Source organism: Perna viridis, chromosome 5 (assembly GCF_037379345.1).
Source record: "Perna viridis isolate PV_CMFRI_1.1 ecotype Kerala chromosome 5, ASM3737934v1, whole genome shotgun sequence".
Lineage (NCBI taxonomy): Eukaryota > Metazoa > Mollusca > Bivalvia > Mytilida > Mytilidae > Perna > Perna viridis.
Window position 1 is genome coordinate 20083796 of NC_142449.1, and position 113861 is coordinate 20197656.

Genomic DNA, 113861 nt, shown 5'->3' on the forward strand with positions numbered 1-113861 from the left:
ACCTTGCACAGCATCATTATGTGTAGAAACATCATGCAAAACATATTCTAGATTAAGAGATAGCCATACAAGCCTAATGGCCCTATTTCTGATGAAAATGACTAAGTCTAACTTTCAGCAATTTCCGTAATTTTTCACAAAAAATCAAGATTCAATGACCTTGAATACCATCGTTATGTGTAGAAACATCCTGCAAAAAATATTTTAGATGCAGTTAAAAAAAACTACAGAAAGAGATAGACATGCAAACCATGTAGCCCTATATTTGAAGAAAATTAATAAGCGTAACTTCCATCAATTTCTGTAATATTTCACGAAAATCAAAATCCCTTGGCCCTGCACAACTTCACCATGTATAGAAATTATCTGAACATATTTTAGATGTAGGTCGAAATGCAGGAGGAGATAGCCGGACAAGCCATGATCATATGTAATATGGACCAAACGGTCGGACAAACGGATGGACATGGGTAAATTTATATGCCCCCCCCCCCCCCGACAGATAATAGAGTATTTTTACTTAATAAAAAATCATTTACATTGTCCTTAGCCAAGTGAGATAAAAATATGTCAATTTTGGCGGTTTTTTTTTTTGGTGTAGTACGAGTTCATTTTTTTCATTTTACCCAAAAACCCTAAAAAACTATCTTGGTACTATTGTAAAGGTGAGACATTGCCATTGTGCTACAAAATAATACCTAAATGTGTCTACTTTTTTCACACATACCGTCCCAGGAAGGCTTAGACGCTCCAACAATTGAGTCACAAAATCTTGGCTTTTTGATCCAGTGGGCTTATACTGAAGAATCCGAGAGTATTGTTTGGTGACAAATTGTTTCGGTAATGGGAGATGTAAAGGTACCTAACAATCACCAAGTTGATGCGAAAGAGTGCACAGTGGACCCTCACAGCCCATGGACAAAAATGGTTCGAGTCAAAACATGAATAAAAATGCTTTCCACGGTGTTGCTTGATACAACCACAGAGGTCAAATTCTGAACAATTTGGGCAAGTAAAGAGAAACCATTCAAACTTGATACATCTCCAGAAATTGACCAGAAATTTATAGATCATATTTTGGCCGCTTATTCCTAAATGTTTAATTCTAAACCTCCAAAACTAATTTAAACCTCCCTTGGGTGATACGTTATGGTAATTGTGGTACAATTTCAAAGCAATTACTTCCCCTTTACTTAAATTATTAATTAAATCATCGCGTAATAAAAAAAAAATCTTTATGGCCCCTTCTTCTTACTTGGCGGGGTTAAAGTATTCCGGCGTGATCACAACCCGCCACTTTAAAATCTGGCTACTGTGGAAAAAGTTGTATAATTAAACACACCTAATAATCAGTTCAAAAGGGTCTGAGCCCCTTGTTACAACTAATGACTAATAGCAGTTAACTGAGATGCCAGCTTCAGACTAGATCAAACCTACAAAAAGTTAAAGTCCCCATCGTATGCAAAATCAATCCCAATTCTGTCCATGCAGGATTGAAAATCATGGTACATGATAAGTGATACATGTCACGCCACAAACTGCTTTAAAATATAGTGAAGACACTATGACTAACTGAATGTTACTACAAAAATGTTATTTTTGACAATAATAAAATCTTTGACAACAATACTGTACGCCTTACGAATGAGCCTCTTCAACAGTTTACATGGTTTAGCTAACTTAATGGTTGAGTATTGAGCTTTCTGTGCTTTAAATATAATATTACGGTACAATGTTGTGAATGTGTTTGATGTTTTGAAACCTTTGATGTAGTAGTTTCTCGGTTACATATAAAATACTTTTCACTAAAATCTGAAACATTGTTACAAATACGCGCAAATCGAATCAAATTAGATATATAAACACCATATGATGTCACCATCTAAAAACAGATGGTTGTCACAGAGAACGAAAAATCATCCCTATTATCGTAAATTTTAGAATCAATTTTATTGATATGGATTATAAGATCAAGAAACCGACATTCTTTATTATCATTATTTGCTTTATTCATAGGCAGCCCTACATAATATATATCCTAAGCATAAAGAGTGAAATTATTGTTTTATAGAGCCAAAATAACGTCCAAATATTAAAAGGTGTTATTACATTTTTCTACCAAATGTTGTAAAGACAACAACCCCATCGGGGCAAAAATGTCAGCTCAAGGCCACCCATTGGTCTTGCATAGATCTCTCAAAGAGCCTGAATCGTTCACCTGGCAAACCATACCCTATTAACTTAATAAGTAACGATATCACTCTTTGTTACCATATTTGACGAAAACAATATAAGACGATAACAGTTGTAGTGCACCAATCATCGGTAACATCGAGTTATCAATCGTTCGGGGAGCTTCGATTCGGTCATGTCTAAATGAAATGAAGATTCGTCTTTATTCCCATTTCGAAGTCATATTATCTTTGTCTGACTAGACTATTATCTTTCTGTTGACAGGCAATTTGTTCTACTTTATATCGTAACATTCGACTGGGGGGTGGTGGGAAGGCCTTCTTTACATTTGCTGATAAAGAACACATAACAAAGTGAAAACCTGGCTATACAACATTTTTCACAATTCAACTCAGGACACCATGTTTACTATAAAAACAAAATATCATTGAAATCTGAGCAAAAATAAAAATTAGTGTAAAACATATGAGCCATTTAGAAATAGACCGTCCAGAACATATTATCGTAAATACCATTCAACACAGGATAACTTGTTTCCTCAGTAAACGAAAAATCGTTGAAATCCAAAATAATATCAGAATATCAATTTAATCTTGCAAGTAGATTCCAACTGCATTATTCTTCTACAGTTGAGGAAAACAAAAAACAAAACAAATATAAGCATTTTGACCCCTATATTATAGTTATGCAAAAGCTGCAAAATTTTAAACATCCAGTGCATGATACCCTAAGGAAAAGAGTAATCAAGGGAACCAAGGTTATAGCGGTAATCAAAAGAATGTAATCCAGGGACAAAGACCAGACATGGAAAACGGACATACACAACAAAGAACATAAAGTAACTAAAACCATACATACAAAGTAACAAATGTAAATGAGCAACTCGGACTCCACTAAAAACTGGGAGCATGGACCAGGTGCACCGGTAAGATAAGCGTCCTCTGCTCTTCTAGAAACACCCACCGAGTTGTTCATAAAAAGTCAAGTCCGGGGTAGATAAACAAGGAAAGGAAAACTAAGACCCGTTGAATAAATCAGTTTTCATGGTGGTGATGGATACACCATAACGATCCACGAGTTCAAGATGACGACCATAAAACTTCTGTAGTGATGACTTCAATCTTGTAGCAACATAACCCTGTTCCAGAAGCCTATAGTTCTAGCGCGATACAAAAAAGTCTGCGTAGTTTCGACAAGCACTGGAATAACGTATGGGTTGTGATATGAACACTCCATACGCAGGAGCCGAAGGGATGTTGCCACAGATGAAAGGAAAGTTGACAATTCCGAATGAAAAGTCATCACGTTTGTCGTAAAGTTTGGTCAATATTTTTCCTTTACCATCTATTTCTAAGAGTAGGTCAAGATATAAGGCGTCACAGTGTCTGTTGTATCCTTTATCTCAAGTTCTTTTGAGTAGATGCCATGTATCAAATCCCCGAAACTAGGATTGTTTAAAGATAATACGTCATCAATATAGCGGAAACTGAGACTGAAGGATCTAGCCAAACGATATTCTTTCTTTCTGATCAGATCAGCTATAAAGTAAGTCTCATAAGAGTGAAGGAATTGGTCAGCAAGTAAAGGAGCACAATTTGTTCTCATTGGAATGCCAACCGTTTGCTTATGCTAAGTAAAATTCCAATTGAAGAAGTTAAAACGTTTCAGTGAAGATGTTTGAAAAAGTTGAAGACGACGACAGACGAGGATGGTTGACGGACACAAAGTGATGACAATAGGTCACAAGACCTTAATGCCAGGTGAGCTAAAAAGTCAGAAAACACTCTCAAATATTGCTTTCCAACTTCTATTCACATATCTAAGTAGTTTTCACATACTGCTAATATTTCATGTTACACTTTCCAAAAACAGTATTAGCACAAATTTGTTAATTGAAAGCATCATGCTTATAGTAGACTCCATCTGCAACAACAAAAAAAAAGGAAATAATTTTGATTAATTCATGATTATGTTCCAGGCAGTGTGTTACCCTGTCTATGACTGGCAACAAGGCAGATGTCCCAGTTTAGTATATTTTGATTAAAAAACATACCCCTTTGTTCTAATGACATCAAGTTTTGGTGGGCATGTAAGGGGTGGAATAATATTGTAAACAAGCCCATTCTAGTTAGTTTCCAATTATCCCTCCAGTTTAGAAGCACTGCAATATGTTCCGACTGGTTAATCGGTTTTCGGACCGGTAAAAGATTTTGTAAACTAGTAAGTCCTTTAGAGGAGTTATTTAAAAAGGTTTTTTGTGCAGACTGGTTTACAAATCGGACAAAACAGCATACACTTTTGCAAGATTAAACATTAAGAGATCACTGACAAACACATGTATTAGTAACTTGCTATAACGACTATACTCGGCGTCACATAAATAACATACTGTTAAAATTTGAATAAAAATATTTTCTACGACTTTATTGACACCTACCGTCGTTTAAATTGTCTTAAATGACTTGCTCGTTCGTTTAGCCAAACGGCTTCTCCCTAAACATTGAATCGTTAAATTCATGTCAGATTTTAATTCTCGGTGCCAATATTTACATTGTAAAAAGTCGACCATGTTTACAGTGATTGGGTTGCTAGGAGATGTTGTTTACGTTTAAACGGTTTGTCCAAAAACCGAAAAACCCAGAATGTATTTCTGCGTTATTTCGGATATCTCGGATTTAGTTAACGCGAACAACGTACAATACCAAGAAGTTGATCAAGCAGACGATTGTCAACGAAGTTCGACGGGAACCTACAAACTTCGTTTGTAAAAAAATCGTCCCGTAGAAACCAACATGGCGGATATTAGTATGGGATTTTCCCGTAAGGATTTGTTACGCATGATTTAAGCTAATAAGCGACTCGTTGGTACTAACACGTCATGCATATATGCAAACTATCTTCATATTAAAAAAAGAGAGAAAAACTCTAGCAGTAAGTCCTGACGGTTTAAAAAGTAGAGGTTCAATTCGATAATGTGTCGTATGTGACGTCGAGTATATTTTCTGGATAAATAGACACTAAATGACAATAATCTCAATCTAATTCTTATATATCTATTTTTAAATTTTGGATTATCATACGATTCGTTGATCATCTTCTTCAGTTGTAATTTTGACAACTACGTTAATTTTATGCTGTTATCTTAAAAAATAAAATAAAAAAAACACGAATGCTGTCACCTACAAAAAAGAACTATATTAATAATTATGAATGGAAGAGGATGAAAAACCAACAAACTATGTTGTATGAAAACTTGCATGACACACATAAATCGAAATTGAAGAATGTATATTACCTGAATTGAAAATATGAAAGTTTTAACGCTCCCAAGAATTTGGGCAACTGTGTCTAGAAGGTATGATTACTGTAAGTGAAGATGGTGAAGTACTTAAAATATGCAAACAAATAAAACACCAGGAACAGATTTTTTTTTGAGTGAGTTTTTAAGCTCTTTTGAGCATTTTGTAGTAAGATTTATTAAAAGGCGAGCTTTCAGTCACACAGAAGCAGGGGTTTATTACTTTTTTTTGCCAAAAGGTAATAAACCTAGATATATTCTATCAACCAAAACGATCAAAACATCCTAGTAAAAGTTATCTTACTTTTTTATGAAAAACTCTTTTTTGTCACATTGAAACCAAACTTGACTCGGAAAAGTTCAAATCATTTTACTTGGTCTCATTTGAAGCTAAGACACTATAGTAATATACCGTATCACACACAATTTCATGACGGTAATCTAAAAACTAAGACAATATCGGATGATATAGAAAATTCAATTAGTCAAAAACTGTCAGAGTAGAAGATTTTTGGAAGAAATAACAAAAAAAAAGTCAAAAAGAGCAATAACTCCAACATGGCTTTATAGATTAAAACAAACATTTGACCACGGTCAGATCTATTTATGCTGAACTGTTTTGCCTTGATGTCAGAACGTGGCTAAACCTAACGATTTTGGAGACATATGCGAAAAAACTATTGTCAGACGACAATGTTTTCTTTTTAGTAACGGCGGCCATTCCCCATTGCCCCATTGCCCCATACCCCATAAAATGGGAAGTTTATCACATACAGGTACTGTATTTCCACATTTTCCAGAAAAAAAACTTTAAAAAAAAACATAGTCTAAACCTCGAAAATCAAATGGTTGCAGCCTAACCATCATCACCATTTTATCACTTTTTTGGAACCCGTCATTATTTATCTCTAGGAGTGGACCGTCAAATTGAAAAATGATTCCTAAAAAGATGTATCTGACCCCCCTTTCCAAACACAGACAAAATCTGACCCCCCTCTCAAGAACCCCCCCCCAAAAAACAAAAAAACAAAAAAAAAACAACGCCCCCCCCTGCATTATTTTTTTAAAATGAAATTTCAATGTATGTATTGATTGATTCAAAACTGAATAGGAAAAATATAGTACAATCACAGTTATTTAAGGAATGTTTCCAATTTGTGAACAGGTTATATGTAATATAACCTGGTTTGGCGCAGTTTACGCTTAATAAGCCGTAAAGCGGTCTATGTTTTAGCGTAAACTGCAAAAAAATCATGACCCCTCCCCTCCTCATAAACTAGTAAAAAAATACAAAACCCCCCTTCAAGTACCGCTTTTTTTTCTTTGTCCCCCAATTTTTTTCCTGGTCCACCCCTGGAGATAAATAATGACCGGTCCCTTATTAGTTGCTTGGGGTATGATCTTCAACAGCGAAGGTTCGCTAGCATACTGTAAGAAGAGAATCTCCCCCTAAATCATGTTTGTTTTTTGTTTGTTTGTTTGTTTTTTTTGTTTTTTGTTTTTTTTTTTTTGTTTTGTTTTGTGTTTTTTTTTGTGTTTTTGTGTGTTTTAAATCTCCCATCTAATATGTATCATAAGTTATTAGAAACATATTAATACTTTCTTGCACAAAGCTTTCAAATGAAGTGTTATAATAAAGTTACAGAACTAAAAACACTCTGAGCAATAGTCATACGTGTATTTAACTATTGTCAACATCACAGTAAAAAGCACACTGGTCTTACCTTGATACAGACATTTTTGGTAGAAATGGTGAATTAAAATAAGTTTAATGGCGAGCTAAACTTCACATTTCCGTCGACGATAATAAATGTTTTACACATACAAGCATGTGCGTTGCTTTAGACATCATGAATGAGTAATCAAGGAAACCAAGATGAAAACATCTAAAGAATATAATCCACGGTTAAACACCAAATCGGGAAAACAGACACGTACAACAAGGAATATAATATATCTAATATTGTACATTATGGTTGTTTGGTTTACATGACAACCAACAAAATTTAAATAAAGATGTTTTCATTTTTATCATTTCATGTGGTAATATGTGATTAAGTCAAAACTGTAATATTGTTGCCTACAGTGTTATGAATGCCAAGTTCATGGTTGTAGGATTTTCTTATAAAGTCCATAAATATAAGTTACATATTGATAATATTTAATGCATGATAAGGGTGGAATTCTGGTTTTCGCCGCTGCTCATCACTATCTGAAACGACTTAAAATAGCAAAGCAACCGTCCTGACAGACGACGTTACTGCCATAACGCTATGTCATTGCAAGTGTATTCTTCGTCATATGTAAATAAACCCTACTTACAAATTCAGACGGTAGAAGAAAAAGCTTATACCGCAGAAGAATCGTCATTTTGTGTAAATTTAAATAAATATTCAAACAATATTTCACGTCCTATTTTAGTATTCTAAAAGTAGCATCGATGTTTAAATCTTAACAAATCCAAATAATTAGTCTTTTTTTCGTTTTTGCGTTTTATTTTATTTTATTTTATTTTATTTTATTTTATTTTATTATATTATTTTTTTTTGTAATCATAATTATTTTCATTGATTATACCTATGTTTACTTTTTTTGTTTTATCATTTCAAAATCCGTTATATACACTGCAGATTAGCCGACGCAACAATTAAATTATGTTCTTTGATATTAAATGTCGTTTTTACTTTATTGCCTTTACACAATCCTGAGTTCAATTAGATGGTACTCTTGTATAAGCAGTTAACGATTATCGACAAAAGTTTTAATCAAACTCACCAAGAACAGCAGTTTAAGAATTATCATTCTGGTCAGGTTTATTAAAGGCGATGGCATTGAAACATTTTATTCCTCTTAATGAATGACGTATTTCTAAGAGCGTTTATCATTATATTTTACCGTAGTGGAGTATGCCAGGCAATTCTGCAATTCGATTGGTGCAGTTGCCATCACTTCTAACCTCTCTTAAATTTTATCAGAATCTATCAGGATTTCTGTTCAACGACAATAGATAGAACAGAAATCCTGACAGATCCTGACAGGGTCTGACAGAGGCTGTCCTGGGTCAGGATACATTTTGCCATATTCCCTGACAGATCCTGACAGAAACTGTCCTGAATCGTGACAAAGAAAATGCGAAAAGCTCTTTTAAACTGTCAAACCCCTGAAGAGTTCCTTACACCAAATCTTTCTATTCTGTGTGACGTAATTGAGAACAGAAAGTCCGCGATTAATAAATGAAACTGTGTGACTAATGTAAATTAGCTAACCTGATTAGAAAACAAATCTTGTTTCAAAATTTAATTTGAATTTCCAATAATATATAGAGAGCTCGTTGTGATCATCATCCCACTATCACTCGATCGTTGTTCATGTGCCAATTTTCGTCGATCACGATCCAGTCACTCATCGTTCAAAAATTAATATTGTTTACATGTATATTTTTTTTACATTCTGTCATATACCTGTGATATTAATAGCGTAAATCAAATTATGTAATTATACAATTAAAGGTCTATGTTTCTCTCCTACGTGAGAAAGTCGTTACAGATAACTTTCAAGTGTTTGGTAATTCTCACGAAGTTCAAGATTGACAAAGGCCTTTTTGAGTGAAAGCTACTTTTAAGAACATAAAGGTCACAAATTATTCTTACAAATTTCCTTACATAGTTAAATGTTAGTTTCATATCAGTGACTATGACACCATTATTTCAGTAAAAAATTTGCAAAATGTACAAAAAGTTCATGAGGGTCTAAAACTATTGACTAAAATGCTTATTTTTTCAATACAACTATTATGTGGGTGACTGTGTCTCATATATTTTTGTCAAAATTCTACAAAAATGTCATATTCCAGCATATGTATGAGTGCCCACACTTTTAATTTAAAATGCGTGCATTTTTGTTCCATAAGTGTCTAAAAATAATGACTTAATTGCTATTTTTTTTCAACAGAACTATCATGTGGTGGGTGCTCCACATTAGTTTGAATCATTGTTTTTTTTTAAATAAATGTCAGATTCTTGCAAAATGCATGAATGGGAGCACTTTTAATTTCCTCGAGACTCTAAAAATAATGACTGAAATGCTATTTTTTTTTTAAATATAACTATCATATTGGGGCTGCGACATATCATTTTCAGTCAAAATTCTTTAGAAATGTTTTATTCATAGTTTGAATTATTTTTATTTTTTTTATAAATGTCAGGTTCTTGCAAAATATATGAGTGCCCACACTTGTAATTTCCATGGGGTCTAAAATTATTGATTAAAATACTAATTTTTTCAATATAACTATCATATAGTGGCTGTGACACATTAATTTGAGTCAAATTTCTTCAAAAATGATGTATTCTTTCAAAGTGTATGAGTGCGAGCACTTTAAATTTCCATGAGGGTCTACAAAAAATGACTGAAATGCTAATTTTTCTTCAATATAACTAGCATGTGGTGGCTGCAAATATTATTTTGAGTCAAAATTCTTTGAAAATATCATATTCTTGCAAAATATAAGAGTGCGCATACTTTTAATTTGCTTGAGGGTATGAAATGATTGACTAAAATGCTAATTATGTCAATATAACTATCATATAAGGGCTGGGACATGCATGCATGTTATTTTGAGTCTAAATTCTTTAAAAATGACATATTCTTGCGAGCATTTTTTATTTCAATAAAGATGTAAAGTTAATGACTAAAATGCTAAAATTTTCTATATTAATATCGTGTGGTGACTGCGACATATTAGTTTGAATCTAAATTCTTTACAAATGTTATATTCTTGCAAAATGTATGAGTGCCCACACTTGTGCTTTCCACGAGGGTCTAAAATTGATGATTAAAATGCTAATTTTTTCAATGATTGATTGACTGATTGTCGGTGTGTAACGCCCGAGCAGCAATATTTCAGCTATATTCAGGCGATGAACATGAAAGGGATGATAAAATGAACATGAAATGATGATGATACAATGAAAAGAAGGAGTCGGACAAAAGGATAATAGGGTCAACAAATTTCGATTACCACAAGATGAAAAAGAAGGGTGGGTAGTGTCGGACAATTTAGCCTCCTGTGGCGGAGCGCAAAGGTTCCTACTGCTATCGAATACCAAAGCAGGGATCTTTAACGTGCGAGGGACGTGGCATCTTTCCCAACACGGCACATCACTATGGTTTGCGGTCAGGTTTTCCGTATTATAGCCTGACAACCCCAGCATGCAACACGCCAGGGTTACCCCATTCCACCGCCTGGGGCACATATCACAGTTGCTGCATGGGCAGAGCGCCTAGCCCCCGGCTAGGTTTCTGAGCACTATTTAGTCGCCTTGTACGACAAATTTAGCGCATCTGCAGGCCCATTCTTTTAAAACCCTGACTTGCACTGGGCTATGACAAATTAATTTGAGTCGAAATTCTTCAAAAAATTCATATTCTTGCAAAATGTAGAAGTGTGAGAACTTTTTTTGCTCGAGTGTATACAATTATTAACAAAAATGCCAATTTGTTCAATGTAACTATCATATAGTGGCTGTGACATATTAATTCAAGTCAAAATTCTTCCAAAGTGTCATATTCTTGCAAAATGTATGAGGGTGCACACTTTTGTTTCGATGAGGGTCTAAAATTAATGACTAAAAAGCCAAATTTTTCACTATAACTATCATGCGGTGGATGCGACATATTATTTTGAGTCAACATTCTTTGAAAATGTCATATTCTTGCAAATGGTATGAGTGGGCACACTTAATTTGCTTGAGGGTCTATTGTGGGTGGCTGTGACAAATTTGTTTGAGTCAAAATTCTTTAATTATAAAAAAAATATCATTCTTGCAAAATGTATGAATGCGAGAACTTTTGATTTCCATGAGAGCTTAAAATTATTGACTAAAATGTTATTTTTTTTTATAATATAACTCCCATGTGGGTGACTGCGACTAATATATTTCGGCCTACATTCTTCAAAAATGTATATATACATATGTCAAAATTCCTCAAAATGTCATTTCTTTCAAATTGTGGTAGTGTGAATACTCTAAAATTTCCGTATAAACTGCTTAAAAATGTAAATAAATTTTGTCCAAATCATTTAAAATCAGGGGCGTAGAAAGTACGGTAAGCAATATTTTTTGTTGGTACTGCATGTCATACATAAATGTTTGGTAAAAAATTGAAAGAAAAATCACGTTTAAACATAGTAAGGCTTCCATCCCATTGTACGTATCGGGATTTGGGTGCTACGCCTTTTTTCGTAATCACGTACATATACTGTATGTAATTCAGTCAGAGAAGTATTCTCGAATTAACGACTGTCAGAATCTGTCAGAAACTCCTCTAATCCACGTATCTGTTCTAGATAGAACAGTTACTGACAGGAAGGGGTCAGGACCCATGACAAGTTATGACAGCTTGTCCGAAGTCCTGACAGACCCTGACAAGGTGTGTCGCGGGTCAGAACAGTTTCTGCCAGTTTAGAAATGTTCTATGACAGAGAATCCTGACGGGATCGAAGAGAAGTTAGAAGTGATTGCAATTGTAATCTTGACGTAGTAGACCCGGTATAAGGAAGCGGATCAGGAAATGCGTTGTATTTTATGAAAGCAGAGTTAAAAAAGGTATGCAATCATAATTGTCTTCTATGTCTACGGATCAGAGAATATAGAACGCTGATGGGAAATATCAGACCATATTCTCTGTGAAGAACCAGAATAAGATATAATATATAAACTTATCTAATTTATGAACATTAAATTTCTTTTCTTGGACAGTTACCTTGTGTGTATATCAGTTTTTTCACACAAGTCATCTTTGACTGTAATCCCTGATACTAGGACTGTACAACGACACACGTCATCTATAAAGCGGTAACTGAGATCAAATGCTCTGGCTAAATAATGTTCTTTCTTTTGCATCAGATCAGTTTTAGTCAGGAGTGAAGAAATATCTCAGTTAGGGGCGAATCATTTTTTCCCATTGAAATACCGACCGTCTGTTAACACAACATTCATAACACTAACGAAGTATCAAGGTGTTCTGTCAGCTTTGCAGCTATCAGTATTGAAGTTGATAGTTTTTAAAAGTACGTTTTGCAGATTCAGCTTTGAAGCGTTGTTTGTTTTGATTCTTGTTGAGTTTTGCATTTGTTGACGCGGACGATAATAATAATAATAATCGTTTTAGTAGAACGACCGAAAGAATATTTGTAGTTTTAGAGAAGCTTCCGTGTTTTAAATCAATAGTTGGAAAGACTTGTACAAACGAGATCAAAATTATAAATAATAGGCAATTTATAGAAACTCTCATAAAATCGGAATGTTCATACATGTAAGAGAATATATAAAATAAAGCAGGTGATGTAGATTGCATGATTAACGAAATTTGTCTACTTATAAAGTTTTTTGTTATTAAAATTTCGTATCATCTACATGAGTACTATAATAAACAATAAAGTAAAGTTTACATACTCAAGTATGGACACAGACAAATGAATAGTACTGTGTTTGATGCAAGAATACTTAAATTATACTTCTTTGCAGATACTTATTTTTGTCATTGGTTGTTTTCAAACATTTAAAATGCATTTACTTTCGCATTTGGTTAAAACTTACCATATGCAAACGCGTATGTTGTATATCCTACGATTCATTTTTCATTCATTATATTTTTCAAAATAATATACCACAAAAAGGTATAACAACTTGCGAGTCCTTAAAATTCGGATGTTGTCTTTCCATACGTGAAAGCCTACGAATGATTGCTGTTGTGTTGTCAAGCTGCAAAATATTAACAGAACGAGAAATTGAAGAGTTTTGTGGCATATTTTTTGTGTCTGATGCATGATATTTTAGTAGGTTTCTTGATTATTTAAGATTGATGCACTTTTTTTAATTGATAAATGTTTCCTTTTCTTCTTTAAGTAAGCAATTTATTTATAGTGCATCGATTTATTACAATCTACATGCACTAGACATATATCATACCAGTCTGATGGACTCCATAGTTGCAGAAGCTAGTCTAATAGAGCCGTGCTAACTATTAAGTCATTCCTCATATTTTATAAAACTGAAATAAGTACGACATTCGGACAGGGATAGAACGCAATACTTTAAGTTTATAGGAAGAATAACAACATTTCATAAAAACAATTCTACAACATGTAATATTCTAAGAAACCACAAAGTACTAGCCGGTTAAAACATGATTTTAAACATTTCTATTCAGGGTTGTTGCGGATTTTGTGGCAAATATTTCCAGAACCCTTCAAAACAGTTCCAAATAATGGGCGACCTTTAAACATCACACGTTGCAGTTCATAACGATATGGTTACCTGCTTAAACTTACACCAATCTACTGTAAGGGTGTATCGTTTCTTTGTACGTGCTAATTTGGTTATTACATGTTATTAGTTGTGTGTCTGTTTTCTTAGTCTAGTCTTTATTCCTTGATTGCATTATTTTGATATCAGTTCGAATCTTGGTTCTCTTGATTACTTTTTATGCTTCACAAAGCCCGAAAGGATAAAAAAGTGTAGGGTAAATACTTTTTGACATAACTAATTTTACTCTTATCTCGTCACATCGCCTTTTTTTGTACAACCGAATATGTTTAATATAATGAATATGAAATATGTTTAATGTTTTTATTTAAAAAAAAAAAAAACAAAACAAAAACAAAACAAAACGTAAGCCAGAAAGGGCAATGCTTTGAAATAACAAACTTTAATATATGAAGTATTACACTCAGCATAAATGCCAATATAATATCAAAATTTTCTCTAGTTCAATCCATTATGATCGATATCTAACAACTCACCCAAGATTTAGGATTCTTATTTTCGTATCAGAGAAAAAAAAACTAAAGACAATTGATATATGAGTTTTATACATGCATGAATGAACTATATGTGATTAGTCGTCATAAAAAAATAGTCACTTGTTATGTTGATATGACAGAACCATCCATTCCCTTTAAGGCACTGACCATTTTTGTATCGAGGGAGACCCGGGATATTTTTGAAAAAAAATATATTAATTTCACTTCGATCGAAGAAAAATAAAACAAATGTATCTGAGGCAAAAAAAAAATAATGAAGTTCCACAATGGTGAAAAAATACAATGTTGTGTTCTATTAGAAAAAAAACTGAATAAAGAAAACGAGAGGAATATCATGTACACATTATGAATGTATCATAAAATACCATTCAAAGTGGTAGATTATTATGAAGAAGAATGTAACAAATGCCTTTAATATTGATATTTTACGGTTTATAGTCGAAATATTTATAATGTTATAATGAGCAACTAAATTTATATCAATATCCTGAGACTTTTGTTTTACATCAATCCAATATATTAAACAAACTACTAGAAAGAGCCAAAAAATACCACTTAAAATTTGAACCAATTTATACTGTATCTTCAATAGAGAAAATATAAGATATATAGACCTATTGACTAATTTTGCTACATATAGTTAAAAGCCAAAGAACTATGTACACACTTCAGAACTTTTACAGTATCTAAATGATAACAAATTTAGTATGTACATTGTACTTATGACATGCCAGGTATGTATGTAAGCACGTTTTGGAATGAACTAATTAAGACGGCTGCACAACTTTATAGCTGAAAGTACCCAAACAAGAGATGATGGCTTTATTGCCTTTAATGGGTCTTTTGATCAGTTTTGAAATATTGCTGCTCGGACGTTAAACCCCAACAAACAAACATTGATCAGTTAATATTTAACATTGCTAGTGAGAACCTAAACTACTCTTTACTTATCCGCTATCCGAGTCCTCGGTTGATTTCTTAGAGAAAGTGCAACTAAATCCAGAATGCGTGAAATGTACTAGTGATATGTGTATATATAAAACAAAATACATTCAATTTTTCTTAAATACTAGTATAATGGGACGAAGTTAGATGGATATCACTTGGATTGACATACTGTCTTAAAGGACATTCTACTGTATTCTGAACCACCAAATGAGGATGGCAAAGTTCTGCATGAAAGTAGAAATCTCACTTAATATGAAGGCCAAATCATCATTCATCAAATGGAATCCTGTGAGTGAAAGAATTATCGTTGCAAGATTTATGTCAAAGATAAAAAAAAGTGACAATCATTCAATGCCACGCTTCTACCAACGTAGCAGACAACCAGCTCCCAGCTACCTCAAGTCTTGATGATCAACCCGGAAAAAACCTACAACATCTCGATTGATTGATTGGTTGATTGTGGCCCGAGCAGCACTATTTTAGCTATATTCAGGCGATGAACATGACACAAATGACAGAAATGAACATGAAATGAAAGATGGGATGACACACATAATTAAAGTGGTCATCAATTTTTTATAGCCACTTGAAATTGGGAGAGGTGAGTAGGGTTAGGCAATTTAGCCTTTTGTGGCGGAACCCATTGGTTCCTACTCCGGTAGAACACCACAAAAGGGTAATTTAAAAAGCGACACGTTGCTGCACTGTGGTTTGCGGTCAGGTTTCCCGTATTAAGGCTTAACAACCCTAGAATGTCAGGGCTCCCTCTTACCATCATCTGAGACACACAACCCAGTTGCTCTATATGGAGGGCGCCATAGCCCCACCCGCACCGGGGTTTGAGCACTATTTAGTTGCCTTTTACGGTAAGCTTAGTGCTTCTGTGGGCTTATCATTTTGACACTCGGACCTGCACGGGGCCCTACATCTCCTTGCCTGAGCTGTTTGAAAAAACCATAAAGCTTCCAATGAAGGGCGACCTGGGCCACTGCCAAAAACTGGAGAGGAATTCAGCTACTGTCCAGATCCGATGCGGTCTATCATATATTGACTAAATTGCCATGTTACGGGTCATCATCGAGCAGTCCATGCCAATTACCCCTCTACATTAACTTTGTGGACTTCAAAAAGGCCTTAGCCCAGTTGACAGAAATACACTTTGGGAGGTACTATGGAATTGTGGAATCTCAGTCAATAAGTAAAGCTTATCCTATGACTACAAAAACACATAATTCAGCGCTCTCACCATCCTTCAATGAACTTACAAGAAACACGCCAAAGTTGTCTACTGCCCCCCTTATTTCATAGATATACTCATAGATTGCTACTTGCCCAACTGATATATTTTGGAGTGCTAAAAGAAAGATGTATACAAGGTGAATACTCTAGATTGGCCATGAATAATTGATTGTTTATCAGAATATATACTGGCCACAAAATCTGCCCAAAAGCCCTAAATAAATTATAATTCAAATGTCATTGAAAAAAATAAATAGTTTTTAAAAAGAGAAAAAACTTAATTAGCAACACCCCCCCCCCCCCACCCATATCAAAATAAAAATGGTCGGTGCTTAAATTATTTTCTTATTATGTTTGTAAATGTAAAAAAAGCATATCTTAACTGTCAAATATTTTATATTTGTAATTTGTTTTCTTTCAAATTTAAATGCAAAATAAAATGTGAACGACATGAAATAGATGCATATGTAAACTAGCACATCAATTAAACTAGAGGCTCCAGATACCAGGAAAAGTGGTCTTTGCTGCATTAATAACTGTAATTACGAATCATCATATAACTTGAACTCTTGAAAACTCTTGAGTAAGCTTTGCTATAAGCGCTATGTCATTTTTTCTGAACGTGTATATTTCAATCTATTGTAGTTTTCACGTTTTAAGCTTGAAGATAAAAAGTTGGCATTTTTATTTTGTCTTTAAAGGGCAGCAAATCTTAAAAGGAGTCGTCGCACAAAATGTACCCTAAAATGATTTTTGTAAGCCTTGTTATGACAATCATTTCACCAATTGCTATTTTTTTCTTTGTGTTATAAGTTAAAAATCCCCATTACCGTTCTTTTTTTATTATTCCAAGAATTCCAATACAAAGCCTGGGTACCTGGTCCATGCTCCCAGTTTTCAGCGGAGTCCGAGTTGCCCATTTACTTCTGTTACTTTGTGTGCTATTTTATTATTTTACTTACTTTATATTCTTTGTTGTGTTTGTCTGTTTTCCGTGTCTAGTCTTTGTCTCGGGATTACATTCTTTTAATTTCCGCTAGAATCTTGGTTTCCTTGATTACTCTTACGATCACATGCTTCCATTTTTTTTTAATTTCTAATAGTTTTCCACTTGTATGAACATAGGTGAATGAACCCTGAAGTCTACAAGATACAATGTTTTATCTGAATAGTGTTACATTATTTAAGTTATGTTCCCATGGTTTCAAACAATTTACAGGATGGTTTCAGACGAGAAATATTTTTTTTTTTTTTGAATGTAGATTATCATATATTGTGTACTTTGATGGTGAATAAATCATACAAAGGATTCAATGCATATTTACATGAGAGACAAATTATTAATTGATTCATAATTTAACATGAGTTATTGTTAAGGTTACATTCTATTTTATAAAAGCAAAAACAATTTATCGTGCAGTGGCTGTACATGTAATTTTCAAAGGATTAAGGAGTCATTAAAATATTCTTATTTAAAGATTTGTTGTTAACTTAACAATCAAAATAATCAATCGGCTTGTTGGCAATCATATATAATATATACCGTGCGCACCATTTTTACAAAACTGGAAAAAACTGTATAGTAATATTAAATGCATATATAACAAGCATAATAATTATATAACAAATGTTTGTAATCAGTCAATTCATACAAAAAGCAGTCAATGGGATTTAATAATTTATAAAAAAAAAATACACATCTTAACTGCTAGTCCTGAGATACTCTCGCGGAGAAAACGTTGTTAAATTACAGTGTTGAGGTATATATTTCCCGCCGAGTCTGAAAGAAATAAAATAAGGAAAACTCAGAATAGTAGTTAAAATGAAAGAGGTTGCGTGACTATCTAAAACAAATAAATATATACCATATTGATGAATTCAAATTAACAAAATAGTATTTGGGAGTTGCCTCTGAGGGACAGAGCTATTTGCATATGTTATGAATGATGTCTAGATATACGAGAATACTTCCTATGGCACATGCTAGGACGATTTTGAGTCTAACATGTTTTTGAGTATCTTTATATATTGGACTCAGCTAACTCATGGCCTCCATTACACAATCACGATATCAGACTACTTGTTAGTTTGAAATGAAGAAGCATTTTAAAATCAATCATACCTCGTGACTTCTGGCCTAATTCTTCGTATATATTTGGTTTATCCTTTATTCCCAGTGTCCCGTAGTTCTGGGTTTCGCTGTAGATAAAAAAAAAATATCTATGAACTATAACGCGGTAAACAAATTGTAATTCACTCGATTAGTTCATATGCAATAACATTAAACGTAATGTTCATTAAAGGGGTATAACACAATGTGTTTGATCTAATTTATAGAGACAACAAAGGTTAATTATGTTTGTATTACTGAATACAAATACTAGGTAAAGTGTGGCAGAGCAATGAATAATGTAACTCGTCGTCTCATCTGAATGATTCCCTAGCGCCAACTGGGTTTTATCAAGGATCTCTAATTTGAATATTCCGACCTAAATACTTAGAGTGTATTGTTTATGAGGAAACCTTTCCCAATGACTAATGCCACTTATCATGGAAAATACAAAACAGTCATGAATTGTGTCTGTGTTTCGTGTGAACATTGGGAAAAGTCATTTTTGCATTTAAAATTTAAATTCATGTTTAAATTACTATTTTTCTGGTCTTCTGACATTGTGATTTTTGGTTATGAATATTGATATGTTGATGATTGTATTGCTTAACAAATAGTGACAAAAGAACAATACAACTTTAAAAACCAATTACCAACACAGCCTTTGTACACTCTTTACTTTAGAAAGGGTCAAAAACAAAACGTTTAAATTGTATTGTTTTGACGTTAGGAATGTTATTTTTTTTTCTTTTTTTTTGTGGAGAAATGGAAGGGCGTTAATCAAATTAGCTCAATAAAGTGCTATATTTCACTAAGATGTGATAAAATTCCATTAAAATTTGCCCAACTGCACAAACACGATGTATTAATTAATTAGAATTTCAGCATTTTTAAGCTTTTATACTTCTTCTGTGTGCAACTACCAAGAAAAATAAAACGTAACTAACAATTATTAAGACGATTGATGTGTTCCAATCATCTTCTTTACTCTTTACTCTTTAATCATGTTTATATTTACAACCGTTTGGTCGAACATCGTTTTACTAAAGTTAACTCCAATTTCAAATTAACAGTACGCGTTGCTATCATTTAGAAAAGATTTGCAATTTATTTGGCGCCACTCAGGTGTTACGCGGGTACAATACTCTGCTAATAGCAGGGGTAACGAAATGTAAGCTAGCATACCCTAGTGAGCACACGTTTATTGACTAAATACAATCGATGTGGCTTGGTCGATGTTCTTATTCTTCACTTACTGCACTCTATGTGAGAAAGCTATCACAATACAACAAATGAAAGACTTTTTACTTACGTATCAACATTTACATCTGAAAAACAGGAATTCAAAATTATATAAAAACGTGTATATAAGTAGTTTTTACAAAATATCTTCATGAAAAAAACAATCAAAATTCAGGCCTGCGTCATTGTTATTGTGTAGTGAGTGTTCATAGGACGATTTTCATTGCAACTTTAAACACCGTTTACACTCATTTCAATTCAGAAAATGTTCTTATCTCGTTTAACAGCATTTAATATGTACTTTAGTCAAGATATATCGTGTACTTTAATAGTGAAAAGAAGATTCAAAACATTAAACTAATATATGCATGGAAGGCTTAGATAATATTAACAGACTTGAAAATGAGTTCTATCTATCAAAAGCAATTGTCAAAAAAGTATTACGAAATATATGTGAATAATAAATCGCATTTTTTGAAGTTTAATGAAACATAATTTTAAAGTATCGTTTTGGAAAGGTTTGTTTTTATCTAAATAAACATATCATAGAATTTGTATTATTTTTCCATTGACCGCCTCTAAAAATATATATTCGTTTACAATTTATGGTTAAGTCTACTGTTTCAAGGAATATTTTGATTTCTATCTTCCCGAATTAACATGCCGCTTAATGTGGCAATAATACATATTGCAAGTAAAGCGTGGTTTTGTTAGTCCAGATTAATTCTGCTCTGGCGATGGTCGAAAATTGAACAAAAGTCTAGATTTCGATATTTTGGAAACTTATGCAAATTATATGCAAATTAGTTGCACAATGGTACTGATGCTGATTGTTATATATAAATTAAAGATGGGTGATCACAGGGTGGAATGGATGGGGTGAGGATGAGGTTCCAACGCGTGTAAATTGGTCTGTCACCCGAAAATGGTCATTTTGTCTATTTCTGGTCATTATTTGCTACCTATGGGGTTCAACGGGACTAAATCGGAAACCAAAGCACATTCATCCTACAGACTGACGACCGTGAAGGCTACCGAAGCCAACTAAAGTGTGTTCCAGTCTTGAGTGGGGGTCAGGGGCCTCCTGAAGAGGCATTGATGTGAATAAATGAGGATTTTTTTTCTCAAATTTTTGGCCTCTGTTTGTCCATAAACCGGAAGTAGTCAATACAAGGGGTTGACATCGAAATGCTGGTGACAGAAATAATTCATATTCGGTTTCCAGGCAAAATAGAGTATTACATATTAATTCCGCTCAGGCGAGGGTCCGAGAACCCTATCTCCGAAAACAAATCTCATTTTATTCTACAGCGGACACTCCTGACATCTTGTTTTAGCTTTCAAGTCATTATTTATTGACAAACTCTATATTAAATAGCCTCATTTTAAAGTACAGTCACGCTGTTTGCAGATGAACGCAGATTGTGCTTTTCTAAACTCAGATTTACACTGCCAGAACCGATAAAGCGGAACATGGTCCAATCCCGAAAAGTTCCGGGTGTAGCACGACAAGGGTTGATGATGATTTGTTTTACAAAAAATGAGCTTAAAATCCATCTTAGGGGCTTATATCATCAAGATGCACCATTATAAGTATTAAAACACAACATTTAGTACCAAACACCCAATTTTTGCTTTTTTTGAGTTCTCAAGGGTTAACAGGAAGGGTTAACGATAAAACATAAGTACAGTACCTGTATGGGATAAATGTCTAATTTTATGGGGTATGGAGCAATGGGGGATGAGGAATGGGTAATGGGGTATATGAATAGGGCAATAGAGAATGGGGCGAGGAAATAATTTTGATTGGTCAATCAAAAATTATTTGTCTGCCTTTTTCCGCAAGAAACGTGCATATCATAATTCTATGACAGCAATTTAAAGAGTTTTTTTTTAAATGGTGATTCCCTTTTAATTGGCAGAAATATGTCATTTGTCGCAACATCGAAAATGTTCATAATATTGCAAATTTTGTATTTTAAACAATAATTATGGACCATTATTGCAGTCAACATTGTTTGCACTCTTACAATCTGCAGAAATATGTCATTTTGAAGGAAATTGAACTGAAATTAATGTGTCGCAACCACACATATGATGCTTATTTTGACTCAGTTAATTTGCAAAAATATTTCATTTCTAAGAATTTGGTTTGAAAAATATATTTATCACAGCCATCAATATAATACTGATATTGAGTATTTTAACATTATTTACAATACTTTTAAATTAATAGATATAGACGCACATACACTTTGCAAAAATAATGTCATTTTGGAGAGTTTTGACTATAATATCTCGCAACCACCAAACGGATACTAATAAAACCATTTTTAATATTTTAAACAATAATTTTGGACCATTATTGAAATTAAAAATGTTCGCCCCGTATTTACAGAAATAAGTTATAATTGTGGAACTGTGACTGAATGTGCATACATTTGGTGTTTCCCTGTTTGAAATTTGACATAAAGCAAAAATATCCATTGTTGCCAGCAAAGAGTTTCAATAATGAACCATTCTACAGTCGCAGAGGATACGAAGCTTTATTTACATCATTACAAAGACTAAAATTGATAGAAAAATCATTTATTCAATATTTGATTTCTACCAAGAACATATTACATAATAATGAATAACCATATGAATAAATAACATTACAAAATGCAAAGTTGGGCAAAAAGTGCCCTAACCAATTATATAGCATAATTCAACACGCACAATTAAATACAATAAACATGAAAAGGTGGGGCCTAAAAGTGTCCCATTATATAAAACATAAATGCATACATAAACTATATTTAAAAAATAATAAAATAAAAGCAAAAAAAAAAATAAATAAATAAAAATAAAAAAAAAAACTGAGCAAACCAATCTTGGTAGGGTGGTATGAGGAAGGATTTTCCCGCTACCAATTAAAAAATATAACCAAAATTTGTAAAATACATACTTTATCCTTAGGAATTTTTACGCCGACTGTCCGCGTGGGTCAGCTCTTGCTGTAACCTGATAACCCCAAGATGCATGTGCCAATTGACCAATCAGATGAATGGATGTACATGATCACGCATGTATCATGCATGTACATCAGAGATAAATCGATCTTAGAAATTCGATATAATCATTAATAAATTAATGAAAATATATTGCGTGCTCGGCGGCGAGATTCTAAAATCATTATTGATTGCACAAAACATTTAGCATCCTGAATTCATTATACGTGTTTGATAAAGCATTTACTGATTTTCTTTTCGGAATGGAGAAAAGGCATTTGCCAACAGGAAATGTTTCGATGCAATTGGGGATAGAGCAATGGGATAATGTGGTATGGAGCAAGTGGGAAGTTTATCCCATACAGGGACTGTAGTCACGTATGTCAACCAATCAATGTATTCAAACAAAAATTAATGGTACATTGTAGTTTATGAAAAGTACACAAATCAACTGTAATTATACAGATACCTTAGTGGAGAAAATGAAATTAAGTATACTTTTCCCACCTTATCTGAGAGAATTAATGGACTAACCATTATAGTAGTAGCAAATAAATATGTTGCGTGACTGTCTATACATAAATAAAATAATGAACCATGATACTGTTTAAATTGTATTGAAACAATATTTTTAGGAATTGCCTTTCAGGGACAGAGCAATTTGAAATTGTAATGGGTCATGTCTGGACCAAGGAGAATACTGGAAACATCATATTGCACAGATTGTGCGCCCGCCTTAAAAGTTCAAACAATCCCTTCTTAACTACATCCGTAATTTCCGTTTTAGAAAAGTCCGAGTCGCCAATTTGCTTTTGTTACTTTGTATGTTTGATTTTAGTTAGTTTATGTTCAATGATATGTATGTCTGTTTTCCATTTCTGGTCTTTGTCACTGGATTACATTCCTTTGATTATCGCTATAACCTTGGTTTCCTTGATTACTCTCCCGAGACATCTCATTACAAGCAGGACGATTTTAGACCTATATGTTCTAGAGTATCTACATATATAGGACGCAGCTGGCGCCTGGTTACTATTAGACAATCACGAAGTAAGATTATTTGCCATTCTGAATTGAACTAGCATTTGAAAGTCAATCATACCTCGTGACTTCTGGCCCAAATCTTCGTATACATTTGGTTTATCCATTGTTCCCAGTGTCTCGTAGTTCCGGGTATCACTGAAAATTAAAAATATATCTTTCAACTAGCTAGTGTGTGAAAGCATAAAATGTGTTTACACGATAATTACAAATACAACAAACTAAAACGTAATGTTCGTTCAAAGGATTATGAAACACAATGTGTTTTATATCATTTATAGAGACAACAAAGGCTAATCATGTTTCTGTTTTTTAACAACAATGCTAGGTATCTCATCGGAATGATTCATATTTGTGTTGTGTGTGTATGTGTGTTGTGTGGTGAGAGAAAATTATTATATAAAGTATCAAATAAAACAGTATAGCAGTTATAGCAGTTATCAAAAGAATGTAACCCAGGAACAACGACCAGACAAGGAAACCAGACATACACAACAATAAGCATAAAGTAACTAAAATCATACATACAGAGTAATTATGACGATTATGACTTATAATTAAACATATAGTGTGGCGGACAGGTATTAAAAAGTGGTTATGTTTTCGAGTTATGAGGGCCTAGGGAGGGTAAACGACTATATCACATGTCAATCAAAAGATAAATCAATGTAGGTTTTGAATTTCGTTCTTATCAAAGTAAAAAACGGTAATGTTTTCTGCTTTTTTGCAATAATCAGAGGAAAGGATAAGGATCAATCGACCCCAAGCCACTTAAATTAGTAGCTTAAGTAAAATCGTTTATTGTAAATACCAGAAAACAGGTAACAGATCAATATCACATGTTTAGAATTTCAAAAATGTAAAAAAGAACGTTTTCTGACAAAAAGTGATTATTTAATCACAGAACAAAATTGCCTATAAACATTTTGCATTTTAGTGCATTTTAAATGATAATGGTAGTATAACAACGTAGAATATTACAGTGTATATCTAAGTAGTCTGTACTGAATAACAAATGAAATAAACACAACGGTATCGATTCAGTCTGCTACATGAGCTTTGCAAAATGAGTTTGAAGTTGAAAACTACTAATAATACTTAAATTGTAAAATATGGAATCAAATTACAGACAACCTGTTTCGTTTCCGAATTAAACAGATCAGCATTACTATTACTCCAAGTAACCTTTTTAGATGATAGATTGACATATTTTTTTTCCATTGTTCAATAATTGGGCGCTCAGCAATGTTCGTTTTGAGTCAATTCGAACGAAGAACAGGATATTCAAAGTCTCGACAAAGCACAGAATATACCAACATAGTCATACGAATAACGTTTATGAATTTAAATTATTAAATGCTCTCCCGTTGTTTGGAGGGAGGGCTTTGGCTAGCGATGATGTTTTTTACAGTTGTGATAAATCCCAGATTTATTTTTTTTTTCAGCTTTTCTAGGTATTTTAATTATAATGAATCAGAAATTGTTTCCTACTAATACGGCTTATACATCTTTTTGAGAGATAACGCTCTTAGAAGTTTTTGCTGCGTCTGTATGTCCTTAACGATATCTTTTTGCATTAAAATCTTTACGACGAATCTTGTTTGTTTTTATCAACTCGCCAAGTATAATCCGTTCAGAGAAGCGGCAGATGGAGAGCAGAGGGGGTTAGCCCCTCTATTTATTGGAAAATTCGTCATGTTTATATATATAAATTGACAAATGGTAAATAAAGTCCTAGCACACCCCTTTTTGGAGGAATCCCGGCTGGCACATCTACTTGTCAAAGTGTTGATCAGCACCTGCAAAGGATATTTCATTACGACCATCAGACTGGTCCACAACAAAGCATCAGGCTATATAAATATTGCATGTACACGTATGCACATCCTTCCATGCCAAGTTCAAATTTCACAAGTGTGTATGAGTATTGTCAAATTTATTACGGAATCCAGCCTTGATTCGTGGTTAAATCTTTAACGTTGTATTTGAAGTCCAAGCATATAAAGACAAGTGCAAAAAAAAAGAAACAATATGTAATATTTTTGAAAGCACAAGATTAAATCTCAAAACTTTAAGTCTTTTCGCCATAACGTAAGGTAGACTCGATACTCTACTATCTTTTCATAAAACAGACAAATTTTCCGGAAGAAATTCCGCGTTATACAATTATAGTACGATTTATTGTTTAAATGATTGGAAATTTGAAACGTAAAACTCATTTTGCGAAGCTCATGTTGCATATCAAATCAAGACCGTTGTGATTAGTCTATTTTTTTCAGTAAAGAATATTTAGATATGCAATGTAATATTCTACGGTGTCTTATTATCTCTTAATCATTGAAAATGCACTAAAATATATTATTTTTGTTTTCGGGATAAACTTTATTTTTACATTGTTCATATTCTATACTTGTGATCTTTACCTGAAACATGTTTTTCGATACCTACAATTAACGATTTTACTTAAACTACATATTCAAGTGTCTTGGGGTTGATTGATTTTTGACCCCTCCTCTAATGAATGCAAAATATCAGAAAAATTGCCACTTTTAAGTTAGAAAAGAATAATATTTATAAACTACAATTGATCTATCTTTCCATTGACATACAATATAGCTGTATGTACTCTAGGCCCATTAAATTCCGAAAAAATCCTCAGCCGTCCGCTTCACTAATACGCTTTTTTAACTCTATTTTCTAGATGCTATACAATAAAATGATATAGATAGACCTCTCGTGTTAAGTCGATGAGCATGCATGACACATATTCCGCGAAGTAGAGCTTGGTTATAACAATATTACTTCGTTTACATTGTATATTGCACATGCAGTACGAGTGCTCATCGACTATACCACAGTTGACACAAAAAAGGGTATATTCTATCGTTGGTGTCGATTATCATACACTATACTACAATAATAATCTGTTGTAAAACGTGACTTCTTGTCATACAATATTTCAAATATCTCCTAACAGTATGCTTTTATTAATTAAAACATATGGACCAAATATATTAAGCGGATAGGTGAATGCATCACCTGGAGCTATTAAAGGCGCCAGATCTTATATTTTAACACTTGGACTTAAATGCAATCTATTAATAAAATTCATACTTGACATACCAACTACATATAAACTTAATAGTTTGTATATTTCCCATCGATTAATGCATGATATAGATTAGTCTCATATTAGTTTGTGGCAGCTGGTTTGTTTAGCAGTTCACATAAATTTGTCCCATTGAACTTAAAGAATCTATTTGAGTATGCCGACCCCATTTCACTAAATCTTTAATCCAATTGATATATCAATTTTAAACAGTCATAAAATGTAATCTTTTTAAAAAGGAAACAAAATATAGTGTTTAAATGATTCTGTTTGTGCGTCAAGTATGTTTTTGATGTAAAAGGTGGGGGATCGTTATCATTGCCTATTTTCACCAAATATAAGTTATGATAAATAAAATATAACATTGGCCTGTTACATGTAGCACAAACGATTAAGATTTTGTAACTTATTAGAATTTAAGCATTTTTTTTTATCGTACTGAGTAAAGACGATGGCTGTGTTCATCTATCCTACTCCACACTTAAGTTTATATAACATCTGTTTGGTTGAAAATTGTTTTACTTGCGTTAATTTTCGAATTTTAAATAAACGGAACGATTTGCTATCCGATTAGTACTCTTCTCTTTTCACAGTGGGGTAGCAAAATGTATGCGTTCATCAACTGAATACAACCGATGTGACTCGGTCGATATTCTAACACATGACGTCCTGCACTAGATGCACACATGCTATTAAGATACCCAAGATGTATCAAGATGTCTTGCTTCAATGATTCTAGAGTTTATACTTACGTCAAATCATCACTACAATCTGAAAAAAGAATTCATGATTTTATAAAAAGTGTGTATACTAAGTTTTTACAAAATATTCGCATAAAAACATAAACGTAATTTTAAGTTACTTTTAAGTCTATCTCAACATCATGAAGGAAATAGGATAAGGGTTAGAAAGGTGGCATATCTATTTATTTTAAAAATGATGTAGAGTAACGAAATTTAATAGTGGTTTCCTTTACTAGTCAATATTATAGCGGCGGGACAAAAAGGCGACATGAAATACTTCTTTAAAAGAGATATTATTCTTAATGTGTCAAAAATGAACTATTTTATACAAGAAAAAGAAAAGCATGCGATCCTTAATTTTAAGAAACCATATTACATTTACTTGTCCTAAAGCGGGTAGTTACCTTAGAAAGTTAATGTGTATTGTTTGTTAAACAAATACAAATGCAAAAGAAAACGAAACGGGGTATTTCATTTCTGCTTCTATCAAATGATGACAAAAGACCTATGTTTTGTATATATTTGTTTATGCCTTTATTGAAATTCACTAAATTTTATTTTTGTCTACATCTCAAAGTTGAAAAGATTCCATCAGATATATATTGTCATGCAAAGTTATAGTTTACTAGTATTTAGCCAATAAAATAGGAAATAAGTAGATGTAATACAATTTTTCGATTATGTTTTCCCATGAGAAACTTACAAATCAATTACGAAAATTCCCACTATGCACTGTTGGAAAAATTACTATTCAATTGGTTAACAAGCAGTAGATAAACGAGGAGCATGAAAATGGGCAGCACAGTACAAACCATAATGCAAAAGCCATAAACCAAATATCTAACAATTCCCTTTAAAGTGTAACAAGCGGACGTACGGACAGGCAAAGTGATTGCTGTATAGCGTCCTCTCTTATGACTTGGGTTATAAAGATGTATACAACTAAATACCGTGATTATCTGTTATGTTGTAGTACACTTCAAAATTCGAATGTTTCCCTGTAGATTCTAGATGTTTTCGTTCCCTGGAATATATTTGATTTACACTTCTTTTATTTCGCAGAAGATCGGATGACTATCCTATTTGCATTTTTTTGAAAGATCAATTTGAATGTTTAATTTGAATAAACGACGCATGGTGAACTTTCTGCTAATTATATTTTCAGGTACTTCCGATAAGTCAGACATCTACACTCGAATGTACATAGCATTTTGAATCGTTACAAGTCCAAATATTTATTTTTTTAAATTTTCATACCCAGATTTATTTTACATCCACAATGAGTCAAACGTATATAACATACTATCATAGTACGACTTTAACTTACTTTTCTGACATCCGTCTACCTGAAAAAGGCAAATTATTTGAAAACGCACTTTCTACAGCCATTTATTTGGTATTATCTTTTTTTAACGATAATTTCATTTGCGTTTGATATATATAAAACTTTTATATGGTAAAATTTTTAAGGCTTTATGATAGACATGTTTCTATAAGTCAGTTTTAGCAATGAATAATTGGCACGTCCAAAGTATTCTTTTCCTGATAACCTATCAAAGACATTTTCAAATATTTCAATATTTATATTTTTTTCGAACAACTTTTTAATTTTAGAAACTAATTTGATTAAAACTTGATTGTCCAGTATTAACAAATATCAAAGATTTTTTTCTTATAAATCATCTGGATGGCGATTCTGGCATTATAGTCAAAACATAACTAGTTTAATATACAATTCGTGTCGTGGTATTCGGTCGTTTCTGACTATTTTTTTTTCTAGACGGTTATTAGCAATTCTACCTTGGGACAACGTTTACATCGTAGCGTCAAACGGAATTCCAAGCATCTAATTAGATTTGTTGGATATGTTCACCACAAAAAGTAGTTTTGTGTTCGCTATTCAGGTACCAGTCTTTATAAAAAGAGCAGAAAGTAGGTTATTCAAAATGTTAGAATCTCAACGACTTCACTTTTACTTCTCATTCACAATATTTAATTCGAGATATACATTTATATATGTATTATTCTGAATGAGGTATACAAGAGAAATACGGTTAGCATTTTGCAAGAGTTGTTGTTTCTGATTTATTTAATTTACGTTGGTGGTTAACGTGCGGTTTTCTCAACAAGACTGATCTCATTACAGGAAGCAGTAATATTGTCACATAAACTTATAGCATATGTAGACCAAAGCATCTTTCTTCTATGGTTTTTTAACACCATGAATCACCTTTTCCACACACAGTGTCGGAGTTTTATTTGGACTGTTATTTGAGTAATTACAACTGACGTTCAAAGAGGGATATTGACATTTTGCTTCTCCAAAAGAGTGTTTTAAACAAGACATTTTGAATTCATTTTTGAAATTGCAATTGATACACAAAATATGTCATGTAGAATTACATTCTTTTCATTACCGCTATAACCTTGGTTCCCTTGATAACTCTTTGAAATCGAAATTGTAGTATTAATTTACATGTACATCAATACTTGTGATATATATGAAAGAACAGTTCAAGACAGATGGGGGGGCCAAGGCGTATTAAGATAAAAGGGGTTCAGAGCTATTATTTGCTTATCTTTGTCTTTTTGTTCTACAAAATAAAAAAAAGATCAACAAAAAGGGGATCCGGAACCCCAATGCAGATTAGCCACTGATTTCTCAGATATCAAAATAATTCAAGGCGAGTGGTAACGATATTATTATTTTAAAAATGATTTATTTGAATTGATGACTGATAACTTACTCGACAAAACAGTGGAACAATGTTTGCTACATGTATATACCGTTAAATTTGGATTCTAACAATTTGCAAAATTGCAATCGAACAAATACTGGTGAGAAAACACTGACATTAAAATCCTTTTGGCATTCAAGTTTAGACTTATCCCTCAATATCATTATGCATTTAGCTATCCTGTATACATTTTATCATAGGATGCATATTCGTTTGAACAACCTGACAAAATCACTTTTAAATTGCAAAGCAACCCTTCAATACTTTCCACCAGAAAACAATTAATATAAACGCCTGGATATTTCTTACACCGGAAACAATAATGATTAGAAATCCAATAATGATTTTCGTACTTGATACAGAAATTTACAAATGGTGGTCTAGATCTATGTCCCACAGTTCGTCATTGATATATATTTATTTGAGTTTATTATACTCGGAACGAACTCTTTGAACAATATGTTTAACTTCGAATTTAAGTTAGAAGAATGTCGTTGATTTTGCAAGAAGAAATCAACATTGAATTAGGTTTATTACTATCAACGTTAGAGCTCCTTGAAATCAACGTTGGGTTAAGGCTAATGTTGAAAAGCTGAATGGGAAATGTTGAATCAATGCCGTATCATAGTTGATGTCTCAACGTAATACTATCAAAGTGAATACACTCTGAAATGAAAAATTCAAACTACAGTGTATTATTGCATAGGATAGTCCGATGTCGAGCTAATTCAGCACTTTAGTCAATTACGTTTGCTCCTATTTTTATCTTATTGATTTTGTTGTGATTCAAAATATTTGATACATTAGCTCCTTATGTTATTTTATTGTTTCAATTAATTAATTCATTAATATATCGCATTTTGATATGGCTGATTGGATGAATCACATATATTTTGGAGGGGGGGTCCTTAAATTTTATATGTAAGTTCATAATTAACTGCGGTGCATTTAGTCAGAAAAAAAAAGAAAAAAAAACATTCTGTCTTTTATTTCCTTATGTTTTTATTTCAATATTTTTCAAATTTGCATTTCTTTTTTCTTCAGTTATCAAATGGTGGACGGATATTCTAAACAGGCCGTCTATCTTGCGTCAAAGATCAATATGTGTTTTCAAAATAAATATATTTGATTAATATGAGTGCAAACAACATTGAAAGCTCAACGTTTAAACACAGTTGAAAGTTCTACGTTAAACAGATTTGATGTAAAGCAACCTTGATATAATGTTTGAAGGTCATCACACAAAATAGACATTATATCATCTGAGTAGCTGGTACCACAATGGTCCTGACTTACTACATATATTTCAAATGAAATGGTGGGTTAAATCTAGTGGGTTTTAAAGCAAACCTCCATATTAAATTGCGGCATGAATATGCCCGTTGTGATTAAATAGCATTTGCATGCTATAGTATCATAAAATAAATGGTCATACCAGAACAAAAAATAATTTAAAAAAAGCAATCAGTCCTCATTGTTTGAAAAGAAACTGAGTATTTTTCAACCAAGGATTGATATCTGTAAAATATTTTGGAAAATGGCCTTTTGAGACACATTTTCGCACATCCCCGATTCAGGAGCTTATTGAGTGTCTGTAGTAGTTTGAGGCAATGGAGTTTTTATTATACGAATCTTAAATTGTATTAAACGTATGAAGCAAGATTGGCATAAGGCGTGTCTAAACTATCGTCCTAGACATAAAATGGTGACATTCATTTTTATCAACCTTAAATGGAAAGTCAATCTTTTGAGATAGGTACCCCAGAACCACTTTGGCTAATATTTAATGCTTGCAGTATATGAGGCCAGGTACATATTCAAGTACAATTGGTTCTATTCCAATTGGAATAATTTTGGCTTTGCTCTTCCATGGTAAATTAATGAAAAGGAAGCCTTTACTGAAGAATTGACTTGACTGCTTAACATTGGGCCCAATAAACAGGTGGTTTGCAGTATAAACAAATATTCATAAAAAAATATTATTTTAATTTCTCATTTAAGAAAATTACTTTGGTTGTCAGTTTATCATGGTTTTTATTTAACAGCCCTGCATGTAGGAGGGAAAAAAATGTTATTGAAAATATGATATATTGTACAGTCCTTGAACCGATCCGCGCAACAATTTGACGGATCGATGACCGTTAACTGATTGATCGCTAACGGATCGATGACCGATGACCGGTGACCGATCTGATCGCTGTTTTGTTATGTAAAATGACGTAAGATGTGTTTGAAATAAAATAAATGTAAAATAAAAGTATAAATTGATCTTCAAATCTATTACATTATGTAATTATGTGTAAAATTGACAAAGAAAACAATAAAAACTGTAAAATACAGTGACCGCTCTGTAATCATGTGATGCGATCACCGGTTTAATGGATCGGTTTGAAGGATCGATGATTGACCGGAAAGTTTCCATGTCTGTTTCGTTTTGTTTTTGCAAAATTTCCCCTAGGACTTTTATTTTTATATGACTTTTTCCATCATTAACTCTAACTTGATACAATCTTTTGATATAAGCAGTCATTTAAGCACACAAGCAGTTCTTTTTTTGGATTAGATGGACTTTTTTTGGTTAAAGAAAAACAACCCTGTTCAATCGGAAGGATTTGTCAGATGTCCTTCTACCTAACCCTACCAGGTTTAGGTTTATTCTTTTAGTACTACAGCCTGCTATTTTTTTATTCTTCCACACTTCTTATTAATTCTGTACTTTTTATTACTTTAATGCCAATGTTATTAAACTGTGGTCTTTAGTCTAAATGTGTATATTATCTTTGCTTACATATTTTATTTGGCATACTGAACAGGTATGGTGTATCCAACCTGGAGGGTGAAAGCAAGAACTCCTCAAGTGTTGGCAGGCAGGGAGGCAAAGAAGAAGTAGTGGATTTTTTCTCTACTATGGGTGGACCTTATTGAGGTGGGTTTACTGATGATTCATATAGGATTAAAGCGAGTTTAAAAAGCATGCTAATTTCAGTTCTGCATCATTGAACATTTACTTACACATCAGTTTATGTATATAAAACTGAGATAGATTACTCAACCATGTCTTAATGTATATTTCAGTTTCATTATTGTCATATTGATAGCAAGCTGGAGTTCCCCTAATTACAATTAGAATTGTGAAAGATCAACTGCAGGATTTTTTTTTAGTGCTCTTTTGAAGACACATAAACAACATCACAATCCAAAGTACACAAAAAAGAAGTCTGAACCAAACAAATAATAACCATATATTATTTTATCCATTTTGGAAAATATGTAAGATGGTTTATGACCTTGTTCTTTATCTTTGATTATGTTAAGGTTAAAGCCTATGCTAAGCCCTATCAAAGTAAAGGTTTGTAATAATTCATTGGAAACATCCCTCTTTCCAAAACGGAAAATGACTGCCCCTCGGACCAATAAAGAGCTTTATGGGGCCACATGATATGACCACATTGAACTATGTTCACTAAGGGCAAGTGTTGACACAATATTACTATTTGACATACTTAAACATAGGGACTTATATATTATTAGCACAGCAAGACGTTTGGACATAATATAGCACATGTAAGTTACAAGATGCTTTAGTTATGATTTGAGCGTGTTCACCAAATATCTTAGCCTTAATCAAAAGACCAAGACACGTCTATTCTTGCGTCACTATCATAAATTTGTAAGCACATAAGTGTCTTCGATATGTGTGTTAACACTCAGCAACTAAAAAAAAACTACTGTGTGAATTACAAATTTCCATATGCAATATCCCAATGATAGAACCTACTGTTAAAAAAAAGGCTGGGTCCAGCTCTGTGGTCACGTGATACGTTCACCGGCATAATGGACTGGTTATCACGGATCGATGACTGACCGGAAACTGATGGGTGATCGATGGCCGATCGCAATTTTTGTTGCACAGATCGGTTCAGGTACTGTACCAAGTTTAGTTCCATTTTTTCCAGTAGTGTCAGAGGAACAGATTGTTGAAAGAAACAGCATTAAAAATAGCGAAAAAAACATAAAAAAATTGCAAAAACTCCAACATGGCTCAATAGATTCAAATGAGAATTTGACCACAAATATATCTCATCATGCTGGAGACTTTCACCCACGTCAGAATTTGGCTTAACCTAATGGTTTTGGAAATACATGCAAAAAAATCTTCCGTCTGACCCTATGTTCTATGTTAAGTAACGGCAGCCATGTTTTTGACGGATCAAAAGTCTAAACACAACTTTTGTGCAAGATACCCTAAGGAGCATTTGTGCAAAGTCATGTAATTTGGCTCAGTAGTTTCAGAGGAGAAGATTTCTGAACACAATTGTTAACGGACGACGACGACAATGACGACTGATGCCAAGTGATGACAATAGCTCACTTGGCCTTTGGCCAGGTGAGCTAAAAAAAATTGCTTTCGGGCTTTGGTCCAATTTCGTTCCCCTATAACTCAAAAGCCGTAAAAGATAAGTCTAATGTAAAAAAATAAAGTGGAAAATATTGAAATAATAATCATCAAAATTGTTTTCACATTAACCTTCCCTCTGAATTCTAATGATAATTCATATAACCTCTTATTAGTACCTTATTTACAAAAGGGGTGGACAAAAAATATTCAATAAAATGCTAGATACACCTCCTGAATTGTTAGGACAATATGGACACAAAATTCAAGCTTCATATAGCCTGGACTAATTTTGATCGTAATTAAAATAATGACACAGGATAATATTTTACCAAGAATACCTTAAATATTTGCAATAAGATAGTTTATAGACTTTCAGTGAAGGCATGGCAGTTTGTGGTACAATTGCAGGGACATTTTTATCAAGTTATTGTACTAAAATTATGACAAATCTTATTTCAGATCCGTTCTTGGTTCCGAATTGTTCACATTCAAACCCCAACCTTTATAATCAATTCTACATTGTCTTTTAATACCACACCTTGTGGTATAATCATAATGAGATCCATTAATTTATAGCCAAGTTATTGTACAGACAAAATACAAATACTCGTTTTAGGGCACTTTTTGTCGAGAAACCGTAAAATTATTCGAAGCTTTCTTTTTGTGGTATGGCACCTTTATTTATAATTAAAGATATACACACTTCTACCCAGGTAACTGTCTAGAAACCCAATGTAATTGTCTGAGACAGCTGAACAGCATGCACCCACTATGAACAAAAATTAGTATAGGCCTTGGCAGTATATAACAGTCCTTACCCTCCGACTATTATGAACTGTCCATCACTTAAACAATCGAAGACAGGAAAAGATAGCCCTTACCTGTATTGTATATTCCTGTGATAGACTCTTATTTATCATTATAGGCATTGACAATATTTCCTATACTATAATGAACTGTACCGAATTGTTGCTGTTCATGATAGTCGGCGACAAATTTACCAAACCTAATCTAATTCCTTAGGGTCTGTTTAGGTAGATGTTCAATGAAGTATAAAATGCTGGGTAGCTGGAGAAAATAGCATCTACCAAAATTCTTGTTAAAATGAAGTTGTTAAGCATTGTTTCACAGTAAAATTAAAACTAGAAACCAAACGTGTCCAATCCAAATACACAAAAATTAAAATCGTGTCATCCATTGATAACAGACGTAACTCCGGTGAAATTATTTGGATAAACGGAAGTGCAGATAAACGGAAGACGAATCAAATATTCTTCAACTCGTCGGGTGGCGTTTGAAAATGTATATCAGGCACGTTAAATATTCCATTGAGTAACATGTCATTGTCCCAGTCTTTGATGGCCATAGAGAGTAAAACAGTATTGACAGTACACTGTTGTGGTTTTTGTTTTGTTTTGTTTTGTTTTTGTTTTTGTTTTGTTTTTTGTTTTTTGTTTTGTTTTGTTTTGTTTTGTTTCGTTTTGTTTGTTTTTTTTTGTTTTTTTTTTTGTTTTTATTTGTTTGTTTGTTTTTTTTTTTTTTAAAAAAAGGATTAAATGGTCTGAGTGTAAAGTTGTGTTTCTTTTTTCAAAGCAGAATGTTCTTGCAAAATGTTAATACTACTATTAAATAGGAAGAGTCAGTATTTCCTAATCATTTGATTTTTTTACAATGTTGCAGAGCCCTCTCTTGGATAGGGTAGTGAGTAAGCAATTTGTTTGTTTGGTGGGATTTAACGCCCGAGCAGCAGTGGATGATAAAATGAACGTGAAAAGATGAAATGAAAAATGGGATAGGACACAAGGACAATGGGGTCGACAAATTTTGATTGCCACTGGAAATAGGCAGAGGTGGGTAGGGTCGGGCAATTTAGCCTTCTGTAGCAGAACCTTATGGTTCCTACTCCGGGGGAATACCACAGTAGAGTTTTTTAAGGTGCGGTTAACGTAGCATCTGTCCAAACACGGTGCACCACTATGGTTTTCGGCCAGGTTTTCCGTATTATAGCCTGACAACCCCAGCACGTAACACCAGGGGTACCCCATTCCACCACCTGGGGCACACAACCCAATTGCTCTGTGGGCAGAGCGCCCTAACCCCCGGCTAGGGTTCTGAGCACTATTTATTCGCCTTTTACGACAAGCTTATCGCTGCTGCAGGCTTATTCTTTTGACACCCGGACCTGCACGGGTCTTGAGTAAGCAAATTATTTCTTAAAAACTAATCTAAATCGGTGTTTCTAAACACTGCTCAGGGGTTCCACTACTGAGTTCATATACGAAAAATCAAGATACAAAACTAAATTATTTACGCCATTTAGACGATATGTATTATACCTTTCAACAGGCGCGGCCCTTGTCAGAGATATTTATCCGTACAATCAAAATACTGCTATTGCTTTAAAATGGTATGATGATTTAAAAACAAATATTAGTTTTTATCAACCTCACCCCCGGTAGAAACGGACGGACGGACAGACACACCCAGCACTTTATATTTGTAAAAACAATCTGCAAACGGTTTACAAATGACTAATTATGGTTTAATGTCCTTTGACAGAAAGGAAAAGAATGACTTACCAATCAAACAGACCCTGTTTTGAACAAGTTTTATGGCTAAAACAAACCAAGTCGACACTATCGTTTGCAACAAAAATAATATGTTTGGCATAGTTGTTGCTCGATAGGTTACACGTATCACGTGATTCTTATTTAAGACTTAGCGTAATAATACACACAAAAATAAAGAGAGTATATGTGCCTATACAATACATTTTTAATGTGTCTCTGATGCTTATTTTCCACATGTCAACACATACTTAATAATACTGTGTTTCAATAGTCAATTGTAACAACAGAGATTTCCACTAAATGGATGAACAAATGGACGTACCAATAGGGATTGCCTCTGTTTTGTCATGTTGAATGACCTCAAGTTTAGTAGAAATAATTCTCAAACTAAGTTTTAACTTGTTTCGATGTCATTGCAATTATAATCAAAATTGATGCAATGTATTTATAAACTGGGCCTTTTATTCATTAGCGTGAAAAAGGTAATAATATCATACGTAAAGTTCGTTCAGTTACGAAGAAATACGTATAGCCAGGATTATAGAAGGGGATGAAACTTTAAAATGTTAATTGTAGCCCACTGTCTCTTAGCTTTATTTTTTTTCTTATAGCTTTTTGAATATTTCTTATATTTTATTAAATAACCAAACAAAAAAGAAAATAAATGTATTTTGAATTTCTAAACTATGAATTATTATCTGTATGCAAAATATTTGCAAGAGCTACACATCATTAAAACATTATAAAGACAATGCATTTAACCATTAGAAAGGAAATGATGTGGCACTACACATGAAAGTTCAAAACCTTCGAATAATATTTCATAGTTCTTCCGTAGACGTAATTTTGAAATATGAAAAAAAAAAGATACAACGGGGAAACCCTTTCAGATCCACCTGGGGTCTGGCAGTATAATAACGTCTGCATAACAGCCTTGTCCGAGTTCTTCGGTCAGATATCCCGAAGGCTGCATCTAGGTGTACCATATGTATTTTAAATAACAACGATGTATAACATTTTTGAGCTTGGATTATAACAGAGTATGGGGATTAGAAGTATATACAAAGTTTATGCTGATGGTACTGATACATTAATGAACTTATGGTCTGAGTAGAAGACTTTATCCATGCCAATATTTATAGTAAAAATACCCAACATGGGTGTTAAATGAAAAATATTAATTTTATAGCATTTTTTAAAAAGAGTTTTCATGTCACAGTGAGAAAGCGCACTTTTCTAATGAAGTCAAAATTTTAAAAAAAGAGGAGAAGGAGCCTGTGACCATGGAAATAAAGAAGATCTCAAAGTTTCGTGGCATTCGCTAAAAGCTTTTTTTTCAGTTAATGGGTGAAAATGAAACAAATGGCCCTGAATCGCTCACCTGGTCAAAAAAAAAGGCTTTTAAGCCATTTTTAATTGGACTCTTGACCCTACTGTACTTCTGCCAGAAGAATTTTGTAATCAATAGAGAACATCTTAGTTTTAGAGTTGGCTTTCAAGTTAAGACATAAATCTCTCATTGCAATTTTTTGTTTGCCATAATGTTTGCCAAATCAAAAATACCTACATAGTGATATTGTTGAGGATATTGTGAAGAACAGTCATCCCAAATTTTGTTACAATCCATCTAGCGGTTTCAGAGGAGAAGATTTTCAAGGTTCAAAAAGTAAAATTCAAAAAAATCTATTTCAGGACCCATAACTGAAACACCCATCAACACATTTTTCTGAAAAATTCGGCATATCTCCATCTCATAGATGCTGATCATTTTTTATTTCGTGCCAGATTTTGGTTAAACCCAACTGTTTTGGAAATTTTTGCTAACTTCTGCAATTTGACCCCTATGGTACATTTTTAGCAACAGTTCTCATGTTTATTCACCGATAAAAAATCCCAATAGTGATTTTATGCAGAAAACTAAGGATAAATCACGCCAACTTCCAGTCAATTGTACATACAATGTACATGTGAAAATACAGTGTTTGACTTCTATGTTCTTTTTTTAATAACGGCAACCAAGATATTTAAACAGATAAAAAAGAAGTCAAAGGCCATCTTGTGCAGGATACTATACGGAACAATCATGTTTAATTTGGTTTCAATCAGTCCAGTAGGTTCACATAAAAGATTTTTGAAAATTATATCATCAAAACTTGCAAAAAAAAATACAAAAGAGGCAACTACCTCTTAAATCCATCAATGGATGGTCACGAAAATATGTGCACAGATAGATCTCGTCATGCTGATCAATTTTACCTATGACTGAATTCAGCTAAACTATTGTTTTGGAAATATTTGCAAAAAACTACAGTTTTACTCCTATGTTCTGTTCTAGTAACAACAGACATTTTTTAAACAGATAAAACACAAAACACTATTTTTGCAGGAAACCCTTAGGACTAAACATGTCAAGTTAAGTTTTAAACGGTCCACTTGTTTTAGAGGAGTAGATTTGAGAAACAAATGTCAACGGAAGAGGACAACGACGTACGCCAAGTGATGGCAATAGCTCACTTGGTACTTTGAGCCAGGTGAGCTATAAAAACAGCCTGATATGTATGAAAAAGTACCAAAGATAGAAAACTTGAAATCAAAATTTTATAGAAAACAAAAGGGAGCATATGACCATGGATTCATTTAATTTACTAACGTTTCATGGAATTTGCTGTGAGCTTTCTTCTGCAATATGAATAATTGACCAAAAAAAATTATAGGAAGCTTATTGCAATATATCAGCAACTTGTGATTAATAGTCGACAAGAAAAATATGACGAAAATTGTGTATACATGTATATACCCTGTATAAGATTTTTTTTCTTTTATCAAACTGGAAGTAGATATCACATGGTTAAAAATACCAACCAAAAATTACCACATGCACATAGCAAGCTCTGTATAAAATTTCAACAGCATGTGATTTAGGAAAGCTGAGAATTTTCTTACATAAAATGTGTTATTGAATGACAAAATGACGGATATAAGAAAAACAGAATACCCCTCCAACGGAAAGGGAGTATAATATCATAATTTCATAAATGGTAACATGTGAATGCTCAATGGTCTTTTACACAGACTTTATGCAATACGTTTTCTTGAATGTCAACAACTCCCTAGCCCAACTCCCCATCAAAATCAAATGGTTGCTCCCTAAAAGAAGGAAAAATTTTAAACGAGTAATTGACTAATACATGCATACAAATCATAGTACTGTTATGCATAAGTGCCTCCATTGAGTGACTCAGAATTTTCCTATTTTAAAAAATATCCCAACCTTTCTTTCTTCTTACAACTACTACGGCCACTATTGCGAGAATAACAAATATTACAGTTAAGCTTCCAACTGCTGCTCCTATTACAGCACCTTGTCTTGAAATTTGTGAACCTTCTGAAATATTAAACAATTATATATATCATAAATAACATCCTTAAAATGGAATGTTAAAAATGAAATATTGGACCAAAGTCTATAAAGTTAACTTGAAATAAAAATAATATTCTAGTTTTTCCAAGATGAGAATCTATTAAAAACTAGATTTGTAATTACCTTTAGTACATATTATCTCAATCTGTGTAGGCTGACTCTTGTTGAATTTATTCTCAGCATACATCCTAAGTTCATAAGAAGTGCTGTCCTTAAGTCCTGGTAACTTATATGATTGTAATTCATCTTGCAAAATGATTAACTCTTTAGAAACGATTGCAGATTTCCACATTCCAGAATCTTTTCTTCTGTATTCTACAAAAAAACTCTGTTCATGTCCTCCATCAAAGGCGGGTTGCCATTGTAATAAAACCGTAGAATCTGTTGACCCAAGTATTGTAAAATTCGTAGGAGTTTCCGGTGGACCTTTAAAGAAATAATGTTAAAACATTGATTCATGTTAATGCTTACTGTGCATCATTCGAATTAAGTCTTGGTATATCAAAAAAGAACTATTACTATATGCATGCATTATTTTAGTGATGTGTGTAAAGTCATTTCGAAGACACTTTTAATGTCTTAAAGGTTCTATTTTTCAATGAACATTGAAAAACTAGCTTTGAAGTTTAAGGTTTCTCTTATTTGTAGCTATGGTTTCAGGCTAACCTCAATTGTTTTTTTTTTTATTTTAACAATAATAAAAAAATATACATCTGATCAATTCTAACAAATATTAACTTACTTGCAGACATTAACACTACAAGATGTTCCACAGTGTCACCAACACGGTTTGAAAGTCTCAATGTATAGTTTTCAAAGTCCAGTATCAGTAGATTTCTAATTGTCAGTATAATTTTAAAACCATCAACCTGTATTGTGGTACCATAAAACGTATCAGTTATAACATCAGATACATCTGACATTCTGTATTTATTGGACTGTTTTATTTGGATACCACCCCTCATCCATGTAAGTGTATTGTATTTAGGAACACTGTAAACACTGACATCAATGTCTACATTTCTACCATACTGCCCTAACTTAGTTTGGCTGGAACCAGTAAGGAAACGTGGTGGCGCTGAAAATAATGATAATTAATATTTAGAACTACTACTACTTGCACAGATGATCTACACACCATCCAACCGTTGCTATTTACCACAGAAACAAAAGTAAAACATATCCCTACTGATCAAGATACCATTAACATTTGTTTTCTTAAGTCACAAACATTATGCCTTGGCACTTCTAACATCAATATTTTTCTCCAATGGACTTATTGTGCTTTTTTTTATGGTAGACCAAACAGACAATTTTTCATAAATTGTTTTAAGTAAATTCATAAAATAGTAAAATCATTGAGCGGTTTTGACTGAGTTGCATTAACAGAAATATCTAATAGAAACATATGTGGATCAATATCCTTAATGTACCTATCAGGGTATACAAAACTCAGTTTGAAAATACAAAACTTTAAACCTTAAGTCGCAGTAGAAGGGACCAGGCAAAAATGTTCAAGTTTTCCAACGTTCAAGTCATCCAAAGTAGAGTATAACCTGGAAATAGTTTGGTCAATTATTCCTTCTGCTTTAACATCATTAGTTGTGCCTGTACATGTATATGTACTTCTTATCACGGTACATCGTAATGCCTTTCATTTTATATTGGAAGAAAATTTTTGTGTGTAGCATATCATGTTTTAAATACTGAATGACACCGAGTGTTATAGGGAAAATTCCTTTCTTTTTTTTATATTAAGAACGTCATTAGTACATAACATGCTGCTTTGAATGACTCACAATCAGGAGAATCGTCAAACCATGTGCTTTACATTACTACGATAAAATCACTGGGGAAACAAATGTACTGGTTCAAATACCTTTACTATCATCTGTTTGATTTGTAATTAAGTCAGGTCAACATGGTGAAGAAAAACCCACCAAACAAAAGATGCTCTTTTATTTTTATTTACGCTTTCATTTCGCATAAGGATAATTATTTCTGCACTCAGATCTGCATGATCTGCATTTTTCTAGAAAACGATACATTCATTTTCCACATCAACCAAATGAAACCAAATTAAGAACTATAACTATTACAAAGTGCCAATTTCATGTACAATCTCTACAGTTGTTGTATACCAAAAGCGCAACAATCAAATGGAAATGCATGAATAACCTTCTGTCTGTTTTTTAGAAAGACTGCTACTTAAATTTTCAGATACTATTAACAATTCATCTGTAAAACTTTTTCTATTAACAAATATCCAATATCACTGTTGGTAAGAATTCCAATGTGTGATTAATAACATTCGTTTCTTTTCACTACACAAGCTATTTTGGATTAATTAAATACACAATATGTCAACGAGTGTATATAAGCCATGTTAATCGTTGTACAGGAGTAATCAAGGGAACTAAGATTCTAGCGAACATCAAAAGAATGTTATCCAGGGAAAAAGACAAGACATGCAAACAGACAAGAACAACAAAGAACATAAAATAACCAAAATAATACAAATGTACATACAAAGTAACAAAAGTAAATAAGCAACATGGACTCCAGTAAAAACTAGGAGCATAGACCGTGTGCACCGGAAGGGTAAGGGTCCTCTACTTTTCTGTCCATCTGATAGAATCTTGCGAAAGGAGCAACCATTATAGTGTATATGACTACAGTACCTTGACTGACAACATATCCAGATCCTTGCTGATCCAGAATTCCGTCTTTATCACTGATACCATTACTAGCTGTACATACATACTCTCCTGTGTCCTGGTATCTGTCCTTCTCAGACTGCTGAGGAAGAACCAGAGTACTACTACCATTTAATTGTCGGATCAGTTCTCCATACTTAGACTTATGCTGCCATTTGGAGAAAGAGCTAGCAGGATTACCATCTGCATTACAGTTTATCTCCCGAAATGAGTGTGTTAGAGTAAAAGTTTTATTCTGAACAGATATATCAGGTGCGTCTGAAATATAACAATTTATTGACCGTACTTGTTTCTGCTGTTGATTGATATGATACTGAATATACTGTAATTGTTAATTTTTAGAAAAAAAAAATATTGCTGTATTTGAATCTTAACCTATGAAGTCCTCATTTGCTCTGTAAATAACCCAAAAAAAAAAAAAAAAAAAAAAAAAAAAAAAACAACTATTTTTGTATTTACAAGGTGAGTATGCTACACATCATATACATTTAAATGAGAGTATATCAACCTTCATCTAGGTGTGTAATTCTTATGGTTCTTATTATAACATAAGAGCTATACAATTGAGCTCAAAACAAGCACGTATGTTCAAGTTATTGTCCAGAACAAAATTGTGATACCTGACAATAATATATTTTTTTGTATTTTCTGTTTAAAATAATACACGATAGGGTGCCAAAGTTACTATAGTATTCACTTACGATATATCATATCAAATAATTATGACAAGGAGAAGTTACAAATAGCAAATACGACTTTATCACAGATTTACATTACATTTCCTCATAATATATGTCCCGATAAATGGTGTTTCCATGCAAAACATTAAAATATTTCAGTAAACACTTTAAAGGTACAGAAAAAGGAGTCATAAAAAAAGAAATGTTTTGTCGTGTAACATCAAGAATATCATATTTCATTACGATAGTAGTTTGGTAACTGTGTAATATATAAGGAAAAAGAATGATACTTTTTTTTTTTTGTTTTGTTTTGTTTTGTTTTTTCAAGAAATTCCGCCCTCTTGGTAGAGTTTGAAGATGAGTTGTTCTGGGTACTTTTTGTTTTGTTGGTACTTTATTTGTAAGTAATAAAAAATCAATGTATATATATATATATGGGTCTCTTCCGAGTGTTCCAATGAAAAATTTCTTGGTTCCTCAAATTCAAACATGATGCTGTATACAAAGAACAAATTCTTTATCTTATATCAAGCAGGTTTAATTTTAGTAAATGTGTAGAAAAGTGTGAAATGCTAGGTACCAAATATTAGATTACCCATATTTGATTAATAATAATTAGATTAATACGATGAATTTCTGTTTGACAATTGACAGATTTTAACTCAAATTAAAGTGGGCAATAAATAAAGTAATGAATTATATTGAACTGTCATGGACCCAACTCAACACAATCTTAAGTGGAGAGTAAAGGGTACCTCATGCTTACATTTGCCGTTTTGAACTCATCTGGGTTTACAGTTTTTAAGTAGCACTCAAAATAAGAATTATGCAAAATGTGATTCATGGTTGGAAAGCCTACATATTTTTATTTTTTTTTATATTTTGTTTAAAACGTTATATTTAACAGGAATAAACATGTGGCTTTTCAAATCACCCATACTCTTATGGGATATTTTTAAATGCATTGTAAAATTCAAAATTAAGGGGGACACCTCTCTAAATGTGACCAGAATACAATAGAAACTATTGGATTATCAATGTGAATTATCTAAGAGCAGACAGATTGGAATCCAACATCTGCCAGCCCCTTGTGCTGAAAACATGAGAGAAGGTTGCATTTGATTAATGAAAATATTGCATCAATAAAAAAAATTACAAGTATTTCTTGGTCGGGGTGTGTAATCCCTGCACACTAAACTCATTTATTTCGTTACAAATATATCCTCCCTAAACCAAATATTTGGAGGTCCTCCACAACGTGTTTCAGGGACATGTAAAAAATATTTTGGAATGATAAAACTATTTTCCCTGCCTATATATATCTCAGAATGTGACGACTCTATTCACTACACTGCTCCATCGGATCAAGTTGATACAGGGAAGATAAGTAGACGTATAGAAAGTTCTTAAAAATTCCCAACGATGTTAGAACTGTCAAATTTGCGATGCAAATTTTGGTTGTTCCCTCCGCGGGACTCGAACTCGTACTGCTGTGACATCTATGGCAACACCGCCTGCACGAAGTCCAGCGCCCTAGACCACTCGGCCAGCTAGGCTATATAAAATATAGCTTTCGCTGGCCGGGTAATTCCTCCTCGTAGGATTAATCTAGGGCTATAACTTAGTACACGATGTATGGTAGTACGGGATAGTTCATTTAGATGTTATTATGTAGGATCAAATTAATGAAGCATGTCACAACAAATCAATATTATACAAACGTCTCAGAATGTAACGACTCTTATCACTACACTGCTCCATCGGATAAGTTGATACAGGAAAGATATGTAAACGTATAGAAAGGTCTGAAAAATTCTCAAGAGTAATCAAGAGAACCCAGAATCTAGCGGAAAACAGCAAAAGGATATCAAGGGACAAAGACCAGCCATGGAAAACAGACACACACAACAAATAACATAAAGTAACTGAAATAATACATACAAAGCAACACAAGTACACGAACAAAATTTCAAAGCTTACATGACGTAAATTAAAACTATAATCAAACGTTTGCATTTCCCATATTATTTAGAACTGTTCTTCCTAATATGTATAAACTGAATGTCGATCAATACGAGTGATTTCTGAAGTGAAAACTGAAATCGATAGTTAAACAGTGTCCAACTTCATACACATATACACATTTTGTTCCATTTCACCAATTTCCCAAATGTTTAAACCTGTCCAAAAGATAATTTGCAATCCATTTCAAAACTATTTCAATAGAGTATTATCCTCAACAGTAATTATACTGACATGAAACCATTTTCAGCTAACGAAAAATTCTTGATCAAAATAAGATTTCAAAACTAGAAACTTTTTATCAATTTGAATTTTTCCGCCAATTTTACTTGGTTAAAATCACAACTCTTCACTTCCTGTTAGTTCACCATAAAATATTAATAATATGATAGAGATTTGAATGATAATTGTGTTAAATACAACATGCTTAGCACATTTAATGCTTCTTGACACTTAACTGCAACTATTTCATTTATTGCTAAAGATTAAATTTTTAAAGGCCAAAATTGAGCCCCTAAAACATTTAGTTCATTAAAAGACTAAATATCAAATTTATTTGCAGAGGTAATAGAATAAAATTGATCTGAATAATTGTCTGAAACATATTTACCTGATTTAAAAAAAAAACATATTGAATAATATAAAAGGAATTACATTTGGACTATATTTTTTATAGTGTTCAGAAACAGTCGAGAAGTTCCAGGCATAAACAGGCAACATAAGGTATTTTTATCCTACATGCACAAATTGTTTCCATAGGTATTCAAATGATCTGCTGGAACACTTACCTAAAAATATTGTCAACCACACATTTCAACATGTTTAGCTATTACCTTATACTTAGTGTTGATTTGTCAGAATCGGTGTGGTTTTTCACATAATAAACTTTTTTCTCTACCTGGTACTAGATGAAAAAAAAAAAAAAAAAAAAAAAAAAAAAAAAAAGGTATGGTAAAACATGACATCTGCACCGTATATAACCTAACTACAAAATAGTAAATACTTTCAGAGATTTCCAAAAGTTCATCAATAAATGTAGACACACCTTGAAGTAAGTTCTGGAAGGTACCGACAACAAAGTAATAATATTGAATTGCACCAGGGTGCACAAGCCCAGTTGTATCCCCATTTAAGAGAAAGTAATAATAACGACATTTTAAATCAATAGGGTTCTCACTTACCTGGTATGTAACAAAATCACTAAGTCCCATTTGAATCAGATGCAAACATTTCGAGTTATTGTCCGGAAACATAATTTGTACAGACAAAAATGAAGTTTTTTGACAATTGTGATCTCGACTGCAAACGAAATTCACCCTAAAGTCTCTTCACCTGTCTGGTATATTCCCTTTCAATCAGATGATAACTTTTTAAGTTATCGCCCGGAATCCTAAAATTATGCAAAATGTAAATTTTTGGTTGACTTTGACCTTGACCAAAACTTCTCCCAAATCAAAAGGTATCACGCCTATCTGGCATGTAACAATATCCTAACATTTGGTTTGAATCAGGAGTAAATAATTAGAGATATGATCTGGCAAAAAATATTTATTTGACGCTGTGACCTAGACCATCGACGAAATTTCCAAAAAAAATCAATAGGGATATCACTTTCCTAATATGTAATAATATCTCTAAGTTTGCTAAGGATCAGATCTAAAATTTTTCAAGAAAAAGAAATTTTACGTTTTTTTTCCAGTGACATTGATCTTCAATAAAATTTTCCAATTAAAGTGCTGTAAACAATGGGGTTTTTGATTCTTGTTGAAGCATGGACAAAATTTCAAAGGATGACATGAGGTAAAATAAAACTGTGATTATAGATTAGCATTTTTCATATTAATTAGAACTGTATTTTGCTAAAATGTACAAAATGAATGTCAATCAATACTAATGATTTCTGAAGTATCAACTATAATCAATAATAGTATCCAACTTCAAACACATTTATATATTTTGTAAAAAATAAATTGTTCCAATTCACCTTTTTCCCAAATTTATAAACCTGTCCAAAAAGTTCATTTGCATTTACATTAAAAAATAAAATTAACAGAATACACTCCTACACTGTAGTTATACTCAAATAAAAATCGATTTCAGCTTAAGAATATAATTTCCTTGATAAACATAATTATTTAAAAAACTAGATACTTTAATCAATTTGAATTGTCCCGCCAATTGTACTTGGTTGAAATTATGACTTTCAAATTCCTGTTTATTAATGGAAACTATTAATGATAGGATGGAGATTTTGAGTATGTTAAATGAATGATGTTGAACACATTTAATGCCTCATTGACACATTCCTTTAAGAAATTCATTCTCTTAATGCAAATTTCTTACTAAATTTCATTCAAGGCTAAAAGGAGTCCCTCAAATCTTCAGTTGATTTGAAGACTAAATTTGAATTTTATTTGCAGAAATAATATAATTTTATTGAACTGAATAACAAATGTACTGGTCATAAAAGAGTTATTGAATGACATAAAAGGAATAACATTCATACTATATTTTTGTGCTCGGAAATAGTTAGGGGAAGTTTCTGTTATGAACCGGCGACATACGATATTTTGATCCTTAAGTATCAAACACCCAGAAATCAAAGAGGGTCTTACTAATCTGATGCATAACAATAACCTTAAGTTTGGTTTAAATCAAATGTAAAACTTTTGAGAAACTTTCCAGAAATCTCCATTTCACACAAAAATAGGTCTTTCGGCCGCTATGACCTCGAACTTAAAGGACATTTCCCTGAAATAAATAAGGATCTCAGTTACCTAGAATGTAGCAATATCGTACAGTCTGGTTTGAAATGGATATAAATTTTTGAGTAATCGTCCGGAAACCAATGTTAACGCCCGCCCGCCAACCTGCTTGCCAGGTATCACCCATGCAAAATATCTTTTATTTTGCATTTTTAGAAAAAAAAAATGATGGAAATTGTCTCCCCTGGGTTTCTGATTTTATTGACTGCATATTGCTATGTTAACTTATGCAAATACTTAAACTTATAGATGTTGTTTAGTACTTTTTACTTTCCCACAGTTTCAAATATTTAGCATTTTCTAGACAATAAGGATTAGGATTTAGACTTAAAATTGCTAGATATACTTTTTACATGTTTGTCCTGGGAAGTGATAACTGGGGCTATTCATAATCTCCTTTGAGCAAAGTGTTTGATGCCAAATGCCAATTCACTGGTTTTAACAGATTTGTACTTAAGTGTCAATATTATAATTAAATTACATAAAGCTGCTATTTTCTAAATGGTAACATAATTTTCTTATTAACATTTTATGGGTATTTAGTTAATCCCAGTTGTCAGGGGCATAAAAAAGAGAGAGTTCAGTGTTAGTCTTCGTACAGGCAACATGTATTTTGCAAATGAGTGTCATATAATGATTGCAATATAAACATGTAGTTACAGTTTTTCCATATTTCTGGACTTGTACATATGGATATTTGTAAATTAATTTGTACATAGTATTAAACTATTATTAAGTATTACTGACTATGTGTCTGATCAAAGGAAATTACTACATCAAAGCATTCACCATGAGCTAGATTCCCCCCAACAACCCTTAAGGACTAATCTGACCCCAGAATGAGGTTGTACCAACGTAATCAAATAGGTACCAGCCCTGCATTGTGCCCCTCATCCGGCGCACACAGTGCTTCGCCCGGGTCAGACCAGGCATCACCTAACCAAAAGCAGAGTTCAACTTTGTTGCAACTCCACAGTTACTGACAGATAAAGTTCTTAAAAAATCAAACTACAAAGTAACACAACCATACAAAGACACATAAATGACCAAATTCTCCCGACTGGGGACAGGCGCATAAAATCTATGGTGGGGTCAGACTAGTTTTATAAGGCCTTAACCATGCCCTTTAATGTAAATAAAAACGATAAGAGTATCTTATGGTCATCTGTTTTGTATATATGATCACACAGAACTGATTTAAGCTTGTCATGTCAAGTAAGGTAGAAAAACCAAAAGTATACATACATTACAAAAGGTAAGACTGTGAGAAGAAGGTTGAAAGTGAATCTAATTTCTTGCCACTTGTAAAGTACCTGTAAATTTTATCACAATAACACTCAATTCCATCTTCCACTTGACTGCCATAAGGAAAATAGCAAGGAATTTAGAAAAGGATTTAGTTGTGCATTTGACAATGCACCTCTGCCCGTAAGCATACTGATGAATCCATACTTCGTCACCTAAAGTTAGTTATGTCCACCTTGGGTAAAGTGCTGAGTGAATATGTTCGGTTGCAAAATGAATTGTTAAAAAAACATTTTTTAACATGAAGTTGCACACATCGTACTGCTATTGTATACCCCCACTTGTACAGGAAGTTGATATCGCCCAAAATTGCTTACAAAATATGACCAATCTACATTGAGCCTCATAACGAATTTGAAATCCATCCATCCAGTGGGAGCTGATATAATGGCAACAAAACTCAGATGGACATACAGATAATGATATTACTATATACCACCCACTCCTTGAGGTATATTATAATTAAATAGTCAATATGGTACACAAATACAATGTTGTTAGAAGCTTGGTCTACTGGCACAATGAATAAGTCGAAACAATCTGACAAGTCTTAACCTGGTTATTGTCAAAAATAAAGTGTGTCATATCTGTTCTTAAAACCCAAATTAGAATGAGTATTAATTACTTCAACAAAGAGTAATCAAGGGAACCAAGCTTCTAGCGGAAATCAAACGAATATAATTCAGGGACAAAGACCAGACATGGAAACAGACACAAACAACAAAGAACATAAACTAATAAAATAATACATACAAAGTAACAAAAGTAAATGAGCAACTCAGACTCCAGTAAAAACTGGGAGCATGGACCAGATGCACCAGTAGGTTAAGCATCCTCTGCTTTTCTAGAAACACCCGCCGAGTTGCTCATAAAAAGTCAAGTCCGGGGTATACAAAAGAAGCAAAGAAAACTATGACACGTTGAAGAAATCAGTTTTCATGGTGCAGATGAATACACCATAACAATCCACGAGTTCATGATGATGACCACAAAACTTCTGTAGTGATGACTTCAATCTTGTAGCAGCATAATCCTACTCAGAAAGCTTAACTCTAGGAAATCTAGTGTGATACAAAAAGTCTGCGTAGTTAGAGCAAGCTCTGGCATAACGCGCAAGTCGTGATAGGAAAATTCCACACTCAAGTGCTGAAGGGATGTTGCCACAGATAATAGGAAAATTGACATATCAGAATGAAAGGTCATCTCATTTGTCGTTAAGTTTGGTCAATAGTTTTCATTAACAATAAATCTCTAAGTGGAGGTCAAGGTATGGGGCTGACCTCACAGTGTCTGTAGCAATCTTTATCTCAAGGTCTATGGGGGTAGATGCGATGTATCAAATCCCCGAAACTAGATTAGTTTAACGATAATACATCATGTATATAGCGGAAACTGGGATTAAAAAATCTAGCTAAACGATGTTCTTTCTTTCGGATCATATTAGCCATAACAACAACCTCATTAGGGTTAAGGAATATGTCAGCAAGCAGAGGAGTACAAAATTTTCCCATTGAAAAACATGTACTCCACACTGGATAAATATGTTGTTGATTCCAGCATTTTGAAAACATCTTCTTCGGTGTATTTGAAAGATGATTATTTCTTACAAGGTATGAGAAATCTCTACCAAGAACTATATATTTGTATCTAGGTATACCATCTTTTTCGGAGAAACATCGATGTATAATGTTTTTGTATCAGGATTTCAACTGAGTATGGGGAAATGAAGTATACGGTGTTGAAAAATCATAGGTTTTAATGTTATTATAATAATTATATTATGTGTTATTATATAATAATCTTGAATTGAGAGTCTCCAAAAATCTTTTTCTTTCAGAATTTTTTAGGATCCACATGGAATTATTACCTTAATAGGAGTAACAAGTGTTGTGGTAAGACTGGAAACCCTCTTTGACAGCTGTGAGTATAGAAGTTAAAAGTTCTGAAACAGTTTGGTTGTTCATTTTGCAGATCCAGATATGTAACATTGTTCGTATGGATTCTTAGGGGGTTTACGAAAGGAGGGTAAATCAAAATCGTCGTCTTTGGTAGAGAGACCATAAATTGGATAGCAGAGATATATGGTTATCCACTATCTCATGTTTGGAGGGTGTGGTAGCAGTATAGGACTTATCACTGCTATTATTTTCTACATCTACCTCTGATTATAAATATTGGATGAAATACATTTTGCAGAAAAAAAACAAAACAATGAAATTTATCTAATTAGAAACTTCTTGATCTCTTCTTTTTCTCATTTAGCTTATTTTCTTGCTTATTCCTCAACCGTATCCATCCAATCCTGAACATTTGCTTCCAATTTATATGCTTTTAATCATAAAATGGCATACTAGACATGATTTGCATACAAACAACAAAATAGCCAATGGAAAGGTCTCGATTTGAAGATACTACAATAATATTTTTTTAAGAAGATCAGTCTTAATTAAGGGGGTCTACCACAGAATACAGAAGAGTATACACCTATATTTTCATGTGAATAGAACATGTAACAGCTTATGCAGTTCTGTATTACAGCTTAATTATCTACCACAATGCCAGTTTGAATATCTGATAGAAATTTTATCAATATGTTTCAATCATAATTTTAGCACAAATTTACAGATCCGTACAATTCCATTGTGTTGGAAGTTGAGATAATGGCAATAAAATGTAATTTCTTTTGCATACAAATACAATGTTGTTAAGAGCAATGTCTGTTGACATGACAATGGATGTTTTTTATGATTATCCTTTTAACTTGCAGAGTGTCAAATATATAGTGGGATTTGGAACTCAAAAATGTCAATCGATCACTTCTTCTTTAAGCCTATTTTCTTCCATATTCCTGAACTTCACTCATCAAAATCCTATGTTTAACTTCCAATTGATATAATTTTAATCTACCATGTGCATACCAAACTCATTTAATATCCAACAAAATGGCTACTAAAAATATTCTTCATTTGAAAAAAAAAAAAGATTTTTCTCATGAGATAGGTCTAATATGTGAGAATATCGCAGAATACAGGAGGATCAACACCTAAACATTTATATAATTAGTACATATAACAGACTATGTAGTATCATGATCAAAAATCTATTACAATGCTTGGCCTTTAGGTACTCAGTTTGAATTTCTTATAGATATTTAATCAAATCATGTCAAGCAATAATTCTTTATGATAAAACCACAAAACTACACAAATGACCTTATCTGGGCAATACAATAGTCTTAACTTACACCTGACTTCAACAGTTGTTGAGTTCTGTATATAGTTGTTTCCTGATGCTTTATTTTTAAATCCACAGGTGATTAGTTTTTGGTTGAAGTCTTTATCTACTTTATGTGTCAGTGTAGATGTAACTGTGTAAGTTCCATCTGACTGTTGAGATGATGTAACTAAAGTAGAACTGGATGTGATATCTACTTTACTATCACCTATCGTCCAGATCCTGTCTGTAGGAGCAGGACGACTACCAGTAGATGTACAGGTCAGAATCAATGGCTTGGTGTTCTCTGTTACTACTGGATTCATACTAAAGGATGGAAGAAGGGGTTTCACTGTAATATGAAAGAACATCAACGATAGTTCTGACATATTTTTTACTGTTTTATATCATCTGAACTAAAGCATTAAAGGTGCAAAAAATGACACGTGTTATTGCTAAATCTAATTCTAAACATTTGTTTTTTTCAAAAATAGTAAAAGCATATCTCATTTCAATTTTTACTTAATTTTATTATACGCGTCTTTACATTTACAAAATATTTAGAAGGCCACATTTTTTTTATAATTTGTTTGTTCAAAGATTTTTGACTTAATAAAATTGGGTCGGTAGTTAGTCGGAAAAATCTAAAAAATAAAATTGGAACCAAAATTATATATATACTTTTTATGTTCTAAATAGAAGCATTTTTAATGATCAACGATCTGACATAGTTTAGAAGTGGGATTCTAATTTACTGGATATACCTACACATCATTCATAAGCACCAATTCTCATTTAACATATTCAGTGTCTAATAAATCTTGTCAGAATTTGGCTAAACCTTACGAATTTGAAGATATATGCAAAAAACAACTATCTGACCCCTATGTCCTATTTTTAGTAACAGCGGCCATGTTTTTCGACGATTCAAAAATCCCCTCATTTGTTATATGCAAGATACCCTAGGAATTATTCATACCAAGTATTCCAATTGGTCAAGTAGTTTCAAAGAAGAGTTTTGAAAAATTGTTGGCCATGTGAGCTAAAAAAACAAACAATATTTTTTTAAATTATTATTGTAATTATTTTTTAACCTCTAACTTGTTTGTAACAACATAACTTGAAACTTCAAATACTTCAAAACCTTCTGTACAAAAAAAAAATGATTTTAAAGTTGTTTTGCGTAAATCATTGTATTTAAACATGTCCAATTTGTTTACAGTTTTGCTTTAATAAAAATATAAATAAACATTCCATTTTATCTTAGTATTTTTTTATTACCTGTAATTGATTTACAGCTAAGCCAAAACTTGAGACAGGCCTTCTACACCGATCTCTAAACTTTTATCAGCATCATTGACTGATTTTCTTAGAAAATACAATTATTTTTTAATATAACAAGTGTGTTCTATTGTTTTGGAAATTACATCATTTTATATGCTCAAAGCAATGGAAATAACATTTCAAAATATTCAAGGAATGTAACTTATATCTAAATATATTATCTTTTATAAAGAACTTTGGTTCCATTTAAACATAACATAAACCGCTTTACAATTTATTCTGCGTTAACGAAAATCTTCATACAAGATTATTTAATGGTATTTCGAACGAGGATCTAAAGGAGAAAGATTTATATTTATATATTTTATGTGTTCTTGTTATTAAATCAAAGTTTATTTTTCAATTTTAGTGAAGTTACCTCACTGTATTAAAGTTTATTTTATCCTCATTTTAATCCCCAATAATCTTAATTAAGAAATACACGAAATTCAGAAAAAAAATATCTTCATATTGCATAAATTAATTAAAAGACTACCAATCATTAATATCGTCAAATTGACTGAGCATATATTTTGTAGATATCAAGCATATTTGACTGCAAATTCACTTCAATTTCAACTGAATTGATGGTACATCAAATTCAATGTACAAAAATGTAAAATAAAACATTTCAACATGTTGTCTTAAACAGTTACGTCCTTTTAAAGCCCAATTGTGTATTTATCAAAACTTCTTCAGGGTGATTGAATTCAATTGTCAACAATATTTGACAGAGTAATCAAGGGAACCAAGGTTATAGCGGTAATCAAAAGAATGTAATCCGGGGACAAAGACCAGACATGGAAAACAGACATAGACAAGAAAGAACATAAAGTAACTAAAATTATACATACAAAGTAACAAAAGTAAATTAGCAACTCGGACTCCACTAAAAACTGGAAGCATGGACCAGGTGCACCGGTAAGGTAAGCGTCCTCTGCTTTTCTAGAAACACCCGCCGAGTTGTTTATAAAAAGTCAAGTCCGGGGTAGACAAACGAGGGAAGGAAATCTATGACCCGTTGAATAAATCATTTCTCATGGTGCTGATGGATACACCATAACGATCCACGAGTTCATGATAGCGACCATAAAACTTCTGTAGTGATGACTTCAATCTTGTAGCAACATAACTCTGTTCCAGAAGCCTATTCGTTAGAGTTCTAGCGCGATACACAAAGTCTGCGTAGTTTCGGCAAGCTCTGGTATAACGTATGAGTTGTGATATGAACACTATGTGATATGACACACATTTGTTGGAGGTCTGTGTAGTGTGAATATAAAATAACATACACTAATATTCATCAACATATGCAGAACAAAACTATAAAAAGACTTTACAACAGAAACAGTAATATCTAACTTCCTGTTGGGGTTGTCTCTTTGACATATTCACCATTTTCATTCTTGATATATAAATTTATGAAATAGTGCAAAAACTGCTGTTAGTTGATCAAAAATCCATACAGCCATCATACTTAAATTCAACCTGTCACGATGGTTATGATCAGATTTAAAAGAGTAATCAAGGGAATCAAGGTTATAGGGTAATCAAAAGAATGTAATCGTGGGACAAAGACCAGGCATGGAAAACACATACACAACAAAGAACATAAAGTAACTAAAATCACACTTACACAGTAACAAAAGCAAATGAGCAACTCGGACTCCACTAAAAACTGGGAGCATGGACCAGGTGCACCGGTAAGGTAAGCGTCCTCTGCTTTTCTAGAAACACCCGCCGAGTTGTTTATAAAAAGTCAAGTCCGGGGTAGACAAACGAGGGAAGGAAATCTATGACCCGTTGAATAAATCATTTCTCATGGTGCTGATGGATACACCATAACGATCCACGAGTTCATGATAGCGACCATAAAACTTCTGTAGTGATGACTTCAATCTTGTAGCAACATAACTCTGTTCCAGAAGCCTATTCGTTAGAGTTCTAGCGCGATACACAAAGTCTGCGTAGTTTCGGCAAGCTCTGGTATAACGTATGAGTTGTGATATGAACACTATGTGATATGACACACATTTGTTGGAGGTCTGTGTAGTGTGAATATAAAATAACATACACTAATATTCATCAACATATGCAGAACAAAACTATAAAAGACTTTACAACAGAAACAGTAATATCTAACTTCCTGTTGGGGTTGTCTCTTTGACATATTCACCATTTTCATTCTTGATATATAAATTTATGAAATAGTGCAAAAACTGCTGTTAGTTGATCAAAAATCCATACAGCCATCATACTTAAATTCAACCTGTCACGATGGTTATGATCAGATTTAAAAGAGTAATCAAGGGAATCAAGGTTATAGGGTAATCAAAAGAATGTAATCGTGGGACAAAGACCAGGCATGGAAAACACATACACAACAAAGAACATAAAGTAACTAAAATCACACTTACACAGTAACAAAAGCAAATGAGCAACTCGGACTCCACTAAAAACTGGGAGCATGGACCAGGTGCACCGGTAGGGTAAGCGTCCTCTGCTTTTCTAGAAACACTCGCCGAATTGCTCATAAAAAGTCAAAACGTAACTAAAATTGTTGAGTAATTATGATTGTAATGAAACAACTGAAACTCATAAGTTCCACAGTAAGGCGCCTCTTTTATTTCGTATCTCCTATAGTCCTCGAAACATATATCAAAATTAACAATTTCAATGTAGTTTATATATTGGCCATTGCCACCACAAATTTACTAAATATTTTTTTTTTATTTATAAAAGCAAACATTAGACACAGGTAAATGAATCTGAATCTAATAAGCGCTATATTTGCTAACTTTCAAATATGAAACTCCTCTCAAAAATAACACTTTCAGTCATTAGCTTGGAAGAGAAGGTCACTATAATCCTCTTCTTTGGCCATAGGGGTCTTTCATCAATTCTAAAATTTAGATCACAATTGACACACGGATCGTATTATTAAGTGACTTTTGGTGACAGATAGAATCATACAGTTACAATAACACCATCATAAAACCTTATTACCCTAGCTACATATATACTTACAGTTTAATCTTATCACTGCTGTATCTGTCTGTGGAGTGTAAGCGACACCATCATACCCCGCCTGGCATGTTACAGTGACACCATCATAGGATCTGTTGATTTTAGATATTGTTTTCTCTATTTTGTGTTTGTTAGTCGCTGTATATGCATCATTGCCTATCATCAATGTCATATTTGGTGCTGGGTCTCCACCATTTGCTGTACATTTGATGGTAAGAGCATGGTCTTCAGTTCCAGGAATAGTGTTGTCTTTTTTATTTGATATGTTGACACTTGTTGGGGCTTCTGAAATGAAATATTTCAGTAAAACTATTAAAGTAAACAAAAAGCTTTATTTACAATTATTTTTTTGTAATAGCCCTCAGCTTTTAATTAAATACATGTACATGTAATTTGCAATATTTCACAGGCAATTAATGGATATACCTTTAATTGTTTATAAAATTTCTCTACACTCCAAAAAGTGTTAAATCCCCCCTTTTAAATGATCAAGTCCAATAACTCTAAATCATAAAATCTGAACGATTTTTGCAATGAAAATTTTACGTATCAGAACATTTCCATAAAACAGAAAGTTGATAAAAGAGAGAAACAAAAATTGAAAAAAAACTATACAGATCTTCAGATTAATATAACTAACAATTATGTAAAGTTTTATGCAATAATCATAACTTTTTTTAGATACGGCCCAACATGTGAAAGAAACATCGCCTATTTTAGTGTTTGACCATCATAAGAAACAACATTTTTAAGTTTGGGTAATTTTTTCTCAAGTTCCAGTGTGGCATGTGAAAAAAGCATGTTGTTTTTTTTACAAAAAAAATCAGTAACTTAAAATAAAATATTGAATCATCACCAAAAATTATACAGATCTTTAAATTAATATTACTTACAGTGTGAAAAGTTTTAAGCAACAAAATCTTTTCTGAGACACGGTGCGACATGTGAAAAAAAAAACACCCACACACATCCCAATTTTAGTTACAAAGTCCTAAAATTAGAAAAAGTTTTAAAGTGATTTTTGCCAAAAAGTATACAGACCGTTTGACCATCATAAGAAATAACTATACTAAGTTTCAAGACATTTGCACATGTTGTTCTCAAGATTACAATGGACTGACAGAAGTACGAATAGACATATATATCTTTTTAGATCAAATGTATGTATATCATAATACGCACCGTCAAAATTTTGATTGATATAAAAAGCTAAGTCGCAGAAAACATGAAAATGATATATATGAACAGCAACCAAAACTATCTACAAAGGATGCCCAATCATTAAAAAGCAAATTATGGATCAAAACCCATTAGGGTTGGTTGAGGTTTGTGTGACATTTTTTTTCTATATCATTCTATAGAATGTACAATTAAACTTGTGGATGTCACAAAGCATAACATGGACTTGATTACAAAACATACCTCACGCGTCCAAATGTTGGGTATATTCAAGTAAATTTGTTCGTAAGAGAAATATATGTAGAAGGACCCCGATAAAAAAAGGAATAAGAGTGTTTTTTTTCAGGTTTTAGACCTTTATCTTCTAACTACATTTTGTTACTCAGAATGGTAGTTTCAAATTCCAGACTGATTTCTTTGAGTATTAGTTAATCTAATGTAAATATCATCGCAGCGGAAAAAAAAACTTATCATGGTGAATTTATATACCAAAAATCATGTCAATATCTGCAAGCGTTTAAAAAAAGTCCTGAAAACTGAAGATGGACTGATGGACAGGTCAAAAAACATTATATTCTTCGCAACTTTGTTGCGTGGGTTATAATAAATATGCAAAATGGGAAAAGTCCAGGGTCGGATGGCTTTACAGTGGATTTTTATAATTTTTTTTCTGTAAAAACATTGGTCCATTCTTATTTCGGTCCATATATTAAATATGGATATGGATAGGACATTTTTTTCTGAATTGCAGTATCAGAGTTTTAAAACTTGTATACCTAAGGAGGGTAAAGATAGGAGATATATAAACAAGAGGCTCCCGGGAGCCAGAATTGCTCACCTTGTTGAATTATGCCTTTCAAATGCAATAACGTTAAGAAGAGGTTGTCAAACAATTTTGACCCAAGCAAACTTTGGTAGGACTTATCATAAGGATCATTTCAAAAACTGAAAGTTTCTTTTAATCTATCATAGTTTTTTAAAATATTGACTGAAAACGAAAACTGTAAAAAAAAACTCCTTACAAGGAGTCATCTGACAACTTTAATCCCTGAAGACTTTTGTATTCCTAATAAGGATCATTTCAGATATTGAAAGAATTTGGCTAAACTAACAATTGGAAGATATATGCGTAAATCTACTGTCTGACCCCTATGTTTTATTTTTAGTAACAGCAGCCATGTTTTTTGACGGATCAAAAATCCCCATAATTCTATGAAGGATACCACAAGGAATATCCATACCAAGTTTGTTTCCAATCGATCAAATAATGCCAGAGAAGAAGATTTTTGAAAAAATAAAATAACATGAAAAATAGCAAAAAAAAAGTCAAAAAAGGACCATAACTCCAACATGACTGAACAGATTAAAACGAATATTTGACCACAGATAGATCTCATCATGCTGAGCAAAAGCCAGAATTTAGCTTAACGTAACGGTTTAGGAGATATATGCAAAAAAAATGACTGACCGCTATGTTCCATTTTTAGTAACAGCGGCCATATTTTTCGACGAATCAAAAATCACCATCAGTTCCATGCAGGATACCCAAAAGGATATTCATATAAAGTTTGGTTCAAAATGGTCAACTAGTATCAGAGGAGAAGAGTTTTGTATAATTGTTAACGACGACAGACGACGACAATGGACGACGACGGACGCCAAGTGAGGGCAATAGGCTTTGGCCAGGTGGCTAAAAACTGAAGGCCTATTAGTTTACTAAATATTGATATTAAGATGGCTTCTGCAGTAATTGCAGCTAGACTTTAAAAGGTATTATTACCTATCATTAGTGATTCTCAAAAAAGGTTTTATGGAAAAGAGATTTATTGGGGAAAATACTACGCTACTTTATGACTTCGTGCATGATTTAGAGGAGTAAAATGAGGAGGGGTTGTTGTTGTTGGTTCACTCTGAAAAAGCTTTCGATTCAGTTGAATAGGATTTTCTCAAGGCTAAAAACCACTAATTCCACTTCCCATAGGCTTCTATGCTAATTTCACAATATTCAATGGCTTCTCTGGACTTTACCTTAACTTTAACCTGCAGATGACTATATATCAGCATGATTCTACATATGTCAGCTCACAATCCTCAGAATGGCACGTGGGGTTAGCAGACTTGCAGTGCAGTACTGGTCACCGGAAGTGAAGGGTCTATAAATAGCATGGGAAATCCCAGTGTTTTCACAAGATAGGGGTATATTTAAAATTCATTATGGAGATTAGGCTTCACATCACAAGAAGCAAAATGCACCTATAAAATGTACAGAAATGTTTTTCCTTTCAGAAACTGTTTAAATTTTTTTAATAAGATGAGAACTTTTTTCACAGCACTATGAGGAACAGGGGTAATTTCTGCGTAGGACTATTTTTGCGTACGTTCCAAATGCTCATTGGTTGAATTGGTGGTCTGTAACCTCAAGAAGGCAGTTTTAATTTAAGCAATTCACTTTGTAAATGGTTTGAGCAAAAAGTTGTGTTATAAATAATGGCGTCTATCCTAAATTTTCTGTTTGAACAGAGGTTGCCGACAAAGGGACACTTTATCTCCTTACTTGTTCATAATTGGGGTCGAGCTTTTACCTATGGAACTGAAAGCTAGTCCTAATATTAAAGGGTTAATATACCCAATAATGCCCGCACAGTTAGTAAATATGCAGATGACACATTTCTAATGTTAGATGGTAAAGAATCTTCCTTTAAAGAAGCTTTAAATGTTTTGATGAATTTCATAAGGTTGCAGGATTAAAGATGAATATTTCAAAAAGAGAGTGCTGTTGGTTGGAAGTAAGTACTTTTCTGATCAGATTCTATGTCCAGATACAGCTCTTGATTGGTCTTCTTCTAAATTTAGATATTTAGGAATTGATTTTTCTTTAGATCTTTCCTCAATGGGAAATTTGAACTTTACGAGAAAGATGCTTGAAATATCAAAACTATTGGAGAGCTGGCAGCATAGAAAAATAACGCTTCAAGGGAAGATAGCTGTTGTTAAAATTTTGTTTTTCCCAACCTTATACATTTGTTTACTTCACTTCCGAATGCAAATCAACAACTTCTAAATTACTTAGATAAACTTTTTATGCCTTCATTTGGGATGGTAAAACTGAGAAATTCAAGCATAACACACTGATTGCAGGCTTTATTAAAGGAAGACTAAGAATGGTCCATCTACAATCATTTTTTACATACCTAAAATGGGATGGGTGAGAAGATTTTGGGCAAAATATGGGCTGAGGGGCTGGCAAGAAATACTTAAGATTACTTTGAACAATTAGGTGAGTTTAGAGCATTCTTGTTATGTGAAGATGAAGCGTTAGAAATGGCTAAGATGTTAAGAATCTGTTCTTGAAAGATGTACTTTCATTATGCTCTTGGTGATTCTAGACCTGTCTTGAAATTTAATCTGAAAGACTGTTTGTCGTTAGATATATTAAATGTTGTACCATTAGAAGAGTTTACTTAAAATGCTGGTATTCAGTATGTTGATGACGTCTTTGATTTTGATAGAAAAATCTTGTTTACATTCGAACAATTCAGAGAATGAGCTCCAGACTGAAATATCAGACAAGTCAAATTATTTTATTATGAACAAAAAATGTTGTGTTAACACTTACTTGTTTAATTTTCAATATCGTATTTTACATAGAGTTATTCCAACTATTTACTTTTTGTACAAGATTCATTTGAAAGATAATTATTTATGTACTGTCATAGTATTTGTTTGTAAAAACGAGATCGCATCTGTTGGCCATTTATTTTTTTAATGTTCAGTTACTAAATATTTCCTTAAAACATTCTTTGATTGCCAAAAGAATGTTGATTTGCAAGTGTTTTTCCTTGGAGTTCAGCAAAGAAGTAGTTTATTGAATTTACTTTTGGTAATTGCCAAAAATTTTATTTTTAAATGTAAATTGGAGGACAAGTACCCACATAACAGGATTTAAAAAGGAAGCTTTCAAATAATTAGTTTAGAGATCTTTGTTGAGAACAAGCACAATAGATAAAATGATATATTACAATCATTGTCCCCTATAAAAGATATTTTTCCTAATTTGCTGTGACCATTTATTGTATATATTATCTTACATTCGCCGTTGTTTAAGAAGGGTATAATATAATATATTAATTGAGCTGTGTCGCAAGACAAACCATGTCAGTCTCGTTTAAAGAGGTCAAAATCATAAACCATAACATTGACCTTAGGCCCGTATAAAAGCCCTGTTCCACGTGTTATCTTCATTTTTTAAATTGAGACGCAAGGCAAGCTATTGCTGGTGAACGCCGTTCACATTTGATAATTGTTTTTCTTTGTTTTAAATTTTGCATTTATTGTATTGTGTATTGAAATTTAGCATGTTCACTTAAAGAACATTCACTTTTTTCTAGACGTAGTCTAGGACTTTAATATTATGTTATTGCATTAATTTGAAAGAGTAATCAGGGGAACCAAGGTTATAGTGGTAATCAAACGAATGTAACCCAGGGACAAAGACCAGACATGAAAAACTGAAATACAGAACAAAGAACATAAAGTAACTAAAATCATACATACAAAGTAACACAAGTAAATAAGCAACTCGGAATTGAAGTCTAGAAGTTTCTATAAATCTAATTGTAGTTTTAAGAGTAATCAAGTGAACCAAGGTTTTAGCGGTAACCAAAAGAATGTAATCCAGGGACAAAGACCAGACATGGAAAACAGACATACACAAGAAAGAACATAATGTAACTAAAGTAAATGAGCAACTCAGACTCCACTAAACACTGGGAGCATGGACCAGGTGCACCGGTAGGGTAACGTCCTCTGCGTTTCTAGAAACACCCGCCGAGGGATGGAAATGCATCCATCTATTGCTACACGTAGTATAGCTTTTGCAATGACTTTGTTGTGAGGTCTATAAATATAATACATAATTTGTTCTAGTTTTCGAACTGTTAAAGGCCGATAGAATAACCTTTCCAAATTGTTCGTTAGGAATGATTAATAAGATGTTGTTGGCATAAAAAAAACGTATATATATTTTACTTTGTTATAGTTGTTGAAACTACAATAATCAAGAATTTGCAATTGCCATTTTGAATTCCTCTATTTTGAAGCAATTATATGTTCGCAACCCAGTATATAGGGCAGGTTTCCTTCTCTGCAATCTATTTCTCCATTTTTTTGGAGGGTTTCTTGTCCCATTTCTGTTTCTTTTCATTTTTTTTCCTTTTTTTTTTCTTTTTTTTTTCTCTTATTTTTAGACAGGATATTTTACAGATGTATATCCCATCATTTTAAATTATGTCAGTAATATGTTTGTGACATTGTTCCATTGGACGAGTCCAAACACAATATGATAATTAACAAATTCACTTTCTGATGTTTTAGTGCCCGGAAGATCTAGATTATTTGCAATTATACCGATTTTCATTATATTAACCTAGATTTTGGTTGCTCAGTAGTTATTTGCATGAATTATATTATACATATTTACATATGCAATTGTAGGATCAATAGAGAAAAACTTCAAACTTCAATTTACTGTTAAATTGTATTAAACAATCATATGAATGAAACTGCTGTAGGTGTTTAACTAAAGTCTCAAGTTTTGAAAATATTCAATTTGAAGATTTCTTTTTAGAAATTAGCCATCATTTCTATATTTACAAGCATCATTAATGGGCCTTTTGGCACTAAATTTTGCTTTTGCATGTCCCTTGACCTATTTAACTGTGTAATTTTTAGTATGTGATAAGTTATGGTTTAGCTCTTTAGAGTTAATAATACATGTGCATTTATCAAAACATCTTTTCATAGAGACGCTTTACTAAACCCCAAATACAGTTAATCATATTTAATCAATCAATGAATTTTTACAAACCAATTTGAGGTTTATCTGTTGTACAATATATTTTGAAATGTTGTTATAGGGTAAGTCAATGTTTTTTTATACTATCAGTCTGAAACTGTTCCAGGCTATGCTATGTACTTGTGAACACTTGAATGTACCTCAGTGTGTGCTTAAAGCCAATAACCTTGTATGCTTGAGTTCAGTGAGATTAGTTCAGGCTAGTATATTTCAACTTAATTGGGAAAGAAAATTGTTGGAATTTATAATTCTAACTAGTACGAGCAATGGTTGCTTGGCTCAGACTTAAGATTCTAGAAATATTCTAAGAACTTTGGTTTATCCTAGAATGTTGATATTGTTTTCTCCATTCATTTAGATTTGATTTATGCATTTGTCTTATTCATGCTTATATTTTACAAAACGGATATTTTTTTTCCATATCCATAAATATACAGAATTCGTGTTGTCAACATGCAAACTAAAATGAGAAACACACATACTTATCTATTAAGTTCTTCATTAGTATTTTTGTTAGTAAGTTTTGGATGATTCTGTATATTATCTTTCGATTAATATTTCACTTTTTGTGTTTTTGAATAAGTTTAAAGATCTCACTTGGATGAGTCTTTTAAAAATTCTGGTAATCTCCAATACAATTTATAAGGAAAATTGCTTCAATAATTTTATTTTTTACATATAAACATCTGGTTTAAAGTTAAATCCTCATTGAGGAAGTTTTCTGTCATCTGACGAGACTGTCTAAATGACATGTTTGCCAAAGAGTTTATATGTAAACTTTCTACTTTCTTACTATGTAATGGATAGTTCATAGTTTTCTGGTCAGCTTAATAAGCAAGACTGGTCTTTACTACAATGATTTCTAATATTTTAGGTTTTTAATTGTGTTTCTAGACTTCACATCAGTCCTTGCACTAGCAGGTAGAAGAAATTGCTCCTACGCCTTGGAATTATTTTTATTGTACTGCTTACTATAGTCGGCGTCACATAAATAACATACTGTTAAAATTTGAATAAAAATATTTTCTAAGACTTTATTGACACCTACCGTCGTTTAAATTGTCTTAAATGACTTGCTCATTCGTTTAGCCAAACGGCTTCTCCCTAAACATTGAATCGTTAAATTCCGGTCAGATTTTAATTCTAGGTGGCAATATTTACATTGTAAAAAGTCGGCCATGTTTACAGTGATCGGGTTGCTAGGAGATGTTGTTTACGTTTAAATGGTTTGTCCAAAAACCGAAGAACCCAGAATGCAATTCGGCGTTATTTCGGATATCTCGGATTTATTTTACGCGAACAACGTATAATACCGAGAAGTTGATCAAGCAGACGATTGTCACCGGAGTTCGACGGGAACTTACGCACTTCGTTTGTAAACAAATCGTCCCGTAAAAACCAACATGGCGGATATTAGTATGGGATTTTCCCGTAAGGATTTGTTACGCATGATTTAAGCTAATAAGCGACTTGTTTTTGAGAAGCTGTTTGGCTAAACGAATGAGCAAGTCATTTAAGACAATTTAAACGACGGTTGGTGTCAATAAAGTCGTAGAAAATATTTTTATTCAAATTTTAACAGTATGTTATTTATGTGACGCCGAGTATAGTACATCGTTATATGCATTACAGTTGTTTACAGACCTTTATTTTGATTCTTGTTAGTATTCCCTCCTACACATTTGCAACAAGTCATACTTAAGATATTTTCTGGCATTTATTGGTACTTTTGATTTAGCATTAATAAGAATCTTACAACCAGAATATTGTAATGGGATCTTATGTCTCATATTCATGGCATTTTGAGATGTTAACTATGCAGTATGCTCACTTCATTTTATTTGCTTGATGTCTGTGAATTTAAGGCTATTTTAGTTTCAATCTGCTGCACCTTACTCTTGCTGCTTTTTTGTGCAGCATTATTTTTGCTAGTTTCTATTTAGTAAATAGTCATCACTTCATTGCTTATGATGTATAAAGTAAACTAAGGTTTCTTTTCTAGCCTTCAACTATCAAAGTGGTATGCTTGTGTTCCCGTTTCTGCAAAGATGAAAACACATTTGATTGCAAGGAAAATGGAACCATGACTTTAATTCTAACTGTCTCCACATGAATGTTTGCTTCTTGGTTTGATGCTTCAGTTACATTTTGTTTTATTATATAAACTTCCTTAACCCATTATGTAGTGGAGAATAAGGTTTGAAGACAGTTGAAATATTTTTGTGTTCAGAAGTCACCCTAATAAAATGATTGTGGATGGAGACTGTTATATAGTGATTTGAGGTATAGTAACTGCTCACTGTAACATTTATAAAATCTTTGTGGTTTGATTGATATAACGTAGATTATTAACAGGACCTGACATTTTATGTATTTAATGGCAAATGTTTATAAATATGTGTAATTGTTACTAAAACCCATTAGTGCTGATATACTTTTTCATCAATTTCTATTTCCTTGGCCACACATTTTTGTGAAATGTCTTTCATATAAACTGACTAATAAAATCAAATGTTTGTTATTTCTTAGTAATATGTGTTGATAAGGTGAGGTGATTGCTTTAGGTCATGATACAAAGAATATCTTAGTTGATGTTGGTCTAAAAACTGTGTTCAATTTTAAGTTTGTATAGACTTGTATTTTTCAGACTTATAAGTTTAGACTTGTAATTTTCATCTTCGGCAGTAATAAGGTGCTTCTTTAAGTCTGTTGTGTAATATAACAGGTTGATTAATTTAAACACTTTTATGTTGGTTCACCTGTTTAAATTACTGAGAAAATAATTGAAGAATTTCTATTTTGATTTTATCAGTATTGTACTGAACTTGTATTTGGTGTAAAGCAGTTAAGTTATCTATATGGTATTATATGGTCTTTGCACTCATTACATAAATTTTCATACAATAAATAAGGTTATATGTTCGACATCCTTAATAATATTAATTCCAATTTTTACATTTGAGTATATATGGATCTTTCGATTATAAGGTTCTTAATTGGTCAGTAAAAGGTTTGTTTACTGGCGGCAAACTCATTTTATGTAATACTTAATTTTTCAACTCTTTGAACATGCTATATTATACCCTTCTTTAACGAAGGCGAATGTAAGATAATGTTCCCTCACCCAAGCAAAAGATGTAAAGATAGGCAATATCATAATGAGCATGAGGCTCCAGAAGTGTATAATATACCCTCCTCATGTGTTTGTCATATGTGTTGTGACTGTCTGGTGTCTTGCATTTCGATTGCTACTAATATCAATACACTGTATTTAAATATCTGTTAAGTTCTTTCTTTTTGTCACATTAATTCCCACCCTGTCTTTGCACTGTTGGAATAAACTCTCTTTAAAGGTGAAGATAACATGTGGAACAGGGCTATATACGGGCCTAAGGTCAATGTCATGGTTTATGATTTTGACCTCTTTAAACGAGACTGATATGGTTTGTCTTGCGACACAGCTCAATTAATATGCTATATTATACCATTATTGATCCTCATGCTCATTATGATAATACCCCTCATCCTTCACGATATGCTCGGATGAGGGCACATTATCATACAGGTAGTAAGTCAACTTGCATTAGAATATTTGATATATTTGTATTTTTGTATAATAAAACAATTTATTGAGATACTTTTTAATTGGTGAGAAAGTACTGAATGTTGCAGAGGGGGCAGTAGGGTAAGGGAGGGTGAAAAGAGAGAGAAAAAATAATTCTTCAAAAAATTGAAATGAATTACAAAATCTTGTCATATGAGGTAAATCTTTTGAATTATAATATATTTTTGAATAATTTTTCCCATAGCATATATTGATTTTTTATACCAGCAATTAAAGACTTGGCCCTTCTATAATCAAATATATCATACCTATCACTATAAGCTGATGTGTTTGTTCTTTAGTATTGTCTCCATACACTTCACATTTATACTGTCCTTCATCAGTCTTCTTTACATCAGATATCATCAAGTTGTATTCCCCATTAGAATGGTCACCAGTTATAGTCAGTCTCTGTCTCAGTTCTGTGGGTACAGTGTGATATATCATAGTACTCTCTGATAAAGGCAACACTGGATTTGAGATTACACGAGTCCACATTATTATTCCATTACCTTGTACTCTGTAGGTACAGTATAGCTGCACTTGAGAACTGATCACTGTTGTTGTGGACTGTGCAGCATTGAAAATGATGCAGTCTGAAATAAAACATTGTAAAATTCGACATGCAGCAACTGAATGAAACAATTGATTGGTTTAATTTTGATTAGATTGGTATGGATAAAGTATTCTGGACTGTGCAGCAGTACACATATAGGCATTCTGAAACAATGAATTGTGTTTTAGACAGAACAGTTCAACGTTTTCCGAAAAAAATTTACATTCGTAAAACGCCCGTTTTTCAACCTTAACATGCGGGAACCGTATAAATACGGTCTTTGGCTGTTTTTCGATTTTTAGGTTTTGACAAGTTTATTTTTACCTTTGGAGACAACAATTTGATTTCATATCCAAGCATATTGAATGTTCTTTAAAATAAGGGTATCAAAAATAGGGACTTGGCAATTGAATAAGAAATCATGAGTCAAGAAGCCTACAAAACGTGATTTTTTTAGGGATTGGGCTCAATTTTCGACCTCTAACAACAGCAGAATTGATCCATAGTAATTCACTTTACCTCATTCCTATGGAATAATTATGTCGCTCACCACAGCCCCGATGTCAACCCCATATACCTACCACTTCCAGTTTTAGGCAAATATGAAGCAAAAAATTGCAAAAAATCTTTATTTTTTCTCATGGGTAACCGCTCTTGGGACCCAGGCTGACCTTCCATTTATGTTATGATCAATGTTTTGCTTAAACGACCATCAGAGGGAAAAAGCTTTTGAAAAATTGCACTTTTGACACTGTATTAATGTAAGCACCATATCCGGTGAAAAATAACAAAAAAATTGCCAAAAATGACCATTTCAGGCAACGGACCCATTTTCCCGCACATTCCCACCCACCCTCTTACCACCTCCCCACCTAATTTATTTATGTGACCACCTATCTTTGATTTATATAAGCAATCAGCATCGGCACCATAATATACTTAATTTGCATATAATTTGCATAAGTTTGCAGAATATCGAAATCTAAACATTATTTTCCAACAATCAGCATTGTAAGATAAACCTGCAAAAAGGAACTGGAGACCCCCTTCATAGCAAGCGAAAGTTTCTATTTAAGTACCGAGCACTTAAAGAAAAAGATAGGAACGACAAGCTTGCCACGCAGACGATCGGTTACAAATACAAAGCTTCAATTATTAGCCGAACATCAAATCCAATTTGCACTGAACAATGGGAATATATCTCCGATTGGGGGCGCTTTAAATATCGTACCTCAGAAAATCATTTAAAATATTAATAATTTGATAATTTAAACAGTTATTTGAAGTAATATTTATGACAACAATGGTTAATGTTTGTTTATATCTATTTTTGGAGTGAATTCTTAGGACCAATGAGCATGAACGCCTGAAAATAGCTGTCCAAACTTATAATAAGCATTCATTCTTATCATCAGTATACACTAGGTATACATATATATATATCACTAATGCAAACTGGGGTGCCCCATCCAAGTCAGAATTGTCCATAATTTTAGTGTCTTTATTCTTTCTGTTTACATACATCAAGGAGTTTGAAATATACTATAAAAGTCCTTGCATATACATTATTTTTAATGAACAAATAATGAATTATTGAAATGTAAGGGTAGATAACTATAACAAAATACAACCATTATACAGTATATAATTATCTTCTCACCGTAATCTATAAAAATTCTCTTTCACCTATTATTTTCTAATATAGAAATGAAATTCTATGAAAATACCGATTTCACTCATTAGAGCTTTGGAAAACAGTTTTCTGTATAATCATCATTCATATTAAGGAAAACATTAAAAAAACATATTTCAGCCTTTCAAAAAATATATATACGATATATTCTTGTTTTTATAATGTTTCACTAATTAATAATTGATTTCTGCAACATTGAAGTGGTACAATGTACATGCGTTTAACATGTAGTGAGCAATTATTGTTTCACTTGATTTTGTATTGAATGCATCTTAAATATATTGTTACTTTTATTCTTAATTTCAAAAGATTTAGGAATAAAATATGAATCACATAGTCAAATATTTCTTCACCCATATACCTGTATTTTGTTCTTTCTGTCCATTTATTTAAGTCTGGTATCGTGTCAGTTTAAATGTTTATGATACATTATAACAATCCTCTATTTGTCAAAAATATAACATACAGTATTTTGTCAAATATCAGTGAGTTTGTGGTATTAAATTGGTTATCAATTCTCAAAGGTAAAAAAAAAAGTGAAATTTATTTTTTAAACATCAAAATTAAGTTATATTCAAACGATACCCTCTGATAATGAAATTAAATGCACAAGTGAAAATACGGCTCGTTATACCTTCTGGTTATGCAAATTATAATTCCTGTTCTAAAAAGTAAGGTGATATGCTGGTACATTTGTTTGCTTTAAATCCTACAAATTATGACAAAAAACAATTTTATTTTGAATAGGATAGGTCGTATTGTTTTAATAAAGAAATACATGAAGTGTAATATTTTACATCTTAAAATAAAATTTACAAAAAAAAAACAAACAAAAAAAAAACAAAGTACCTTCACTAACTATATTAAAGGAAGCAATTTTTTTTTAAATCACTTGTGAAAGAAAAATTAACACCTGTAATAATTTATACTACTTTTTAAAGTTTATATATTTCTAAGATGATGGTTCGCCAATTCTTAATGTCAAAATTTAGTTTTTTGTTTTTATTTTAATAGACAGAAAACATATTTATTTGCCCAGTTTTGAAAATGTGTCAAATCTATCATAATGAACCCTAACATCATTTCAGCAACAAATCAGTAGAACTAAAGATATTCATATTCTTACCTTTTCAATAAATATTATTTCAAATACATGCACTGTACATGTATTTTGCAATATTTTTTTTATTATGACAATGATTAAAATCTTAGACATATGGAATGGTATGATGATATCTTTGAAGCAAGGGAGGGTGTTCTATTTTTCCTTTAAGTACATGTAGCCATAGACAGGCATTAAATACATTTTGTACTTATTACTGACAGTTCTTTTCCTGATAACTTGTCCCCTGACAAAATTAATAAGGAATATAATTACTTTTGTCTGTGTTCCTTAATTCTGGAATGAATTTGACAACCATACCAGTATTTCACGAAGGTTTAAAGCTACCATGAAACTAGCAACGATTTTGTCTTATCATAGTTTGTATGGTTCTTTGCATTGGTTTAATTGGTAAGTAGAACTCATTACAGTCCCATATGTACCAAATTGATTTAATGGCAGTGAATTTCCGAAAAAAAAATGTATTCTTACATGTTTTTGTTTAGAGATGTATTTAAAATTATACTAGTATTTATTACTTTTTATGTGTGTAATATAAAGAGGTTAGGCATATTTTAAAGATAAAATGAACAAAGATTCGCAGCACGTCAGTGTATTTTACCGATGTAATCGATGAAGCTGTAAAAAGTCGATTTTTCAGTGCATGTTTTGGCAGTGAAAAATATCGCCTTTCTAGGATCATTTGTCACGTGACTTTTGCAAATTGGCGTCGCTATTTTATTAACTTTGTGTTCCGGCTGTATATATCATACGGTCCGGTCAAAAACATTACTCTGTAGGTGATTCAATGATGTCCGAGGTAAAGACCAAACATTACCAAAATTACCAAAAGACATCAAGCAGAATCAACTCTAGGGACGAGTAAAACTACAAGTCTAGAAACATCGTCTCATAGACAATCATCAAGGACTAACCAATAGCAAAACAATTCAAGACATTCTGCCAAATAGTGGAAAACTTCCAAATAGTGGTAATAAACTGGGGATATGTAGACTTTAAAAACAATTTTGAACCTTATTTACAATCGGGTAATATTTCGCAGAGACAAATAATTATTAAATATAAAATTAGTACATAAAATTAGAAAAAGGTATAACAAATATAACTATTTCAGTTCCACAGAGAATAAGTAAATTATATAACATTAATGTTGAAGATAATTTACACTTTTTGTTAAACTGTCAAATAAGAATGCATATTAATGAACAATTAGATGATAAAGTTTATTTAAGAATTGGCAGTAATAAAAAAATAACAGAAATGTTCCATGTGCATATTGTTTATAAAATATATACATATGGAAAATTTATATTATTTATTGAAATAGACAAAATTTTTATTATAGCCAATTCTTAAAATTTAATTTTAAAGCATATTTTTATCTTTCAGCATGAGAAAAGTAGCTCTAAATTAAACTGAATAGGGGCGTGTCAATATTTTTTTATCCATTGAGATATAACAAAACTATTTTTACCAATCAGGTTACAGTATTTATCTCAAATTAATTAAATAAAAAAGAAATATAAATAGTGCGTCCCATTAATAAGCCCAAAAATCTTGGATTACTCACCAGGAATGCATCTATTTCAAATTCTTTTTCAAACTTAATTCGAGTGAACTTTTAAAATTTGACGATACATTTTCACGTCTTCTATTATGAAAATTAAAGATTTCTACAGTTTTTACAGTTATTTTTGCTTTTTATCTCAATAGAACGCAAACAAACTGAAGCATAAAACACAAAATTTGAATATATTTGTTTTAAGTTTTGTTTCAATAAATCAGGATTGCGAACACATTTTGAGTTATCGCAATAACACAAGGTAATTAAATAAGTCATTGTTTGCAAATTTGACAGTTCTAACGTCGTTGGGCTTACATGCTTACATGTACTTCATCTTGCCTGTATCAATTATGACCCGATGGAACAATGTAGTGAATAGTTATCACATTTAGACGTTTGTATAATATTGATTTGTTGTCACATGTGTCGTTAATTTGATCCTCTATCCTGCATAATAGCATCTAGATGAGCTTTCCTGTACCACCATACATTGTGTTCTAAGTTTGGACCATAGATTAATCCTACGAAGAGGAAAGACCCGGCAAACGAAAGATATAATTAGAATAGAAATAGAATATCTCTCGGTTTAAGGCTCTTCACCTAGTGCAGGCGATGTTGCCATAGATGTCATAGATGTACGACTTCGAGTCCTGTTTTTTAAATTAGCACGAGGAGGATTATTGATCCTATTGGACTAGTTTGAAAATATCAAAGATAAAGAAAAAAATGAAAATGACAAAGATCAAGATGAAAAGTATTTTATATGCTTAGGACAATTTCCTTGTAAATTCATTTTTTTTTCCATAACTTTATTTCCGTTTTCATGATTTTGTAAACTAAGCCGTAAAAAAAAAGATGTGTGTGCATTTCATTATCTAAAGGTTTTAAACGAATTATATTTTATGGTACGTGACTGTGACAGGCGTAAATGGATGAATATTTTTGCTTAATTCTTTGGGCAAAAGTATTGCTCACATATTTATCTTCAATTACAACCAAAATATAAATTGACATGAATGAACTCAAAATTTCGTCCCACGAAAAATTATTTGATTATGAATGTCACCTACCACAAAAATAAATGTATAACAGAGGAATCTTTGTTCTCTCTGGAACAAAGTACAAAATGTTTGTAGACAGAAAAGGGAAATGAAATAGGTGAAGAAGCAACATTTAAATATTGCAACTGGTGTAGCAGAAAAGCTGCTAATGATTGTTACACAGTGTTGACCTTACAGCATGTCAGAAAAATTGGTCCGTAACCCAAGACTGCCAGCCTATGTAACGGACATTTCTAACCTTAAAAGATCATGCCGAAAGTCCAAAGACACTTGCTCCAAAAATGTCACCAAAACAAAAAATAAAAAAAATGTTCTGATAAAATGAAATGTCAATGTTCTAACATCTTTTTTTATAAAGTTTGTCATAATAAAACTTTGTAGTTTCAGGTAATAGTAATAAATTAGAGCCATTAAATAAGCTATATTCCAAATATAGTTCATTGAAATTAATGTGGGTAACAATATTCAACATTTTTATAGATCAAGGCATATTTTATTTTCGAAAGGTTCTGTATTATCCAGAATCCCTTTGACTATTCAATCTAGTCTGATTCTATCTACTACTGAAATTAATCAGGATAAGTCTAAGGGGATGTTGGAACCCTATCATGTTACTTGCTAGTGTATTATTATATAGACACGAAAAATATGTCACAGCGGTACGAGTTCAAGTCCTGCGGAGGGAACTACCAAACATTTGCATAGCAAATTTGACAGTTCTAACATTGTTGGGAATTTTTCAGACCTTCTATAAGTTTGTATTATCTTCCCTGTATTAATTTGGTACGATGGAGCAGTGTAGCATATAGAGTCTTCACATTCTGAGACATTTATATATACACCTAGATGAACTGCCCCGTACTACCATACATCGTGTACTAAGTTACAGCCCTAGATTAATCCTACGAGGAAGAATGACCCGACCAGCGAAAGCTATATTTTATATAGCCTAGCTCGCTAAGTGGTCTAAGGCGCTGGACTTTGTTGTGCAGGCGGTGTTGCTTAGAACCGTTCTACAAGTGTCAGAGAACATCATAGAGCCGGCTCTTCTGACAGTTCTCCAAACAAAAGCAAAACCGGCTCTACGAGAGAGCATGCTCCTCTGAAATTTCTAGTAAAGCTGGCTCTAAGATAAAAGTTCTAGAAATAGAGCCAGCTCTACGAAAGTATCAGAGTCGGCTCCGCTAGAACTGCCAGATGAGCTGGCTATATAACGTATTGAAAACTATTCTTAATCTGTCAAAGAACTGTCCTTTTGAGGTATTATGAGATGTTAGAACTTGAATTTAATATAATAGCTTGATGACTAATCAAAGTGGCAGTATTTATTTATGTAATTTAAGAAATGAAGTTAATGGGTTTTATCTTTTCATCTGCATGGTCATAATATACATGTGAAGTAATTATAAAAATGAATTATTAGCAGGAGTTCTGTCTGTTCACCAATGTATAATCTGTTTTACACAGTGAGACGATACTGTCATTTTTAATCGTTGTTTGACAAATTGGGATACTTGTTTCTATCCTATTTTGATGTTTTTTTTTTTTTTTGTTTTTTTTTTTTTTTTCTGTTCAATGCAATGAATGAGTCACTATCATATAATTTATGAATTATGATTTGCTTTTAAAAATTTAAAATAAACTAGAATTTTAATCTTTAAGTGGCATTGTGTCTTACTGGAATCTGCAAATTCATTTATGAAAGACAAGCCCATTCATTACATTAAATCAATACATGTAATTAACTAAGTGTCTATCCCACGAAAATAATTTTAAATTATGCCAATGAATATGCGTTTTTTTAAGAAAAATGCATGTACTTATTACACTTTTTTTTTTTTTTTTTTTTTTTTTTTCAATTTCAGAAAACGGCAAGAAGACTAATTTAAAAAAAAAAAAACTTCAAATGTGATGTATGTGGAAACTTGATCCGAATCAAGTGCTGCACATGAATATTTTATTCGCATGATTCGTCAACTTTACTTAAACATGCATTATGATTAACAAGTGTCAACTTGCTTGAAAGACAAAAACTGGTGTGCCTCAATACAAATAGAATATTACATTGTTATTATCTTATTCTGTGGTTATTTTCTGTACACCAATCAACTAATAAAATGGAGAAAAAAAACAAACAAACAAAAAAAAACAAACAAACAAACAAACAAACAAAATTAGCAATATGAACCGACATTTTTATTGTCATTTTATGATCTTGAGACAACTTTAATACAAATCTGACGTTGTGGGGATGCTTGTGTATAGCACATGCTTTTGAGTCCACAAACATTGTGTTGAGAGAACGTAATAATGATATAAATTATGCAGTCTACAACCGAGCATCGCACTTATACATTTTTATTACATTTGTTTAGATATGATAGGTAAACGGTTGTCTGATTAAAAACAAAACAAAAATAATTGAACATACCGGATCAAGGTACTGTAAATAGTTTTAACTTTGTTTTTGAACTGCATATTTCAATTTTGAACAATTTAAAGGATTTGATACATATCTAAGTGTTTACAGGGCTGTGTAATTACAAAAAAATAACTGGTAGGAGAAGACAGGAGAACAAACATATATATATATATATATATATATATATATATATATATATATATATATATATATATATATGTGTGTGTGTGTGTGTGTGTGTGTGTGTGTGTGTGTGTGTGTATATTGTCACCATTGCTATCCAAATCACTTCTAACAACTCTCTTAATTTGTTGGAAGTATATTTTAGACTTTTGGCAAACTATGTGAGGCAGGATGCTTTCTAAACAACACTAGAAATAACTTTACATTACATAATCCAAATGCCTAGCAACAGCAGAACGGTTTCTTCTTACTGAAATTTGTATTGATAAAACAAGTTCATTCAGAAATAAAATGTCAACATCTAACATTTATACGCCAAAATTTAAGCTATTAATGTTCATTATTTAGGAGCTGAAATCTACGACTCACGAAAATGGTAAGGTTTGCGTGTACCTTAGTGTTTGTTGTAATTAAGTAGCATGGTGTATAGTGTATGAATTATCGAGTATAATTCAACACTTTTGCAATATATTTCGCTGTTAATGTTGGAATTGTTTCTTATAAAAAATACTTTCACATATATTTTCACATGCAGAAACTGAAAATAATTCATTTTAAAAAATGGAAAATATCGTTTGTTGTTCGATATTTAAAGTTTTAACATATTTTTATAGTCAAAGAAAAATATGTTGCCGATATAATTTTTTTTTGTTTTTATTTAAAGTAAAAAAAATGTTTATGAAAAAACCGACTAAGTTTCACCAAGATTAAGTATTTAATCTATATTCTGAACACTACTTGGCAAAATATGTATCACATGCTACATCAACCTTAGATTCCTACATCACCTATATGCAGACAGCCCGCAGAGTTATATGAGTCGACGTTTGATACCATGCCTGAAACAGATTTTGGCATGTCATGTTTATTATGATTTAACTATATTTTAAATATGTTTCGAGTAGGGGTGCGATATAGGTATACGATATAGATTTTGTGGTGTGATGCAGGTCTAAACAATCATTTATCATGCATATACAAAAAAAAAAAAACTTATATTCTAATTTAAATAAATGATATCACGGAATATCAAAAAGTAAAATTTTACCATTTGATATTGATTTCTGATTACATAAAGGAAGCAAATTCTTAAGGTATATCAAATGAATATCAAACTTTTTTCTTTGCTGTTCGATATTCCTTTGACATTCGTTTCTCTGGTGTTATAATGAATATAGAACAAATTTGAATATTAAATTGAATATCAAACTGATATAAAACAGATTTGAATATTTGACTGGAATTTTTTTTAAGTTCAATATTTGTTTGACGTTGGTATTCTGGGTTATATATTGAATATAGAAGGGATTTAACTATCAAATTGAATAAAAAAAGCATTTTATTGGGGTGCAATATTCGTTTTGTATTTGTTTCCGGGTTATCTATAATATTTTTTTTTAAATAATTCATGGATGGGGTAGATTTTTACTCATTTTAGCATGGGTACGGCATTTATATTCGATTCTTTAACACCGAGCGAGTGCGAGGTATTAAATGAGAATATAAATGCCAAACCCATGTTACAATGAGTATAAATCTACCCTTGAAAGAAATTATTTTTTTTCTAAAATGACAAATACAGTAATGTTGTGACAAAATTTCCCTAGGCGTAGCCAAAATAATTCCGTTTAACCTCCCCCGTATAGAAGTTAAATTTGTATGTTTATGTCATCTCGAAGCGACAGCGAAAGAAAGGAGACAGTGCGCAAGTGCTAAATGTGGGGTTGTGCCGACATATACTGTTTAACGATATGAAGACATCATATCAGAAAGAACGGAATATAATATCAAATTCGATATAAAACTGGATTTTATTCTGTTTGATATTCATTTGACATTTTTTCGGGGTTATATCTTGAATATAGAATGAATTTGAACATCAATAAGGAATTTGTTTGTGCTTGATAGATATTTGTCATTCGTTTCCAGGTTATATATTAAGCATAAAACCTATTTAAATATTAGATTTATTATAAAACTGGAAAATGGTTCAATTCGATATTTGTTTCACATTCGAATCTGGGTTGCATATTTAATTTTGACAGGATTTGAATATCAAACTGGACTTTTCTGTCTATTCGACATGCGTTTAACGGTTGTTTAATGACTATAGAATGCATATTATATGCATTATAAGTGATTCTTAAGACCTGTATCACACCACTAAGCTGTATTATACTATTCGAGAGTTTAAGCTTAATTCCTTTAAAAAATGGATGTTTCCTTGCTTACCAGGGCCAGTACTGATCTAACGTACGAAGAAAATATACTTAGTGTCTTCATATTTATTAAAAAGTCAAAAATATTTCTGACCTAATATTATGGAAGTAAAATCAGTGTAGGACAAGAAAAGCACATCCATCCGTCCACTTTATGTTTCTCTTCAGTTTTGTTTATATATTACTGAAACTTAATATTCATAATGATTTAATGCATGCCCGCAATGTTCTTATTTATGTATTGTATATTACTATTGGGGAAAAACTTCATAAGTTGGTAAAACTTGTGTCCTATCCCTTTTGGAAAGTTAACAAATAAAATTGTTGTAAACTAATAGAATGCATTTGAATATCAAACTTAATATAAAACTAGTATTTAATTGTTTTACGTTTGTTGCCGGAATATATATTATCAAGGGAACAAAGATGGTAGCGGAAATATAAAAAAAATGCAATCCAGAGACATGGAAAACAGATAAAAACAACAAAAAGCACAAAATAACCAAAATAATAAATACAAGGTAACAAAAGTAAATTAGCAACTCGAACTCCGCTAAAACTGGGAACATGGACCAGAAGTACCGGTAGGGTAAGCGTCCTCTGCTTTTCTAGAAATACCCGGTGAATTGCTCATAAAAAGTCAAGTCCGTGGTAGACGAAAAGAAAGGAAAAGTATGACAAGTTGAACAAATAAGTGTTCATGGTGCAGATGGATACACCATAACGATCCAAAAAGGAATTTATTCTGTTCGATATTCGTTCCCGAGTACTTTACTGCACTGATTGTATATCAAACAGGATTTTTTATTTGGGTGTTGGGGAGGGGTGATATTTTTTTTTAAATTTGTTTTCGGCTAATGTATTTAATAAAGAACGGATTTGATTATCAAGTTGAATATCAAACTGGTATTCCATAAGTTAAGTATCTGTGATTTGTATTCGGAATATATATAAAATATCAAAGAATTTTTATATCAAACTAGATGTTTTTTCATTCGATATTACCTGACAAACCTGTTGATTATATTTCAGGTTTTGTATATATTGTTCATGTATTTGTATTTGTATTACTCAAGATTCTCCTTCAGTATTATTTCTCCGTTGTAAACGGTAAAATATGATTTTCAACATTTGAGCTTTAGCATAAGTGGAAAATAGTTAAAGAAATATAATTAAGGTTGTAATAATTTTTTTCTAAGCCCATTTTATTATGATATTGTACACATACATGCATGTGCATGTAAGTTAAAATACATTGCACATGCACTGTTCTTTAAAACAAATGTTTTATAGCCATGGTCATGTAAGATGATGTTTTAGTTAGAATATTCAATAGACAGTGAGTTTGAATTACACACTAAGATTTACTGTATGATTATAGATATACAAGTAACAACATACACTCAATCAACAAATGCAGATATTGATATACAACAATGTAAAAAAAAACAATATTTTGGATAGTTTTTGTAAAGTATTAAAATAAATGTCTACTCTTTTTCTTAGATTTGCAGATAAATAGATATGGATGAATTGTTCTCTGTTAAAAAGAAGATGGTTTAATTTAAAGTATCAAGACATTATTACTACAAAGGTTTTTTTTTTTTTGTTTGTTTTTTTTTTTTAACTTAACAACGGTAGTCATAATATTAGTACAACTTTTATAACAAATAAGTATAACATTATATCTGCTTTCCCAAAATATGAGGACAAATATTGCAAATTATGGATTTTCATAAAATCGGTGACATTTTCTGTGTTGTTTTGACGGCAGAGAGCTGGACTATTTTGTCAAATTGACACGAACATTCGCAATCGCAGGGAGAAAAGCTCAAATTTGACATTTTTTTCCTCTCGATCTGACCGTTTAAATGAAGATGTCGAGAGCTTCTAATGACGGATTTTCGGAGCTGCAATGTACACTTTTTGTATAGTAAGTATAGATTACAGTGGCGGATCCAGGGGAGGGTGCACAGGGTTGACATCCCTCCTTTTTATTGGAAAATTTCACGTGTGATTAATTTGATCCCAGGAATTTAACTTCCGTACATAAAATGCAAGCACTGTGTAAATACATGTTAATTACTACATGCAGGTGTACATAAATAAAAAAATGGTAAACACACATGTACATACATGTAGCACACAATGAAGTATTTATAACAGAAATAAACGGAATTGTTAAATTATAATCATTTCAAAACAGAGATATAAACAATGTCTCTGTTTCAACGGTAAGAAGGAAAGGAGGTCATGTGGCATATTCATCACATTCAGTAGGTAATCTTGAACTATCAAAAAGAAGAGGTATCCAGTGAAATAAAGTAATGTCCTTAGGACGCGAGTGGATACATGAGTTATGACATTACACATACACTTGTACATGTTCCTAAAATACAAACTTCCACACCGACCATAGACTTTTATCCCATACCCTTTATCATGCCCACAGACCTATATCACATACCCTATATCACACCCCTAGACCTGTATCACATACTGTATATGACAACCATAGACACACATGTATCTCATACTGTATATCACACCCCTAGACTTATATCGCACACCCTAAACCTACCAGTATATTGCAAAACGTATATCACACCCCTAAACCCATTTCAAGTACCCTATATATCACACCAACAGACATATATTGCATGCCTTATATCACACGCCTAGAACTATATCACATACTGTATATCACACCCATAGACCTATATGGCATACCCTATATCACATCCCTAGACATATATTGCATATCATATATCACACCTTGCAAAAACACAATTGAAGTACATTTTGTATAGATAAAATATAAGAAAAATGGACCTGACATGAAAATCTGTTTGTAGTATCAACTCTGGACGTATATCACCCCGCGGGCCAGTGACACTTGAGTTGATATAGGAGTCTCCTGTTGATACTGCATGTGATACAGATTTTGGCATGTACTATTCAGCATGGAATTTAAAGAAATAGTAACACAATGTACATGTGTATTAAATCCATATAAGTCACAACTGATTATCAGCATGGTTCTTTTCCAATACATTATCAAGATATACCGGATATATTTATTTAGAATGCAGATCAACAAGTAAGAAACAGGATTTTCATGACACAAGAAAGACACAGTTATGCTGTAAATTCTATGTCCATGAAAGTGCATTGAAAATTTGTTGGAATTATCTAGACTACCAAAAGTAGACTTTTTCGAAGAGCTGATTTTTATGGACATTCTTACATGTACAATGTACTAGGTAAGTGTTAAAGGCATCCATTATTTATTCATATACTTTGTATATACACAGTTATTTAAAATTTTCAAAACTTGTGATAGGAATACTGTTTTTATTTTGCTAGTGTTGAACAGTGTAGTCATATTTCCTAGCAAAATTTGCATTTTACATTTGTATGTCTGTGAACAAGAAATTTACACTGAACACTACAAAAACACATGTGCATATTCTCTAACTATAGTTACTGGCATATGCAGTACAGTATCAATTAAAGATTTCGTACATGAAATTATGATATTTGTAATATAGTAATAAATGTATCTAATTTGTTTTCTACTCTACAATGTGACATTAATTGCTCATAGATAAATCAACATTCAGTGATTGATCCAGAGATTTTGAAATGGGGGTCCGAACATCATTATAAATCAGCAGGTAGCTAAAATCATACATGGAGGAAGTCCTAAAGCAATATCCTTAGCAAGTTTTCCATTTTCTTTATTTAGAAAGTTTTTGTCTGGTAAATAAAATGACTTAGATTTATTGTTTTAAACTCATCACTTCAAACCACTTTTTTATGATATATCTGGTGATGAGGGGATGTTGCTTTAACAATGACAGGTGAAAAGTAACCTGTTCTAATCTTACTTACATGTATGTTACTTGTAATAAATAGTTAGTGAAACAAAGATGTGCTCATGAAATACATGTATATTTTTTGTAAAGTTTGTAATGTTATTTCAGATAAATTTGAAATATTTGAGAGAAAGAAATGTTTTTTTTTTAAATTAATACAGTTGATAGAGATATTAAAAGAATAAAATCTAAGAATACTGGAAACATAGTAGATATATACTAAATCAACGTTTATAAATGTAGGACAAAAACTATGAACAGGAATCTTGTTTGCAAATTTTCAGTCGACCAGTATTGATCACTGGGGGAATATTGATCAGGTGTTTTAAAACCCAGTAGGAATCTGGGACTGGGACCATCCAACCTTTATTTTTGCCTGATTTGCACGAAAGTATATGTACATATAACAATAATTCCCAACAAGAGGAGGTTTCTCCGTATCATAGAGTTACAATATATGTATATTTTAATGAATTAACATTGTAACATTTTGCATATATCAGACACTGTTCTCAAGTGCTGGTACATGTATGCCAACATCTCTTAATAAAAAAAAACTATAAAAACATGAAGCCTGATTTCTTAGCACTTATATATTTGCGAAACATAAGAGTTACTTGTATTATAATCTTATAAATATTTGTAAAACAATCATGCTGAAAAAAGTAAAAGCAATGCACATACATCATTGAAGGCTGAGAGGTATAAAACACTCAGCAATAGTGATTCATAATTTAAAAAAAGGTGATACTCATGGGGTATGGGTTTAATAGTAACTTTTTTGTTTTGGAGAAAGATTTTATACTCAAAATACATCATATTCCCTGTATTCACCACGTCTCTGGTATGTTGGCACTGCATGTTTTCCACATTTTGAACGAACAGCATTAGAAGAAATACCTTTCATATAATAAACGTCTCTAATACAGAATTTCTTTCTCCTCGGTAGATTTTGAAAACCAGCTCTGATACGTAACAGCATATCTCTTAAAATAATACTGGTTCAATACTTCTTGCGTACAGATTACAAAAAATAGGTACCGCCTGACAGAAGGGAATGAGTTAGCATTAGTGAAGCAGGCAGAAGCAAATAGTTTCTTGTTCCAAAACGGGATTTTTTATGTCTGTAAACGAGACTCTTACAATGTTATGTAGAGCAGATCGTACAAGTGATGGAATTGCGATTATTGGACAATAGGGAATCGATGAAAGTGAATAATATCTTATAATCAGAGGACAAAGAAAATGGACTATTCTACTTGCTTAGCTTATAAAATCATGCAGTACGAAAAATTTATGAATCCAGAACTAAGATTTATTCTTTCCATTCAATGGAACAAAATAAAAATGAAAATATCGATAAAATATCTTGTCCGTACTATATGTTCCTGATAACATTAATTATGGATATTAGAATGAAACAGAATTAATTAGTAATAAAAAACTAAACGAAAACCAAAGTCTCCACCTTGCAGTTTTCAAAGTAGAACTAACAAAACTATGATGCATGTATATCAAATTATATTGATAAGAAAAAACATCGTTTTTAATTTTTTGGCATTTTATATGCATTAACTTTGATTACTGAAACTGAGTAAATTTTGAAAGGCTTTACTAAGCATTTAAAACATTTTTCATCTATTATATTCTTAACTTCAAATAATAAAGAAACCACCAAAGTGTATGCATCATTGATTTTAATTAACGAACAATGGGCATCAAAAAGCCATGGTCACGGTCGGTCACTCATGTGATTGCCGGCACGTGCCGGAGAAATTGCACAAAAGACTAAACAGTGAATGATTCAATGACTATTGTTATATTAAATTCAGTACAATAGATACATTTTTAAATAACTTTTCCAATGGTAGTACTTTTACTTCGGAAATATGTCATCTTATTGGCCGTAGTGCTACTTTTGTGGTCTTAGTGCACTAAGACCGGTCTTTGGGGTGTTTAGACGTACCCGGAACTATCACAATATACCATAAAGTCTTAAAATATACATGTATATCAGGGACAGATACAGAATATCAGGTTGGGGGGGGGTCGCTAAATAAAATTAAAGAAAATTCAGTGGGTAACGTTTGTGAAAAATCAAGTTTTATGCAAAAAAAATATTTTTTTTATTCGGGGAGGGGACGCACGCCCGTCGTTGGATCCGCGCCTGTATATTTTTGTCTATATATATATATATATATCTATAAACAAATATTTTTTGTCTATAAAAATGAAATATGAAATAATGTCCATGAGCAATAGACGATTATCTTGGGATATTAAATAGTGCAATACACACAAAAAGGGTTTAATCATTTTTGCATAGCTAATTGCGTTGGGTTAAAATTATTACTATCATGCATTCTAATTAAAGTAGGTCTATCTAGAGCTACATTTGTAAATATTTGAACAAAATTGAATAATCACAATTAGTATCCTAAATATATACTTTATAGAACCAGTTCTGAACACTTAAACCAAAACATACTTATTTGATAAATATAAAGGGCGGCAGAGTTCCTCGGAGAACCCCAAACAGAAACTCAAATTAAAAAACAGTTATTAAAAAATCATTTTAAATTAAAGTTGGCTGAACACAAGATTATAACTTATTAATCTTAATCATATTGTAACCTTTGTATTGCAGATCTGGTGATAATATTAAAAGGACCGGTAATGCTTCATTATTGGTAGAGTGGCCGGCTTCTTTTATCTTTGCACGGTTCGGCAGTCACATGTTAAAAACAAAATCGACGTGACCCCATAAATTCAGAACGCAAAATAAATTGACATTGTAAAATTCAATTCGGACATTTCGGAAACAATACATGTACATCTACAGTTACTATTTAATACGTCTATTTAACGTTTGAAATAAATCGAAACCATGATATTATATTTAATATAAATCACTTATATCTTAAATGACTGCTCGCGGAATACTTTAAAGATTATTTAGCATTACAGTTAAATTATAATTAAATAAAAACAAAACTAGACAGAATTAAAAATTCATAAATAAAATAAAATAAAATAAAATGAAATAAAGTAAACTAAAATGAAATAAAGTAAAATAAAATGAAATAAAGTAAAATAAAAATAAAAACAAACAAGCACAAGCACGTATCTGGCATATGTTACTTTGCATGCATGTACATTATGTACTATTTAATTGGAGGTCAAAGGGAAATAACAAAGCTATTATTATCTTATACTGAATCACACTGAACAGGCTCTTATTTCGTACTGAACTCAATCACTGAACATTACTGAACAGCTACTGAACATACTGAATTTACTTTGAAGCGGACTACTGAACACACTGAACGGTATACTTAAAACAATGAACACAGCCCGGGCAAAACGCACTGAATTTGCACTGAATTATGATATTTTATGTTCAGTGTATTTTCAGTGCAGTTTGGCCGTTTCAGGAATATATCGCCTACGAGTAATCTCTATACCATTCACCTGTCAACTTAATTGCTCAAATCTATGAGCTACAAAGTTGTTTTTAATTTAATGATCTTTAAACTGCATAGTAGGTTTTACAAAGAGTTTTTATCCTTGTTTGAACTGAAAAATTCCTAGAGAAAGGTAATCATTTATTGTAAATACGTGCACACTTTTGACGAGTTAAACCCAAAGCCTAATTTTGACAACAATGACAAGGACAAATTTTAGTTTAAATTTATTACAAAAAATTCTACATCAAAGTGAGCAAAAACAACGAAAAGTTTTTTGCTCATTTCTCCCTTCAGATTAGGCCTTTGTTCAACTTCCTCCAGTCTGTAGGATTAATTTCTACTACATGCATCTGCAAACCGAAATTTCAGGGTGCGGATCCATTTTTACTTTGAAAATTCATCGAATATTGATAGTCAGCGATTCTCAGTGAAATTCATATTTTGTAAGAAATGGTGATTCAAGTGTAAGGAAATTTGAGGACATCAATGTACGTGTACAGTCAGATTACCAAAAGCAATAATACAAAAGAACATAAGAAGATCCAAAAATATATACTGATAAACGGACTGTATAAAAATCCACTGCGTTAAAACAAATGGATATTCTTTAAAAGGACTAAGTTTTAGTTTTGATCGGTTTATTTAGCTTACAATTTGGTTGCAAATTTTGATTACTTTAATGTCTTCCTTGACGCAGTGCATCAGCACTTTGATTTAAGTAATTATTTATTTGAAAGAGTAATCAAATTTGCAAGGAAACCATGCAAGATTCGTGTGGAAAACAAAACAATACATTCCAAAGATAAAAACTAATCTGAAAATTGTATTGGAGATGATATGTGGGGATGCATTTCAGCCAATGTACAAGCTTTATCCTAATTTAAACCCTGATTCGTCCATTTAAATATGACTTATAGACCAAAATTAAATGCGTAGTCCTTTTAATTTTCTTCCTTCATATTGTATTATGGATAAGGGTAACTAAATATCAACTTCATTTTTAAGTCAAGCCAGGCTAAATCAATAGTTGTAAAAAACGATTCCACATCAAACTTTGATCAAACATGCAATTGTCAACACCATACAGAGGGCGCATCATTTGATATGATTTACTTAAATATTATTATTGTCATGCCAATAAAACAGTAGTTGCATTAAATTGATAACATTTCTGATGTTAATAAAGAAAAATGTACTATATATATTACTTACAGAGTTGGGATATAATAAACAATTCCTGATGTAATACAGTTGCCATTCTTTAAGTAAAGAAAACGTAGATACACTTCCTGATTTAAAACGTTCTAAATTTAGTAACTTAATGTTCACTGGAAAGCAAACATATCTAAGATCTTAATCGTTACGATTTTATCTTTGATCAAAGATTTTTATCATTTTTTACCATTTTTATCTTCAAATATGAGAAAAGTAGCTTCGAATTTAACTGATATGGGGCGTGTCAATATATTTTTTGATCAATTGAGACATAACAAAATTATTTTAAACAATCAGATTACAGTATTTATCTCAAATTAATTTATATATGTATATCTGTTAGTCTATAGCGTCAAATACTGCATGGTACCTTGAAAAAGGGGGAAAACACAAACAGTTGGACTTGCAAAGAGTTTACAACGATCAATTGGGAAAATGAAGTTCATTTAGGCCAAGGCTCGTATTTATATATATATAGATAAATATTTATATATATATATATATATATATATATATATATATATATATATATATATATATATATATATATATATATATATATACATGTACATTGTTCATTGAATTTATGTAACTTCTTGCCTAGACCTAAAGGGTATATAAGCATTTAAGATTATGTTTTACCGTGAAATGTTTTAATTTTTACAATATATAGCACATGTAACATTTGAAGATTTGTTGACATAAGTAAATAAACGTACAAATTCATAATTGATTGATAAACTGGTTAGTGAACTTCCAAAACTTTCCTTCATGGGCTTATAGTACTTTGGGCCGATGATCGGCCTATGGCACAGAATTTGTTTAAGTAAGTATCATTTCAAAGTGACAACTAAAATGTTGTAAGCAAACGCTTCCAACGGCTCCAATTAAGCAAGCGCATGCAAGTTTCGTATTTTGTTTTTCGTTATATCATTAAAGTTTTAATGGAGCTTATTTGAGATTAGCACTTTGATGATTTATATTACTAAAAGGGAAACATGCATTGGAAAGGCAAGAGCATATTAGACGTCTTAACAAGCTCTGTGTCACAGGCATAATCATTGGCCCTAAGCAGTAGTCCTTACAGTGCCAGAGGGCCGACGCATCGGCCCCATCAAAAACTATTTGCTTCTTTGGCGTCACAGTAGCAAGGCCTTTGTGACGACGAAACGTGATATTGGAGAGCCAAAAAGTGGAGGGTCCATATAGGAAAGTTTTGGCAGTTTACCAATCAATTATATCTTTTACTTTAATTTATTTGGCTGGATGTACTACAACATTGTTCAGAAAGGAAAATCAAGATAATCAGGGTTCAAAAAGAATCCACGGATAACGGTAAGACACGGAAAAAAAGACACATTCAACTACTGAAGTGAGTGGCAGACCGAGCCATGCCAGGGAAATATCCCTAAGCTGTGCTGAGCTACATTTGCAGAATCTACTCAATTCTTTATTCTGATATTAATACGTGTACTTTTTTCAGAAATAGATCACGGAAACCTCTTTTTATCATTGTTTTACCACGGATTGGCCATTTATGTTGCATTGTTTTACTCTGAGCAACAGCGAGGTGTTTAATAACGACATCAATTTGATTCTAATAGGACTAGTTTCTTCATATTTTTGAAAAGATACAGTCTATAACGTTGCTCATGTGTTTATCATTTTGTTACTTATTTGCCACGGTTGTGGTAAAAGAGCTTTGTAGCATGTCATATTAGAATTGTCAATGTGAAGTACACAATTCCTACTACTTCTGTTTCTGATTAATTGTCCATGGCACCAGCAGCACTTTTAGTAATTATCTCCTTTACCTGGTATTGACTTTTTTATAAAAGAATTATCAAGGGAACCAAGATTTTAGAGGAAATCAAAAGAATGTAATCCCAGAATAAAGACCAGATATGGAAAACAGACAAAGAGCATAAAGTACCTAAAATAATACATACAAAGTAACAAAAATAAATTAGCAATTAGGACTCCACTTAAAACTGGGAACATAAACCACGTACACCGGTAGGGTAAGGTCTTGTACTTTTCTATAACAAACCGAAAAGTCAAGACCGGGAAGGGTGAAAGAGGAAAGGAAAACTAAGACATGTTGAACAATCAGTTTTCATGGTGCAGATAAGTAGTATACATGTGGGAAACGATTAATATTTTTCAGTTGGTGCAAGGTGGTGCACCCCAATGGGCATGCGCATGACGTCACATCCGGTGGTCAAGGACCGGAAGTGACCCTTGGGTTTGACCGGAAGTGCCCAGTAGAGGGATGGGGACCGGAAGTGGACCTTGGGTATGATCGGATGTGGACTTTGGGTGACCGGAAGTGGACTTAGATGGGGGACCAATAAAGGGAACTTGGGAACATTTTGATCTAGAAGGGGTCTTATAGGTTGTGAGGGGAAAACCACCTCAATAGGTATCCTCATTAAGTGTCTTAATTAGTGTCATTATATAGTATACTATAAACAGGTTAGTATAAAAAAAGGGTGCATTATGACAAGAGTTATCTTTCTTTGTGTATATTGCTTTTTTTACATTTTCATTATCGTTCATTGTTTTTTTTAATTATTTTTGTAAATTAATTGTAATTTAATTATTTTTGTGTAATAATTGAATGGGCACTTTGACGAGATTTTAGATTTTGATTTGATTTTCTCTGTGTTCAATGGATTGTGTAATTTGAATAGATGTCTCACGGATTAGACAGATGTTTGAAAATTTCCACTTTACTTGTGATTTCAATAGCCTATGTACTGATTTTCAACTGTTTTTATTCTGCTTTATGAATACATTACAGGTGTAAGGACGTGTGGTGCAATGTTTACCACTAAGAAATAAATTAAATAAATTTTTATCGTTGTGTTTTGTTTAATTATGTTTGAAATATTTGTATTCAGTTTGAAATTTTGATTAACCACTAATGATTATCCTGACCATTGTGAGATTTACATTTTGAACGTTAATAGCTTTTGAATGGTGTATTGCCTTTCATTTCAGAATTGGATAGTCGACCATTTCATCACCTATTAAAGACCCACTCAAGCTTTTCATCGATTTTGTCCATGTTATGGGACTATGTCAAGTAAACCGATTTCTTTTTCATGCTTTCAATGTTTACATGTCGTGTGTACTTGATTTGACACGTTATGGGGTTGTTTTGGGTAAACCATTAATTGTTTTTTTTTTTTTCGCTCCATATTTTCATTCGTACTTTGTTTCTCACGCCCTTTTGTTTAAATTTGAGACTTGTGTGCTTGTTTAATGTTTGTCTTTTGTTATTATAAGGATATCGAACTTTTTACTGCTATAATACTTCCGATATTTGCATGTCGCGTACACCTAATCTTGTTTTGAACGTGTTATGAGGCTCTATCGGGTACACTGGTTTCTTTTTCATACTTCCAATGTTTACATATCGCATGTACTAGATTTATAGGGGTAACCCATTCAACTACGGAATTTTATTTTTCTCTCCATATTTTCATTCGTGGTTTGTTTCCTTCGCCCTTTTTTAAAGTATTGTATGATGGTTTTTTTTTATAAGGAGCTTTTAAATGCTATAGTATGTTTTCAAGTTATCATTGGCGTCAAGGCCGTTTTTTTCCGCTCTACTTGATTTTCAATTCCTTTCGTTTACATTACTTCTGGTCTTTGAACTAGGTTTTCATTGTACATCCATTATAGCTCCTCCTTTTTTATGAATTATTCTCTCACTATATAAGGTTCTGGCACCCAAGATCAATATGATTCATCTTGTTAAACTGTTGTAACTTTCTTGATTTCTTAAGGTCGTTGTTTCTTATGCAAAGATGCGCGATATTCTGCTCTGGTTTCCACTAGTAATTGATGTTCTGATGTTGTACGTTTTACGTTCTTAATACAACTACACAATTTTTGTTCCGCACTCCCTATACAGTTCCATCTATGGGCGTCACATCTGTTTTCTAGTTGGCTTTTTTCTTTCCTTCAGCAGGTCTACCACGAGGTCTTTTTGGTACTTCCCTTTCTTTTGTCAGTTCATTCTTTGGTTTGCATTGTGCACGTTCTATCGTCCATTGCATGTGTATGGCATCACGTCTGGTGACCTGTTCTAAATGAATCCCTCGACAGGGAACTATCTTGTAAATATTTATTGCTCCGGGTGCGTCCATCTCTTTTGCGGGTCATTTACGAAGTGACCACACATTCTTTTTCATCTCTAATTATAATTTGTTTTTCACCCAAGAACACATTCCGAATATCCCATGGGAAAATGTTGCTTTTCAATCTCAAGTTGTCGGGAGTGCCCTGTTTCATGTCGATGAATAAATATCCGTGGGGTTTGGCAGTGGCATATTCGTACGATTTCATAAAAAAGTTTGTCAGTTTGGGAAACATTTGTTGGGCCATGGTCATGGCCTGTGATACGTCTCTAGCATTTTTTAAAAAGTACCAGGTAATGGGCATGCAGACTGATGGTCCTGTTATAGTTGTTTTTGTTGAACAGATTTTTAACTAGCAACATGACACTTATGTTTTTATGGTGAGAATATTTCGTGAAGAGATGCGAGGTAGATTCGGTGACCGAATTCATCATATCGTCTAGAATAAAAAAGTGTTTCTTTCTGGGATCCAAGATGTCAAGATCGGGGAGTCCTTGTACAAAGTCGACATTCTCCATGGTTACATAAATAGTCTGGTACACATCATAGCACCACTTTATCCGATTGGTATCATCACGTGTTTCACGTTTTGTATGAATCGACGTACAAACATCGTTTTTCCATTTCCGGTGGGTCCTGCTATGACACTGGTAAAGGGATTGGCCCACGGCATGAAATGGTCGTTCAAATATCCTTCGGGTACGTCGAAAGCAAGGTAGTCGTCTGTCAGATGTAAGAAAAAGTTTTCGTCAGTTGTGTCCTTTGGCAAGTTTTCATGAGTTTCATCCTGTATCGATTGGCGCATAGCCCTTTCATCGAAGTATAAGGGTCTTGGCTTAGTCCATTCATCAAAGTATATTGGTTTTCTTTCCTCAAAGAATACTGGTGAAGTCCGGTCATCAAAGTATCATTGTCCAATACGTCGCTTTGACTGGGTCTTATCAGTGGGTAGAGTCTGTTTCTTGTCGTATTTGATTTTTTACGGTGAACTGATCTCATATATCTGTTTAAACTATCCATTCTACTCAAAGACTTTGAACAGATTGAATAGAGGAACATGTTTACTCTACGACAGCCCATGTACAACTGTCACTTTTTCCCGGGTTAAACTCATTTTTATATGGTTTCAAGAACATTGTTTCTTTGTATGTGTGTGTGTGTGTGTGTGTGTGTGTGTGTGTGTGTTTGTGTGTGGGTGTGTGGGTGTGTGTGTGTGTGTGTGGGTGTGCATGTACTTGTGTGCGTGTTTGTACGTACGTTTCTGTTTGCACGTGTGTGTTTGTATGTACATGTGTGTGTTTGTACGTGTATGTATTTACGTGTGTGTGTGTGTACGTGACTCTTCTCCTAACCTAATCCTTTTTCTGTATGTTATTCTGTTGTTTTAACACTAACTCTATCCTTAGTCATTTCCTTTCAACTAACTCTATTCGACCTCAAAGTGCATCTCCTTCTAGAACTGTAACCTAATCGATGAACGATTTCTCACATTTATTGGCCATATCCCTTACTCTTACCCTAGGCAAATACCATGGCTTGACCCCAACCATTAGCATAAACCAAAGTCTTACCCTTTGCTTAACCATACCACTAACCTCATCCCGAACGTAGATCTAACGTCAAACTCTAACATTCTTCACACTGGACCGTATCTGAAATTCTAACCCTAACCCTTGTTTTTTTTTACCCGTACGCCAACTTCTAATTGTTTTCCTAACACTGATCCAAGTCATAACCCCGAACCTAAATAAGTAACGAGGCCTGACCATAACCCCCATAAGAAACTTTAATCTGACTTTCAAAAAGTCTAAGACCTAACATAGACCTAACTCTAGACTTAACCATAACCCTAGACAAACAGCAACATCTGACCCCAACCTTAAACATAACCCAATACATAATTATACACATAACCATAAACTTAACCCTTACCATACACCTGACCGTAAATCTAACGGTTGAGTCTAACAACTTTCTTGATACTAGACCTTACTTGAAATTCAGACCCTATGCCTAGCTCTAACTTCATCATGACAGTATCTTCCACTTTAATACAAACTCTTTAATTCTATTCCAAACACTAACCCTAATCAAAACCCAGAACCGAAACAAGCACATGAGTCTTACCCTTACCCCATATTTAACTCTAGATATAACTTTAATCAAAGGCCTCAAGCTAGACCATCAAGACCTAAGTCCAGATCTAGACCGAAACCTAACCTAGACCTATTTCTAGACCTAATTCTAATTCTAACCCTAACTTAACCATGATCACGGACAAACATCAACATTTGATCCCAACCTTAATCATAACCCTAAGCCTAACCAAACACTTTAACATAAACTTAACCCTTGCCAAAGACCTTAGTCTAGATCTAACGGTTAACTCTAACAGTTTTCTTGACACTAGACCTATCTGAAACTCTAACCTTAACCTGACCTTAACACTATACATACTACTATGTGTAACCTTATACTTAATCAAACACTTTACTATACACTTAATCCTAATCCTTACCCTAACCTAAACCTTGCCCTTACCCTAATCTAATCCTAACCCTAGACATAACCTTATCCCTAGACAAATGCTAAGACCTGGACCCAACTGTACACTTAATCATAAGCGTAGACAACACCCTATTCCGAACTATAGCTTTAAATGTAACCAAGTGAAGACCTAACTTAACCCTAGGTCTACCCGTATCCAAGACGTAGAACTTACCAGAGATCTAACACTAATTATTACCCTAACCCGTGACTTATAACCCTCACTATAACATTTATCTTAGCTTTTACCCTAACTCTCTTTAGCCCAGTCTTTTTTTATGTTTACTCAACATTAACTTTACCATAACCCTATCGTAACACATTATCTAGCGTAAAACTGTGACTATTTGTAGTTTGTTTTTTAGGTCTAGTCTTCACGTTGTTTTGACAATTCTTCTATTGCAAACCCTAATCTTCATCAGTCATATTTGTTCTATGTAAACCTTCCTCAACCCTAACCCTTGGTCATGAGTTTATGTATAATGTGTTCATTAGGTCTATTCCGTATCATTGTGCTTAACTTCTCTTGTGTAATTAACTCTTACCCCAAGGCTTAACCTAATCCTACCCTCGACTCTTACTCTAACCCTAATCCTTTTTCTGTTTGTTTCTCTATTGTTCAAGCACTTATCCGTACCCTGACCATACCCCTTGACCATAACTCTAACCCTAATCTTTGTTGTGGTTGTTTTTCTATTATCTTATCACTATCTCTAATACCAAGTCACTGGTGTTTTGTTTTTGTATTGTTCCGATTTATTTTCTATTATTCTCACCCTAACCCTAACCCTAACCCTGACTCTAACCCTTACCCTAACACTCTGTTTTGGTAGTTTTTTTTATTGTGTTAACAATAACCCTAATCCAAAGTCTCTAGTGTTCTGTAAGTCCAATCCGTATTGATCTGATTCATTTTCTATTTTTCTTACCCTGACTTAACTCTAGCCATAACCCTAGTCCTAACCCTAAATCTAACTCTAACCCTAACTCTACCTCTTTTTTTTCATTTTACGCTTTATTGTTTTTGGTACATCTAGTACACTGCGTTATTTATCTTACTTCTCATAAACATTTGATAAATAAAAAAGTATTAGTAACGCATCGATAAAATATCGAATAAAAGAGTCGGGAAAGATAAAGGTAGAGTTAGGGCTAGAGTTAGAGTTAGGGTTAGGACTAGGGTTAGGACTAGGGTTAGGGTTAGAGTTAAGTTAGGGTTAGAAAAATAGAAAATGAATGATCAATACGGATTGGACTTATGGAATACCAGAGACTTGGGATTAGGGTTAGTGTTAACAAATAGAAAAACGACCAGAGTATTACGGTAATGGTTAAAGTCAGGGTTAGGGTGAGAATAATAGCAAATAAACCAGAACAATACGAAAACAAAACACCAGTGACTTGGGATTAGAGATAGTGATTAGATAATAGAAAAAACAACAACATGAAAGATTGGGGTTAGAGTTAGGGTCAATGGTTAGAATAAGTGTTTGAACAAAAAAAAAAACAACAAACAATGGTTAAAGTTAGGGTAAGAGTCAGGGTTAGAGGTCGTGTTAAAACAATAGAAAAACAACCACAGCAAAGATTAGGGTTAGAGTTATGGTCAAGGGTTAAGGTCAGGGTTAGGATAAGAGCTTGAACAATAGAGAAACAAACAGAAAAAGGATTAGGGTTCGAGTAGGAGTCTGGGATAAGATTAAGGTTAGCCTTGGGATAAAAGTTAGTTACACAAGAGAAAACAGTCAGCACAATTATACGGAATAAACCTAAAGAACACATTATACATAGTCACATGACATAGGGTTAGTGTTGAGGAGGGTTTACATAGAACAGACATGACTGATGAAGATTAGGGTTTGCAATAGAAAAATTGTCAAAACAAAAGTGAAGACTAGACCTAAAAATAACAAACTACAAATAGTCACAGTTTTAAGCTAGATAATGTTTGAGGATAGGGTTATGGTAAAGTTAGTGTTGAGTAAACATAAAAAAAGACCGGGCTAAAGAGAGTTAGGGTAAAAGCTAGTATAAGTGTTATAGTAAGGTTTATAAATCACGGGTTAGGGTAATAATTAGTGTTAGATCTCGGGTAAGTTCTACGTCTTGGATACGGTTAGATCTTGGGTCAGGTCTTCATTAAGTTACATTTAAATCGGTAATTCGGTATAGGGTTATGTATACGCTTATGGTTAAGTGTAGGGTGGGGCCAGGTCTTAGTATTTGTCTAGGGATAAGGTTATGTCTAGGGTTAGGATTAGGTCTAGGTTAGGTTTCGGTTAAAGTTAAATCTAGACTTAGGTCTATGGCAAGGGTTTAGTTTAGGGTAAAGTGTTGGGTTAGGCTAAGGATTATATTTAAGGTTGGGTTAAGATGTTGATGTTTGTCCAGGGTTATGATTAAGTTCGGGTTAGGGTTAGAGGTTAGGGTTAGTGTTAGTAGTAAGGGTTAGGGTTAGATTAGGGTAAGGGTAAGGGTTAGGATTAAGTGTATGGTAAAGTGTTTGATTAAGTATAGGGTTACACATGGTGTTATATATAGTGTTAAGGTCAGGTTAAGATTAGAGTTTCAGATAAGGTCTAGAGTCAAGAAAACTGTTAGAGTCAACCGTTAGTTACAGGCTCAGGTCTATGGCAAGGGTTAAGTTTATGGTTAAGTGTTTGGTTAGGCTTAAGGTTATGTTAAAGGTCATGTAAGATGTTGATATTTGTCTATGGTTATAGTTAAGTTAGGGTTAGGTCTATGTTAGGTCTTAGACTTCATGAAAGTCAGACCTAGAGTTTCTTATGGGGGTTAGGGTCAGGCCAACTTATTTAGGTTCCGGGATATGACTTGGATCAGTGTTAGGAAAAACAATAGAAAGTTAGCGTACGGTCAAAAAACAAGGGTTAGGGTTAGAGTTTCAGATAAGGGCCAATGTCAAGCCATGGTATTTGCTTAGGGTTAGAATTAGGGCTATGGCCAATAAATGTGACAATTCTTTTTATCGAATAGGTTACAGTTCTAGAAGGAAATGCACTTTGAGGTCGAATAGAGTTAGTTGAAATGAAATGGCTAAGGATAGAGTTAGTGTTAAAACAACAGAATAATATACAGAACAAGGATTAAGGTTGGGATAAGAGTCATAGATAGGGTTAGGGTTAGGTTGTATCTGACCTCAATCACACGTACAAACACACATACAGACACGCACACGTACATACAAACACACACGTATATACAAACACACACACAAACACGTACAAACAAATACACGTAAAAATACATACATACACAAACGTACATACAAACACGTACATACATACACGTACAAACACACACACACACACATACAAACACACGTACAAACACACGTGTACATACAAACACACACACGTACATACAAACACACACACACGTACATTCAAACCCACACACACAAAGAAACAATGTTCTTGAAACCATATAAATAATGAGTTTAACCAGAAAAAAAGTGACAATTGTACATGTTCCCCAGTTCCATCTGTTCAAAGTCTTTGAGTAGAATGGATAGTTTAAACAGACATATGAGATTAGTTCACCGTAAAAATTCAGATACGACAAGGTACAGACCCTACCCACTGATAAGACCCAGTCAAACTGACGTATCGGACGATGATACTTTGATGACCGGACTTCAGCAGTATTCTTTGAGAAAGGAAAACCAATATACTTTGATGAATGGACTACGTCAAGACCCTTATACTTTGATGAAAGGGCTATGCGCCAATCGATCCTCGATGAAACTCATGAAAGCTTGCCAAAGGACACAACTGACGAAAACTTTTTCATACATCCGACATTGAACGACCATTTCATGCCGTCGGCCCATTCCTTTACCAGTGTCATAGGAGGACCCACCGGAAGTGGAAAAACGATGTTTGTACGTCGATTCGTACATAACGTGAAACACATGATGATGCCTAGACCCGATCGGATAACGTGTGTACTAGACCATTTAGCATGGAGGATATCGACTTTGTACAAGGACTCCCGACCTTGACACCTTGGATCCGAGAAAGAAATACTTGCTTATTCTAGACGATATGATGAATTCGGTCAACAAACCTATCTCGCATCTCTTCACGAAATATTCTCACCATAAAAATATAAGTGTCATGTTGCTAGTTAAAAATCTGTTCAACAAAAACAACTATCACAGGACCATCAGTCTGCATGCCCATTTCCTGGTTCTTTTTAAAAATCCCAGAGACGTATCACAGGCCATGACCATGGCCCAACAAATGTTTCCCAAAATGACAAACTAATTTATGAAATCGTACGAGTATGCCACTGCCAAAACCCATGGATATTGATTAATCAACATGAAACAGGACACTTCCGACAATTTGAGATTGAAAAGCAACATTTTCCCATGGGGAATTCAGGATGTGTTCTTGGATGAAAAAAATGTATAAAAAGGATGTTTGGTCACTTCGTGAATGACCAGCAAAAGAGATAGATGCACCGGAGCGATAAAGATTTACAAGATAGTTCCCTGTCGAGGGATCATTTAGAAGAGTTCACCAAATGTGATGCCATACACGTGGAATGGACGACAGAACGTGCACAATGCAAACCAAAGAATGAACTGACAAAAGAAAGTGAGGTCCCAAAAAAGACCTCGTGGTAGACCTACTGGAGGAAAGAAAAAAGCCAACTAGAAAACAGATGTCACGCCTGTAAATGGAACTCTATAGAGAGGAGTGCGGAACAAAGATCGTGTAGCTGTGTTAAAAACGTGAAAGTACAACATCAGAACATCAAAAACTAGTGGAGACCAGAGTAGAATATCGTGCATCCTTGCATAAGAAACAACGACCTTAAGAAATCAAGAAAGTTTCAAAAGTTCAACAAGATGAATCATATTGATCTACGGTGCCAGAACCTTAAATAGTGAGAGAATAGTTTATCAAAAAGGAGGAGCTATATGAGATGTACAATGAAAACTGAGTTCAAAGACCAGAATTAATGTCAACAAAAGGAAGTGAAAATTCCTTTTTTAACCTGTATAGCCATTTAAGTACACAATTCCTCATCATCATATATGTAACAAGCAGTACTGAAACCAAACGGTAATACTAGAAATTTAAAATAATTTTAACACCGTTCAACTCCCATGCAAAACTTAGATATTTAGTGTGAGCTGAGAAAATATTGACATGGTTTGTACGCAGGTTGTACGTCATACTTAAACATATATAAATTGGTATTGATCTTACAAAATCTGCATTATTAAATTATGATAAATTATAAGACAAAGATATCGATATCTCTAGTAGTATCTATAATAAATTTAGGCGCACCTATATCTATCCAAAATTGAATGTTTTTCTAAGTCTACCCTTAACAATAATATCAGATTGACCTATTTCATATTCAAAATAATTATTGGTCACATTGCAATCAATATGGTTATCTACTAAAATGTATTTAATTAAAATACTCATCTTTCAAAAATTCACTGCGGCCTGGTTTGTGTGGCTGGTTTACTACTGTTGACATACGGACAGCTGGACCTGTAATGTGTATAGGACCCACAAGAGTAGCATCAGTAGTTTGCTGAGGTCCACGAAAGGGCTGTGGAATTTGTCCTAATAGAGACTGGTTGTTATCCTTAGTTTTGGAACCATTTCATTTAACCTGCTTAGCCGTCTTTTCTTCTTGGGGACAGCTTTATTGTCAGCTCGATGATTTTTGCTTCATCTTCAGAATAACTTGCAATAAGATTAGCTTCGTATTGCCTAATTCGGTATCCAAACTTCCTAAAAAGCGTCAGCTATATTGATGAGTTTTTTACGATGCTGAATATTGTCCACGGTAGATGTTAACAAATCTCGTGCGTAATCTACCTTCCCATTGTCTATAGCCCACAAAGTCTGAACAAGATCCTCGAGATTTTCAGTATTAAAGTCAAATTGGATCAAATGACCTTCTATTTCCATTTATAGGAAGCGTCTGTTCTAAGTTTCTTAACCTCGGATTTCATTAACTGGTTGGAACCCTACATTTCTTCTCTTAATCCACCAATTTTCTCCGTCACTTTAGCATCAATGATTGCCTCGATATCTTCACTCCGTTGATTTACGGCAGTTAAAACAGTTCTCAGCGAGATATCTGTTTCACCTTCATTATCCATGACTTAATTCGAATGCACTTAAATCGATAAACACAACTAGAAAAATTAACATAACCGATGGAGTAGACCCTGTCATACCGATTATTTCACCGCCAAATCACATAAACCACATGGGCAGTCAATTCAGAAGAAAATAGTTTCATTGTAATTATTAAAATCAACCGATTTAAATTATATTTATATTTAATAATGATATAGATATGAATTCAAATATTTATTTATTTAACAGCCGTCCGTTCGAGACTCGAGAGGGAAATCTAGGACGTTAAAAATCCAAAATCATTCATTGCATGAAACATTCAGTTAAACTCATTAATTAATTAGGTTCTATTTAATAAATCCACGCTTTTTACCTATAAAGAATAAAGCCTGGTCGATCCTATCTAATATAGGCGGTACGGCCAATTAATACGCTTCTGAAGGGAGCGTGCATGGTTGTATTATCAAATTGGTTCAGTATATACTTATGGCCAAAACCACCATCAATATCCCGTTTGTGTATGTAAAACCAGGAGCTTCATATAATTGGTAATTCGTATAATTGGTAAATGCAATTGAGAACCACATCAGTGCATGGAACATTAGCTAGATCCGATGATTAAATAAAAATCGAATTTTAGCTTTTTCCAAGATAAGGATGGCACCCGAATGTTTACGAAAATGATGTAATCAGCTTATCAACACCGGACAGTTCGATCCAAAGGCAGTTCGAACCATGACAATCCACAGTTCTTTAACAAAGCTAAACATTTCTTCCCATACATATTTCAGACCATGCTCAATAAGGAGAATGAAGTAAGAAAAATAAAAACCGCGTATCATAACCAATCAATAACAGGGCTGACAAAAATAATAAAGGACTTAGATAGTCTATGTTTTTTAGTTGTTGTTGTACGTGGTTTCAATATCTATACATTTGAATTTGCCAATAAAATTAGGATTAGGATTAATACAATTAATGAACATTGACTTAAATGTAGCACTAAAATGCCGTAAACAAAACATCAGATGTATTTTCTGTTTGACATGATTTGGTTATGAAAGTCTGCTGATTAGTAATCTTTAGGGCTTACTTAAAAAGAAACAAAGTTTCTTATTTTTATTATTTATTTTCATGTTTAATATTCCTGATTGACTTTTTAATAACATTTATTTATGAAGGGAGCTTGACGCGTTTAAGAACGCATCGTATTAAAAGTTTCGACCAAATTTATTCGTATTATAAATTGTATTTTGATAATTAAACTCCGCTGTACGAAGACTTTCTCACCTTACAAGCTAATTAGTTAAATGTAGTTTTAGTGATTTAAACTATAACTTATCTAATGTTATTTCTTATTTTGTAGCAATCTTGTAACAGCAGTAGTTGTCATCATCAACCAGCTTGGTTTTATTCTTTTCTTGCACGTTTCGCCACCTTAGCTGACGCCCAGGGTAGTATATTATTATTTATCTTTTCTGTAAAATGTGAATTTGACGATAAAAAAACAACTTGGGTATGTTCGAATATACTATTCAACAAGCTTGATAAGCTCTAAATTTAAATTGTACAAAGATTTGACCAGATTTGAAATGGCCCAACTTTCTTCCTCTTTTCCTTCATAGTTCCTTTCATAAGCCACAAAAAAAAAACCATACTTCCTGCGTGGGTATTGTACTTCGGGGACTTTTTTTTCTTTTTGTGTATGTATTTTTGTTTTTGTTTTTGTATTTGTTTTGTTTTTGTTTTTTTTTTTGTTTTTTTGTTTTTTTTTTTTTTTTGTACAGTGTGTGAAAAAACTAATTGTCCAGAATCTTAAAGACCCTAATTTCTAATCCCTCATTCTTTTACAGTTGAATTTATATCCCCCAAAACAATCCAGGCGTTACTTATATCTAATTGCAGTTTGTAGTATAATAAAAAAAAATCCATTCATTTGTACTAAAATGATGGTCCAGAATGCAAGAAAATGATTTTCCCTTGTCCCACATTCTTAAACGGCTTCAGCTATCCACTCAAACTCAGCCTTAGCATTCCTTATTTGATATGGCATTTTGTAGTACAAACAAATTCTTTAAATGTATTTACTGCCACCAAAAGTTAAGTATAGGGATACAATAAAAGAAGTGTCAAGTTCAATCATATCTATAGATGGTCTTTACATTGAACTCCTTGAATATAATATGCCAATCTAATAACGAATGACATTCAAATTATTTTTTTTTTAAATAACACCAAAATCCACGTGGCATTTTAGTAGTGCGCCAGTTTTTGTGATATTTTTTTTTCATTGATATACTAATGCTGATGATCTATAATTAATCCCATATATACCTATGTGTCCTGGTAAAAGCTCTTAATTAATGTATATTCTACAACCATCTTATAAACATACAACACAGGACATAGTTAGAATCAAACCTCTTTTTTGGGCCACGTTTTTAAATATATATACAAAAACTGAATGTGGGAAAATGTCATTTACCAACTTGCAGAATAAACAAATACGCGCATATGTTTTATAGTGTTTTGAGTTAATGTCTTCAAGGAATGCATATGTATTGTAAAATGTAATTAATAAAAGTCTAAAATGTAATTTTTGAATTTTATTATTATAGGAATTTGGCAGAGTCGCTCACACTTGTTTGTTTTTTTAAGTCATTTATTGGCAGCAGTGAAAGATTTATAGGTTTGTACTGTATCTGTGCATATAGCAGATTAGTTTTTAACACAAGTTCTATATGATGTTTGGTTGAACCACACATTTTTTTTCAAAACGGAAAAATTAAGTGCAACCTTATCTATGACGATAAAAACTATCTGTTACTATACTATACTTCATGCCTGTGCGTGACTTTATTTTTTAATTTTGTAATTGGTTTGGAAAAAAAACAATGTTGAGTCATCCTAAGCAACGGAGAAAAAAAGTTGTAATATCAGTATACTTTAAATGCTCTCTCTCTATATATTTTTTCTAACATATACTCACAAGCCAATAAGCACAAGGCGGTTGTGTACTCTTTGCCTAAAAACCTTCATTGAAGTTGAACTCAAAAGAATATTTTTGTTTCGAAACTGTCTAAGCACATTTTAAAAACTTATTTATATTGATTTATATGGCAAATTTATCGTTTTGAGTGTATTTATCTTATCATATCAAAACAAAATAAAGAGAATTGTGGAGCGCAGCATGTTGAACTCTGTTCACCTGAGTCAAATGTGCCAGTGAACAAAATATAAGTATTTGACACACTTAAGTACAGGAGTAGTCAATGACGTCACTGTAGAATACTTTAATGGCCTTTTTCTATTGTAAATGTGCACTCAAGCGGAAGATCTGTGAGGATCCATTTTCAACATAGTGAACACCTGGCTGTACAATGTGATGACTAATGGTCTAGTATTGATCGTCATACATGACCTAGTTTGACCTTTTGATGACAGCTTGTCTAAAACCACGTGACCGAGAGATGGTGGAGGACCAAATTTGACCGGGGATACACGGGAACCTGAAGTGACCGGAGGGAGGGGGGGCTGAAGTGCACCGTGAAGGAAACGGAAGTGGGTGAACCAATAAGGGGAACATGTGGTCCTTCACTAAGGAAGGGGACCCTTAAAGGTTGGGAGGAAAACGACTTCCATTGGTATCCTCATTAAGTGTCCTAATTGGTGTCATTATATAGTATGGTGTAAACTGGTAAGTATTAAAAGAGGGAGGGGTATTATGACTCGTCTTTATTTGTATATTTGGTTTGTTTTATTGATATACTTTTATTAATGTTAATCATAGTTAAATAATTTTGTAAATTATTTGTAATTTCATTGTCAATGTGTAATAATGTCAAATGGATTGGATACCTTTAATATATTTTAAATTTGATTTGATTTTCTTTGTGTTCAATGGATTGTGTAATTTGAATAGATATTTCACTGATTAGACAGATGTTTAAATCTTCCCATTTTCCAGGTGATTTCAGTAGCCCGTGTATCGATTTTCAACCACTTTTTATGCGCTTAATGAATACATTACAGTATTAAGGATGGGTTGTGCAATGTTGACCACTAAGAAATAAATTATTTTCATTGTTTCAATTATTATTTTTTGTTTATCTATGTTTAATATGTCCAGTATTCAGTTTGAAATTATGACTAACCACTGACCCTCCTTTAAACTTCCATTGCATTTCCACTATTTCTTCAGTTACAAAGTTGATCCCAGTTACGCCAATCTAACTGCTGGTTAACATGCCGAAGTACTCATCCGATTCTCGTACGTATTTTATTTGACAAATGTTCGATCGCTGTCCGAATTTTCCCCTGAAGCTGTTCAATATGAGTTTTGCCAAGTTTCTCTTTTTTTCTTTATATTCTTGTACTCGAGCCAAATTCCCTCTTTTTCGTGGTAATCTTTGACGTATCTTTCTTTGTCTTACATACTTATAGCCCTTCTCTTCTATGAAAAGCTGTTTCTCAATTGAACGTTGATGTAAGTCATTCATGGTCATATCGTTGACGGGATTCAATATGTCTGTAGCGTAACATCCATGCCAGAAGCATCCATGAAATTCGTAAGCCGTTCCATCTGCATATCCATCCACTTTATATGGCCCAACATCTTGTTGTCCTCCATTCTGTGCAGGTTGAATATGTATGCCTTTTGATTCAGCCACGTATTTGAGCCACTGCAAGGCTTTAATCGAATGTTTATACTCGGGGCGATATTCGTGGGCTTGGTATGAGTCCAATGGTCTCTAGTTTCAGAAATTTAGATCTGAATACTAGGTTGCAGGCCGAAGCAATAGTGATTCATTCTTTGAAAAAATCTATAGGTGTGCCGCCAATGGCTCCAGTGGTGTCCATGAATAGCTGAAGGAATTTCAAACAGGCCTTTCGCAAGATATCTACATCTGTTTTACAGTACTTCAAAAAAGCTCGTCTTGAATGTCGAAGGCATTCTCTCTGTGTTGGTCGTACCAAGTCTTAAAGGTATCTCTTTCGGCTGGTTTCATGGCATCTGGATTATAATATCGTATGTCTGGTAAGTGCTGTAGCTTGATATCTTTATGTTCCTTCCTATTGTACAGGTGAAGAAAGTATCCCTTATGAAGTTCTGTGAATCCAAACATATTAGGAAGCTTAGACAGAGCAGTTGGTAGAGAGTTCAGTGAATCGATGATCCTTATCTTACATCTAGGCATTTTATTGACACGTTCTTTCCGCCATTTGGAATAATCGTCGGTTTGTCTCCATTTTTGTACAAGCATTGTAGTATTGGGACGTAATCATAGCCTTTAAAGTTATGAAACAACACGGTAGCTCCTTCGTTGAAACCGGAAAATAACCATGAACAAAATGCTTCTGTTGTATCTTCTCACTTGAATACGAGTTCGTTCGCTCCCCAGTTGTCACATGAACTCTCTTGATTGACGTCTTTCTCTAAACAGCTGGAACAAACTTTATGAACGACAACAAGATTTGGTCGATGTTCATAAGCTCCACAGGTTGTTTTCTTGCAATGTATACAATAACCATTTGGTCCAGGTCAGAATCCGTCTCTGCACTGCACCTGATCACCTTGTGTACACTCAAGTCGACAAAATGTAGGACTGCAACTTGCTAGGTCCAGCGTTATCCATGGGCACCATATAACATTAGTGGCTATCCTCCACATAGTTTTTACAGGTTACAGGTTTTACAATACTTTTCTCCACATTGATGGTCATTTTATGTGCAACAGGGTGTTGATGGTTTGACTATAGGTTTTACATGTGTAATACCTATTACAAGTAGAATATCCTCTTGCCGTCTGTTTGATGTGAAGATCGTAGCATTCCTTTCCTTTGAAATACCGGTAGTATTCAGTACAGTTGACCCATTTCTCTTTTTTGTCGATTTGGTGCATCTTATTACAGCAATGACATGCATTATTTCAAGCGTGTGTCTCGAGGTGATCGTATCCCTTGTGACAAACAGTACAAAAGTAACATTTGTAAGAGTCCTGTCATGGTTGTGATGACGTCATAGTGGTCGTCATGCTGAGAAAGGTACAACTTCTTTTCCGCTTCCAGTCGCATAAACGAAAGTGTTGTTTCGAAAATACGCTGATCTGGTACTCATTCAAGTATTTCTGGAATTGGTTGAGTTCTTCGATTCCACACTTCCGTAGAGGAACCATAGCACGGGCATGTAGTTCCAAGGCCAGTTCTTTCGGCATCGTGGTGTATAAGCTAGAACTGGTTGTTATTGCGAGGAGTTTTTCAAAACTGAATTTTTACAGTGGCACCCCCTTATTTATACGTACAGCTCGATACTTTAATCTGAATTGATGTTGTTACGAGCGTTCTGATTGGTCGATATATACATATACGAAAATTAATAACGAGTGTTTTCATTGGCCTATATATACATGTTTCAATTTTTTTAAAAAGTATTTTCAATGATCAATAAATACATGTACCAATATTTGTGAACGATTGATTTCATTGGAAAATGCATACATGTACCAATATTTTTACTCTCCAGTAATCTGATATATTTTCAAAGGAAGGCGTCATACATGTACCTACATGTAGGATGCAGAACTTTAAAGCATGTATCAATCATTGAACTCATCGTATATAATGAAAATACAGATATCAATCACCAATGCGATAGTTCTTAAAAAGATAATTTGTAGACTGCTAGAACTAATTGTGTATTGATGAAAACCAACCCTTGAGTGGACCAACCCTTTTTTGTCTTGACAAACACTGAAATAAATTATGTTCCATACGATTCGAAAGTCAACCACCCATTTTATCATAATATTGATTGGGATCATTTGCACGGTCATTAACTTTTTGAACAGAAGTTAAACATAGCTTGAAAAATGACTCATATTTAAGATCTGTTGATCGATTAACAAATGTCTTTACAGATTTCTACAGGTTATACAAATTTTTTAATACTCAAAAAGTTCTTTGACAAGTTCAACTTACTAACTTACTCCATAGAATGAATCTTCGATGTTTTGTATTGATAGTAACAGAAAACCTCATGTTGAAAAAAAAGAACTTTGCACAATGTGTTTCAAAACATCCCTTTGGATGGAAACTTTTGAATAAAACGAAACTTACTTAGAAAAACCAATACCGAGTTTAATTTACCGAAAAGTCTAGTTATTCTTTATCGTTCTGTGTTCTTCGAGAACTTATGTGATAATGATGAAACCGTTCCGCGACACATAAATTTACTAGATCTTTATTTGATTTCGAATGGAATATTAACGCACGTGACATTAAGTCAAGTCTGAACTTGCATTATCCATCTACAATATTATCTTCCTATTGTTCATTTAGTTCGAAGAACAAGGTGTGTGTGGTTTGTATGTACATGTGTGGGTGTTGTTGTACGTGTGTTTGTGTGTGTGTGTGTGTGTGTGTGTGTGTGTGTGTGTGTGTGTGTGTGTGTGTGTGTGTGTACGCGTTTTCCTCTCCTTCTATCTTTTGCTTGAACGCTGAGTGTTGATCGATGGATTCGAGCAGCAGATAGAAGCAGCAGGAAAACACGTACAAACACACTCACACATACAAAGAAACTGAAGCTGAATTTCATTGTACTATTTGTCGTATTGTCATCAATAGGATAGATAACCTAAGACGTCATGAGTATAATCATCATCATATCGGTGAATTAGCAGTACTGAAGTCAAAACGACCAGACAAAATCGACAACATGTATGAAATCAACGTGAAAGGACTAAGATTCATTGCCAAATTCAACACGAAAGGCTATGAATTACAAAGTACAAATTAAAGAAGTAGAAGGGAATATAGAATCAATACTAGCACTTGTAGGAAAGCTGTTCGACTCGATTTTACGAACCATTACATGTTTTGTAAACCATACCTGATTCAGTTGACTATGAATAATCCATTATTGGATTTTCCAATAACTCTGCCGTTTGTTCAAGTAGACCAACTTACCGGAGAACTCCTAGTGCGCGAGATTGAACGTGTCCTTCAATCCTATGAAGAATTTATACTGGATGAGACGTTGACGCTTGAGATAATACACGTAGCTATGCCAACCGGAAAAGAAAGAAAAAGGGTTGATTTCATCGACACCGAGAAATTTTTGAAAGATAAGCAGTCCATTCTACAGAGTCGAAACAAAGACGATCGTGACCGCCATAGCCTAACTAGACAATCATCCCCAGTGGAATTCAATTCGACAAGGAAGACGGATACAGAAAGAGCTGGCCTTGGAACTACATGCCCGTGCTATGGTTCCTCTACAGAAGTGTGGAATCGAAGAACTCAAACAATTCCAGAAATACTTGAATGGGTACCAGATCAGCGTAAGTCCGAAACAACACTTTTACGGGATCGTTTATGCCTGACTGGAACGGGAAAGAAGTTGTACCTTTCTCAGCATGACGACCACTATGACGTCATCACGACCATGACAGGACCCTTAACGAAATGTTACTATTGTACTGTTTGCCACAAGGGATACGATCACCTCGAGACACACGCTTTAAATAATGCATGTCATTGCTGTAAGAAGATGCACCAAATCGACAAAAAAGAGAAATGGGTCAACTGTACTTAATGCTACCAGTATTTCAAAGGAAAGGAATGCTACGATCTTCACATGAAACAGACGGCAAGAGGATATTCTACTTGTAATAGGTATTACACATGTAAAACCTGTAGGCAAACCATCAACACCCTGTTGCACAAAAAATGACCATCAATGTGGAGAAAAAGATTGTAAAAGCTGTAACCTGTAAAAACTATGAGGAGGATAGCCACTAATGTTATATGGTACCAGTGGATAACGCTGGACCTAGCAAATTGCAGACCTACATTTTGTCGACTTTGAGTGTACACAAGACGATCAGGTGCAGTGCAGAGACGGATTCCGACCTGGATCAAATGGTTATTGCATGCATTGCAAGAAATCGACCTGTGGAGCTTATGAACATCGACCAAATCTTGGTGTTGTTCATAAAGTTTGTTTTAGCTGTTTAGAGAAAGACATCAATCAAGAGAGTTCATGTGACGAACTCGTATTTAAAGGAGACGATACAACAGAAGCATTTTGTTCATGGTTTTTTTTTTCCGGTATCAACAAAGGAGCTACCGTGTCGTTTCATAACTTTAAAGGCTATGATTACGTACCAATACTACAATACTTGTACAAAAATGGAGTCAAACCGACGACTATTCAAAATGGTGGAAAGAACGTGTCAATAGAAGTGCCTAGATGCAAGATAAGGATGATCGATTCACTGAACTTTCTACCAATTGCTCTGTCTAAGGTTCTTAAGATGTTTGGATTCACAAAACTTCATGAGGGATACTTCCCTTACCTGTACAATAAGAAGGAACATAAAGATATCAAGCTACAACACTTACCAGACATACGATATAACAATTCAGATGCCATGAAACCAGCCGAAAGAGATACCTTTTAAGACTTGGTACGACCAACACAGAGAGGATGCCTTCGACTTTTGAGACGAGCTTTTGAAGTACTGTAAATGATGTAGATATCTTGCGAAAGGCTTGTTTGAAATTCCGTCAGCTATTCATGGACACCACTGAAGCCATTACCGGCACACCTATAGATCCATTTGAAGAATGTGTCACTATTGCCTCGGCCTGCCACCTCGAAAAACATCAAAATGAGTGTTACCATACCGACGACAAAAGAACATTAACTGGAACATGGGTAACAGACGAAGTAAAGAAAGCTCTGGAGATGGGATATAAGAATAATAAGATTGATGAAATATGTCAAATTGAAGAAACAGAGATACGAACCAAAAACCAAAAGCGGTGGCCTATTTACGGATTACGGATGATGTTTCTAAAAATGAAGCAGAAATCGATTGGCTGGCCAGTATGGTGTAAGACAGAAGAAGACAATGAAAGATACGTCAAAGATTACCACGAAAAAGAGGGAATTTGGCTCAAGTACAAGAATATAAAGAAAAATCCCGGTATAAGAAACTTGGCAAAACTCATATTGAACAGCCTCTGGGGAAAATTTGGACAGCAATCGAACATGTGTCAAATAAAATACGTAACAGAATCGGCTGAGTACTTCGACATGTTAACTAGCGATCAGATCAACTTTGTGACTGATGAAATGGTGGAAATGCGATGGAAGTTTAAAGGAGAGTATATTGAAACATCGAATAGGACAAATGTGGTCATTGCCGCATATACCACAGCTCAGGCTCGACTGAAACTGTACAGGTTCTTGGAACAGCTTGGACCCCGTGCTTTGTACTGTGATACCGACTCCATAATATTCAAAAGTAAAGAAGGAGATGGAAACCGAGACTAGGACATTATTTAGGAGACTTAACAAATGAAATAGTTGGAAACAAGATCAACGAATTTGTGACGGGCGACCCTAAAAACTATACCTTCAAATTAAGCAAAACACTAGATGGCGGAATGACGACCTGCTGTAAAGTGTGGGAAATTATGTTTAATTATAAAAACGCACTTCAAATCAACTATGAGCTATTAAGAGAAATGGTAGTGAATGAATCTGAAGGCACCACGGTAGAAGATGACAAATACATGAGAAGGAAGAAACATTTGTTGACAGTACGAGAGCGGAAAGACCACCGAATCGTCTTCGATAAACGCTGTATAAAGAATGATTCATACCAAAGCTATCCGTATAGGTATTGAATTGTAAAGACATTGTGGGATCTCCGACCCATGATGTTCTCATGAAGGAGAAATACAATAATATAAAAATTTAAAAAAAAACGTTGTTATTGAAAAGGAGGAAACTGGACTTCGAAAATTCCGGGTGAATGACCGCAAACGAAAACAAACTAAACCTTTCAAATACATCAAACCACACGACAGTGAAAATCAATAAGACATAGAAGTACACGAGCAAACGACACCTGTTCCCTTACAAAGTCGTTCATCAAGTCAACTAAATAATTATTTTAACTATGAAAATACTACATGACATAACATCAGTCGATCGAGTATACATTGACACATATCAGCTATACCATTCAAAAAGACCATTACTATTATAGATTCGAAAAGCTCAATCAAATAATTTTAGACCGATGATTATCCCTTTACAGCCCAACACCACTATGAAACAGTCCATCTAACAATACCATTCAAAAGCTCTTAACGTTCCGATTGTAAACATCATTTGTAAACCTTACAATTGTCAGGATAATCATCAGTGGTTAGTCATAATTTCAAACTGAATACTGGACATATTAAACATAATTTAACAAAAAAAATAATTGAAACAATGAAAATACTTTATTTCTTAGTGGTCAACATTGCACAACACGTCCTTAATACTGTAATGTATTCATAAAGCACCATAAAAAGAGGTTGAAAATCAGTACACGGGCTACTGAAATCTCCTGCAAAATGGGAAGTTTTAAACATCTGTCTAATCCGTGAGACATCTATTCAAATTACACAACCCATTGAACACAATGAAAATCAAATCAAATTTAAAATCTATTTAAAGAGTAATCAAGGGAACCAAGGTTATAGGGGTAATCAAAAGAATGTAATCGAGGGACAAAGACAAGACATGGAAAACAGACATTCACAACAAACATAAAGTAACTAAAATCATACATACAAAGTAACAAAAGTAAATGAGTAACTCGGACTCCACTAATACTGGGAGCATGGACCAGGTGCACCGGTAGGGTAAGTGTCCAATCCATTTGACATTATTACACAATGCCCCCAATGAAATTATAAATAATTTACAAAAAAAAAATTAAAAAAAAACTATTAACGTTAATAAAAGTGTATCAATAAAACAAACCAAATATACAAAGAATCACAAGTCATAATATCCCTCCCTCTTTTTATACTTACCAGTTTACACCATACTATATTATTATAGACACTAATTAGGACATTTAATGAGGGTACCAATGGAAGTCGTTTTCCTCACAACCTTTAATGGTCCCCTTTCTAGGTCAAAGGCTACATGTTCCCTTTATTGGTCCTCCATCCACTTCCGGTTCATCCAAGGTCTACTTCAACAACCTTCCCCCGTTCACTTCAGGTTCCCCTCTATTCCCCGGTCAATTTTGGTTCCCTACCATCTCCCGGTCAAGTATTCTTCGACAAGCTGTCATCAAAATGTCAAAGTAGGTCATGTATGACGACCGATACTAGACCATTAGTCATTACATTGCCCAACCAGGTATCCACTATGTTGAAAACTGTTCTTCACAGATCTTCCGCTCGAGTGCACATTTACAATAGAAAAAGGTCATTAAAGTGGTCAAGAGTGACGTCATTGACTACTCATAGGAACTTGCAGTTCATTATGGACACAACTTTTTTTGGGCAATAAAGCACAAAATTTGAACAATTAAAACAAGAGGCTCCGAGGAGCCTGAATGGCTCACCTGGTTAAAGTTTGTCTTTCAAGAGCATAAAATTTAACAAGGAGTAATCCAACAATTTTGACTCAACAAGACTTTATTTGGATTTCCTCAAGGATCATTTCATCGATTGAAAGTTGTTTTCTATTTATTATAATTTTCAGTATATTTGAAGAAAACTGTGAAAACGTCATTTTTCATGGGCAATAACTCTCACAAGGAGTCGCCTGACAACCTTGATCCCTGAAGACTTTGGAAAGCCTTGTAATAAGGGTCATTTCAGCAATTGAAATAGTTATGCTAAACCTAACGGTTTTGGAGATATTTTCGAAAAACACAGTGTGACATCTATGTCATATGTTTAGTAATGATGGCCATGTTCTTCAACGGATCAAAAATCCTCACGTCAGTTCTATGTAAGAAACCCCAACGAACATTCATAATAAGTTTGATTCCAATGGCCAAGTTGTGTCAGAGAAGACTTTTGAAAAAATTATATTTAAAATAGCAAAAACATTGAAAATGAGCATTAACTCCAACATGGCATGACAGATTAAAATGAAAATTTAACCACATATAGATCTCATTGAGCTGAAAACGTTTATCCCATTTCAGAATTTGGCTAAAGCTATCGGTTTTGGAGATTGGTTTTTGGCCCCTTATTCCTAATTGGTTCTAGTCGAAACCTCCA

General features: G+C 33.1%; 1 protein-coding gene across 4 annotated transcripts; it reads right to left on the bottom strand.

Moving 5' to 3' along the window:
• Positions 1 to 17825: 17825 nt before the first annotated feature.
• LOC148616442 (neural cell adhesion molecule 1-like) lies at positions 17826 to 88105 on the bottom strand. 4 transcript variants are annotated; one of them, XM_088583464.1, is made up of 14 exons: positions 87939 to 88105; positions 68830 to 69156; positions 57924 to 58208; positions 43553 to 43846; positions 41614 to 41949; positions 40995 to 41297; positions 40722 to 40835; positions 29071 to 29089; positions 28694 to 28767; positions 27753 to 27771; positions 23953 to 24029; positions 19928 to 19943; positions 18628 to 18704; positions 17826 to 18285 (listed from the first exon to the last, which is right to left on the bottom strand). In XM_088583464.1, the coding sequence occupies exons 1-14, from the start codon at positions 87982 to 87984 to the stop codon at positions 18248 to 18250; spliced, it is 2025 nt and encodes a 674-aa protein (XP_088439590.1). In that variant the 5' UTR covers positions 87985 to 88105; the 3' UTR covers positions 17826 to 18247. The 4 variants fall into 4 exon arrangements, with proteins under 4 accessions (XP_088439590.1, XP_088439593.1, XP_088439592.1 ...); XM_088583467.1 differs by lacking the exon at positions 68830 to 69156 and having other exon boundaries at positions 87939 to 88093; XM_088583466.1 differs by lacking the exons at positions 68830 to 69156; positions 87939 to 88105 and adding an exon at positions 53605 to 53900 and having other exon boundaries at positions 57924 to 58060.
• Positions 88106 to 113861: the final 25756 nt, after the last annotated feature.

Coding starts and splice junctions, on each gene's coding strand:
- LOC148616442 (XM_088583464.1), bottom strand. CDS start 87,984: ATGGCAACTGTATTACATCAGGAATTGTTTATTATATCCCAACTCT. Junction 69,157..87,938: donor GTTTATTATATCCCAACTCT/GTAAGTAATATA, acceptor GTTTTATTTCAG/ACTGCATCATTTTCAATGCT. Junction 41,298..41,613: donor TGTAGTGTTAATGTCTGCAA/GTAAGTTAATAT, acceptor ATTTCTTTAAAG/GTCCACCGGAAACTCCTACG.